General features: G+C 46.5%; 1 pseudogene; it reads right to left on the minus strand.

Annotated features, from left to right (window-relative positions):
- Positions 1–22,917: 22,917 nt before the first annotated feature.
- LOC141271660 (cingulin-like) lies at positions 22,918–115,667 on the minus strand (annotated as a pseudogene).
- Between the last annotated feature and the right edge of the window lie 28,512 nt (positions 115,668–144,179).

Raw genomic sequence — 144,179 nt, forward strand, 5'->3', positions numbered from 1 at the left:
CCTTCCAGGTTGGGTCAGTGACTATATCGTCCACCATCTCGTCTTCCACTTCCACTCCCTGGTCCTCCTCCTGACTTTCTGGCAATTGTGCCTCACCAACATCCACCTCTTGTGACAGTAATTATTCTTTCCCACTGTCATCTTCATGTGACCGTGGCTGCTCAAATATTTGGGCACCACTACACGCGTTCTCCTCTTGCCCCACTTGAACCTGGCTGGGCGAGAGGCCCATATCTACAAATGGAAAAGTGAACAGCTCTTTGGAGTGTCCAACTGTGGGATCAGTTGTCTCCGAGCACTCGGCATGGTGGGAGGAAGGTGGATCAGGGTTAGGAATATGCAGTCCAGACTCACGGCTAGTAAGACTTGACCATGTGGAAGACATGGTGGTGGCAAAGTGACTGGTAGCATTATCTGCTATCCAACCAACAACCTTTTGACACTGCTTTTAGTTTAATAGTGATGTGCTGCGGTCCGCGAGCAATTGGGAAAGGAAGATCAAGTGACAAGATATGGGTGTTTGTTTTGGCACATTTTCTTGCCCACAGCCTCAGCCTCGGCCATTGCATGCACCATCACATCCACTTCCCCGTCCCTTGCCACATGCCTTGTCCATTTTAAATGGAGAATAATATTTTCCTTGTTCACTACAAATGCTTGGATTTAAAACGCAGTTATATGTGATAAGTCTGACAGACAGCCACGGTTTTAAATAGCGGCCCTGTAGTTTACCATTCTTCACAGCGATCACATGTGAACAGTTTCACTGACACACTGATGCTAAACTCTAAATGGAGGACAATATGTTCTACGTTCACTACAAATGCCTGGATTTGAACAGCAGTCATATGTGATACGTCTGACGGACAGCCGTGTTTTTAAATAGTGGCCCTGTAAATTACTATTTTTCACAGCGATCAGTGTGAATAGCTTCACTGACACACTGATGTAAAACTCTAAATGGAGGATAATATTTTCCACGCTCACTACAAATGCTTGGATTTGAACCGCAGTTGTATATGTTACGCCTGACGGACAGCCACGGTTTGAAATAGCGGCCCTGTAGTTTACTATTCTACACAGCGATCACGTGTGAATAGCTTCACTGACACACTGAAGCAAAACTCTAAATGGAGAACAATATTTTCCATGTTCACTACAAATTTGTGGAAAATGATGATGGAAAAGATCTAGTCGTATTCTGCAGTGCTAACAAGCAAATGGAGCACTAAAATGGTGTACTCTGGAATGTTTTTTAAGCAAATAATCAGGATTAAGATAAAAAAAATTAACTCTGGCCCCTGATATCTAGGGCTATGTCTATGGACATCTGTAACAGAAGCAGCAGACAGAACATGCAATGGACCCTTTTGTGCTGTGAACACTGCCACAAACCCTGCACGCCTGCCTAACTCCTGCTCTCAGGATTAATATATGCAGCTGTATTAGTCCTCAGAAGGACTGTTAGTTCAGATGGATATATAGATACTAGCTATTGAGCCCATTCTATGCCAGGGTGGTGAGCATTTTTATTGGTATATGGTCTCCCATGCTGGTATGTGCTGCCCCGATCCTGGTATTTGTGCTGCCCCCATCCTGGTATTTGTGCTGCCCCCATCCAGGTATTTGTGCTCCCCAATCCTGCTCCCCTATCCTGTTATGTGCTGCCCTCATCCCTATCCTAGTATGCATGGTACGCCTCATCCCTATCCTGGTACGCATGGCACCCCTCACCCTCAATCCTGGCATGCTTGGCACCCCTCATCCTTGTATGCATGGCTCCCTCAACCCTCATCCTGGTATGCATGGTACCTCTCATCCCTCTCCTGGTATACACGGTACCCCTCATCCCTATCCTGGTTTGCATGGCCTCCTCATCCGAATCCTGGTATGCATGGCCACCCTAGATCCCTATCCTAGTATGCATGGTACCCCTCATCCCCCAATACTGGTATGCATGGTACCCTTAACCCCTCAATCCTGGTATGCATGGTACCCCTCACTAGAGATGAGCGTTGTTCGACTCAAACTGTTCGCCAATCTCAAATTCGAGCTGTTTTGGGGGGTGTTTGAGCCGCTCGGCGAACACGAACGATTTGAGAAAAATTCGGCTGTTCGAGGTTATGTTCGATAACTGTTCGTGCACCAAAATCATAACTGGATTTTTTCTCAGTAATGATGAAAATTAATGTTAATACGCAGTTTGAGTGTACAGCGGGGCGGGGATGGATCTCTGCAGGAATAATGAAGATCTCCATTTTTTTTTCTCTTTCCCGCATTTACAGTGGGGAGGTGCAATCTGTCAGCCTATCAGCAGCGCACACACGGAGCGAAGTGCTTTTTTTCACACAAGCATGGGCATGTGTCATTGGCAGTGTATGTCACATGTCCTTGCCCTATAATACCCAGACATTTTCCCCGTCGCCACCATTTTCTCACTGCTGCAGCTGCGTGTTAGACGGCACCACTGTTGCTGTGTGCGCTATACCTTGTTAATTTCAAGCCAATTTTTGCACAAATCTACAGATAGCTTGGGAGTAGGGAATAGTTGTGATTGCAGTCCTTTTAAGGACTAGGTTACAGCATTTCCTACGACTTTTATCAGGCTGGTCTGTGCTCTTAAATAGATAGGTGGTGGGAGTAAAGACTAATTGCAATTGCAGTCCTTTTCAGGACTAAGTTACATCAGTTCCTATCAGTTTTTGCCAGGCAGGTCTGTGCCAGTGCTGTGCAAGTTTTTTTCACAGCATTTGGCTGAATCTAGCAAAGCTAATCCGTTTTGGCCTATTGCAGAGTGTGTTAGTCAGTGGAGTAGCCTATCTGTGTTGCAAGATACACCACCTGTGTATAGAATACCAATTTTTTTACTGCACCTAGTGAAGTAAAACATTTTGGGCATAGCATCATTCTATTAGTCCATCTATACTGACCTCCATAAGGTTGCAAATTGACTATAATTTTTTTCTGCATCTAGCTCTGAAAAAATATTTGTCCTTCTAGCAGTGTGTGGGACTTGTTCTACTAGTCCATCTATACTGACCTCCATCAGGTTGCAAATTCAAAATAATTTTTTGTCTGCATCTAGCTCTGAAAAAATATTTGGGTTTCTAGCAGTGTGTGGGACTTGTTCTATTAGTCCATCTATACTGACCTCCATCAGGTTGCAAATTAAAAATATGATTTTGTCTGCATCTAGCTCTGAAAAAATATTTGGCCTTCTAGCAGTGTGTGGGACTTGGTCTATTAGTCCATTTATACTGACCTCCATCAGGTTGCAAATTCAAAATAATTTTTTGTCTGCATCTAGCTCTGAAAAAATATTTGGCCTTCTAGCAGATTGTGGGACTTGTTGTATTAGTCCATCTATACTGACCTCCATCAGGTTGCAAACTGAATATAATTTTTTTCTGCAACTACCTCTGAAAAAATATTTGGGCTTCTAGCAGTGTGTGGGACTTGTTCTATTAGTCCATCTATACTGACCTCCATCAGGTTGCAAATTGAATATAATTTTTTTCTGCATCTAGCTCTGAAAAAATATTTGTCCTTCTAGCAGTGTGTGGGACTTGTTCTACTAGTCCATCTATACTGACCTCCATCAGGTTGCAAATTCAAAATAATTTTTTGTCTGCATCTAGCTCTGAAAATATATTTGGCCTTCTAGCAGTGTGTGGGACTTGTTCTATTAGTTCATCTATACTGACCTCCATGAGGTTGCAAATTGAATATAATTTTTTTCTGCATCTAACCCAGCCAATTGTTTTGGCCTAATACCACAGTTTGGCCACTCAGCTCTGCTCGGTTCCCATCCATTGTTTTTTTGTGCAAACAACTCCAGAGTTGTGAATTAGTTAACCACCAAAATGAGTGGAAAAAGGTCTGCTGCTGGTGGAAAGGGGAAAAGGCGTGTTGGGAACGGGAAAAAAGGTTGTGTCCGTGGGGTAGGTGTTAAAGCAACAGAAACATCTGCAGAAGAAAGACCATCTTCCAGCCAAACTAAAATGTCTACTTCTTTTAGCGGATAATGTGATAAGATCCCTTTCTTACGGCCACGCCAATCGCTACAAATTCCAGATGAGGCACAAAAACAGCAGGTGCTTCAACGGATATCAAGTGTTCCTTTAAGTGGGCTCTCCTCCACATCAACTTCAACATCACAAATACTCCAGTCCTCAAAGGTGTCACCCCAATCGCACTTGCTTCCACACAGCTCCCAAATCTCCAGCTGCCCGTCTGAGTATGAAGTAGAACAGATGGTTGAGTCTGCAGAGCTGTTTACTCATACTATAGCCTGGGAATCAGAGGTCGGCTCCAGCGCTTCTGTGAATCCAGACGAGGAAATGATCTGCACTGATGCCCAGAATCTTTATGAGTCGGATCCAGGACCAGACGCTGAAGGTTCTGACCATAATGTAGACCCTCATTCCCAAACTGTAACTCCTGTTGGTGGAGACAATGAGGAAGACGATGATGAGGCTCAAATACCTGATTGGAGCGACCACTTTAGTATTTTGTCAGGGCAGAAACAGGTTGGCTCTGAGGACGACGGGTGTGATAATGCACAGGGTGATGATGATGAGGTTGAAGATCCCACTTACTGTCAACCCACAGTCAGCCAAGAGATGAGGTCAGCAGAGGAGGTGGAGGAGAATGCTAGTGACGACGAGGTCAGGTTGCGCCTTCCTGGACAGAGGCGTAGTACTGGAAGCACGTCAACAACTGCATCCTCAAGCACAACTCTGCCTCTCACCACAAGTCCTGGTGGCTCTTCAGGTCACATGGGTGCTAAGCCTTGATTAGCCTGGGCATTTTTTCAGATCGATAAAGATGACCCAACTCGTGTTATCTGTAACATTTGTCAGCAAAAGCTAAGTAGAGGCAAAAAAATACATACTTTGAGTACTTCATGCATGAACCGGCACATGGACATGAAGCATAAGTTGCATTGGGAAGCTCACTGTGCTACAATGCGTCCTAGCCGGCCGGGCCAACCACCGTCTGCCATATCTTGTGCATCCATGGCCTCTTCATCCTCTGTGACTGGGGGGAAAGCAGTTACACCTGTTTTGGGGCGCAGACCTGCCACTCCTTTACCCGCAACAGCAAGCGTGATTGGCAGGTCATCATTTTCTTTGGAGGTGGTAACACCAGCTGGTGTTGAGCACTGTCCGACATCGATAGCACCACCTTTGGATCAAGGCAACCTAACGTGTCCACCTGCATCTTCCTCACAGACCGACAGTTTGCCGGGGACACCCTTATCAACCCCGTCTAAGCACAATAGCCAGCCCTTGGTCCCTCAGATGTGGACAAGTAAAAGACCATTTCCTCCTAGCCATGAGAAAGCTAAGAGGTTGAATTTCACCATCTGCAAGCTCTTGGCTACAGAAATGCTGCCTTTCCGCCTGGTGGACAGAGAGGATTTTCGAGACCTTATGTCCGTCGCAGTGCCCCAGTACCAGATGCCCAGTCGGCACTACTTCTCAAAGAAAGGTGTGCCTGCGCTCCACCAGCATGTCGCACACAACATCACCGCTTCTTTGAGAAACTCTGTGTGTGACAGGGTGCATTTCACCACAGACACTTGGACGAGTAGGCATGGACAGGGGCGTTACATGTCGCTGACTGGGCACTGGGTAACTATGGTGACAGCAGTACAAGGGGCTGCTGTCCAAGTCTTGCCATCCCCACGAGTTGTGCGTCAATCCTCTTTATCTCAAAGTTCCTCCACTGCTTCTGCCTCCTCAACCTCCTCTCGGCTCTCCACCTGCACCCAAAGCCTGTCTGGTCATGCCACAAGCTTTCTAACTGCGCAGAAAGGATCCTGCACACCTCCTTACTATGCTGGCAGTAGGGCTCAACGACATCAGGCGGTTTTTACTTTGAAATGTCTGGGAAATGTGAGTCACACAGCTGAGGAGTTGTGGTCAGCTCGGGAGAACCAATTTCATGAATGGTTGTCTCCACTGCACCTGAAACCAGGGAAGGCCGTGTGCGACAATGCTGCAAACCTGGGTGCGGCCCTTCGCCGGGGCAATGTCACACACGTGCCTTGTATGGCTCACGTGTTGAACCTGGTTGTCCAGCAATTTTTAGCCCACTATCCCGGACTAGATGGCCTTCTGCAGAGGGCACGGTCGCTGTGTGCTCACTTCCGCCGTTCGCATCCCGCAGCTCAGCGACTTACATCTCTACAGAAGTCATTGGGCCTGCCACTTCACCGGCTAAAATGCAATGTGCCTACCCGATGGAATTCAACTCTTCACATGTTGCAGCGACTGTGGCAGCACCGACAAGCTCTGGTGCAATACGTTCTGACGTATAGCCTGAGCCAATGAGATCCAGAGGTGGGGCAAATCACGCTGGAGGAGTGGTCTCAGATCAGGGACCTATGCACCCTTCTGCACAGTTTTGAAATGGCGACGAAGATGTTTAGTGCTGACGATGCCATTAGCAGCATGACTATTCCGGTGATTTACATGCTGGAGCACATGTTAAACAGAATTCGGAGTCAGGTGGTGGCACAAGAGGAGGTGGAGAAAGTAGAGGAGGAGGAGTTGTATGCGGAAGGGCTAACATCTGCAAGGTCCAGACGGTCGGCAGCACCAAGGCGGCAGGCATGTGAGGGTGGGGGAGATGGTTTTACCAGGGCGCATGGTAGCAGTGATGAGTAAGGTGCAGGAGCCCAGGAAGAAGTGGAGGACGAACTGATGGAAGACTCATCAGATGAGGGAGACCTTGATCACATTTCTGTTGTGCGAGGTTGGGGGGAGAGGACAGAGGAAGGAAGCATGATTGTTACCTCGCCACCAACACAACAGGGACTTGGTGCTCCTGGATGCGCAACACACATGAGTGCCTTCTTGCTGCACTACCTGCAACATGACCCTCTATTTGTGAGAATTAGAAATAATCCTGACTACTGGGTTGCCACACTGTTAGATCCCCGGTACAAAAGTAAATTTGCAGAAATTATTCCTGCCATAGAAAGGGATGCACGCATGCAGGAGTATCAGCAGAGACTGTTGCAGAATCTTACATGTGCTTTTCCACAAAACACCAGTGGTGCACGTACTGAATCTCACAGTTCCAACGTGCCAACCGTGGGACTGTCGAGTGTTCAGCACTCAAACCATAACAGAAACACAGTATCTGCTGGTAACATCAATTTTGCGGAATCATTTCACCACTTTTTTAGCCCATCCTTTTCAAGGCCACAGGAGACAAGAAGTCTGACACATAGTCAACGCCTAGAGACGATGGTACAGGAGTATCTCCAAGTAAACATTGAAGCCATGACTGTGTGACTGGACCCTTGCTCTTTTTGGGCTTCCAATCTGGATAAATGGCCGGAGCTAGCCACTTACGCCTTGGATATCTTGTCATGCCCCGCAGCCAGCATTCTGTCTAAACGTGTGTTCAGCGCTGCTGGTGGTGTGCTGACAGATAAGCGCACACGGCTCTCCACTGATAATGTAGACAGACTCACGTTTATAAAGATGAACAAATCATGGATCCGAAACGACTTTTATACCCCTGTGTCATCCTGGGGAGAGTAAAAGCTTGATGATTGGTTAAAATCACCTCACCAACCATTTTAAGCTTTCAAATTACTAATCATGTTTATCTGTATCTTGGCTGGAAAATTATATGGGCTTTGTAGCAGTGTGCAGTACTGATTCTATTAGGCCATCTATACTAAGCTCCAACAGATTTAAAATTAATAATAATTTTTAGCTGCATCTAGCCCGGAAAATAATTTTGGGGCTCCGAGATGCGCAAGACACATAAGTGAGTTCTTGCTGCACTACATGAAACATGACCCTCAGATTGTCAGAATTCGAAGTAATCCTGACTACTGAGTTGCCACACTCTTAGATCCCCAACACTCTTCAATCAACCTTTTCATTTTAATAAAGACCAAAAAAATGGTCATTTTTGAAATTATAAGCATTAGCAGGTTATTAGAATCTGAAATCAAACAGTTTTCAACTCAAAACTTTATTCTAGGTGATGTTACATTTGCACATAGGATCCCTTGTTCGAAAGGAGCTTCTGAACTCTCTCGTCCATTGAATTTGTCAGGTTTTGGATGGTTTCTGCTTCAATTGTTTTGCATGAGGACAGAATACCCTCCCAGAGCTGTTGCTTAGACGTGAACTGCCTCCCTCCATCATAGACACTCCTTTTGATGATGCTCCAGAGGTTCTGAATGGGGTAGAGGTCAGGGGAGCATGGGGGTCACACCATAAGTTTGTCCCCTTTTATGCCCATATCAGCCAGAGATGCAGATGTGTTATGCGCAGCATGAGACGGTGCATTATCATGCATAAAAATGATCTTGCTGTGGAATACACGGTTCTTCTTCTTGAACCATGTCAGGAAGTGCTGTTTGAGAAACTCCACATACATTATGGAGTTCATCTTTACCCCTTCAGGGATCCTAAAGGGGCCGACAATCTCTCTCCCCATGATTCCAGCCCAAAACATTACTCCACCTTCTCCTTGTTGGCGCTGTAGCCGTGTTTGCGTGGGGTGTCCATCAACCAGCCATCCTCCACTCCATCCATCTGGACCATCGAGTGTTGCACGGCAATCATCCGTGAACAAAACAGTTTTGAAATCAGTCTTCATGTAATGTTTGGCCCACTGGAGCCGTTTCTGCTTGTGTGAAGTGGATAGAGGAGGTCGACAGGATGGCGTATGCACAGCTGCAAACCTCTGAAGGACCCTGCATCTTGTTGTTCGGGGGATGTTGGAGGCACCAGCAGCTTCAAAAACTCGTCTGCTGCTATGACAAGGCTTTTTTGCCGCTGCTCTTTTAACCTGACGTAATTGCCTGTAGGAAAGAGTCCTCAATTTGCCCTTATCAGCACGCACACGTGTGTACTGTGAATCAGCTATATCTTGATTGCCAAGACACTTCATCCTGATCATCGCACAATGTTGATTGTAGTCATGCCTTGACCTAAACACTCCACAATTTGTTGCTTCTCAGCAGCCGACACTTCCTTTTTCTTTCCCATTTTGGCAGAAAATTTAGGCTGCTTAATATTGTGGGACAGCCATCTTACGTAGTCTTGCCTTTCATTGGACACACCTGCCAAACTAATTAGCACAGGTGTCTGCAATTGCTTACAGTGATATAAAGAGCCCTGACACACATCACCATCAATGAGTTTAACTGACAAACAAACAAATTCTTCCCTTATCACTCCTAAACACTTTTTGCATAATAATTTGGAACACAGTGTACATGTGCTTTTCCACAAAACACCAGTGGTTCACGTAGTGAATCTTACAGTTCTAACTTGCCAACCGTGGTCTGTATGGAGTTGTTCAATAAAGGGCCCAAAATTAAGATAACAAAGATGGGAGAGGTCTCTATGAATAGGAATTCCTAAGTATTTGATACCCTGTGAGGGCCAGGCAAAGGGAAAGTTGGACTGGATGGAATCCTGTATGGATTTGGGGAGGGAGACATCGAGGGTCTCAGACTTCGCTGCATTGATTTTAAAATTTGACCATGTAACAAAGTGATCTATTTCAGCCATAACAGCAGGGATGGATATATGTGATTGAGTGATATATACTAGGACATCATCAGCAAATAGAGAGCACTTGCACTCGGAGCCTCCCACCTCAATCCACCTAATATTGGGGTTATGGTGAATTGATGAGAGCAGGTGCTCCGTCACTAGGATGTATGAGAGAGGGGACAGAGGACATCCCTGCCTTGTCCCATTGGTGATTATGAAAGGTGATGAAAATGTTCTGACGCGCCCCCTGGGCCTTGGGACACCCGGAGCCGGACCCTTTTTTGTGGATGCTGGTGGTTTTAGTCTCCGTGGCGGCGACCCGGTTCCGTGGCTCAGGGCGGTCAAATCAGTGGCAGAACTATTTATGTGGTTTTGATGTTTAAATGTCCGACTACGCCACCCGTGGATTGCGGTCAGAGTGAACCGCCGCTGCAGGGCAGACCGCTGAGGCTGGTGTTGTGTGCAGAGCGTAGCATAACTCACCACGGGAGGAGTACAGCTTCAGGGCAGTGTATGCGGAGGATGGGGGTGATAGTGCAGGGCAGCAGCAGTAACGACACGGAGTCAGTGTTGCAGTCCAGGGCCTTTACTCACAGTTCTTATTATCCAGACCATGTCTGCAGGTAACCGCTGCCCACGTCGTACTGTGCTCACCAGGTGAGGGGCTCAGACAACTCCCAGATATCTTTGGAGCGCTTCACAGGACCCCCTTTGTGTGTCCTTTGTCTGGCCTTTCTTACCAACACTTCTGTCCGGCTGCCTCGGGCCTCCTCTTGGTAAACTTGGCGCCAGTTTCCCTGACCCTATGTGGTGCCTTCCTAGCGGGTGTAGCGAGGGGCTGCGCCACATATAATGTCACAGCCTCCGGTTTCTAGCTGAGGGTCGTTTCCCGCCTCCACTAGTTCCGGGGACCGGTCTCCCCCTTTGGCCTGACCCCTCCACGCAGGTGGATTCGGGCGTGCAGTGGCGACTCGCCCGTCCGCACCCCTGGGATCTCTTCGTTCCTCGTTCCTGGAGCCTTCTCCACTCCTCTTCCTTGCTTCTCCCTCTTCCAGGCCTGGGCCTCTGTTACTAGGCCCGCCTCCAGAGCAGAGCTCATGCAGAGCCCCTGCTCCCTGTCACTTCTGCTCAGACTTCTCTGCACTGAACTAAGATGGTGCCCACCTTTTATACTCCCTTCTCAATGCACCCGGGAACTGCTTCCTCCCTGCTCCTGCACTACAGGGTTCCCCTTCCTCAGTGTTCCCTCCCCCCACTCCAGCCAGGGACAGGGACTGTCGTGCCAATCTCAGGGGCATATTGGTCGCCCTGCCCCACGGCAATGTGGTGTAATGCATGCAGGTGTCGGGTCCTGATCCACACTCCATCCTTACCTGAGAGTGAGATATCACACCTCTGGGTGAGGTGCAATACCTCTGTAGCAACTGAGCCCTCAGGGTGCTACAGTTCCATTTATCTTCAGCCTAGGTGACGTATTGCGATACAGGGCCGTGATTTTGGCTATAAAAGGGTCCCCTTGACCCCTACCCCAAACTTTTTAAGAGAATCATATATGGCGTGCCAGGAGACTCTATGGAATGCTTTCTCAGCATCCAACGAGAGTATCTAATTACAAATTTTTAACTGCATCTAGCCCAGGAAATGCTTTGTGCCTAGTAGCAGTGTCTGCTAGTCAGCGGATTATCCCGGCTGTTAAGCAAGCTACACCACCTGTAGTTTGGACACTTAATTTTTTCAAAGGAAATGCTTCGGGACCACGGGATATTCAGTTAAGAGCATCAAGAGGCACCCCAAGGCATAGGGGCTGGGACTGGCAGTAGGATGCCTTGCAGTGGACAGCCGAGCTCGATCCTTATAAAAGCTTTTTAACTGCAGCAGCTTTAGTGGACGCTACTGGAGCTGGAATTACGCGGCTGCTGGCATGAGACTTGCCCTCCAATAGATCATTGTAAATGGATTTAAAGTGTATTCATTCAAATTAGAGAGACAATTTAAATTAAAAAGCTTAGAGCTGCCTCCACCACAGAGGGGCTCGCTCGATCCACCATCGGACAGGCACCAGTATTGGGAGAGGGGGGCTGGCCGTCAGGGTGCACCGCGGCTCTGGCACAAACCCGGCGACACGGAGGTGGCACGGGCAGGAGCGGACTGGCTGTGTCGGCTTCTCACTTTTTGGATTTTAGAAGGGCATGACATGCCTATATCTGTGTCTCCCCCTCCTTTTACTCCTCCACCTCTTTTCTTTTCGCATGACTATATGTACTTGTCACTTTTCCATGTGTTAGTTATGTCTTCTGAGCAGTTTGTCAGCTTTTGGACACCTTTGAAGGTGTTTTCTATGTGTTTCTATGTGTTTTTGTTTGCCTGCCATTGGTTTTAACGGTGTTCGAAGGTGTTCGACGAACAGTTCGGCGAACACACGGGTGTTCGACGAACCGAAACGAACTCGAACACTACGGGGGTGGCTCAACACTACCCCTCACCCCTCAATGCTGGTATGCATGGTACCCTTCTTCCCCCAATCCTGGTATGCATGGCACCCTTCATCCCCAATCCTGGTATGCATAGTACCCCTCATCTCCAAATCCTGGTATGCATGGTACCCCTCATCCCCCAATCCTGGTATGCATGGTATCCCTCATCCCCCAATCCTGGTATGCATGGTACCACTCATCCACCAATCCTGGTATGCGTGGCCCCCTCATCCCCCAATCCTGGTATGCATGGTACCTCTCATCCATAAATCCTGGTATGCATGGTACCCTTCATCCCCCAATCCTGGTATGCATGGTATCCCTCATCCCACAATCCTGGTATGCATGGTACCCCTCATCCCCCAATCCTGGTATGCGTGGCCCCCTCATCCCCCAATCCTGGTATGTATGGTCCCCCTCATACCCCCAATCCTGGTATGCATGGTAACTCTCATCCCCAATCCTGGTATGCATGGCACCCCTCATCCCCCAATCCTGGCATGTATGGTACCCTTCATCCCCCAATCCTGGTATGCATGGCACCCCTCATCCCCCAATCCTGGCATGCTTGGTACCCTTCATCCCCCAATCCTGGTATGCATGGTACCCCTCATCCCCATATCCTTGTATGCGTGGTACCCCTCATCAACCAATCCTGGTATGCGTGGTACCCTCAGCCCCAATCCTGGTATGCATGGGCCCCTCACCCCCAATCCTTGTATGCATGGTCCCTTCATCCCCAATCCAGCTATGCATGGCACCCCTCATCCCCCAATCCTGGTATCTATGGTCCCCTCACCACCAATCCTGGTATGTATGGTACCCCTCATGCCTCAATCCTGGTATACGTGGCCCCCTCATCCCTCAATCCTTGTAGGCGTGGTCCCCTCACCTCCTGGTATGCATGGTCCCCTCATTCCCCAATCCAGGTTTGCATTGTCCCCTCACCCTCCAATCTTTGTATGCATGACTCCCCCAGATCCGAATCCTGGTATGCATGGTACCCCTCATCCCTATCCTGGTATGCATGGTACCCCACATCCCCAAATCCTGGTATGCATGGTACCCCTCATCCCCCAATCCTAGTATGTGTGGTAACCCTCATCCCTCAATCCTGGTTTGCATGGTACCCCTCATCCCCCAATCCTGAAATGCGTGTCCCCTTCATCCCCCAATCCTGGTATGCATGGTACCTCTCATCCATCAATGCTGGTATGCATGGTATCCCTCATCCCCCAATCCTGGTATGCATGGTATCCCTCATCCCCCAATCCTGGTATGTATGGTACCCCTCATCCCCCAATCCTGGTATGTGTGGCCCGTCATCCCTCAATCCTGGTATGTATGATACCCCTCATCCCCCAATCCTAGTATGTGTGGCCCCCTCATCCCCCAATCCTGGTATGTGTGGCCCCCTCACTCCACAATCCTGGTATATGTTGCCCCCTCACCCCCAATCCAGGTATGCATGGTACCTCTCATCCCCAATCCAGGTATGCATGGCACCCTTCACCCCCCAATCCTGGTATGCATGGTACCCTTCATCCCCCAATCCTGGTATGCATGGTACCCCTCATCCCCCAATCCTTGTATGCGTGGTACACCTCATCCCCCAATCCTGGTATGCGTGGTACCCTCAGCCCCAATCCTGGTATGCATGGGCCCCCCACCCCCAATCCTTGTATTCATGGTCCCCTCATCCCCAATCCAGCTATGCATGGCACCCCTCATCCACCAATACTGGTATGTGTGTTTCCCTCACCACCAATCCTGGTATGTATGGTACCCCTCATGCCTCAATCCTGGTATACGTGGCCACCTAATCCCTCAATCCTTGTAGGTGTGGTCCCCTCACCTCCAATCCTGGTATGCATGGTCCTCTCATTCCCCAAACCTGGCATGCATTGTCCCTTCACCCACCAATCCTTGTATGCATGATCCCCCCAGATCCATATCCTGGTATGCATGGTACCCTCATCCCTATCCTGGTATGCATGCTACCCCTCATCCCCCAATCCTGGTATGCATGGTACCCCTCATACCCCAATCCTGGTATGTGTGGTACCCCTCATCCCCCAATCCTGGTATGCGTGGTACCCCTCATCCCCCAATCCTGGTATGTGTGGTCCCCTCATCCTCAATCCTGGTATGCATGGCCCCCCTCATCCCCCAATCCTGGTATGTATGCTGCCCCTCATCCCCCAATCCTGGTTTGTATGGCACCCCTCATCCCCCAATTCTGGTATGTATGGCCCCCCTCATCCCCCAATCCTGGTATGTATGGTACCCCTCATCCCCCATTCCTTGTATACAAAACGAAGAAAAAAAGACAAAACCAAAGCCTCCAAGAATTTTTTGAAAAATGTTCAATTAACAAATTTATTATAAATAAGCATACAAAAGGGGTAAGTGCAAAAAATATGCGAAGCTTAAAATAACCCTCCCCACATGGCAACCCCCAAAATAGATCCTATATTCCATATAATGAGATCATTACTTTGTAATAACATATAAGCAGTAGGACCATCACTTTTGAAAAATGACACCACATTGTGTATCCATATATGTCCATGTAATAATAGGCACAACTATGTTATTTCATACTTGTTAAGACATAATTTGTCAGTGCTATTTCCTAATACCATGAATGGATCAGCTTAATGATTCCTGCTGCCCTTTACTGCCAAAGACAATAGTTCACAACACCGCCATTGTGTACATACCAGCGATGTCAGACGGTCACGAGGCAGTCAAAGGGTCAAAGGAAATGCGGGTCTATCTGGAAGGTGCACACTTTGGTATTAGGAAATAGCACTGACAAATTATGTTCTGAACAAGTATGAAATAACATAGTTGTGCCTATTATTACCTGGACATATATGGATACACAATGTGGTGTCATTTTTCCAAAGTGATGGTCCTACTGCTTATATGTTATTACAAAGTAATGATCTCATTATATGGAATATAGGATCTATTTTGGGGGTTGCCATGTGGGGAGGGTTATTTTAAGCATCACATATTTTCTTCACCTACCCCTTTTGTATGCTTATTTATAATAAATTTGTTAATTGAACATTTTTCAAAAAATTCTTGGAGGCTCTTGTTGCGTCTTTTTTTCTTCGTTTTGTATATTTCCCTTTGACGATGGAGCCTATTTAGTCCACTATTTGGTAGTATTGATGACAATATTATGGTAATTTAGAAACATGTTTGCAATGTGATATATATACTACCCCTTCCATGAATTGTGTTTACATTCCTGGTATGTATGGTACCCCTCATCCCCCAAACCTGGTATACGTGGCCCCCTCATCCCTCAATCCTGGTATACATGGTCCCCTCACCTCCATCCTGGAATGCATGGTCCCTTCATCCCTCAATACTGGTATGCATGGTCCCCTCACCCCTCAATCCTGGTATGCATGGTGCCCCTCATCCCCCAATCCTGGTATGCATGGTACCCCCAGATCCCAATCCTGGTATGCATGGTACCCCTCATCCCCAATCCTGGTATGCATGGTACCCCTCACCCCTCAATCCTGGTATGCATGGTCCCCTCACCCCTCAAATCTGGTATGCATGGTACCCCTCATCCCCCAGTCCGGGTATGCATGGTTCCCCCAGATTCCTATCCTGTATGCATGGTACCCCTCATCCCCCAATCCTGGTATGCATGGTACCCCTCATCCCCCAATCCTGGTATGCATGGTCCCCTCATCCCCCAATTCTGGTATGCATGATACCCCTCATCCTCCAAACCTGGTATGCATGGTGCCCTTCATCCCCCAATCCTGGTATGAATGGTATCCTCTGCACACATAGAAAAAAAATACTCACCTTTATTCCCTGTGCTCCAGCGCTCCTGTGTCCTCTTCTGCCGGAGGCCGCGGGAGGAGTGCGGCGCCGGAGCACCGCACTGTCCAGCACCATTTTACTGAAGACACACTGTAAATGTGTCTTCAGTAAAATGGCGCCGGATAGCGCTATGTGCATGCACCAATTCCAATGCCTTCTCTCTGCCCCCGGTCTCTGGCCAGAGGAGAGGCGCCGCGGCTGAAAAAAATTACCCTTACTGGGTACCACATTTTTAATCTTGATTTCTTTTAGTGTTTCTTAAAGCCCTAAAGTTGCCTTTTGAAATTACTTTCGTTTTGTGCCATGTCTGTGATCTGCTTTTTTTCAACAACATTAAACAACTGAATGAACATCCTTCGAGCCCTGTGATTCCATAATTTTTGCCAGGGGTTGTAGTATGAAAGGCCTTTTTCACTCTCAGAGTAGACATTATTTCCTCCATTGCTTCTCCGGTAAAGTGGATGTCTTGGTCATTCTTTATGGTCTCAGGCACCCCGTATTTGCAGCTGACTTCTGAGAATTGTCTCTTTGCTGTAGCCTTGGCAGTGGCTTTACACACGGGGTACGCTTATGTACATCCTGAGAAAAGGTCAACACACACATGTACATACTCATAGTTTGGATCTTGGGAAGTTGAATGTTGTCCTTCTGAAGTTGCTGGAATAGATACAGGGGCCTCAGTGTGTGTCTAATAGGCATCTTGGTGGTGCATCTCACATTGTTGAATGCACAGGTCAGACAGGGTTGAACTTGTTTGGCTGCTGTGACACTGAACCCAGGAGCATACCAATGGCTGTGGACAAGTTCTGTCATGGCAGTCTTAGACTGCTGGGTATTGCCGTGGGTGGTTGGACCAACATAGGATACAGAACTCGGGGAAGGAAAACTTTGTCCCCCTCATGCCACAGTCCTTCTGGTGGCTGCACGGCTCCCTTCTCTTGTCATCTGGCAAATTCTTCAACACCTGTTGTTGTAGCTTCTGGAGAAGGTCGTAGGTAACTGGTGAGTCTGCGGCAGAGGCAAACTGTTTAGCTGCCACCCCAGCAGGGTTGTCTCTTGGTTGCCAAGCTGCAGATTTTGAAGTTTGGTTGGTCAGGTGGTTGCCTTTAGCTGTAGTTGAGTCATCCTTTGCATGGCCTTTGAATTTCACCACGGCAACTTTCTCGGGTAAAGGTAAGTCCTCCATCAGGCATTGGATGGATTTAATATTCTTGATAGGCTTACTTGCCGCTGCGAGAAAAGATCAAGCTCTCCATATACTTCCATAGATGTGAAAGCATAGTAGCTGTCTGTTTAAATCGTGTCAGTCTGGTCTTTAACATGTCTGCGGGCTTCTTCAAGGACACGGAGTTCAGCTTCCTGGGTTGTCTTGTGTGGGGTCAGCTGCTCTGCTTCTATGGTTTCTTAGAGGGAAACAACAGCATATCCAGTGTAGAACTGGCCATACCGTGATCCATCCACAAAGAGCTCATGGTCTGGGTTACCTAGTGGGACATTGGTGACATGACTGAAACCCCTCATGAGACATTATACACAGTTATGTTCCTCTTGTGGTTCAACTAGCAGATCACCCACGTTACCACTACCACCCCTCTCCCCCCCTCCAGAGGCAACAAGGTGGTTGCATTCAGAGTAGTGCAACGGTGAATGGTGATGTTATCAGGCATGATGAGGGCACATAAAATTTTGATATATGAAGCAGTAATGAGAAAGAATGGCCATAACATCATGAGAGACATAAACAGTTAGGGAGAAGTTAGAGAAATTACAGCAGACTTATACAGCAGAAGGTGAATAGCATTTAAGGCTTAGTGTGACACTGACTCTCCCCCCTCCCTGATGGAGAAGGAGGAAGGAGAGGGGCTATAATGCTCTCCTCTCCCTCCTGACCTCAGACTGCTGTTTTTGTTTGTCCAGGCTTTTCACAATTATAACATGTGAAATTTATTTGTCCTTGCCTGGACTGGTCGTACATAAGAGGGGTTCTGGACTGGGATTTTGCCTTGTTATTCAGGGAATTTGTTGCTTCCACACCATTGGCTACTTCGTATAACAGCCAGGTATTCTAGGTGGGACACTCTTAGTGGCTCTTTAATCACGGGCTTTAAACCTTCAACAGAGGCACAAGACAGTAAATGGGTGTGAATTTTAGATGTGTTCTCATATACTAAGTCCTGCCATCTTTACCAGATTCGGGTATAATATTGTTCTACTAACAGGAGAAAGCCTTTCTAATTTTCTCTACTTTCTCTAACAAATGGCATGAGACACATTTCAGGGTCTGGCAGTCTACTCATTATGGCCAGCATTTCACTAGGATTTCAGGGATACCACACACCCTACTGGGGCACTACAGTATTGGATTCCCTAGACTGGGGTGTGAGGGCTGGTGGTTGCAGTCTGGGCGAGAGATGCAAGCGAGCAGCAGGGGGGTTAAGGTGAGCTGCACACCCTGACTAAGTAATTGTCCTAGTGAGTCTTTCACGGCAGCAAAAGGCTGACGTATAACTGCTGCATACATTTGGGTTATGTTAGGGGAGGTGCTGGAGGGCAGAGGAGAGTCTGAAGGGGCGCTATTTCCATCCAGTGCAGGAATAATGTTCATTGGGGGCTTGGCCGAGGCTTATGGGGACGAAGCACTTGGGGCACTGGCCAAAGGGGGGCTCACTATGCAAATCTATTGTGGGGCATTAACAAAAAGGGTACAATCCTGTTTTAGGAGTAGGAGGTTTAATGGTCCCTATGTGTCCACAGGGAGCACCACATACAATATAGGTCTCCACCCAATCTGAATACTGATTCCTACATACACAATATGTCCATTCTTCAGGGACAATGTACTGGGGTGGAGTTAAACTGGGAGCGGCAGGGGAATAAACACCATCTTTGTTACATACTTTAACATACAAAAACATATCACCAGGTTTTTCTTCCTCCAACTTGACTCAATTTACAAATTTAGAGTTTTTCCACCATATATAAGCCTGGTCCAGTAAATCAACATCATTTAAACAACCTTGCTGTTCCTTCAATACTTTCCACAAACCTTCATCAAATCTGCCACCCCGTGAACAACCAGACACTGAACAAAACCTATGCATTTTCTGCAAAACTTTATTTTCCTTCTTTTTGTTTCTTTAAAAAGAGAAATACAGGACTAGAGAGACAAACCATTGGGGACTATTACCACACACACTATGGCTTTCTACTCTGTCACTTCATGCCTGACTTAAAATCAGACAAAACCCATCAGCCCCTACGTCTAGGAGCTGGAACCATATGGGTTTCCTTAGCAATACAAGAGGCTGCTGTCAACAATCACCAATGTCTGCTCCACCGGGTACAATCAACTAATCACTACAATCCAACCCCACGTACAGATGACCAGTGAAATGCCAAATCCCACCTCCCATACAACATACAACACAGAAATTCGGCACAGTACAAAAGGTCTCATCAAGGTTCTTTTTCTAACAATAATGGACCCACTTATTATGAACAGATCGAATGATCTGCGACATACTTACCCAATACAAACTGAAACCACCAAAACAGAGGGATAAATTCAGATAGTGTAAGAATAAAGTTTCTTACAAATTGCTGCTGCTGTCTCGCGTTATCCGTCTGTCTGGGGTCTAGCAAATTGTTTGGGTCAGCAGTCTTTTGCCTTAGCTGGTTCATTGCACCAGGTTTTGTCATCTCCACATAATGTGGGACGTTCTGAGAGGTTGTGCCTGTTTCAAATTAAAATGTAAAATTCAAATACATGCATGAAGGAAATTCACTGATACTTGACTTTGGGGCATCGGGGACTTTATTACATCATCGGTCAGGGTTCTAGAGGTTGTTAATAGTCATTAGTGATGAGTAGTGTTGAGCGAACATGCTCGACACTGCTCGGTACTCGCCCGAGCATCACGCTACTCGGGATGTTTGGAGAGCACCGAGCATTTCCGGGTTACTTGGGTGGAAGCTCGGATCTCCGCCCTGCATGTTTGGCGCTCTTTACAGAGCCAATGAACATGCAGGGATTGCAAGCCAGTCACTGTAATGCCGCAGCCATGTTGGTTGTAGACATTACATTGATTGGCTGGCCGCACAGCGTCACCTTGAGTATTTAAAGCCGGGCGCCGCCATCTTGGACACAGACGGCTGGGATCAGACAGTGTACGGACAGCGCTGCTGATTTAGGGAGAGATATATACTGCGAAATAGTTAGTGTAGGGTTTGCAAAAGCTGCCAGATAAAACAAACAGTCCTTCTCAGGACTAATATCCTTCCCAGATATCAGGCAGGCAGGCAGGCTGTATAGGAGACGCAGTGGTTATACCAGCAAACGCTGCAGTCCTGTGTGCTCCTGTTGCTGAAATTGGTGGACTTAGCTCCAGGTCTCTGGGGCCAGGAAAAATCCTTTTTTTTTCATCTAAATCCTCTTTTTTTTTTCCTCCTTCACACTATACAAATACTCATCTTATTAACCTTTTTGTGTCCCCCCCCCCCAAAAAAGAAAAAATAGTGTGTCTGTGACAGTTCAGACACAAATATATTTTTTTTAAAAGAGTCTGGTTTAGGCCAGAGAAATAGAAGTGTGGTTTTGCAGTTCCACGGTTCAAACCTCTGTATTATCCAATTTTGGGCCATTTTTACATTAAAAAAAAAAAGTTTGAGTGTGTCTCTCACTGTTCAGCGGCAAAAATATCTATTTAAAAAAGTCTGGTATACACCAGTAAATTATAACTGTGGTTTTTCCGTTCCACGGTAAAAAATCTTTATTATCCAGATTTTGGTATTTTTTCCGTAAAGAAAAACAGTAATAGTGTCTCCTGATTGTTCAGACACCAATATATCTGTTTAAAAGAGTCTGGTATACACCAGTAAATTATAACTGTGGTTTTGCAGTCCCACGGTAAAAAATCTCTACTGTCCAGCTTTAGGTATTTTTTCCGTAAAGAAAAACAGTAATAGTGTCTCCCTGACTGGTCAGACTCCAATATATCTGTTTAAAATAGTCTGGTGTAGGCCCGAGAAATAGAACTGTGGTTTTGCAGTTCCACGGTGAAAAATCTCTATTATCCTGCTTTTGGCATTTTTTGCCGTAAAGAAAAACAGTAATAGTGTCTCCTGATTGTTCAGACACAAATATATCTGTTTAAAACAGTCTGGTATACACCAGTAAATTATAACTGTGGTTTTGCCGTTCCACTGTAAAAAATCTCTATTATCCTGCTTTAGGCATTTTTTCCGTAAAAAAAAAATTTAATAGTGTCTCCCTGATTGTTCAGACTCAAACATATTTGTTGAAAATAGTCTGGTGTAGGCCAGAGAAATAGAAGTGTGGTGTCAGGACTGCGAATATTTTTAATTACTTTTTGGCCATTTTTGCGCTCTTTCAAGATGGTGTCTTTGTCTCATGTGCCCCTTGTCTTCCTGCTTTATAACTCCACCCCAGCCTCTAATCAGTGCTAGTGTATTCTGCCTGTGACCTGTTCCTGGTGATTCCCTAGTTTCCTGCTCTTCCCTGCAGACTTGTGTGGATCTTCTGTTACCTGCTCTCAGAGACTCTGCTGCATTCAGTTGTTACCTGTATTCTTCCTACTCCTGGCTGCTCCTGCTGCTACCTCTGAGCCTCAGTCTTCACCTGCATTCTGCTAACAAGTAAGCTGGTTTCTGCTCTGACTCACCTGCATTAGATAGCTGCAGAGCACGGGACTGTGCTGCACTATAAGGGACTTCCTACCCAGGCCTCCCTGGATTATCTAATATATATATTGTATGGACTTCCTTGCATGGACTTGATAAAGACTTCCTTGTTTTCTAGCAACCTCTAGTGTGAACTGTGCTTTACAGATTGCTTTGCTGATTGCATTTAGACCACGGGACTGTGCTGCATTATCTGGGACTTCCTACTCAGGGTCCATGGATTAACTAATATATATTGTTTGGACTTCCTTGCATCTACATATATATTTGTGTATGGACTTGATAAAGACTTCCTTGTTTTCTAACATCCTCTAGTGTGAACTGCGCTTTACAGACTGTTCTGCTGATTGCATTTTCCCCTGAGTGTTTATGGACTTTGAGTTTTAGTCTGCACTTGTTTGAAACACTGTGTGTTTATAATATACACTTTGACACATATAAGCTGTGTTCTGTTGTATCTTTGTTCCACGCAAAAAGACTCCTGTGGTATCCATTATAATTATTACAGGATACTCTAGCCTAAAATAAGGAGTCTGCTGGAACAATGTCTGCAGAAAGCAAATTAGAGCAGGTGTATTCCATAATTGGATTTCTTCAGAAGGAGGTGGAAGGTCTGCAAAAGAAACTTGGAGGCATTGAACGTAATGAACAAGCATTTGAACAAACTTTACAGGACTTAAATACCCGAATGGCGGCCCAGGAAAACAAACTTGCGGGCTTGGAATCCCAGTACGGATGGGCTTTCCAGGACGTTAGTACTCAAATGGCGGCACAAGTGACTTTACCTTCTGAGATACCGCCACCAGCTAGCCCACCTAAGTAGCCTCCGTTCAGATTTAATAGTGAACGTGACAAATTTCGTGGCTTTGTGAATCAGTGTATGCTATATTTTGATGTACATGCTGACCGCTTCCTTACTGATAGATCTAAGGTATTGTGTGTAATTATGCTGCTGACCTCACGAGCACTCACCTGGGCGAATCCGATGATCGAGTCTCGTGATCCACGGTTAAATAATTTGGATGATTTCTTAGCCGCTATGGCATTAATGTTTGATGACCCTAACCGCCGTGCAACCGCTGAGTCTGCTTTACTATCTTTACGCAAGGGTAAACGTTCTGTTATTGAATATGCTACTGAATTTAGGAGATTAGCGGTAGATACCAATTGGGACAGTTATGCACAATTACCTATTTTTAAGAGAGGTCTGTCTAGCATTGTAAAACATGATTTGGCCCGCTCTGAGTCACCACAAGAGCTAGAAATGTTTATACAGCATTGTGTACGCATAGACATATGTCTTACTGAACGTAGGCAGGAGAAAATGGCTGTATTTAATCATATGTCTAACTTTTCCCTTCTTCCCAAAGAGCCTGCAGGTAAAACATCTCGGGAGGTTGATTCTGTGCAGAGGCATGAGAGTAATGAGCGCCGGGAGCACCGCCTGCGAGAGAGGCTATGTTTCTACTGCAGCCAATCTGACCACTTTCTAATCAACTGTCCCAAGCGGCCTAACAAAGTGTTAGCAGCGGTAGGAGAGTATGATAACTTTGATGATGAATCTGACATCTCTGAATGTAGCCTGCCATTAAATGCTGTATTCCATTCTCTCTCTATGACTACACGTCCCAAGGAGTTGAAGGAAAAGAACTCTCACTGTTCACTCCCTATTAACATCCTGTGTTCAGGGCAGTGGATTTCCAGTGCAGCTATGATTGACTCTGGGGCAGGGGGCAATTTTATGGACTTTACATTTGCCCAAAAACATGGTATTGAGATACAGCGAAGAGCCTCTCCAATTACCATGGAAACAGTGGATGGGTCACCTTTAATCTCCGGGCCTGTGGATCAGGGGACTGTACCTCTTAAGATTTTGTTGGAGCCTAATCATCAGGAGCAACTTTCTTTCTTGTTAATTTCTTCTCCTCATTTCCCTCTGATTTTAGGCATCCCTTGGTTGCGTTCTCAGAACCCGACTATCAACTGGGAGACCAAAGAGATTATTTTTCCGACTAGGAGCAACCCAGCGATAACTGAAGCTGTCCCAGAGTCCACCGATACAAAATCTACTGTACAGGTATTCACTTTACCTTCAACGTATAAAGCATTCTCTGACATCTGTGACAAGAAGAAAGCTGATCAGCTTCTTCCACATAGGCATTATGACTGACCCATTGAGCTGTTTCCTGGGGCGGCTATGCCTTTTAGCAACGTATATCCTTTGGCAGCACCTGAACTTCAAGCCTTGAAGGAGTATATTGATGAAAATCTGGCCAAAGGCTTTATACGTCCTTCTTCCTCACCAGCAGGGGCGCCTATATTTTTTGTAAAAAAGAAGGATGGGACCCTAAGACCCTGTATTGACTATCGGGAACTCAATAAGGTAACCATATGGAATCGTTATCCTTTGCCTTTGATTCCAGAATTATTGGAAAGAGTCCGCCATGCCAAGGTGTTCTCTAAACTAGATCTTCGTGGGGCTTATAATTTGGTGCGTATTCGTTCCGGTGATGAATGGAAGACAGCATTCAGATGCCGGAATGGACACTTTGAATACCTGCTGATGCCCTTTCGGCTTTGTAATGCCCCTGCGACATTTCAACATCTGGCTAATGACATTTTTAGAGATTTATTGGATCAGTTTGTGGTGATCTATTTGGACGATATTTTAATTTTTTCTGACTCTCTATAGGAACATGAAGAACATGTCAAAACTGTTTTGAAACGTCTAAAAGAGAACCATCTGTATATTAAGCCGGAGAAGTGTGAGTTTCATCGTTCTGAGATACAGTTTTTAGGTTATGTCATCTCTCCTCAGGGGCTGAACATGGAATCTGGTAAGATTCAGGCAATCCTTAACCGGCCAGTACCCAGGAACGTTAAAGAGGTCCAACGTTTTATTGGTTTTGCAAATTTCTATAGACGTTTTATTAGAAATTTTTCTGACATTGTTCATCCCATTACTTCCTTGACAAAGAAGGAAAAGCCCTTTAAGTGGTCATCACAGGCTCAAGAGGCTTTTGATCGACTTAAGGCTTGTTTCACCTCAGCACCGCTGTTGATCCACCCAGACCCAGCACTTCCTTTCATTGTGGAGGTGGACACTTCTGATATAGCTTTAGGGGCCATTCTCTCCCAAAGAACTGGAGAGAAGAGTCTGCTACACCCTTGTGCTTTCTTTTCCCATAGACTTAATTCAGCTGAGAAAAACTGCGATGTGGGAGACAAGGAACTGCTAGCTATTATTGTAGCTTTCAAAGAATGGAGGCATCATCTGCAAGGAGCCACACAACAGATCATAGTGCTGACTGACCATCGCAATTTGGAGTTTCTCAGATCCGCTCGATGTCTTTCTCCTCGTCAGGCTCATTTTAATCTATTCTTAAATCAATTTAATTTTGTTATTTCGTACCGTCCAGGTTCTCATAATGGGAAGGCTGATGCTTTATCCCGAATCCATGTTGCGGATTCAATACCTGGAGCCCCGTCCAAGAACATTCTATCCGATGCCAACTTCATCGGAGTTATCCATGATCAGGACTTGTGGAAGGAGTTCAAGGAGGCCTATGACAGTGATGTATTTCTGGCCAATCCACCTGTTGATATTAATCTTGTCCTTAAGGGTGGCATGTGGTTCAGGGATTGACGTATCTACATCCCTGAGGCCGTTCGTCTGCAGATCCTAAAGTTGGTCCATGACTCCAAGGTGGCTTGTCACAGGGGGGTACAGAAGACACAAGAGTTCCTAAGCCGATTTTTCTGGTGGCCGACTAGCCTGAATCATACTAAGGACTATTTTCTCTCTTGCGAGGTATGTGCTCATTATAAGACTCCTCGTATGTCACCTATGGGTCTTCTTCAACCATTACCTGTTCCGTCCCGCCCATGGGGGTTTATCTCAATGGACTTCATTTTGGAGCTGCCTACATCAGGTGGCATGAATACGATCCTGGTGGTAGTGGATCGCCTGACTAAAGCCACCGCTCATTTTGTTCCTTGCCCCGGTCTTCCCACAGCTAAGGATACAGTGAACTTGGTTATACAGAATGGTTTTTGGCTGCATGGGGTCCCGGATGAAATAATCTCTGACCGTGGAGTGCAGTTTACCTCAAGATTCTGGAAGGAGTTTTGCTCTGCACTCAATAATAATGTCTGTCTTTCTTCCGCTTATCACCCCCAGATGAATGTTCAAACCAAGCGTACCAACCAGACCTTGGAACAATATCTATGATGCTATGTCAGCCATTTTCAGGATGATTGGTTGGAGTTACTTCCATTAGCTGAATTCTCATATAACAATTCTCAGAGTGCCTCCACTAAGTTCACACCTTTCTTTGCCAATCTGGGTTACCATCCGAGTATCTTACCTAGGCCTCCGATTAATGCTCCGGTTCCAGCTGTAGAGGAGAGGCTGACTGCAATGAGGCAAAATCTGGAGGTTCTGAAGGAATCTTTGACCTCAGCTCAGGAACATTACAAGAAATCGGCTGATAGATTCTGTAAACCGGCACCCAGGTTCAAGGTAGGAGATTCCGTGTGGTTATCCACTAAAAATCTGAAGTTGAACATTCCTTTACAGAAACTTGGACAGAAATTCATCGGCCCTTTCAAGATCAATGGTATTGTGAGCTCTGTGGCCTGCCGTCTGAAGTTGCCTAGGAAGGTACACCCAGTTTTCCATGTTTCTTTACTAAAGTCTGTATCTCCTAATACCTTCCAGGGACATGTTGTGCCACCTCCGCAGCCTGTGGTGATTGATAGGCAGGAACAATTTGTGGTGGAAGAGATTATTGATTCGCAGGAATCGCAGGAATCGGCTCCAATATCTGATAAGATGGCAGGGGTATCCCCCTGAAGAAGACTCTTGGGAACCTGTGGAAAACATCAATGCCCAACAGAAAATTTCTCGTTTTTATCAGAGATTCCCTGAGAAACCGGGTCCAGGATCGTCCTGAGGCCGCTTCTAAGGAGGGAGTAATGTCAGGACTGCGAATATTTTTAATTACTTTTTGGCCATTTTTGCCCTCTCTCAAGATGTTGTCTTTTGTCACATGTGCCCCTTGTCTTCCTGCTTTATAACTCCACCCCAGCCTCTAATCAGTGCTAGAGTATTCTGCCTGTGACCTGTTTCTAGTGGTTTCCTACTTTCCTGCTCTGCCCTGCAGACTTGTGTGGATCTTCTGTTACCTGCTCTCAGAGATTCTGCTGCATTCAGTTGTTACCTGTATTCTTCCTTCTCCTGGCTGCTCCTGCTGCTACCTCTGAGCCTCAGTCTTCACCTGCATTCTGCTAACAAGTAAGCTGGTTTCTGCTCTGACTCACCTGCATTAGATAGCTGCAGAGCACGGGACTGTGCTGCACTATCAGGGACTTCCTAACCAGGCCTCCCTGGATTATCTAATATATATATTGTATGGACTTCCTTGCATGGACTTGATAAAGACTTCCTTGTTTTCTAGCAACCTCTAGTGTGAACTGTGCTTTACAGATTGCTTTGTTGATTGCATTTAGACCACGGGACTGCGCTGCATTATCTGGGACTTCCTACCCAGGCCTTCCTGGATTATGTAATATATATTGTTTGGACTTCCTTGCATCTACATATATATTTGTGTATGGACTTGATAAAGACTTCCTTGTTTTCTAACATCCTCTAGTGTGAACTGCGCTTTACAGACTGCTCTGCTGATTGCATTTTCCCCTGAGTGTTTATGGACTTTGAGTTTTCATCTACACTTGTTTGAAACATCGTGTGTTTATAATATACACTTTGACACCTATAAGCTGTGTTCTGTTGTATCTTTGTTCCACGCAAAAAGACTCCTGTGGTATCCATTATAATTATTTCATGTGGTTTTGCAGTTCCACGGTTCAAACCTCTGTATTATCCACTTTTGGGCCATTTTTACCTAAAAAAAAACAGTTTGAGCAAGTCGCTCACTGTTCAGCCGCAAACATATCTATTTAAAAAAGTCTGGTATACACCAGTAAATTATAACTGTGGTTTTGCCGTTCCACGGTAAAAAATCTCTATTATCCTGCTTTTGGTATTTTTTCCGTAAAGAAAACAGTAATAATGTCTCCCTGACTGGTCAGACACCAATATATCTGTTTAAAATAGTCGGGTGTAGGCCCGAGAAATAGAACTGTGGTTTTGCAGTTCCACGGGTCAAATCTCTGTATTATCCTGCTTTTGGCATTTTTTGCCGTAAAGAAAAACAGTAATAGTGTCTCCTGATTGTTCAGACACAGATATATCTGTTTAAAAGAGTCTGGTATACACCAGTAAATTATAACTGTGGTTTTGCAGTCCCACGGTAAAAAATCTCTATTATTCAGCTTTTGGTATTTTTTCCGTAAAGAAAAACAGTAATAGTTTCTCCCTCATTGTTCAGACACAAATATATTTGTTGAAAATAGTCTGGTGTAGGCCAGAGAAACAGAAGTGTGGTTTTGCAGTTCCACAGTTCAAACCTCTGTGTTATCCACTTTTGGGCCATTTTTTCCTTAAAGAAAAACAGTTTGAGTGTGTCGCTCACTGTTCAGCAGCAAATACATCTATTTAAAATTGTCTGGTATACCCCAGTAAACAATAACTGTGGTTTTGCCATTCCACGGTAAAAAATCTCTATTATTCAGCTTTTGGTATTTTTTCCGTAAAGAAAAACAGTAATAGTTTATCCCTGATTGTTCAGATTGTTTAAAAGAGTCTGGTGTAGGCCAGAGAAATAGAACTGTGGTTTTCCTCATCCACGGTTCTAGTCTCCTTTTTATTACCCTTTTTCCATTGATAGTGCGAGTGTAAACTATTTTAGTTCATTTACAATGGGCAAGGCACGTGGCAAGGGACGAGGAACTGGACGTTCTGGTGATGGTGCGTGCAGAGGACGGGGCCGTGGCCAAGGTGAAAATGTGCCACAACCAACAGCCACATCTTCTTGCTCCCACTTCTTGACGGAATTACTAGGGAAGCACAGAACAACACCAGTATTGCGAACTGATCAGTGTGAACAGGTTATTAATTGGATAGCAGATAATGCTTCCAGTTACATGGGCACCACCACCTCCGGTCTGTCTTCCACACGGTCAAATCTTAGTAGCCGTTAGTCTCAACCGCAAACTCCTCCTCACTCTAATGCTCCTTCCTCCCACCATGCCGAGTGTCGTCAGACAGCAACTGATCCCACACTTGGACACTCTGAAGAGCTGTTCACTGGTCCATTTCCAGATTTGTGCCCCTCGCCTGCTCCGCTTGAAGTGGTGGAAGAGGAGATCCCATGTAGCGATGCCCAAATATTTGAACAGCCACGGCCACAGGAAGTTGACACTGACAATTTGTCAAAAGAGGTGGACGATGACGAGACACAATTACCAGGAAGTGAGGAGGAGGATCGAGGTGTGCAAGTGGAAGAGGAGGAGGTGGTGGATGATCTAGTAACTGACCCAACGTGGCAGGAGGACATGCAGAGCGAGGCCAGCAGCACACAGGGTGAGGGAGGCAGAGTACCCCAACAGGCAGGTAGAAGCAGTGTGGTGGCCGCACCCAGAAGGCAGGCAACAGTTCCGCGTAACACCAACACGAAGGATGTTGCCAGTACATTCTGTAGGTCTTCCAGAGTCTGGAATTTTTTAAAGACTCTGCTGATAACCCCAAAAAGGCCATTTGTACCACCTGCCATGCCAGCATCAGCAGGGGTGACAAAACTACCAGCCTGACCACCACCAGCATGATCAGGCACATGGCAGCAAAGCACCCGACTTTGTGGGATGAAACCCAGGGTCCACGGCCAGTGTCAGCGGGTGTCACCACTGCTTCTTCCGCTGTTGTGCATGCAATAGAACCCCCTGTTTTGTGTGCAAGGCAATTCCCTGTCCATACTGCATGCAAAGATGACCCCTCCTCTCAGTCTTCACTTGTTATGGCAGTTTCTCAAGAAACAGCATCAACGTCCACGTCCCACCGCAACGTTCAATTGTCCATATCCAAGACCTTTGAACGAAAGCGGAAATTCGCAGCCAACGCCCCACAGGCCACAGTCCTAAATTCGCACATTTCACGATTGCTTGCGTTGGAAATGCTGCCTTTTAGGCTGGTGGAGATGGAATCCTTCCTCAACCTTATGGTGGTGGCTGTCCCTCGGTACTCGGTCCCCAGCCGACACTATTTTGCCCGGTGTGCCATCCCCGCACTACACAAGCACGTGTCCCAAAACATCTGCCATGCCCTCAACAATGCAGTTACAGGGAGAGTCCACCTGGCAACGGACATGTGGACAAGTGCTTGTGGCCAGGGACTGTACATCTCCTTGATGGCACACTGGGTAAACATAGTGGAAGCCGGGACCCAGTCGTACCTTGAGACGGAACACAACCTCTCCACACCGAGGATTACGGGCCCTATTTCAGTCAGAGTTGCCCCCACAGTGTACAGCTCCTGCTCATCCTCCTCCTACTCCTCCTCATGTTCAGCCACCATCTCAGATATCACCACATCAGTTACAAGCTGGAAGCACTGCAGTACTGCGTCAGCCAAGCGGCAACAGGCTGTGCTGAAACTCAAACGCTTACGTGAGAAACCTCACACTGCTTGTGAGTTGTGGACAGCTGTGAAAGAGCAGGCAGATCTGTGGCTGAGACCGCTGAACCTACATCCAGGCATGGTTGTGTGTGACAAATGGCCGTAACCTGGTGGCGGCTCTGAGGCGAGACGAGATCACACACGTACCATGCCTGGCTCATGTGCTTAACCTCGTGGTTCAGCGGTTTCTTAAATCGTAACCCCAGTTGCCAGATCTGCTCTTCAAAGTACGCCGCCTGTCAGCTCATTTTCGCAAGTCGGCTACAGCTTCTGCCGCCCTTGCTCTGTTGCAGCAGTGTTTGCAGCTTCCATCACACCGACTGGTGTGTGATGTCCCCACACATTGGAACTCTACCCTCCACAAGTTGCAAAGGATTTGCGAGCAGAAGAGAGCAGTTATGGATTTCCAGCTGCAACAAGGCAGTCAATATTCAGGTCAGACTCCACACATAAGACCTCAGGAGTAGACCTGGATGTCGGACATATGTACCCTCTTGACAAACTTTGAGGAATCCACCAAGATGGTGAGTGGCGATAACAGCATCATTAGCATCAGCATTCCACTTGTCTGTCTTTTGCAATGCTCTCTGCAGAGTATAAAAGAGGAGGCATTGCAGCCAGAGTATGATGAGTTGAATCAAGAAGCTGTAGCGGTCGATTACACAAAGCCCAGCCTCATCTCATCCCAACGTGCATTGGGGGACAATGAGGGAGAGGAGGAGGAGGAGGAAGAACAGGAACTTGTATCATGCGCTGTAGACGGTAGTACCTGTACAACTGTAATACCGTTGGTTCAGCGTGGGTGGCCTGAGGACAGGGGGGAGGAGGAGGAGGAGATGGAGGAGGCGAGCATGGTCAGTCGTCATCTTGGTGAGGACACGGAAGTCTTGCCCATTACCAGTTTGGCACGCATGGCTGACTTTATGTTACGCTGCCTTAATCATGACCCTCGCATTGTCAAAATGTTGGTTGACAGTCATTACTGGTTGGTGACACTATTAGACGCCCGCTACAAGGAGAACTTTCATTCTCTTATTCCTGAGGTGGAGAGGTCTACAAAAATGGGGCAGTACCAGAAGACCCTTGCTGCAGAACTGCTTAAAAAAATTCCCATCTGAACACGCTAGCGGCAGAGGTCACAGTTCGTTGACCAACCAAGGCGAACATGGGAGAGAGACGCAACTCCAATCCAGCAGAGGCAGGGGAACACTGTCAACATTCAGGGACAGTTTTCTCAGACCCTCCCTTCGGACAGACCCTGAGGCGTGGGGTACTCTCAAAAGGAGTGGAAAGTTTCAAAAGATGGTGAGGGAGTACCTTGCCGACCGTACCAGCGTCCTCCGTGATTCCTCTGTGCCTTTTAATTATTGGGTATCGGAGCTCGACACTTGGAATGAACTTTCTCTGTGCGCCTTGGAGGTCCTGGCCTGCCCTGCCGCTAGCGTGTTATCGGAGCGTGTTTTTAGTGCCGCTTGGGGAATTATAACTGATAAGCACACTCGCCTGTCAACTGACAATGCTGACAAGCTGACCCTTATCAAAATGAACAAGAGCTGGTTTGGGCCAGACTTCTCATCACCACCAAATGACAGCAGAGTAACATAAAGTCAAATCCACTGTGTTATTTCGGGAGGTGTATTCACATGCACCGCTTCACATCCACACATGGGTATACGCTTCCACATTTTGGCTGTTTTAGGTTCTTCTCCTTATCCTCAGCCTCCACCTCCACTATACCACCAGGGTGACCGTGGTCCATGTTGCCATTATTAAAAGTTCCTCCATCCTTATTTTTGTCAGCTTTTGCTTGGAAGGCATAAGCAAAGACTGTGGGAGACCCACTCCCCAATAATGGGAATAATGTTTGTAATATGCTGTACTGCATGGCTCTTGTATAGGGCATTGCAAGTTCCTCCATCCTAATTTTTGGTAGCTTTTGCTTGGAAGGCATAAGCAAAGACTATGGGAGACCAACTCCCCAATAATGGGAATAATGTTTGTAATATGCTGTACTGCATGGCTCTTGTAAGGGGCATTGCAAGTTCCCCCGTCCTAATTTTTGGCAGCTTTTGCTTGGAAGGCATAAGCAAAGACTATGGGAGACCCACTCCCCAATAATGGGAATAATGTCTGTAATATGCTATACTGCATGGCTCTTGTAAGCTGCATTGCAAGTTCCTCCGTTCTCATTTTTGGCAGCTTTTGATTGGAAGGCATAAGCAAAGACTGTGGGAGACCCACTCCCCAATAACAGAAATAATGTTTTTAAGATGCTGTTCTGTATCGCTCTTGTACGGGGCTACTGCGACCTCCACCACTTTTCCAAGGGGCATTCAAACAGTCTTGTTAAGCTACTGCGACCTCCACCACTATTCCAAGGGGCATTAAAACCGTCTTGTTAAGCTACTGCGACCTCCACGTCTCTTCCGAGGGGCATTAAAACTGTCTTGTTAAGCTACTGTGACCTCCACCACTTTTCCAAGCGGCATGAAAACCATCTTGTTAAGCTACTGCGACCTCCACGACTCTTCCAACGGGCATTACATTTCCTCCTAATTTTAGTCAGCTTTTGCTTTTCAATACATAGGCGAACACTAAGGGAGAACCACTCCCCAATAATGGGTAGAAGGTTTTTAGTACGCTGTAATCCACGTCTGTTTCAAGAGGCATTGCAGTTCCTCATAATTTTTGGAAAGCCTTCCATTCACTGCTTAGGCCAACAGTGCACAGGAGACCCAGTTGCTTTAAATGGAAAAAATGGTTTAGTTAAGGCCCTCTGACCTCCATGTCACTTCCAAGGGGAATTGGAGTGCCTCTAAATTTTTGGTAGGCATTGCACTCACTGTATGCCCTATAACTGTGTAGCCGAACCGCTCCTTTTGGTACAGAAACATATCCTACAAGACGTGTGGTTGACTGGCCTGATATTGATGTGAGTGGTTCCTGTTCTTCCTGCTCTTTCTACTTTGCCACCACCTCATCCAACATTTATCACCTGAAGCTTTGTTTTAACGCGAGTCATTCTTCGCACGCGCCATTGGGTCCACGCTGTTAGCAGCATTGGTTTTATCTCCGCCCACTATCCCCCCATTGGCTGATTGCCATATAAAAAACGAGCACACCCTTCAGTGTGACACGCCTCCCGAAGAAGCTAATGCGAAACGTGCGCGTCGGGGCAGGAAGCAGGAGCATCCACACTGGTATGGAATAAGTTTCTTACATTTCATTGTTTAGATATGCTTATGTATTGAATGTATCCATCTAGTATTAGGTGTTAGTGACAGCAGGAGATCTTTTATTTATTTATATGCACTGAATCGATCACTTCGGCCGCAGGTGCTGTCCACGCAATTAATGAATAATGCGGGTCTATACATCTGTATGCACGAGAGCACTAGTATGCCACAGCACTGCTGCCCTGTTGATTTGATCCAATGTGTGGCATGATGAATTAATTTCTTTTTGACATCCTATGCTGCTATATATTACACCACTACACTTTTTTCATTTGTGATTAGTGCTTCATTCATAGCATAATCAAATTATTATAAGACTGCTCAAACTTTCCTAAGATTTCAGTGTTGTTTCTCCTGCCTCCTCATGTTTGGTACCTTTCTCTTTTTATGATTTAATTCTGATTTTAATATGTCTAAATAAAATATTTATTTTAAAATTATTTTGGTACTTCATGTTTTACTGGGTAATCTTTATATATCCTGGTAAAAAACTTTTGTGGTAATAATAGAACTGGGATAGTAGCAGGAAAACATCCAGCAATCCTCGGAGGAGGTAGGATATGCGCCAAAACACTGACCACCTCAGGCCTCGCCGCTACTACATACATGAGCTTGCATTCCAAGAAAACAAAGCAGATGCTAACTTCTATCATCATCATCATGCTCCTCACCTTTGCACTCTCAACTCCCTGATGGAGAAGCCAGGGCCCACCGGAGAAGTCTGGTTCTCTGGTGGGCTCGTCCAATGCTGCCCTAAAGCAGGCCAGACAAAGAAAAGTGTGTGGGAAGGTGACAGGAGAAAAAGGGGCGGCTGGGGACCGTTTATGGACACCCATCCGCCGGGCGGCTGGGGACTGAGTTTGGATACCAGGCCGCCGAAGCAGCCATGAGGTAGTGGCCAGCTTCGGCCTCCTCTAAGCTAAAAGGCCCCATTTCAAGTGCAAGCTAGCAGTATGGCATTGCAGCCTGGGGGTGGGTGGGTGGCAGGCTGCACACTTACACTTGCATTAATAGAAAACAAAGCAGATGCTAGTTTCTATCATCATCATGCTCCTCACCTTGGCACTCTCAACTCCCCTGATGGAGAAGCCAGGGCCCACTGGAGGTGTCTGTTTCTCTGGTGGGCTCGACCAATGCTGCCTAAAGCAGGCCAGGCTAAGAAAAGTGTGTGGGAAGGTGACAGGAGAAATAGAGGCGGCTGGGGACTGTTTATGGACACCTGGCCTCCCCCAGGTGTCTGCGGACCGTGTGTGGACACCCGGCCTCGGGGCGGCAGGGGACCGAGCGTGGACACCCGGCTGCCGGGCGGCTGGGGACTGAGTATGGATACCTCGCTGCCGAAGCAGTCATGACGTAATGGCCAGCTTCGGCCTCCTCCAAACTAAAAGGCCCCATTTCAAGTGAAAGCTAGCAGTATGGTATTCCAGCCTGCGGGTGGGTGGTTGGTTGGCTGCCTATTTGCGCTTGCATTGCAAGGAATGGGGGAGGTACAATTGAACACTGCCCTGGGACAAGGACTTTCAAGGTTAATTTCTGATGGGCACACTTTTAGGCAGTGACCTGGGAGTCAGAGATGCTACCAGGGGTCTTCCCCATGCTGTTCCCAAGTCTTTTCAGCACTGTATGCATGTGTCACACAGCACATGGCCAGATAAGGTTGTAAAATGTTAAAATGACATTTCCCGGTGAATGCATTTGTCACGGTTGAATGCAATACAAAAGTGCAAAAACGCATGAAAAATCCTACTTGTGAATGTAGCCCAAGGTGTGGAGGAGTATTTTTGTTTTTGGCTATTTATTTTACCTTATACACAAGTCTTTACCCTGGAAAGGAAATTCCTTAACATATTTCACAGGAAAGCACTTTCAGTTTCGTTTTTGAACGTTTTATTGTGAGCCCGTTAAAGTGGCTTAATTTCTCTGACCACGTTGTTGACAGCAGTGACCTGGGGATCAGAAATGCTTCCAGGGGCGATCCCCATGCTGCCCCCATGTCTTTTGAGCACTGTCACTATCCTTTTGGGCACTTTTTAGACTTTCTACAGACTGCCGGGGGTGCCGCCACAAAAATGCTCGGGTCTCCCACAGACTAACATTGGGCTCGTTGCTCGGGTCGAGCACCCGTGTATCATGGTGAGCTTGGCCCGAGCTTCGATCACCCAAGCATTTTAGTGCTCACTCAACACTAGTGATGAGCGATCACTAAAATGCTCGGGTCGAGCAAATTGGAATACTCGGGTGCTCGACCCGAGCAACGAGCCCAATGTAAGTCTATGGGAAACTCGAGAATTTTTCAGGCGGCTCCCCCCAGCGGACTGCAGAGGGCCTAAAAATTGCGCAAAACGATGGGAACAGTGCTCAAATGACATGGGAACAGCATGGGAAAGACCCCGGGAAGCATCTCTGACTCCCAGATCACTGCTGTCGCAACTTGGTGAGTATTACGCTACTTTTACGAACTCACAATAAAACATACAAAAACAAAACCAAAATGGATTTTCCTGGGAAATATGTTAAGGAACATCCTTTCCAGGGTAATGACTTGTATATAAGACAAAATAAATAACCAAAAACAAAAATGCTCCTCCACACCTTGGGCTATGTTCACACGTAGCGTTTTTGATGCATTTTTGCACTTTTGCATTGCTTTCAACCAAGACATTCACCAGGAAATGTCATTTTAACATTTTACAACCTTATCTGGCCATGTGGTGTGTGACACATCATCAGACACATGCATACAGTGCAGAAAAGACATGGGAACAGCATGGGGAAGACCTCTGGAAACATCTCTGACTCCCAGATCACTGCCTAAAAGTGTGCCCATCATAAGTGATCATTAGTGCATGCGAAGATGCCACCCGCCATGCACCTGTCATTGCAAACTTACAACAATCACCGTCCACGTCCTTGTCCCACTGCAGCGTTCAGTTGTTCCTACCCCATTCCTTGGAATGCAAGGGTAAGTATGCAGGCAGCCACAAACCCACCCATAGGCTGCAATACCGTACTGCCAAATTTTTGACAGCTGCTTGCGCTTGATATGTGGCCTTTTAGGCTCGTGGAGGCGGAAGCTTTTCATAACCTCCTGCCGTCTGATCCACATTAAAAAAGCAGCCATAGAGTGTCCGGGAACCTTCCCTCACACTTTTCTTAGCCAGGGCTGCATTTTGGCAGGGTTGGATGGGCCCTTTAGAGAACCAGAGACTCCTCCGGCGGGCCCTGGCTTCTCCTTCAGGAGAGTTTATAGTGCCGAGGTGAGGCCATGATGATAGATAGAGGCCACCATCTGCTTAGTTTTCTATTACTTGGAATGCAAGTGCAAGTATGCAGCCATCCACCCACAGATCGCAACACTAAACTGCCAGATTTCTGGGCATCTCTTTGCACTTGAAATATGGCCTTTTAAGCTCGTGGAGGCGGATCTTTTCACAACCTCATGCCGGCAGTGGCGGGGTGTCCATACTCGGTCCCCAGCCGCCACTATATTTCCCGGTATCGCCTCTGCCTTCCACAAGCACGGGTCACACAACATTACCCGTTCCCTCCCCAGTGCACTTACTGGGAAGGACCGCCTAACCACAAACACGTGGACAGGTGAATGTGGCCAGGGACGGTACTTAGCTAGTCCACAACTTTTTATGCTGAGAATTGTATTTAGCTCGGTGAAAGGACTGACATAGAGGGAAACCGTATCTACCCTGCGTGTCATTAATCCCAGGAAGTCCTCTAAAGCTGTTTGCACTTGAAATGTGGCCTGAACATTACTGCTTGTACTTTTCTGTGGGAATTTGCTTGCCTCCTACCAGCCTAGAATATTTCCAGCAAACTATGGTACAATGCCATGGTATTAGCACTGCCCACAGTACCAGTGGCGAAGCCATCCAAAATTTCCTTCTCAGGAATATAGACTGGTAGACTGAGTGGCTGCCCAAAAATATTTTCTCACAAAGGAGCTGAAGATAGAGTGGCAGTAGGTGCAAGTTTCTCCGGCCTGTTAGATATTAGAGGGTGAACGGAAGCACATTGGATCAATGGTTAGCACTGAAGCCTTGCAGCGCTGGGATCCTGGGTTCAAATCCTAGACAGGACAACATCTGCAAGGTCTTTGTATGTTCTCCCCGTGTTTGCGTGTGTTTCGTCCTCAGTAAAAATAGAGTGTCCGGGAACTTTCCCACACACTTTTCTTAGCATGGACTGCTTCTCGGCAGGGTTGAACGGTCCCACCAGAGAATCCTCTGGTGTGCCTTGGCTTCTACCTCAGGAGAGTTCATGATAGTGCTAACTTTGCAGCTGCAATGGGGCTCTTGAGCGGGTGAGAAAGGTTATCCCTCAGAATCAAATCCTCTGGTGGGCACAATGTTTTTCAATCTGAAACAGCTTCTCAGTGAGAGTTGCATTTCACGACAGCCATATTCTTTAGCTCGGTGAAAGGACTGGCATAGAGGGAAACCGTATCTACCCTAGCTGTCATTTCTCCGTCACCAGGTCCTGCCCATTGTCACACATGATCATGCCTGGCTGTATGTTCAGCGGTGAGAGCCACAGATCAGGCTGCTGTGTTACAGCTTTCAACATCTCTGCAGCGCTGGGCGGTTTGTCAATTACGTGTTAAGCATGATATCTTCAGCATAGCCTGTTGCAGTTTGGCCAAGGCAGTGCTGCAGTGCTGTCAGCTTGTGACTGATGAAGTCATTTCGGAGATGGAAGAGGAGGTGCATGAGCTGAACAATGTCATTACATTGAGGTTAAATTGCTAACGCTGTTTTTTAAACTAAAGAAAGATCCTATTGTTTTTTGTTTTTTTTACATCATTTTTTTAAGACAAATGCAATCACCCACTAAGAATTTAAAGACAGATAGAGCAGGGCCACAGTAACGACAAATTCCATTTAGAAAGGAGAGAGTATCCCATAGTGTTGGCCTATGCAGTGAATGCAAAGGCTGCAAAAAATTTGGAGGCTCTTCAATGACCCTTGGAAGAGACGTGGAGGAGGACCTCATAAAAAAATGTTTCCATTAGAAAGAAGTGGGCCTCCTATACTTCAAATGCCCATGCACTAAGTGAATGAGCAGACAAGCATTTACCTCTAGGGGGTATACATGAACATACTGTATAAATTTTTTTTTTACGGGCATCATAATCACCCTCTGAAAAAATTATGTGGGTGTTGGATCAAGGACCACGGTCACCCTGGTAATATGGTGGTGGAGGATGAGGAGAAGGAGGAGGACAAGAGCAAAAAGCCAAAATCAGGAAGCATAGGCCCATGTGTGGGTGTGAAAGGTGCATGGGAATACACCTCCCAAGAAAAGACACTGGATTTGAGTTTGTTACGCTGCTATCATTCGGTGCTGTTGAGAAGTCTGGCCCAATACAGCCCTTGTTCATTTTTATAAGAGTCAGCCTGTCAGCATTTTCAGTTGACAGGCGGATGCGCTTATCAGTTATAATTCCACCAGCGGCACTAAAAACCCGCTCTGATAAAACGCTGGCTGTAGGGAAGGCCAGGACCTCCAAGGCATAGAGAGCCAGTTCATTCCACATATCCAGCTTGGATTATAAGGCACAGAGGAATCACGGAGGACATTGGTACGGTCGGCAAGGTACTCCCTCAGCATCTTCCCAAACTTTGCACTCCTTGTGAGAGCACCCCACACCTCAAGGCCTGTGCGATGGGAGGGTCTGAGAAAACTCTCCCATAACTTTGACAGTATTCCCCTGCCTCTGCTGGATTGAAGTTGTGTCTCTCTCGCCTGTACTCCTTGGTTTTCCAATGAAGTGAGTCCTCTGCCGCCAGCGTTTTCAGATGGGAATTTCTTTAATAGTTCTGCAACAAGGGCCTTCTGGTACAGCCCCAGTTTTGTAGACTTGTCCGCCTCAGGAATAAGACATAGAAAGTTCTCCTTGTAGCGTGGGTCTATAAGTGTCACCAACCAGTAATGACTGTCACCCAAAATTTTGAGAATGCGAGGGTCATGGGAAAGGCAGTGTAACATAAACTCAGCCATGCATGCCAGACTACTAACAGGCAAGACTTCCGTGTCATCACCAAGAGGATGACTGACCATGCTCTCCTCCTCCTCCTTCTCCTCCTCCTCTCTGTCCTCTGGCCATACACGCTGAACAGACGGTATGACAGCTGTGCAGGTAGTACCGTCTATAGTGCATGAAACTAGCTCCTGTCCTTCCTCCTCCTACTCTTCTTCCTCATTGTTACCCAATCCACATTGAGATGAAATGAGGCTTGGCTGTGTGTAATCACCCTGTATGGTTCCTTACTCCATCTCATCGTGCTCCGCCTGCAATGCATCCTCTTTGATTGTGAGCAGAGAGCGTTACAGAAGACAGAGAAGTGGAATGGTGATGCTAATTATGGCATCATTGCCGCTCACCAGCTTGGTGGAGTCCTCAAAGTTTTGGAGGATGGTACATATGTCTGACATCCATGTCCACTCCTGAGGTCTTATGTGTGGAGTCTGAACTGAATACCGACGGCCTTGCTGATGCTGGTACTCAACAACTGCCCTCTTCTGCTCACAAATCATTCCCAACATCTGCAGTGTAGAGTTCCAATGGGTGGGGACATCACACCCCAGTCTGTGAGCCGGAAGCTACAAACGCTGCTGAAGCATGGCAAGGGCAGCGGAAGCTGTAGCTGACTTTCTAAAATGGGCACACAGGCGGCATACTTTAACAAGCAGATCCAGCAGCTCCGGGTAGGATTTGAGAAACCACTGAACCATGAGATTAAGCACATGGGCCAAGCATGGTACGTGTGTGAGCACTAGTGTTAAGCCACCGTAGTGTTCGAGCTCGGTTCAGTTCGTCAAACACCCGTGTGTTCGCCGAACTGTTCGTCGAACACCTTCGATCACCGTTAAAACCAATGGCAGGCAAACAAAAACACATAGAAACACATCGAAAACACCTTCAAAGGTGTCCAAAAGCTGACAAACTGCTCAGAAGACATAACTAACACATGGAAAAGTGACAAGTACATATAGTCATGCGAAAATAAAAGAGGTGGAGGTGTAAAAGGAGGGGGAGACACAGATATAGGCATGTCATGCCCTTCTAAAATCCAAAAAGTGAGAAGCCGACACGGCCAGTCCGCTCCTGCCCATGCCACCTCCGTGTCGCCGGGTTTGTGCCAGAGCCGCGGTGAACCCTGATGGCCAGCCCCCCTCTCCCAATACTGGTGCCTGTCCGCTGGTGGGTCGAGCGAGCCCCCCTGTGGTGGAGGCAGCTCTAAGCTTTTTAATTTAAATTGTCTCTCTAATTTGAATGAATACACTTTAAATCCATTTACAAGGATCTATTGGAGGGCAAGTCTCATTCCAGCAGCCGCGTAATTCCAGCTCCAGTAGCATCCACTAAAGCTGCTGCAGTTAAAAAGCTTTTATAAGGATCGAGCTCGGCTGTCCACCGCAAGGCATCCTACTGCCAGTCCCAGCCCCTATGCCTTGGGGTGCCTCCTGATGCTCTTCACTGAGTATCCCATGGTCCCGAAGCATTTCCTTTGAAAAAATTAAGTGTCTAAACTACAGGTGGTGTAGCTTGCTTAACAGCCGGGATAATCCGCTGACTAGCAGACACTGCTATTAGGCACAAAGTATTTCCTGGGCTAGATGCAGTTAAAAATTTATAATTAGATACTCTCGTTGGATGCTGAGAAAGCATTCCATAGAGTCTTTTGGCACGCCATATATGATTCTCTTAAAAAGCTTGGGGTAGGGGTCTAGGGGACCCTTTTATAGCCAAATTCACGGCCCTGTATCACAATACGTCATCTAGGCTGAAGATAAATGGAACTGTAGCACCCTGAGGGCTCGGTTGCTACAGAGGTATTGCACCTCACCCAGAGGTGTGATATCTCACTCTCAGGTAAGGATGGAGTGTGGATCAGGACCCGACACCTGCATGCATTACACCACATTGCCGTGGGGCAGGGCGACCAATATGCCTCTGAGATGGGCACGACAGTCCCTGTCCCTGGCTGGAGTGGGGGGAGGGAACACTGAGGAAGGGGAACCCTGTAGTGCAGGAGCAGGGAGGAAGCAGTTCCTGGGTGCATTGAGAAGGGAGTATAAAAGGTGGGCGCCATCTTAGTTCAGTGCAGAGAAGTCTGAGCAGAAGTGGCAGGGAGCAGGGGCTCTGCATGAGCTCTGCTCCGGAGGCGGGCCTAGTAACAGAGGCCCAGGCCTGGAAGAGGGAGAAGGAAGGAAGAGGAGCGGAGAAGGCTCCAGGAACGAGGAATGAAGGGATCCCAGGGGTGCGGACGGGCGAGTCGCCACCGCACGCCCGAATCCACCTGCGTGGAGGGGTCAGGCCAAAGGGGGAGACCGGTCCCCGAAACTAGTGGAGGCAGGAAACGACCCTCAGCTAGAAACCGGAGGCTGTGGCATTTTATGTGGCGCAGCCCCTCGCTACACCCACTAGGAAGGCACCACATAGGGTCAGGGAAACTGGTGCCAAGTTTACCAAGAGGAGGCCCGAGGCAGCCGGACAGAAGTGTTGGTAAGAAAGGCCAGACAAAGGACACACAAAGGGGGTCCTGTGAAGCGCTCCAAAGTTATCTGGGAGTTGTCTGAGCCCCTCACCTGGTGAGCACAGTACGACGTGGGCAGCCGTTACCTGCAGACGTGGTCTGGATAATAAGAACTGTGAGTAAAGGCCCTGGACTGCATCACTGACTCCGTGTCGTTACTGCTGCTGCCCTGCACCATCACCCCCATCCTCCGCATACACTGCCCTGAGGCTATACTCCTCCCGTGGGGAGTTATGCTACGCTCTGCTGCACCCACAACATTAGCCTCAGTGGTCTGCCCTGCAGCGGCGGTTCACTCTGACCGCAATCCACGGGTGGCGTAGTCGGACATTTAAACATCAAAACCACATAAATAGTTCCGCCACTGGTTTGACCACCCTGAGCCACGGAACCGGGTCACCGCCACGAAGACTACAACCACCAGCATCCACCAAAAAGGGTCCGGCTCCGGGTGTCCCAAGGCCCAGGGGGTGCATCAGAACATTTTCATCACCTTTCACAATCACCAATGGGACAAGGCAGGGATGTCCTCTGTCCCCTCTCTTATACATCGTAGTGACGGAGCACCTGCTCTCATCAATTCGCCATAACCCCAATATTAGGTGGATTGAGGTGGGAGGCACCGAATACAAGGGCTCTCTATTTGCTGATGATGTCCTAGTATATATCACTCAATCGCATATATCCATCCATGCTGTTATGGCTGAAATAGATCACTTTGTTACATGGTCAAATTTTAAAATCAATGCAGCGAAGTCTGAGGCCCTCGATGTCTCCCTCCCCAAATCCATATAGGATTCCATCCAGTCCAACTTTCCCTTTGCCTGGCCCTCACAGGGTATCAAATACTTAGGAATTCCTATTCATAGAGACCTCTCCCATCTATGTTATCTTAATTTTGGGCCCTTTATTGAACAACTCCATACAGACCACGGTTGGCAAGTTAGAACTGTAAGATTCACTACGTGAACCACTGGTGTTTTGTGGAAAAGCACATGTACACTGCGTTCCAAATTATTATGCAAAAAGTGTTTAGGAGTGATAAGGGAAGAATTTGTTTGTTTGTCAGTTAAACTCATTGATGGTGATGTGTGTCAGGGCTCTTTATATCACTGTAAGCAATTGCAGACACCTGTGCTAATTAGTTTGGCAGGTGTGTCCAATGAAAGGCAAGACTACTTAAGAAGGCTGTCTCACATTATTAAGCAGCCTACATTTTCTGCCAAAATGGGAAAGAAAAAGGATGTGTCGGCTGCTGAGAAGCAACAAATTGTGGAGTGTTTAGGTCAAGGCATGACTACAATCAACATTGTGCGATGATCAGGATGAAGTGTCTTGGCAATCAAGAAGTATGTAGCTGATTCACAGTACACACGTGTGCGTGCTGATAAGGGCAAATTGAGGACTCTTTCCTACAGGCAATTACGTCAGGTTGAAAGAGCAGCGGCAAAAAAGCCTTGTCATAGCAGCAGACAAGTTTTTGAAGCTGCTTGTGCCTCCAACGTCCCCCGAACAACAAGATGCAGGGTCCTTCAGAGGTTTGCAGCTGTGCATACGCCATCCTGTTGACCTCCTCTATCCACTTCACACAAGCAGAAACGGCTCCAGTGGGCCAAACATTACATGAAGACTGATTTCAAAACTGTTTTGTTCACGGATGAGTGCCGTGCAGCGCTCGATGGTCCAGATGGATGGAGTGGAGGTTGGCTGGTTGATGGACACCCCACGCAAACTCGGCTACAGCGCCAACAAGGAGGAGGTGGAGTAATGTTTTGGGCTGGAATCATGGGGAGAGAGATTGTCGGCCCCTTTAGGATCCCTGAAGGCACTAAAGATGAACTCCATAATGTATGTGGATTTTCTCAAACAGCACTTCCTGCCATGGTTCAAGAAGAAGAACCGTGTATTTCACAGCAAGATCATTTTTCTGCATGATAATGCACCATCTCATGCTGCACATAAAACATCTGCATCTCTGGCTGATATGGGCATAAAAGGGGACAAACTTATGGTGTGACCCCCATGCTCCCCTGACCTGTACCCCATTCAGAACCTTTGGAGCATCATTAAAAGGAGTGTCTATGATGGCGGGAGGCAGTTCACATCTAAGCAACAGCTCTGGGAGGGTATTCTGTCCTCATGCAAAACAATTGAAGCAGAAACCATCCAAAACCTGACAAATTCAATGGACGAGAGAGTTCAGAAGCTCCTTTCGAACAAGTGGTCCTATGTGAAAATGTAACATCACCTAGAATAAAGTTTTGAGTTGAAAACTGTTTGATTTCAGTTTCTAACAACCTGCTAATGCTTATAATTTCAAAAATGACCATTTTTTTGGTCTTTATTAAAATGAAAAGGTTGATCGAAAAGTCTGGGGCATCTAAGAGTGTGGCAACCCAGTAGTCATGATTACTTCGAATTCTGACAATATGAGGGTCATGCTGCAGGTAGTGCAGCAAGAAGGCACTTATGTGTCTTGCGCATCTCGGAGCCCCAAAATTATTTTCCGGGCTAGATGCAGCTAAAAATTATTATTAATTTTAAATCTGGTGAAGCTTTAGTATAGATGGCCTAATAGGATCAGTGCTGCACACTGCTACAAAGCCCAAATTATTTTCCAGCCAAGATACAGATAAACATGATTAGTAATTTGAAAGCTTAAAACGGTTGGTAGGGTGATTTTAACCAATCATCAAGCTTTTACTCTCCCCAGGATGACACAGGGGTAGAAAAGTCGTTTCGGATCCATGATTTGTTCATCTTTATGAACGTGAGTCTGTCTACATTACCAGTGGAGAGCCGCGTGCGCTTATCTGTCAGCACACCACCAGCAGCGCTGAACACACGTTCAGACAGAACGCTGGCTGCGGGGCATGACAAGATCTCCAAGGTGTAATTGGCTAGCTCCGGCCATTTATCCAGATTGGAAGCCCAAAAAGAGCAAGGGTCCAGTGACACAGTCGTGGCTTCAATGTTTACTTGGAGATACTCCTGTACCATCGTCTCTAGGCGTTGACTATGTGTCAGACTTCTTGTCTCCTGTGGCCTTGCAAAGGATGGGCTAAAAAAGTGGTGAAATGATTCCGCAAAATTGATGTTACCAGCAGATACTGTGGTTCTGTTACGGTTTGAGTGCTAAACACTTGACGGTCCCACGGTTGGCAAGTTGGAACTGTGAGATTCACTACGTGCACCACTGGTATTTTGTGGAAAAGCACATGTAAGATTCTGCAACAGTCTCTGCTGATACTCCTGCATGCGTGCATCCCTTTCTATGGCAGGAATAATTTCTGCAAATTTACTTTTGTACCGGGGATCTAACAGTGTGGCAACCCAGTAGTCAGGATTATTTCTAATTCTCACAATTCGAGGGTCATGTTGCAGGTAGTGCAGCAAGAAGGCACTCATGTGTGTTGCGCATCCAGGAGCACCAAGTCCCTGTTGTGTTGGTGGCGAGGTAACAATCATGCTTCCTTACTCTGTCCTCTCCCCCCAACCTCGCACAACAGAAATGTGATCAAGGTCTCCCTCATCTGATGAGTCTTCCATCAGTTCGTCCTCCACTTTTTCCTGGGCTCCTGCACCTTCCTCACTAGTTTGGCTGCTACCATGCGCCCTGGTAAAACCATCTCCCCCACCCTCACATGCCTGCCGCCTTGGTGCTGCCGACCGTCTGGACCTTGCAGATGTTAGCCCTTCCGCATACAACTCCTCCTCCTCTACTTCCTCCACCTCCTCTTGTGCCACCACCTGACTCCGAATTCTGTTTAACATGTGCTCCAGCATGTAAATCACCGGAATAGTCATGCTGATAATGGCATCGTCAGCACTAAACATCTTCGTCGCCATTTCAAAACTGTGCAGAAGGGTGCATAGGTCCCTGATCTGAGACCACTCCTCCAGCGTGATTTGCCCCACCTCTGAATCTCGTTGGCCCAGGCTATACGTCAGAACGTATTGCACCAGGGCTTGTCGGTGCTGCCACAGTCGCTGCAACATGTGCAGAGTTGAATTCCACCGGGTAGGCACATCGCATTTTAGCCAGTGAAGTGGCAGGCCCAACGACTTCTGTAGAGATGTAAGTCGCTGAGCTGCGGGATGCGAACGGCGGAAGTGAGCACACAGCGACCGTGCCCTCTGCAGAAGGCCATCTAGTCTGGGATAGTGGGCTAAAAATTGCTGGACAACCAGGTTCAACACATGAGCCATACAAGGCACGTGTGTGACATTGCCCCGGCGAAGGGCCGCACCCAGGTTTGCAGCATTGTCGCACACGGCCTTCCCTGGTTTCAGGTCCAGTGGAGACAACCATTCATGAAATTGGTTCTCCAGAGCTGACCACAACTCCTCAGCTGTGTGACTCACATTTCCCAGACATTTCAATGTAAAAACCGCCTGATGACGTTGAGCCCTACTGCCAGCATAGTATGGAGGTGTGCAGGATCCCTTCTGCGCAGTTAGAAAGCTTGTGGCATGACCAGACAGGCTTTGGGTGCAGGTGGAAGACCGAGAGGAGGTTGAGGAGGCAGAAGCAGTGGAGGAACTTTGACATAAAGAGAATTGACGCACAACTCGTGGGGACGGCAAGACTTGGACAGCAGCCCCTTGTCCTGCTGTCACCATAGTTACCCAGTGCCCAGTCAGCGACATGTAACGCCCCTGTCCATGCCTACTCGTCCAAGTGTCTGTGGTGAAATGCACCCTGTCACACACAGAGTTTCTCAAAGAAGCGGTGATGTTGTGTGCGACATGCTGGTGGAGCGCAGGCACACCTTTCTTTGAGAAGTAGTGCCGACTGGGCATCTGGTACTGGGGCACTGCGACGGACATAAGGTCTCGAAAATCCTGTGTCCACCAGGCGGAAAGGCAGCATTTCTGTAGCTAAGAGCTTGCAGATGGTGAAATTCAACCTCTTAGCTTTCTCATGGCTAGGAGGAAATGGTCTTTTACTTGTCCACATCTGAGGGACCGAGGGCTGGCTATTGTGCTTAGACGGGGTTGATAAGGGTGTCCCCGGCAAACTGCCGGTCTGTGAGGAAGATGCAGGCGGACATGTTAGGTTGCCTTGATCCAAAGGTGGTGCTATCGATGTCGGACAGCGCTCAACACCAGCTGGTGTTACCACCTCCAAAGAAAATGATGACCTGCCAATCACGCTGGCTGTTGTGGGTAAAGAGGTGGCAGGTCTGCGCCCCAAAACAGGTGTGACTGCTGTCCCCCCAGTCACAGAGGATGAAGAGGCCGTGGATGCACAAGATATGGCAGACGGTGGTTGGCCCGGACGGCTAGGCCGCATTGTAGCACACTGAGCTTCCCACTGCAACTTATGCTTCATGTCCATGTGCCGGTTCATGCATGAAGTACTCAAACTATGTATTTTTTGGCCTCTACTTAGCTTTTGCTGACAAATGTTACAGATAACACGAGTTGGGTCTAGTGTTGAGCCACCCCCGTAGTGTTCGAGTTCGGTTCGGTTCGTCGAACACCCGTGTGTTCGCCGAACTGTTCGTCGAACTGTTCGTCGAACACCTTCGAACACCGTTAAAACCAATGGCAGGCAAACAAAAACACATAGAAACACATAGAAAACACCTTCAAAGGTGTCCAAAAGCTGACAAACTGCTCAGAAGACACAACTAACACATGGAAAAGTGACAAGTACATATAGTCATGCGAAAATAAAAGAGGTGGAGGAGTAAAAGGAGGGGGAGACACAGATATAGGCATGTCATGCCCTTCTAAAATCCAAAAAGTGAGAAGCCGACACGGCCAGTCCGCTCCTGCCCGTGCCACCTCCGTGTCCCCGGGTTTGTGCCAGAGCCGCGGTGAACCCTGATGGCCAGCCCCCCTCTCCCAATACTGGTGCCTGTCCGCTGGTGGGTCGAGCGAGCCCCCCTGTGGTGGAGGCAGCTCTAAGCTTTTTAATTTAAATTGTCCCTCTAATTTGAATGAATACACTTTAAATCCATTTACAAGGATCTATTGGAGGGCAAGTCTCATGCCAGCAGCCGCGTAATTCCAGCTCCAGTAGCATCCACTAAAGCTGCTGCAGTTAAAAAGCTTTTATAAGGATCGAGCTCGGCTGTCCACCGCAAGGCATCCTACTGCCAGTCCCAGCCCCTATGCCTTGGGGTGCCTCCTGATGCTCTTCACTGAGTATCCCATGGTCCCGAAGCATTTCTTTTGAAAAAATTAAGTGTCTAAACTACAGGTGGTGTAGCTTGCTTAACAGCCGGGATAATCCGCTGACTAGCAGACACTGCTACTAGGCACAAAGTATTTCCTGGGCTAGATGCAGTTAAAAATTTGTAATTATATAGTCTCGTTGGATGCTGAGAAAGCATTCCATAGAGTCTCCTGGCACGCCATATATGATTCTCTTAAAAAGCTTGGGGTAGGGGTCTAGGGGACCCTTTTATAGCCAAAATCACGGCCCTGTATCGCAATACGTCACCTAGGCTGAAGATAAATGGAACTGTAGCACCCTGAGGGCTCGGTTGCTACAGACGTATTGCACCTCACCCAGAGGTGTGATATCTCACTCTCAGGTAAGGATGGAGTGTGGATCAGGACCCGACACCTGCATGCATTACACCACATTGCCGTGGGGCAGGGCGACCAATATGCCCCTGAGATGGGCACGACAGTCCCTGTCCCTGGCTGGAGTGGGGGGAGGGAACACTGAGGAAGGGGAACCCTGTAGTGCAGGAGCAGGGAGCAAGCAGTTCCTGGGTGCATTGAGAAGGGAGTATAAAAGGTGGGCACCATCTTAGTTCAGTGCAGAGAAGTCTGAGCAGAAGTGGCAGGGAGCAGGGGCTCTGCATGAGCTCTGCTCCGGAGGCGGGCCTAGTAACAGAGGCCCAGGCCTGGAAGAGGGAGAAGGAAGGAAGAGGTGCGGAGAAGGCTCCAGGAACGAGGAATGAAGGGATCCCAGGGGTGCGGACGGGCGAGTCGACACCGCACGCCCGAATCCACCTGCGTGGAGGGGTCAGGCCAAAGGGGGAGACCGGTCCCCGAACTAGTGGAGGCAGGAAACGACCCTCAGCTAGAAACCGGAGGCTCTGACATTTTATGTGGCGCAGCCCCTCGCTACACCCGCTAGGAAGGCACCACATAGGGTCAGGGAAACTGGCGCCAAGATTACCAAGAGGAGGCCCGAGGCAGCCGGACAGAAGTGTTGGTAAGAAAGGCCAGACAAAGGACACACAAAAGGGGTCCTGTGAAGTGCTCCAAAGTTATCTGGGAGTTGTCTGAGCCCCTCACCTGGTGAGCACAGTACGACGTGGGCAGCCGTTACCTGCAGACGTGGTCTGGATAATAAGAACTGTGAGTAAAGGCCCTGGACTGCATCACTGACTCCGTGTCGTTACTGCTGCTGCCCTGCACCATCACCCCCATCCTCCGCATACACTGCCCTGAGGCTATACTCCTCCCGTGGGGAGTTATGCTACGCTCTGCTGCACCCACAACACCAGCCTCAGCGGTCTGCCCTGTAGCGGCGGTTCACTCTGACCGCAATCCACGGGTGGCGTAGTCGGACATTTAAACATCAAAACCACATAAATAGTTCCGCCACTGGTTTGACCGCCCTGAGCCACGGAACCGGGTCGCCACCACGAAGACTACAACCACCAGCATCCACCAAAAAGGGTCCGGCTCCGGGTGTCCCAAGGCCCAGGGGGTGCGTCAGAACATTTTCATCACCTTTCACAATCACCAATGGGACAAGGCAGGGATGTCCTCTGTCCCCTCTCTTATACATCCTAGTGACGGAGCACCTGCTCTCATCAATTCGCCATAACCCCAATATTAGGTGGATTCAGGTGGGAGGCACCGAGTACAAGTGGTCTCTATTTGCTGATGATGTCCTAGTATATATCACTCAATCACATATATCCATCCATGCTGTTATGGCTGAAATAGATCACTTTGTTACATGGTAAAATTTTAAAATCAATGCAGCGAAGTCTGTGGCCCTCGATGTCTCCCTCCCCAAATCCATATAGGATTCCATCCAGTCCAACTTTCCCTTTGCCTGGCCCTCACAGGGTATCAAATACTTAGGAATTCCTATTCATAGAGACCTCTCCCATCTATGTTATCTTAATTTTGGGCCCTTTATTGAACAATTCCATACAGACCACGGTTGGCAAGTTAGAACTGTAAGATTCACTACGTGAACCGCTGGTGTTTTGTGGAAAAGCACATGTACACCGCGTTCCAAATTATTATGCAAAAAGTGTTTAGGAGTGATAAGGGAAGAATTTGTTTGTTTGTCAGTTAAACTCATTGATGGTGATGTGTGTCAGGGCTCTTTATATCACTGTAAGCAATTGCAGACACCTGTGCTAATTAGTTTGGCAGGTGTGTCCAATGAAAGGCAAGACTACTTAAGAAGGCTCTCTCACATTATTAAGCAGCCTACATTTTCTGCCAAAATGGGAAAGAAAAAGGATGTGTCGGCTGCTGAGAAGCAACAAATTGTGGAGTGTTTAGGTCAAGGCATGACTACAATCAACATTGTTCGATGATCAGGATGAAGTGTCTTGGCAATCAAGAAGTATGTAGCTGATTCACAGTACACACGTGTGCGTGCTGATAAGGGCAAATTGAGGACTCTTTCCTACAGGCAATTACGTCAGGTTGAAAGAGCAGCGGCAAAAAAGCCTTGTCATAGCAGCAGACAAGTTTTTGAAGCTGCTTGTGCCTCCAACATCCCCCGAACAACAAGATGCAGGGTCCTTCAGAGGTTTGCAGCTGTGCATACGCCATCCTGTCGACCTCCTCTATCCACTTCACACAAGCAGAAACGGCTCCAGTGGGCCAAACATTACATGAAGACTGATTTCAAAACTGTTTTGTTCACGGATGAGTGCCGTGCAGCGCTCGATGGTCCAGATGGATGGAGTGGAGGATGGCTGGTTGATGGACACCCCACGCAAACACGGCTACAGCGCCAACAAGGAGGAGGTGGAGTAATGTTTTGGGCTGGAATCATGGGGAGAGAGATTGTCGGCCCCTTTAGGATCCCTGAAGGCGCTAAAGATGAACTCCATAATGTATGTGCATTTTCTCAAACAGCACTTCCTGCCATGGTTCAAGAAGAAGAACCGTGTATTTCACAGCAAGATCATTTTTCTGCATGATAATGCACCATCTCATGCTGCACATAAAACATCTGCATCTCTGGCGGATATGGGCATAAAAGGGGACAAACTTATGGTGTGACCCCCATGCTCCCCTGACCTCTACCCCATTCCGAACCTTTGGAGCATCATTAAAAGGAGTGTCTATGATGGCGGGAGGCAGTTCACATCTAAGCAACAGCTCTGGGAGGGTATTCTGTCCTCATGCAAAACAATTGAAGCAGAAACCATCCAAAACCTGACAAATTCAATGGACGAGAGAGTTCAGAAGCTCCTTTCGAACAAGGGGTCCTATGTGAAAATGTAACATCACCTAGAATAAAGTTTTGAGTTGAAAACTGTTTGATTTCAGTTTCTAACAACCTGCTAATGCTTATAATTTCAAAAATGACCATTTTTTTGGTCTTTATTAAAATGAAAAGGTTGATCGAAAAGTTTGGGGGATCTAAGAGTGTGGCAACCCAGTAGTCATGATTACTTCGAATTCTGACAATATGAGGGTCATGCTGCAGGTAGTGCAGCAAGAAGGCACTTATGTGTCTTGCGCATCTCGGAGCCCCAAAATTATTTTCCGGGCTAGATGCAGCTAAAAATTATTTTTAATTTTAAATCTGGTGGAGCTTATTATAGATGGCCTAATAGGATCAGTGCTGCACACTGCTACAAAGCCCAAATTATTTTCCAGTCAAGATACAGATAAACATGATTAGTAATTTGAAAGCTTAAAACGTTTGGTAGGGTGATTTTAACCAATCATCAAGCTTTTACTCTCCCCAGGATGACACAGGGGTAGAAAAGTCGTTTCGGATCCATGATTTGTTCATCTTTATGAACGTGAGTCTGTCTACATTATCAGTGGAGAGCCGCGTGCGCTTATCTGTCAGCACACCACCAGCAGCGCTGAACACACGTTCAGACAGAACGCTGGCTGCGGGGCATGACAAGATCTCCAAGTCGTAAGTGGCTAGCTCCGGCCATTTATCCAGATTGGAAGCCCAAAAAGAGCAAGGGTCCAGTGACACAGTCGTGGCTTCAATGTTTACTTGGAGATACTCCTGTACCATCGTCTCTAGGCGTTGACTATGTGTCAGACTTCTTGTCTCCTGTGGCCTTGCAAAGGATGGGCTAAAAAAGTGGTGAAATGATTCCGCAAAATTGATGTTACCAGCAGATACTGTGGTTCTGTTACGGTTTGAGTGCTGAACACTTGACGGTCCCACGGTTGGCAAGTTGGAACTGTGAGATTCACTACGTGCACCACTGGTATTTTGTGGAAAAGCACATGTAAGATTCTGCAACAGTCTCTGCTGATACTCCTGCATGCGTGCATCCCTTTCTATGGCAGGAATAATTTCTGCAAATTTACTTTTGTACCGGGGATCTAACAGTGTGGCAACCCAGTAGTCAGGATTATTTCTAATTCTCACAATTCGAGGGTCATGTTGCAGGTAGTGCAGCAAGAAGGCACTCATGTGTGTTGCGCATCCAGGAGCACCAAGTCCCTGTTGTGTTGGTGGCGAGGTAACAATCATGCTTCCTTCCTCTGTCCTCTCCCCCCAACCTCGCACAACAGAAATGTGATCAAGGTCTCCCTCATCTGATGAGTCTTCCATCAGTTCGTCCTCCACTTCTTCCTGGGCTCCTGCACCTTCCTCACTAGTTTGGCTGCTACCATGCGCCCTGGTAAAACCATCTCCCCCACCCTCACATGCCTGCCGCCTTGGTGCTGCCGACCTTCTGGACCTTGCAGATGTTAGCCCTTCCGCATACAACTCCTCCTCCTCTACTTCCTCCACCTCCTCTTGTGCCACCACCTGACTCCGAATTCTGTTTAACATGTGCTCCAGCATGTAAGTCACCCGAATAGTCATGCTGATAATGGCATCGTCAGCACTAAACATCTTCGTCGCCATTTCAAAACTGTGCAGAAGGGTGCATAGGTCCCTGATCTGAGACCACTCCTCCAGCGTGATTTGCCCCACCTCTGAATCTCGTTGGCCCAGGCTATACGTCAGAACGTATTGCACCAGGGCTTGTCGGTGCTGCCACAGTCGCTGCAACATGTGCAGAGTTGAATTCCACCGGGTAGGCACATCGCATTTTAGCCGGTGAAGTGGCAGGCCCAACGACTTCTGTAGAGATGTAAGTCGCTGAGCTGCGGGATGCGAACGGCGGAAGTGAGCACACAGCGACCGTGCCCTCTGCAGAAGGCCATCTAGTCTGGGATAGTGGGCTAAAAATTGCTGGACAACCAGGTTCAACACGTGAGCCATACAAGGCACGTGTGTGACATTGCCCCGGCGAAGGGCCGCACCCAGGTTTGCAGCATTGTCGCACACGGCCTTCCCTGGTTTCAGGTCCAGTGGAGACAACCATTCATGAAATTGGTTCTCCAGAGCTGACCACAACTCTTCAGCTGTGTGACTCACATTTCCCAAACATTTCAATGTAAAAATCGCCTGATGACGTTGAGCCCTACTGCCAGCATAGTAAGGAGGTGTGCAGGATCCCTTCTGCGCAGTTAGAAAGCTTGTGGCATGACCAGACAGGCTTTGGGTGCAGGTGGAAGACCGAGAGGAGGTTGAGGAGGCAGAAGCAGTGGAGGAACTTTGACATAAAGAGGATTGACGCACAACTCGTGGGGACGGCAAGACTTGGACAGCAGCCCCTTGTCCTGCTGTCACCATAGTTACCCAGTGCCCAGTCAGCGACATGTAACGCCCCTGTCCATGCCTACTCGTCCAAGTGTCTGTGGTGAAATGCACCCTGTCACACACAGAGTTTCTCAAAGAAGCGGTGATGTTGTGTGCGACATGCTGGTGGAGCGCAGGCACACCTTTCTTTGAGAAGTAGTGCCGACTGGGCATCTGGTACTGGGGCACTGCGACGGACATAAGGTCTCGAAAATCCTCTGTGTCCACCAGGCGGAAAGGCAGCATTTCTGTAGCCAAGAGCTTGCAGATGGTGAAATTCAACCTCTTAGCTTTCTCATGGCTAGGAGGAAATGGTCTTTTACTTGTCCACATCTGAGGGACCGAGGGCTGGCTATTGTGCTTAGACGGGGTTGATAAGGGTGTCCCCGGCAAACTGCCGGTCTGTGAGGAAGATGCAGGCGGACATGTTAGGTTGCCTTGATCCAAAGGTGGTGCTATCGATGTCGGACAGCGCTCAACACCAGCTGGTGTTACCACCTCCAAAGAAAATGATGACCTGCCAATCACGCTGGCTGTTGCGGGTAAAGAGGTGGCAGGCCTGCGCCCCAAAACAGGTGTGACTGCTGTCCCCCCAGTCACAGAGGATGAAGAGGCCGCGGATGCACAAGATATGGCAGACGGTGGTTGGCCCGGCCGGCTAGGCCGCATTGTAGCACACTGAGCTTCCCACTGCAACTTATGCTTCATGTCCATGTGCCGGTTCATGCATGAAGTACTCAAACTATGTATTTTTTGGCCTCTACTTAGCTTTTGCTGACAAATGTTACAGATAACACGAGTTGGGTCATCTTTATCGATCTGAAAAAATGCCCAGGCTATGCAAGGCTTAGCACCCATGCGACCTGAAGAGCCACCACGACTTGTGGTGAGAGGCAGAGTTGTGTTTGAGGATGCAGTTGTTGACGTGCTTCCAGTACTACGTCTCTGTCCAGGAAGGCGCAACCTGACCTCGTCGTCACTAGCATCTTCCTCCACCTCCTCTGCTGACCTCATCTCTTGGCTGACTGTGGGTTGACAGTAAGTGGGATCTCCGACCTCATCATCATCACCCTGTGCGTTATCACACCCGTCGTCCTCAGAGCCAACCTGTTCCTGCCCTGACAAAAAACTAAAGTTGTCGCTCCAATCAGGTATTTGAGTCTTATCATCGTCTTCCTCATTGTCTCCACCAACAGGAGTTACAGTTTGGGAATGAGGGTCTACATTATGGTCAGAACCTTCTGCGTCTGGTCCTGGATCCGACTCATAAAGATTCTGGGCATCAGTGCAGATCATTTCCTCGTCTGGATTCACAGAAGCACTGGAGTCGACCTCTGATTCCCAGGCTATAGTATGAGTAAACAGCTCTGCAGACTCAACCATCTGTTCTACCTCATACTCAGACGGGCAGCTGGAGATTTGGGAGCTGTGAGGAAGCAAGTGCGATTTGGGTGACACCTTTGAGGACTGGAGTATTTGTGATGTTGAAGTTGATGTGGAGGAGAGCCCACTTAAAGGAGCACTTGATATCCGTTGAAGCACCTGCTGTTTTTGTGCCTCATCTGGAATTTGTAGCGATTGGCGTGGCCGTAAGAAAGGGATCTTATCACATTGTCCGCTAAAAGAAGTACACATTTTAGTTTGGCTGGAAGATGGTCTTTCTTCTGCAGATGTTACTGTTGCTTTAACACCTACCCCACGGACACAACCTTTTTTCCCGTTCCCAACACGCCTATTCCCCTTTCCACCAGCAGCAGGCCTTTTTCCACTCATTTTGGTGGTTAACTAATTCACAACTCTGGAGTTGTTTGCACAAAAAAACAATGGATGGTAACCGAGCAGAGCTGAGTGGCCAAACTGTGGTATTAGGCCAAAACTATTGGCTGGGTTAGATGCAGAAAAAAATTATTTTGAATTTGCAACCTGATGGAGGTCAGTATAGATGGACTAATAGAGAAAGTCCGACACACTACTAGAAGGCCAAATATTTTTTCAGAGGTAGATGCAGAAAAAAATATATTCAGTTTGCAACCTGATGGAGGTCAGTATAGATGGATTAATAGAACAAGACCCACACACAGCTAGAAGCCCAATATTTTTTCAGAGGTAGATGCAGAAAAAAATATATTCAGTTTGCAACCTGATGGAAGTCAGTATAGATGGACTAATAGAACAAGTCCCACACACTGCTAGAAGCCCAAATATTTTTTCAGAGGTACTGTAGATGCAGATAAAAATTAGTTTTAATTTGCAACCTGATGGAGGTCAGTATAGATGGACTAATAGAGAAAGTCCGACACACTACTAGAAGGCCAAATATTTTTTCAGAGGTAGATGCAGAAAAAAATATATTCAGTTTGCAACCTGATGGAGGTCAGTATAGATGGATTAATAGAACAAGACCCACACACAGCTAGAAGCCCAATATTTTTTCAGAGGTAGATGCAGAAAAAACTATATTCAGTTTGCAACCTGATGGAGGTCAGTATAGATGGACTAATAGAACAAGTCCCACACACTGCTAGAAGCCCAAATATTTTTTCAGAGGTACTGTAGATGCAGATAAAAATTAGTTTTAATTTGCAACCTGATGGAGGTCAGTATAGATGGACTAATAGAGAAAGTCCGACACACTACTAGAAGGCCAAATATTTTTTCAGAGGTAGATGCAGAAAAAAATATATTCAGTTTGCAACCTGATGGAGGTCAGTATAGATGGATTAATAGAACAAGACCCACACACAGCTAGAAGCCCAATATTTTTTCAGAGGTAGATGCAGAAAAAAATATATTCAGTTTGCAACCTGATGGAGGTCAGTATAGATGGACTAATAGAACAAGTCCCACACACTGCTAGAAGCCCAAATATTTTTTCAGAGGTACTGTAGATGCAGATAAAAATTAGTTTTAATTTGCAACCTGATGGAGGTCAGTATAGATGGACTAATAGAGAAAGTCCGACACACTACTAGAAGGCCCAATATTTTTTCAGAGGTAGATGCAGAAAAAAATATATTCAGTTTGCAACCTGATGGAGGTCAGTATAGATGGACTAATAGAACAAGTCCCACACACTGCTAGAAGCACAAATATTTTTTCAGAGGTACTGTAGATGCAGATAAAAATTAGTTTTAATTTGCAACCTGATGGAGGTCAGTATAGATGGACTAATAGAGAAAGTCCGACACACTACTAGAAGGCCAAATATTTTTTCAGAGGTAGATGCAGAAAAAAATATATTCAGTTTGCAACCTGATGGAGGTCAGTATAGATGGACTAATAGAACAAGTCCCACACACTGCTAGAAGCCCAAATATTTTTTCAGAGGTACTGTAGATGCAGATAAAAATTAGTTTTAATTTGCAACCTGATGGAGGTCAGTATAGATGGACTAATAGAGAAAGTCCGACACACTACTAGAAGGCCAAATATTTTTTCAGAGGTAGATGCAGAAAAAAATATATTCAGTTTGCAACCTGATGGAGGTCAGTATAGATGGATTAATAGAACAAGACCCACACACAGCTAGAAGCCCAATATTTTTTCAGAGGTAGATGCAGAAAAAAATATATTCAGTTTGCAACCTGATGGAGGTCAGTATAGATGGACTAATAGAACAAGTCCCACACACTGCTAGAAGCCCAAATATTTTTTCAGAGGTACTGTAGATGCAGATAAAAATTTGTTTTAATTTGCAACCTGATGGAGGTCAGTATAGATGGACTAATAGAGAAAGTCCGACACACTACTAGAAGGCCAAATATTTTTTCAGAGGTAGATGCAGAAAAAAATATATTCAGTTTGCAACCTGATGGAGGTCAGTATAGATGGATTAATAGAACAAGACCCACACACAGCTAGAAGCCCAATATTTTTTCAGAGGTAGATGCAGAAAAAACTATATTCAGTTTGCAACCTGATGGAGGTCAGTATAGATGGACTAATAGAACAAGTCCCACACACTGCTAGAAGCCCAAATATTTTTTCAGAGGTACTGTAGATGCAGATAAAAATTAGTTTTAATTTGCAACCTGATGGAGGTCAGTATAGATGGACTAATAGAGAAAGTCCGACACACTACTAGAAGGCCAAATATTTTTTCAGAGGTAGATGCAGAAAAAAATATATTCAGTATGCAACCTGATGGAGGTCAGTATAGATGGATTAATAGAACAAGACCCACACACAGCTAGAAGCCCAATATTTTTTCAGAGGTAGATGCAAAAAAAAATATATTCAGTTTGCAACCTGATGGAGGTCAGTATAGATGGACTAATAGAACAAGTCCCACACACTGCTAGAAGCCCAAATATTTTTGCAGAGGTACTGTAGATGCAGATAAAAATTAGTTTTAATTTGCAACCTGATGGAGGTCAGTATAGATGGACTAATAGAGAAAGTCCGACACACTACTAGAAGGCCCAATATTTTTTCAGAGGTAGATGCAGAAAAAAATATATTCAGTTTGCAACCTGATGGAGGTCAGTATAGATGGGCTAATAGAACAAGTCCCACACACTGCTAGAAGCACAAATATTTTTTCAGAGGTACTGTAGATGCAGATAAAAATTAGTTTTAATGCAACCTGATGGAGGTCAGTATAGATGGACTAATAGAGAATGTCCGACACACTACTAGAAGGCCAAATATTTTTTCAGAGCTAGATGCAGAAAAAAATTATATTCAGTTTGCAACCTGATGGAGGTCAGTATAGATGGACAAATACAACAAGTCCCGCACACAGCTAGAAGCCCAAATATTTTTTCAGAGGTACTGTAGATGCAGATAAAAATTATTTTTAATTTGCAACCTGATGGAGGTCAGTATAGATGGACTAATAGAGAAAGTCCGACACACTACTAGAAGGCCAAATATTTTTTCAGAGGTAGATGCAGAAAAAAATATATTCAGTTTGCAACCTGATGGAGGTCAGTATAGATGGACTAATACAACAAGTCCCACACACAGCTAGAAGCCCAAATATTTTTTCAGAGGTACTGTAGATGCAGATAAAAATTAGTTTTAATGCAACCTGATGGAGGTCAGTATAGATGGACTAATAGAGAATGTCCGACACACTACTAGAAGGCCAAATATTTTTTCAGAGCTAGATGCAGAAAAAAATTATATTCAGTTTGCAACCTGATGGAGGTCAGTATAGATGGACTAATAGAGAAAGTCCGACACACTACTAGAAGGCCAAATATTTTTTCAGAGGTAGATGCAGAAAAAAATATATTCAGTTTGCAACCTGATGGAGGTCAGTATAGATGGATTAATAGAACAAGACCCACACACAGCTAGAAGCCCAATATTTTTTCAGAGGTAGATGCAGAAAAAACTATATTCAGTTTGCAACCTGATGGAGGTCAGTATAGATGGACTAATAGAACAAGTCCCACACACTGCTAGAAGCCCAAATATTTTTTCAGAGGTACTGTAGATGCAGATAAAAATTAGTTTTAATTTGCAACCTGATGGAGGTCAGTATAGATGGACTAATAGAGAAAGTCCGACAAACTACTAGAAGGCCAAATATTTTTTCAGAGGTAGATGCAGAAAAAAATATATTCAGTTTGCAACCTGATGGAGGTCAGTATTGATGGATTAATAGAACAAGACCCACACACAGCTAGAAGCCCAATATTTTTTCAGAGGTAGATGCAGAAAAAAATATATTCAGATTGCAACCTGATGGAGGTCAGTATAGATGGACTAATAGAACAAGTCCCACACACTGCTAGAAGCCCAAATATTTTTTCAGAGGTACTGTAGATGCAGATAAAAATTAGTTTTAATTTGCAACCTGATGGAGGTCAGTATAGATGGACTAATAGAGAAAGTCCGACACACTACTAGAAGGCCAAATATTTTTTCAGAGGTAGATGCAGAAAAAAATATATTCAGTTTGCAACCTGATGGAGGTCAGTATAGATGGATTAATAGAACAAGACCCACACACAGCTAGAAGCCCAATATTTTTTCAGAGGTAGATGCAGAAAAAAATATATTCAGTTTGCAACCTGATGGAGGTCAGTATAGATGTACTAATAGAACAAGTCCCACACACTGCTAGAAGCCCAAATATTTTTTCAGAGGTACTGTAGATGCAGATAAAAATTATTTTTAATTTGCAACCTGATGGAGGTCAGTATAGATGGACTAATAGAGAAAGTCCGACACACTACTAGAAGGCCAAATATTTTTTCAGAGGTAGATGCAGAAAAAAATATATTCAGTTTGCAACCTGATGGAGGTCAGTATAGATGGACTAATACAACAAGTCCCGCACACAGCTAGAAGCCCAAATATTTTTTCAGAGGTACTGTAGATGCAGATAAAAATTATTTTTAATTTGCAACCTGATGGAGGTCAGTATAGATGGGCTAATAGAGAAAGTCCGACACACTACTAGAAGGCCAAATATTTTTTCAGAGTTAGATGCAGAAAAAAATATATTCAGTTTGCAACCTGATGGAGGTCAGTATAGATGGACTAATACAACAAGTCCCACACACAGCTAGAAGCCCAAATATTTTTTCAGAGGTACTGTAGATGCAGATAAAAATTAGTTTTAATTTGCAACCTGATGGAGGTCAGTATAGATGGACTAATAGAGAAAGTCCGACACACTACTAGAAGGCCAAATATTTTTTCAGAGCTAGATGCAGAAAAAAATTATATTCAGTTTGCAACCTGATGGAGGTCAGTATAGATGGACTAATAGAGAAAGTCCGACACACTACTAGAAGGCCAAATATTTTTTCAGAGGTAGATGCAGAAAAAAATATATTCATTTTGCAACCTGATGGAGGTCAGTATAGATGGATTAATAGAACAAGACCCACACACAGTTAGAAGCCCAATATTTTTTCAGAGGTAGATGCAGAAAAAACTATATTCAGTTTGCAACCTGATGGAGGTCAGTATAGATGGACTAATAGAACAAGTCCCACACACTGCTAGAAGCCCAAATATTTTTTCAGAGGTACTGTAGATGCAGATAAAAATTAGTTTTAATTTGCAACCTGATGGAGGTCAGTATAGATGGACTAATAAAGAAAGTCCGACACACTACTAGAAGGCCAAATATTTTTTCAGAGGTAGATGCAGAAAAAAATATATTCAGTTTGCAACCTGATGGAGGTCAGTATAGATGGATTAATAGAACAAGACCCACACACTGCTAGAAGCCCAAATATTTTTTCAGAGGTAGATGCAGAAAAAAATATATTCAGTTTGCAACCTGATGGAGGTCAGTATAGATGGACTAATAGAACAAGTCCCACACACTGCTAGAAGCCCAAATATTTTTTCAGAGGTACTGTAGATGCAGATAAAAATTTGTTTTAATTTGCAACCTGATGGAGGTCAGTATAGATGGACTAATAGAGAAAGTCCGACACACTACTAGAAGGCCAAATATTTTTTTAGAGGTAGATGCAGAAAAAAATATATTCAGTTTGCAACCTGATGGAGGTCAGTATAGATGGATTAATAGAACAAGACCCACACACAGCTAGAAGCCCAATATTTTTTCAGAGGTAGATGCAGAAAAAACTATATTCAGTTTGCAACCTGATGGAGGTCAGTATAGATGGACTAATAGAACAAGTCCCACACACTGCTAGAAGCACAAATATTTTTTCAGAGGTACTGTAGATGCAGATAAAAATTAGTTTTAATTTGCAACCTGATGGAGGTCAGTATAGATGGACTAATAGAGAAAGTCCGACACACTACTAGAAGGCCAAATATTTTTTCAGAGGTAGATGCAGAAAAAAATATATTCAGTTTGCAACCTGATGGAGGTCAGTATAGATGGATTAATAGAACAAGACCCACACACAGCTAGAAGCCCAATATTTTTTCAGAGGTAGATGCAGAAAAAAATATATTCAGTTTGCAACCTGATGGAGGTCAGTATAGATGGACTAATAGAACAAGTCCCATACACTGCTAGAAGCCCAAATATTTTTTCAGAGGTACTGTAGATGCAGATAAAAATTTGTTTTAATTTGCAACCTGATGGAGGTCAGTATAGATGGACTAATAGAGAAAGTCCGACACACTACTAGAAGGCCAAATATTTTTTCAGAGGTAGATGCAGAAAAAAATATATTCAGTTTGCAACCTGATGGAGGTCAGTATAGATGGATTAATAGAACAAGACCCACACACAGCTAGAAGCCCAATATTTTTTCAGAGGTAGATGCAGAAAAAACTATATTCAGTTTGCAACCTGATGGAGGTCAGTATAGATGGACTAATAGAACAAGTCCCACACACTGCTAGAAGCCCAAATATTTTTTCAGAGGTACTGTAGATGCAGATAAAAATTAGTTTTAATTTGCAACCTGATGGAGGTCAGTATAGATGGACTAATAGAGAAAGTCCGACACACTACTAGAAGGCCAAATATTTTTTCAGAGGTAGATGCAGAAAAAAATATATTCAGTTTGCAACCTGATGGAGGTCAGTATAGATGGACTAATACAACAAGTCCCGCACACAGCTAGAAGCCCAAATATTTTTTCAGAGGTACTGTAGATGCAGATAAAAATTATTTTTAATTTGCAACCTGATGGAGGTCAGTATAGATGGACTAATAGAGAAAGTCCGACACACTACTAGAAGGCCAAATATTTTTTCAGAGGTAGATGCAGAAAAAAATATATTCAGTTTGCAACCTGATGGAGGTCAGTATAGATGGACTAATACAACAAGTCCCACACACAGCTAGAAGCCCAAATATTTTTTCAGAGGTACTGTAGATGCAGATAAAAATTATTTTTAATTTGCAACCTGATGGAGGTCAGTATAGATGGACTAATAGAGAAAGTCCGACACACTACTAGAAGGCCAAATATTTTTTCAGAGCTAGATGCAGAAAAAAATTATATTCAGTTTGCAACCTGATGGAGGTCAGTATAGATGGATTAATAGAACAAGACCCACACACAGCTAGAAGCCCAATATTTTTTCAGAGGTAGATGCAGAAAAAAATATATTCAGTTTGCAACCTGATGGAGGTCAGTATAGATGGACAAATAGAACAAGTCCCACACACTGCTAGAAGCCCAAATATTTTTTCAGAGGTACTGTAGATGCAGATAAAAATTAGTTTTAATTTGCAACCTGATGGAGGTCAGTATAGATGGACTAATAGAATGATGCTATGCCCAAAAGATTTTACTTCACTAGGTGCAGTTAAAAAATTGGTATTCTATACACAGGTGGTATATCTTGCAACACAGATAGGCTACTCGACTGACTAACACACTCTGCAATAGGCCAAAAAGGATTAGCTTTGCTAGATTCAGCCTAATGCTGTGAAAAAAACTTGCACAGCACTGGCACAGACCTGCCTGGCAAAAACTGATAGGAACTCATGTAACCTAGTCCTGCAAAGGACTGCAATTACAATTAGTCTTTACTCCCACAACCGATCTATTTAAGAGCACAGACCTCCCTGATAAAAGTCGTAGGAAATGCTGTAACCTAGTCCTTAAAAGGACTGCAATCACAACTATTCCCTACTCCCAAGCTATCTGTATATTTGTGCGAAAATTAGCTTGAAATTAACAAGGTATAGCGCACACAGCAACAGCGGTGCCGTCTAACACGCAGCTGCAGCAGTGAGAAAATGGTGGCGACGGGGAAAATGGCTTGGTCTTATAGGGCAAGGACATGTGACATACACTGCCAATGACACATGCCCTTGCTTGTGTGAAAAAAAGCACTTCGCTCCGTGTGTGCGCTGCTGATAGGCTGACAGATTGCACCTCCCCACTGTAAATGCGGGAAAGAGAAAAAAAAATGGAGATCTTCATTGTTCCTGCAGAGATCCATCCCCTGCCCCTCCCCCCACCCCGCTGTACACTCAAACTGCGTATTAACATTAATTTTCATCATTACTGAGAAAAAATCCAGTTATGATTTTGGTGCATGAACAGTTATCGAACATAACCTCGAACAGCCGAATTTTTCTCAAATTGTTCGTGTTCGCCGAACGGCTCGAACACCGCCCAAAACAGCTCGAATTTGAGATTGGCGAACAGTTCGAGTAGAACAACGCTCATCTCTAGTTGGGTCATCTTTATCGATCTGAAAAAATGCCCAGGCTATGCAAGGCTTAGCACCCATGCGACCTGAAGAGCCACCACGACTTGTGGTGAGAGGCAGAGTTGTGTTTGAGGATGCAGTTGTTGACGTGCTTCCAGTACTACGTCTCTGTCCAGGAAGGCGCAACCTTACCTCGTCGTCACTAGCATCTTCCTCCACCTCCTCTGCTGACCTCATCTCTTGGCTGACTGTGGGTTGACAGTAAGTGGGATCTCCAACCTCATCATCATCACCCTGTGCGTTAGCACACCCGTCGTCCTCAGAGCCAACCTGTTCCTGCCCTGACAAAAAACTAAAGTTGTCGCTCCAATCAGGTATTTGAGTCTTATCATCGTCTTCCTCATTGTCTCCACCAACAGGAGTTACAGTTTGGGAATGAGGGTCTACATTATGGTCAGAACCTTCTGCGTCTGGTCCTGGATCCGACTCATAAAGATTCTGGGCATCAGTGCAGATCATTTCTTCGTCTGGATTCACAGAAGCGCTGGAGTCGACCTCTGATTCCCAGGCTATAGTATGAGTAAACAGCTCTGCAGACTCAACCATCTGTTCTACCTCATACTCAGACGGGCAGCTGGAGATTTGGGAGCTGTGAGGAAGCAAGTGCGATTGGGGTGACACCTTTGAGGACTGGAGTATTTGTGATGTTGAAGTTGATGTGGAGGAGAGCCCACTTAAAGGAGCACTTGATATCCGTTGAAGCACCTGCTGTTTTTGTGCCTCATCTGGAATTTGTAGCGATTGGCGTGGCCGTAAGAAAGGGATCTTATCACATTGTCCGCTAAAAGAAGTAGACATTTTAGTTTGGCTGGAAGATGGTCTTTCTTCTGCAGATGTTACTGTTGCTTTAACACCTACCCCACGGACACAACCTTTTTTTCCCCTTCCCAACACGCCTATTCCCCTTTCTACCAGCAGCAGGCCTTTTTCCACTCATTTTGGTGGTTAACTAATTCACAACTCTGGAGTTGTTTGCACAAAAAAACAATGGATGGGAACCGAGCAGAGCTGAGTGGCCAAACTGTGGTATTAGGCCAAAACTATTGGCTGGGTTAGAAGCAGAAAAAAATTATATTCAATTTGCAACCTGATGGAGGTCTGTATAGATGGATTAATAGAACAAGTCCCACACACAGCTAGAAGCCCAATATTTTTTCAGAGGTAGATGCAGAAAAAAATATATTCAGTTTGCAACCTGACGGAGGTCAGTATAGATGGACTAATACAACAAGTCCCACACACAGCTAGAAGCCCAATATTTTTTCAGAGGTAGATGCAGAAAAAAATATATTCAGTTTGCAACCTGATGTAGGTCTGTATAGATGGATTAATAGAACAAGTCCCACACACAGCTAGAAGCCCAATATTTTTTCAGAGGTAGATGCAGAAAAAATATATTCAGTTTGCAACCTGATGGAGGTCTGTATAGATGGATTAATAGAACAAGTCCCACACACAGCTAGAAGCCCAATATTTTTTCAGAGGTAGATGCAGAAAAAAATATATTCAGTTTGCAACCTGATGGAGGTCTGTATAGATGGATTAATAGAACAAGTCACACACACAGCAAGAAACCCAATATTTTTTCAGAGGTAGATGCAGAAAAAAATATATTCAGTTTGCAACCTGATGGAGGTCTGTATAGATGGATTAATAGAACAAGTCCCACACACAGCTAGAAACCAATATTTTTTCAGAGGTAGATGCAGAAAAAAATATATTCAGTTTGCAACCTGATGGAGGTCAGTATAGATGGACTAATACAACAAGTCCCACACACATCTAGAAGCCCAATATTTTTTCAGAGGTAGATGCAGAAAAAAATATATTCAGTTTGCAACCTGATGGAGGTCAGAATAGATGGACTAATACAACAAGTCCCACACACAGCTAGAAGCCCAATATTTTTTCAGAGGTAGATGCAGAAAAAAATATATTCAGTTTGCAACCTGATGGAGGTCTGTATAGATGGATTAATAGAACAAGTCCCACACACAGCTAGAAGCCCAATATTTTTTCAGAGGTAGATGCAGAAAAAAATATATTCAGTTTGCAACCTGATGGAGGTCTGTATAGATGGATTAATAGAACAAGTCCCACACACAGCTAGAAGCCCAATATTTTTTCAGAGGTAGATGCAGAAAAAAATATATTCAGTTTGCAACCTGATGGAGGTCTGTATAGATGGATTAATAGAACAAGTCCCACACACAGCTAGAAGCCCAATATTTTTTCAGAGGTAGATGCAGAAAAAAATATATTCAGTTTGCAACCTGATGGAGGTTTGTATAGATGGATTAATAGAACAAGTCCCACACACAGCTAGAAGCCCAATATTTTTTCAGAGGTAGATGCAGAAAAAAATATATTCAGTTTGCAACCTGATGGAGGTCTGTATAGATGGATTAATAGAACAAGTCCCACACACAGCTAGAAGCCCAATATTTTTTCAGAGCTAGATGCAGAAAAAAATTATATTTAATTTGCAACCTGATGGAGGTCAGTATAGATGGACTAATAGAATCTTGCTATGCCCAAAAGATTTTACTTCACTAGGTGCAGTAAAAAAATTGGTATTCTATACACAGGTGGTATACCTTGCAACACAGATAGGCTACTCCACTGACTAGCACACTCTGCAATAGGCCAAAAAGGATTAGCTTTGCTAGATTCAGCCAAATGCTGTGAAAAAAACTTGCACAGCACTGGCACAGACCTGCCTGGCAAAAACTGATAGGAACTCATGTAACCTAGTCCTGAAAAGGACTCCAATTACAATTAGTCTTTACTCCCACAATCTATCTATTTAAGAGCACAGACCTGCCTGATAAAAGTCGTAGGAAATGCTGTAACCTAGTCCTTAAAAGGACTGCAATCACAACTATTCCCTACTCCCAAGCTATCTGTAGATTTGTGCGAAAATTGGCTTGAAATTAACAAGGTATAGCGCACACAGCAACAGCGGTGCTGTCTAACACGCAGCTGCAGCAGTGAGAAAATGGTGGCGACGGGGAAAATGGCTTGGTCTTATAGGGCAAGGACATGTGACATACACTGCCAATGACACATGCCCTTGCTTGTGTGAAAAAAAGCACTTCGCTCCGTGTGTGCGCTGCTGATAGGCTGACAGATTGCACCTCCCCACTGCAAATGCGGGAAAGAGAAAAAAAAATGGAGATCTTCATTGTTCCTGCAGAGATCCATCCCCTGCCCCTCCCCCCACACCGCTGTACACTCAAACTGCGTATTAACATTAATTTTCATCATTACTGAGAAAAAATCCAGTTATGATTTTGGTGCACGAACAGTTATCGAACATAACCTCGAACAGCCGAATTTTTCTCAAATTGTTCGTGTTCGCCGAACGGCTCGAACACCGCCCAAAACAGCTCGAATTTGAGATTGGCGAACAGTTCGAGTAGAACAACGCTCATCTCTAGTGAGCACGCCTCGCCTCAGAGCCACCACCAGGTTCCAGCCATTGTCACACACGACCATGCCTGGCTGTAGGTTCAGCGGTGTGAGCCACAAATCTGTCTGCTCTTTCAGAGCTGTCCACAACTCTTCAGTATTGTGCGGTTTTTCAGCTTAGCATATTAGCTTCAGCACAGCCTGTTGCTGCTTGGTCGAGGCAGTGCTTCAGTGCTTCCAGCTTGTCACTGATGTGGTCATTTCGGAGATGGAGGCTGAAGAGGAGGAGGAAACTGAGGAGGATGAGGTGCAGGAGCTGTAGACAGTGGGGGCAACCCTGATTGACCTAGGGCCCTCAATCCTTGGCGTCGGGAGGACGTGTTCCGTCCCAAGGTCCAACTGGGTCCCGGCTTCCACTATGTTAACCCAGTGTGCCATCATCAAGATGTACCATCCCTGCCCACAAGCACTTGTCCATGTGTCCATGGTTAGGTGGACTTTACCGGTAACTGCATTGTTGAGAGCACGGTTAAAGTTTTGTAACACATGCTTGTGTAATGCGAGGACTGCACACTGGGAGAAATAGTGGCAGCTGGGGACTGAGTACCGAGGGATGGCCGCCGCCATCAGGTTGTGGAATGCTTCCGTCTCCAAGAGCCTAAAAGGCAACATTTCAAGTGCAAGCAGTCGTGAAATGTGACAATTTAGTAGTGTTGCCTGTGGGACGTTGGCTGCATATTTGCGCTAGCGTTCCAAGGACTGGGGTATGGACAACTGAATGCGGCGCTGGGACAAGGACATGGACGTGCTTCCTGATGCTGCTACTTGAGAGTGTGCAACGACAGGTGCAGGGCTGGAGGTGTCTACGCATGCATTATGGACAGGGGATTGGCTTGCATGCACAACAGCTGAAGAAGCAATGGCACCACCGGCAGACACAGTTCCTGGACCCTGGCGTTTGGCCCACAAAGTCGATTGCTTTCCTGCCGTGTGCCTGATCATGCTGGTGATCAGGGCCGGCTCCAGGTTTTTGTGGGCCCCTGGTGAAAGAGTCTCAGTGGCCCCCTTTAACAGATATTATGATTACAGATGCACCCCTTAAGTGTGTAAGCCCCCCAACAAGCAGAATCAGTCAAATTCCACATGCAAGTGGAATGAAATGCAACATCACTCCCTTACATATGCATGGTGCCAACATGCAACATAAAGGGTATGTGCACACGGTCAGTAAACACTGCTGATTGGATGCAGCACACTTGCGCTGCATGCAAACCACAGCATTCGACATTACAAGCAAAGTGGATGGGATTTGAAGAAATCCCATGCCCACTATGCATCTCCAGGCACCTGCGGATCACCCGCGGACACGGACATGCGGCGCATCTTTCTGTCAATTTCTCTTGCGGAGTCGCTAGTCTCCACAAGAGAATTAGATCAGTGCAATGTATAGGATTGGGTGAATCCACATGGTTCAATGAACATATGAGGATTCACCTGCGTGCAGCGCTTTGGACGCAGCATAAAGTATGCTGCATTCAAAGCGTTGACAGTACGGATGGTGTGCACATAACTCATTCCCTGTAAAAGCCCCCACAACATGCAACACATGCATGCATCACCCCCTTCCCTGTACTAGACCCTCAACATCACCCACTTACATATGCAAGTCCCCAACCTGCAACATCACTTCCCTATGCGATTCCCCACAATATGCAGTGCCATGCATGCATCACCCCCTTCCCTCTGCTAGACCCTCAACATCACCCACTTATATATGCAAGTCCCCAACATGCAACATCACTTCCCTATGCAATTCCCAACAATATGCAGTGCCATGCATGCATCACCCCTTCACTGTGCAAGCCCCACAACATGCAGGCAGCCCTGTGCATGAAGCATCAGCACATTTCATGTACATCATCTTCCCCCCCTTCCCTGTGCAAGACCCACAACATACTACATTAAAGGGGTTATCCGCTACTAGGACAAACCCTTTTCATATCCCACGCTTGGCCCAGATAAAATAAAAAAGCTTATACTCAGCTCTGATGCCGTTTCAGCGGTGTCGGTACGAGTGTTCTCTGGGCTCCCGTGCGGTTGTTGTGACACTTGACCCCGGCGACCTGTCAGCGCTGGCGTCACTGTCCCCACCTTCGTACAAATCAAACATCAACAGGAAGTCAGGGCTGTGGCTGATCTCAGACTTCCTCTTCATGTTCAGTTTGTACGAAGGTGGGGACAGTGACGCCAGCGCTGACTGGGTGCCGGGGTCACGTGACTCAACAACCGCACTGGAGCCCAGAGACCGCTTGTACCGACACCACTGAAATGGCATCAGAGCTGAGTATAGGCTTTTTTATTTTATCTGGGCCAAGCATGGGGTATGAACAGGGGTTGTCCTAGCAGTGGACAATCCATTCCCTGTGAAAGGCCCCACAACATCCAGCACATGTATGCATCACTACCTTCTATGTGCAAGACCCTCAACATCACACCTTTAGTTCTGTAAGCCCTCACAACCTGCACAGCTGTGCACATTCTGTGTGCAAGACCCACTACATGCAACCCTCATGTAGTAACCTGATCCATATTTTTATGCCCCCAAAACACAGTATCAGACCATTTACACTTTGTCCTATACATAAAAACTAAATACATAATTGCTGTCTCCACACTGACCACTTATGCAGCTCCTCAGCCCTCCCAGGATCTGTAGTGAAGCATCACCTCTTATACAGCAGCCTCAGCAGCACCACGCTGCTTCCTGGTATCGGTGGGCACTGTACTGGGGGAGGCGCTGCCCCTTCCAATCACATCATCACCTCCCGGGAGCAACTCCATTTTAGACACTTCCAGAGCAAGCAGCGTTGTCCCAGACTGCCAGTGGGCTGGGGGCGCCGGGTGGTGATGCCGACCCTGCTGGTGATGGTCAGGCTGGTCATTTTGCCACCCCTGCTGATGCTGGCCTGGCAGGTGGTGCAATTGGCCTTTTTGGGGTTATCGGCAGAGTCTTTAAAAAATAACCAGACTCGGGAAGACCTAACAGTTGTACTGGCAATTTCCTTCGTGTTGGTGTTACGGGGAACGGTTGCCTGCCTTCTGTCTGCGGCCACCACACTGCTTCTTCCTGCCTGTTGGGGTGCTCTGCCTCCCTCCCCCTGTGTGCTGCTGTCCTCGCTCTGCATGTCCTCCTGCCAGGTTGGGTCAGTTACTATATCATCCACCACCTCGTCTTCCACTTCCGCACCCTGGTCCTCCTCCTGACTTTCTGGAAATTGTGTCTCATCATCGTCCACCTCTTGTGACACTTTCCCACCATCACCTTCGTGTGACTGTGGCTGCTCAAATATTTGGGCATTGCTACACCCGATCTCCTCTTGCCCCGCTCCAAGTGGACCGGGCGAGAGGCCCGAATCTATAAATGGAAAAGTGAACAGCCCTTCAGAGTGTCCAAGTGTGGGATCAGTTGTCTCTGGGTACTCGGCATGGTGGGAGGAAGGAGTATCAGGATGAGGAATATGCCGTCCAGAATCACAGCCACTGAGACTTGACCGTGTGGAAGACAGGGTGGTGGTGGTGGCTAAGTGACTGGAAGCATTATCCACTATCCAATCAAAAACCTTTTGACACTGCTCTGGGTTCAATAGTGGTGTGCTGCGGTCCCCTCGAAATTGGGACCGGAAGGTCAGGCGAGAAGATGTGGGTGTTTGTTGTGGCACATCTTTCGGCTTGCCCTTGGCCTTGTCCTCGGCCTCTGGATGCACCATTACCATCACATCCAGTTCCCCTTCCCTTGCCATGTGCCTTGACCATTTTAAATGGAGGACAGTATCTTCCATGCTCACTACAAATAACTGAGTTTGGAGCAAACTTATATCTGATCCGTGTGACGGAGAAAACAGAGTTTTAAATTCCTGGCCTGTAGGTAAGTAGTTTGACCAGCAAACTGCGTTGAATTGCTTCAATGACACACTAAGGCTGTGTGCCCACGTAGCATTTTTCAAGCGTTTTTGATGCGGAATTTCCGCAGCGTAAACGCTTGAAAAACGCTTGGTAACACGCACCCCATGGTCCCCAATGGGATTCCGCAAGTTCTATGCACATGCTGCGGATTTTTCCGCAGCGTTTATGCTGCGTTCAAAAATCCGCAGCATGTCATTTAATTTTGCGTTTCCGCAAGCAGAATTGCCTTTGTTCAATGCATAAAAAACGCAAGGCAATTCCGCATGTGGAAAACGCGTGATAAACGCGCGAAAAACGCGCGATAAACGCGTGCGGAATTCCGCATGCGTTTTCCCGGGAGAGGACTTGCATTTATGCAGCAGAAATTTTCTGCTTCATAAATGCAACGTGGGCACATAGCCTAAAGGAAATTTTTAATGGAGGCCAGAAATGGCAGTATTTTCTGACAATGTATATGTGATCCGTGTGACGGAGAATACAGAGTTTTAAATACCTGGCCTGTAGGTAAGTAGTTTGAACAGCAAACTGCAGTGAATTGCTTCAATGACACACTAAAGTAAATTTTTAATGGAGGCCAGAAATGGCAGTATTTTCTGACAACTTCTATGTGATTCGTGTGACTGAGAAAACAGTGTTTTAAATACCTGGCCTGTAGGTAAGTAGTTTGAACAGCAAACTGCAGTGAATTGCTTCATTGACACACTAAAGGGAATTTTTAATGGAGGCCAGAAATGGCAGTATTTTTCGACAACGTATATGTGATCCGTTTGACGGAGAAAACACAGTTTTGAATAGTTGTATTTCTAGCGCTCTAATGGAAAGGACCTGGCTGTATTCTGCAGTGCCAACAAGCAAATGGCGCAGAAAAAATGGTGTTCTCTGGATTGCTTTTTGAGCAAATAATGAGGATTAAGATCCAAAGAAAAGTATTCCTGGCCCCTGAGACCTGGGCCTTTGTATAGAAATATTTAACTGCAGCAGAAGGCAGAATTGGAATGGAGCCTCTTGTGCTATATGTGTTATGATCTGCTACAGGGACTAAGGAAAGACAGGAGATCTGTCCCTACAATAGAACTAAACTAGATCCCTACGATGTAGCGGGAAACCTGATCCTGCGATCAGACCCGCTAATGTCCTCGGCTAGTCTGTACAAAGACCTATAGATGTGAGGGAGGGATCCCTACAAGAACTAGGGACTGGGATAAGTTGGACACCTCCTAGCAGAAATAGTAGCAGTCAAAGACAAACACACAACAAAAAGCATAGAGGTCAGAAGACCTAGCAAAACTAACAGAGAACGGCAACAGAGCACCAAGCTAGCTCAAGAGTAGTAAATACAATGAAGTCCAGCAAGACCAGGAGGGCGGAGCCAGATTAAATAGGCAAAAATGGTCATGTGACCAGCAAACTAACAGGAGAGTTCTAACAGTACCCCCTCTTCTAAGAGGATCCTCCGGATCCCCTAGGCCCAGGCTTACCAGGAAACCTCCTGTGAAACGCTCTGACAAGTCTGGAAGCAGAAACATCATCCGTCCTCACCCATGATTTATCCTCAGGTCCGAAACCCTTCCAAGCGACGAGATACTGCAAACTCCCTCTATACCGTCAAGAATTTAGGATGCGGGAAATTTCATATTCCCCGTCCTCCACCACCGGAGGAACAGTGGCAGAGGTGTCACCATCCGACAAATCAGCTTTTTTCAACAGAGAAACATGAAACATCGGGTTAATCTTCCAGGACGTAGGAACCTCCAACCTAACAGCAGATTGGTTAACTCTCTGAAGCACCTTAAAGGGCCCTACGAACTTGGGACCCAATTTTTTAGAAGGAATCCTCAATCGCAGATTCTTAGAGGACAACCAAACCATGTCACCAACAGCAAACCAAACCTCTTGCCGTTTCCTATCAAAGTACCTCTTAGATTTTTTGATAGCCTCCTGAAGATTACCACGCACATCCGTCCAAACTCTCTCCAAATCACCGGAAAAACTCTCCTCCTCAGGCACAGCCGAAACCAATTTGGAGAATGACCCAAAAGACGGATGTCTCCCAGAACAACAAAAAAAAGGCGAACACCCAGCAGAAGAGGATGTATGGTTGTTAAGAGCAAATTCAGCAAGTGGCAGAAACTCAGACCACCCCTCTTGATTGTCTGCCACAAAACAACGCAAGAACTGCTCAACATCCTGGTTCTTCCTTTCTGTCTGGCCATTAGACTCAGGATGATATCCAGATGAAAACGACAAATGAACTCCCAACCTGTCACAAAAGGCATGCCAAAAACGAGCCACGAACTGAGGTCCCCTATCAGAAACAATGTCAGTAGGAACACCATGTAGTCTGACAATTTCCTTGACAAAGGCCTTAGCGAGTGTCTTAGCGCAAGGCAGTTTGATGAAGGGAACCAAGTGACACATCTTGCTAAAACGGTCCACGACCACCCAGATGACCATGAAACCTTCAGAGGGGGGAAGGTCAGTAATAAAGTTCATAGCCAGATGTGTCCAAGGTGCACTAGGAACCTCCAGAGGGCAAAGCAACCCCGCAACAGGAGCATGCGAAGACTTGGATCTAGCACACACAGTACATTGGCGCACCCACTTAATGACTTCCTTCTGCCATCCAGGCCACCAAAAACTGCGACCCACAAGTCTCTTGGTCTCAGAAATTCCTGGATGACCTGCCAACCGAGACTCATGACACTCAACAAACAAATCTCTCCTAAAGGTCCTAGGCACAAACAACCTCCCATGCGGAGTGTTAGATGGGGCATTCTCCTGAGCTTTAAGAATCTCATCCTCCAAAACGGAGTCCAAAGCAGCAATCACAACACCTTCTTGTAAAATGCTCTCCTCTTCCTCCTCAACACTGACCATGGAAGAAAAGCTGCGAGACAAAGCATCCGCTTTAACATTCTTGGTACCCGGGATGTAAGTAACGGAAAAATTAAACCGCGAGAAAAAAAGTGCCCACCTAGCCTGACGGGCATTCAAGCGCTTGGCAGCATCAAGATAGATCAGATTTTTATGATCAGTGAAAACCTGAATGGGAAATTCAGCACCTTCCAAGAGGTGACGCCAGTGTTCAAATGCGAGTTTAATCGCCAGCAATTCCCGATTACCAATATCGTAATTAAGTTCAGTCTCAGAAAATTTTTTTGAAAAAAAGGCACAGGGATGTACTCCATCCTTGATTTCCTGAGACAACACCGCACCGACCCCCACAGAAGAAGCATCAACTTCAACCAAAAACGGCTTAGTCACATCAGGCAGCATAAGGGTGGGGGCAGAGCTGAACCTCTCCTTTAGAAACACAAAAGCTTCAATGGCCTCAGAAGTCCACTGAACCGCATTAGCACCTTTCCTGGTGAGATCGGTCATCGGTTTGACAATAATAGAAATTTTTTTTATGAATTTTCTGTAATAATTGGCGAAACCCAAAACCTCTGTATCGATTTCAAACCAATAGGCCTAGGCCATTCCTGCACAGCTTGACCTTTAACTGGGTCCATCTCAAAACCTTCACTGGAGATAATGTAGCCCAAAAAACTAATTCTCTGTACAGTGAACTCACATTTCTCCAGCTTAGCAAAAAGCGAATTGTCCATTAATAACTGTAATACCTCATGTACGCTCTGCCAATGAGACTCCAGATCAGGCGAATAAATCAGAATGTCATCCAAATACACAACCACATTTTTGCCGATTAAAGGTCAAAGGATGTCATTAATAAGATTCTGAAAAAATGCTGGAACATTGGTAAGACCAAAAGGCATAACCAGATTCTCAAAATGACCCACAGGAGTGTTAAAAGCAGTCTTCCATTCATCACCCTCCTTCATGCGCAACAAATTGTATGCCCCCCGGAGATCAATTTTAGAGAACCACTTGGCCCCCCTAACTGGTTAAATAAATCAGAAATCAATGGCAGTGGGTAACGATTGCGTACAGTAATTTTATTAATCTCACGAAAGTCCAGACAAGGACGTAAACCGCCATCTTTTTATTTTACAAAAAAAAATCCAACAGCCACAGGAGACTTGGAAGGCCTAATGTGACCGGCGGCCAAGCTTGTCTGTATGTATTCCTCCAAAGCCTTTCTCTCAGGAATAGTAAGATTAAATAAACGACTTTTAGGAAGAGTCGCTCCAGGGACAAATTCAATGGTACAATCATAGTCTCTATGGGGAGGCAAAATTTGTGACTCCTCCTCAGAAAAAACTCTCCAAAAATCCTGAATAGGTACAGGTAATTCCCCTTTATCCACAGCAGCAATACGTCCGTTACAACACTTGTCATAACACTTAGGGCTCCAGGACTTAATTTCATTGGTAGACCAATCCAGTACAGGATTGTGCAATTTTAACCAGGGTAACCCCAATATTACTGGAGAAGGCAAATTATCCAATACCACCAAATCCAAATTCTCTTGATGAATACCATTAATAGTGAGGGGAAATTCACAGACCTTATGAGTAACACTCTTCAAGGGAGAGCCATCAACAGAAACCACAGCAATAGGGGATGACAAAGTTTTAGGTTCTAATCTAAGTTTTTCCAGGAATCCCCCATCAATCACATTCAGAGTAGAACCACAATCCACAAATACCCGAAATTCAATTAATTCATCCTAAGCAGCAGTAGTGGCAGATAGGAATACTCCCTTAGAATTTAAACAGGCAATACGGGCATAACTGACCATTTTTTTTTCTTTCTTCATACGAAGCACACAGTTCTTAATAAAATGAACAGAATTTCCGCAATAGAAGCACAAGCCTTCAGAAAGCCTGCGGTCTTTTTCCTGAGAGCGGGGTGTCATCGCCCCAATCTCCATCGGCTCTCCATTGTCAGCACAGACCCTCTCAGGACTCGGAGCTGACATAGCAGAGAATTTGCTCTCATTAACCCTTGCACGCAGTCTCCTGTCCACCCGTATAGCTAATTGCATTGCTTCCTGCAAGTTTCCAGGTGTGGGATAAGCAATCAGTAAATCCTTAACCCTTTCACCTAGCCCTGCAAGAAACAAGCTTTTCAAAGCTGAATCGTTCCACCCCACCTGGGCAGACCACCGACGGAAGTGAGAACAATATTTTTCCACATTACCTGATCCCTGCCTCAATCGTCTCAATTCAGACTCAGCAGATGAGACACGATCAGGATCATCATACAACAAACCCAAAGCAGAAAAAAAAACTATCCACTGATCTAAAGCACGGATCACTAGGTTGGAGAGAGAAGGCCCATCCCTGAGGATCTTTGCGCAAAAGTGACATTATGAACCCTATGCGCTGTGATTCATCACCAGAGGATCCGGGTCTCAAACGAAAATACAATAAACAAGCATTTTTAAAAGAAAAAAAATCTTGTTGTTCACCAAAAAATAGATCAGGCAGAAGTACCTTTGGTTCCACAAAATGCGCTCCAGAACAGCTACTCACGTGTTGTTGGAGCTCGGCCACCTCCAGAGAGAGTCCCTGCAAGCGTTGAGCCAAATCTTGAATCGAGACCATGATGGAAAACTGGAGGTCTTTCCTTAGAGAAATTTTTTTTTTTCTTTTAGGGCTGGACTTACTGTTATGATCTGCTACAGGGACTAAGGAAAGACAGGAGAACTGTCCCTACAATAGAACTAAACTAGATCCCTACGATGTAACGGGAAACCTGATCCTGCGATCAGACCCGCTAAAGTCCTCGGCTAGTCTGTACGAAGACCTATAGATGTGAGGGAGGGATCCCTACAAGAACTAGGGACTGGGATAAGTTGGACACCTCCTAGCAGAAATAGTAGCAGTCAAAGACAAACACACAACAAAAAGCATAGAGGTCAGAAGACCTAGCAAAACTAACAGAGAACGACAACAGAGCACCAAGCTAGCTCAAGAGTAGTAAATACAATGAAGTCCAGCAAGACCAGGAGGGCGGAGCCGGATTAAATAGGCAAAAATGGTCATGTGACCAGCAAACTAAAAAAAAACTAACAGGAGAGTTCTAACAATATGTACTGCAGTCTGCTATATACACTGCCTGCCTATACACCCTGCCTGCCTGATATCTCTGCAGATGGATTAGTCCTCAGAAGGACTGTTTGTTAAGATGGATATGTGTAATGTACGGTTTTTCTCCCTACACTACCTAATACACAAGCAAATCTGTCCCTGACACAGCAGCACCTCTCCTTACACAATCAAATGGCACAGAAAAACGGTGTTCTCTGGATTGCTTTTCAAGCAAATAATGAGTAATAAGATTCATAGAAAAGTATTCCTGGCCCCTGAGACCTGGGCCTTTGTATATAAATATTTAACAGCAGCAGAAGGTAGAATTGGAATGGAGCCTCCTGTGCTATATGCACTGCAGTCTGCTATATACACTGCCTGCCTATACACCCTGCCTGCCTGATATCTCTGCAGATGGATTAGTCCTCAGAAGCACTAATTGTTAAGATGGATATATGTAATGTACGGTTTTTCTCCCTGTACTACCTAATACACACCCAAATCTGTCCCTGACACAGCAGCAGCTCTCCCTACACTGTCTGACCTGGAGTGACTGTGACGAGAATGGCGACGCCAGGCCTGATATAGACCTGATGATGCTGTGCGGCCAGCCAATCACTGTAATGCCCACAGCCAACATGGCTACGGCACTACAGTGCATTGCAGGCAATCCCTGCTTGTTCATTGGCTCTCAAAAGAGCGCCAAACAAGCAGGGAGGGGACCCGAGTTCCCACCCAAGCAACCTGGAAATACTCGGCGAGCGCCGAGCATCTCAAGCAGTGAGATGCTCGGGCGAGCACTGTGCAGTAGTGAGCATGCTCGCTCATCAATAATAGTCATACATAGTAACGATTGAAGAGAGAGCATGCTCGCTACTGCTCTGTGCTCACCCGAGCATCTCACTGCTCGAGATGCTCAGCGCTCTCCGAGTATTCTCAGGTTGCTCAGACGGAGTTCTTTAGAGAGCCAATGAACATGCAGGGATTGCCTGTCATCCACTACTAAATTCTCACATTTCACGACTGCTTGCGCTCGAAATGTTGCCTTTAAGGCTCTTGGAGATGGAAGCATTCCACAACATGATGGCGGCAGCCATCCCTCGGTACTCGGTCCCAAGCCGCTACTATTTCTCCCGGTGTGCCGTCCCCGCATTACACAAGCATGTGTCCCAAAACATTAGACGTGCTCTCAACAACGCAGTTACCGGTAAAGTCCACCTAACCACGGACACATAGACAAGTGCTTGCTGACTGTACACTGGGTTAACATAGTGGAAGCCCGGACCCAGTCGGACCTTTGGACGGAACACGTCCTCCCAACGCCAAGGATTGCGGGCCCTAGGTCAATCAGGGTTTCCCCCATGGTCTACAGCTCCTGCACCTCCTCCTCATCAGCCTCCATCTCCGAAATGACCACATCAGTCACAAGCTGGAAGCACTGCAACACTGCCTCAGCCAAGCGGCAACAGGTTGTGCTGAAGCTAATATGCTTAGCTGAAAAACCGCATAATGCTAAAGAGTTGTGGACAGCTCTGAAAGAGCAGGCAGTTCTGTGGCTCACACCACTGATCCTACAGCTAGGCATTGTCGTGTGACAATATGCGGAAGCTGATGGTGGCTCTGAGGCGAGGCAAGCTCACACAGGTACCATCCCTGGCCCATGTGCTTAATCTCGTGGTTCAGCAGTTTCTCAAATTCTACCCGGAGCTGCCGGATCTGCTTGCTAAAGTATGCCGCCTGTGTGCCCATTTTAGAAAGTCAGCTACAGCTTCCGCCGCCCTTGCCGTGCTTCATTAGCATTTGCAGCTTCCGGCTCACAGACAGGTGTGTGATGTCCCCACGTGTTGGAACTCTACACTGCAGATGTTGGGAAGGATTTGTGAGCAGAAGAGGGCAGTTGTTGAGTACCAGCATCAACAAGGCCGTCGGTATTCAGTTCAGACTCCACACATAAGACCTCAGGAGTGGACATGGATGTCAGACATACGTACCATCCTCCAAAATTTTGAGGACTCCACAAAGATGGTGAGCAGCGATGACGCCATAATTAGCGTCACCATTCCACTTCTCTGTCTTCTGAAACGCTCTCTGCTCACAATCAAAGAGGATGCATTGCAGGCGGAGCACGATGAGATGGAGCAAGGAACCATACAGGGTAATTACACACAGCCAATCCTCATCTCATCCCAAAGTGGATTGGGTGACAATGAGGAAGAGGAGGCGGACGAAGGACAGGAGCTAGTTTCATGTACTATAGACGGTACTACCTGCACAGCTGTCATACCGTCTGTTCAGCGTGGATGGCCAGAGGACAGAGAGGAAGAGAAGGAGGAGAGAATGGTCAGTCATCCTCTTGGTGAGGACACGGAAGTCTTGCCTGTTAGTAGTCTGGCACACATGGCTGAGTTTATGTTACGCTGCCTTTCCCATGACCCTAGCGTTCTCAAAGTTTTGGGTGACAGTCATTACTGGTTGGTGACACTTCTAGACCAACGCTACAAGGAGAACTTTCTTTTTCTTATTCCTGAGGCGGACAGGTCTACAAAAATGGGGCTGTACCAGAACGCCCTTGTTGCCGAGTACAGTCGAGAGAGACACAACTTCAATCCAGCAGAGGCAGGTCAACACTGTGAAAGTTCTGTGAGAGTTTTCTCAGACCCTCCCATCGCACAGGCCCTGAGGCGCGGGGTACTCTCACAAGGAGTGCAAAGTTTGGGTAGATGCTAAGGGAGTACTTTGCCGACCGCACCAACGTCCTCCGTGATTCCTCTGTGCCTTATAATTATTGGGTATCCAAGCTGGATACGTGGAATGAACTGGCTCTCTATGCCTTGGAGGTCCTGGCCTGTCCTGCCGCCAGCGTTTTATCAGAGCGGGTTTTTAGTGTCGCTGGTGGAATTACAACTGATAAGCGCATCCGCCTGTCAACTGAAAATGCTGACAGGCTGATTCTAATAAAAATGAACAAGGGCTGGATGGGGCCAGACTTCTCAACACCACCGAATGGTAGCATCATAACATAAACTCAAATCCAGTGTCTTTTCTTAGGAGGTATATTCCCATGCTCCTTTTCACACCCACACATGGGAATACGCTTCCTGATTTTGGCTATTTGCTCTTGTCCTTCTCCTTCTCCTCATCCTCCACCACCATATGACCAGGGTGACCGTGGTCCATGATCCAACACCCACATAATTTTTTTAAAGGGTGATTATGATGCCGGTAAATAATTTTTTTATACAGAATGTTCATTTATACCCCCCAGGGGTAAATGATTGTCAGCCCATACACTTAGTGCCTGGGCATTACGAGTATAGGAGGCCCACTCTTTCTAATGGGAACATTTTTTTATGAGGCCCTCCTCCACGTCTCTTCCAAGGGTCATTGAAGTGCCTCCCAATTTTTGGCAGCCCTTACATTCACTGCATAGGCCAACACTATGGTAGACTCTCTCCTTTCTAATGGAAACTTGTCATTACTGTGGCCCTGCTCTATGTGTCTTTAAATTCATAGTGGGGTTTTTCCTAAAATTGTTCAGTCGTTGGACTCACTGCATACCCTATTACTGTATAGCAGACCCTCTCCTTTCTAATGGGAATATGTCGTACCTTGTACTATGGCCATGCTCCGTGTGTCTTTAAATTCTTAGTGGGGTTTTTCCTAAAATTGGTCAGCCTTTGGACTCGATGCATACCCTATAACTTTATAGTAGACCCCCTCCTTTCTAATGGGAACATGTTGTACCATGTTACTGTGGCCCTGCTCTATGTGTCTTTAAATTCTTAGAGGGGTTTTTCCTAAAATTGGTTAGCCGTTGGACTCACTGCATACCCTATAACTGTATAGCAGACCCTCTCCTTTCTAATGGAAACATGTCATACTTGTTACTGTGGCTCTGCTCTTTGTGTCTTTATATTCTTAGAGGGGTTTTTCCTAAAATTGGTCAGCCGTTGCACTCACTGCATACCCTATAACAGTATAGCAGACCCTCTCCTTTCTCATGGGAATTTTTCTTTGCTGTGGCCCTGCTCCATGTGTCTTTAATTTCTTAATGGGGTTTTTCCTAAAATTGATCAGCCATTGGACTCACTGTATACCCTATATAGCAGACTCTATCCTTTCTAATGGGAATTTGTCGTTACTGTGGCCCTGCTCTATGTGTCTTTAAATTCTTAGTGGGTTTTTTTCTAAAATTGGTCAGCCACTGAACTCACTGCTTACCGTAAAAATGTAGAGCAGACCCTCTCCTTTCTAATGGTAATTTGTCGTTATTTTGGCCCTGCTCTATGTGTCTTTAATTTCTTAGTGGGGTTTTTAGTAAATTTGGTCAGCTGTTGGACTCACTGCATACTCTATAACTGTATAGCAGACCCTCTCCTTTCTAATGTGAACATGTCGTACCTTGTTGCTGTGGCCCTGCTCTATGTGTCTTTAAATTCTTAGTGGGGTTTTCCCTAAAATTGGTCAGCCATTGGACTCACTGCATACCCTATAACTGTATAGAAAACTCTCTACTTTTTAATGGGGGCATGTCGTACCTTATTACTATGGCCCTGCTCCGTGTGTCTTTAAATTCTTAGTGGGGTTTTTCCTAAAATTGGTCAGTCGTTGGACTCACTGCATACCCTATAAATGTATAGCAGACCTTCTTCCTTCTAATGTGAATTTGTTGTTACTGTGGCCCTGCTCTATGTGTCTTTAATTTCTTAGTGGGGTTTTTCCTAAAATTGATCAGCCGTTGGACTCACTGCATACCCTACAGCTGTATAGCAGACCCTCTCCTTTCTAATGGGAACATGTCGTACTTGTTACAGTGGCCCTGCTCTGTGTGTCTTTAAATTCTTAGTGGGGGTTTTTCCAAAAATTGGTCAGCCGTTGAACTCAGTGCATACCGTATAACTGTATAGCAGACCCTCTCCTTTCTAAATGGAATTTGTCATTATTTTGGCCCTGCTCTGTGTGTCTTTAATTTCTTAGTGGTGTTTTTCCTAAATTTGGTCAGCCGTTGGACTCACTGCATACCCTCTAACTGTATAGCAGACCCTCTCCTTTCTAATGGGAACATGTCGCACCTTGTTGCTGTGGCCCAGCTCTATGTGTCTTTAAATTTCTAGTGGGGTATTTCCTAAAATTGGTCAGCCGTTGGACTCACTGCATACCGTATAACTGTATAGCAATTTCTCTCCTTTCTAAATGGAATTTGTCATTACTGTGGCCCTACTCTATCTGTCTTTAAATTCTTATTGGGGGTTTTCCCAAATTTTGGCAGCCCTTGCAGTCACAGCATGGGCATTACCACCCGCTTCTTTATAATGTGAACATTATTTTTACTGAGACCCTCCTCTCTGGGTTGCATCCAAATTTTTGGCAGCCCTTGCAGTCACTGGATACGCAATAACAGTATAGGAGACCCACTTGTTAATAATGGAAACAACAAAGCATAGCCGGCTGATGGCTCTCTAACAATAGCGAGTGCCGACTGCTGGCCTTTTAAGAACAGTAAGGGCCGTCTGATGGCCCTATAAAAATAGGCTTTATGACTTTCAGAGTCCCTCCATCATAAATAAAACAGGATATGTCTGATGATGTGTCACACACCACATTGCCAGATAAGGTTGTAAAATGCTAAAATGACATTTACCGGTAAATGCATTTGTCTTAAGAAATAACGTAAAAAACAAAACAATAGGATCTTTCTTTAGTATAAAAAACAGCGTCACCAATTTAACTTCAATGTAATCACATTGTTCAGCTCATGAACCTCATCCTCCATCTCTGAAATGACTACATCAGTCACAAGCTGACAGCACTGCAGCACTGACTTGGTCAAGCGGCAACAGGCTGTGCTGAAGATAACATGCTTAATGCTTAATTGACAAACCGCCGAGCGCTGCAGAGTTGTTTAAAGCTGTAACACAGCAGCCTGATCTGTGGCTCTCACCGCTGAACATACAGCCAGGCATGTTCGTGTGTGACAATGGGCGAAATCTGGTGACGGAGAAATGACAGCGGGGGTAGATAAGGTTTACCTTTATGCCAGTCCTTTCACTGGGCTAAAGAATATGACTGTGATGAAATACAACTCCCACTGAGAAGCTGTTACAGATTGAAAAACATTGTGCCCACCAGAGGATTTGATTCTGAGGGATAACCTTTCTCACCCGCTCAAGAGCCCCATTGCAGCTGCAAAGTTAGCGCTATCATGAACTCTCCTGAGGTAGAAGCCAAGGCACACCAGAGGATTCTCTGCTTGGACCATTCAACCCTGCCGAGAAGAAGTCCTTGCTATGAAAAGTGTGTGGGAAGGTTCCCGGACACTCTATTTTTACTGAGGAGGAAACACACGCAAACACGGGGAGAACATACAAACTCCTTGCAGATGTTGTCCTTTCTGGGATGTGAACCCAGGATCTCAGCGCTGCAAGGCTTCAGTGCTAACCACTGATTCAATGTGCTGCCGTTCACCCTCTAATATCTAACAGGCTGAAGAAACTTGCACCTACTGCCACTCTATCTTCAACTCCTTTGTGAGAAAATGTAATTGGGCAGCCATTCAGTCTATCAAATAAAATTCCTGAGAAGGAAATTTTGGATGGCTTCGCTACTGGTACTGCGGGCAGTGCTAATACCATGGCGTTGTACCATAGTTTGCTGGAAATATTCTAGGCTGGTAGGAGGCAAGCAAATTCCCACAGAAAAGTACAGGCAGTAATGTTCAGGCCACATTTCAAGTGCAAGCAGCTTTAGATGACTTCCTGGGAGAAATGACACGCAGGGTAGATACGGTTTCCCTCTATGCCAGTCCTTTCACCAAGCTAAATACAACTCTCAGCAAAAAAAGTTGTGGACTGGCTCCGTACCGTCCCTGGCCACATTCACCTGTCCACGTGTTTGTGGTTAGGCGGTCCTTCCCAGTAAGTGCACTGGGGAGGGCATGAGTAATGTTGTGTGACCAGTGCTTGTGGAAGGCGGAGTCGATACTGGGGAAATATAGTGGGGGCTGGGGAATGAGTATGGACACCCAGCCGCCACCGGCATGAGGTTGTGAAAAGCTTCCGCCTCCACAATCTTAAAAGGCCATATTTCAAGTGCAAAGAGCTGCCCAGAATTCTGGCAGTTTAGTGTTGCGGCCTGTGGGTGGGTGGGTGGCTGGCTGCATACTTGCACTTGCATTCCAAGTAACAGAAAACTAAGCAGATGATGGCCTCTATCATCATCATAGCCTCACCTCGGCACTATGAACTCTCCTGAAGGAGAAGCCAGGGCCCACCGGAGGAGTCTCCGGTTCTCTGGTGGGCCCATCCAACCCTGCCGAAAAGCATCCCTGGCTAAGAAAAGTGAGGGGGAAGGTTCCCGGACGCTCTATGGCTGCATTTTCAATTTGGATTGGCCATGCTTATGCATGTTATTTCTCAAAACGCATTACAGATCAAGCCATTATCCAACTTTGTTTTCAAGACATAAAATGCGCAAAGAAAGATGTGTGTGTCAAAGCGCCACCGACAAGTGCGAGTTGATGTTGAACAGGCTGCCATTGCTTCTGCAACAAGCTCAATTACAAGACTTCCTGGGAGAAATAATACACAGGCTAGAAACGGTTTCCCTCTATGCCAGTCCTTTCACCGAGCTAAACACAACTCTCAGCAAAAAAAGTTGTGCACTGGCTCCGCACCGTCCCTGGCCACATTCACCTGTCCATGTGTTTGTGGTTAGGCGGTCCTTCCCAGTAAGTGCATTGAGGTGGGCACTGGTATTGTTGTGGGACCCATGCTTGTGGAAGGCGGAGGCAATAACGGGAAATATAGTGGCGGCTGGGGATCGAGTATGGACACCCGGCCGCCGCTGGCATGAGATTAGGAAAAGCTTCCGCCTCCACGAGCCTAAAAGGCAACATATCATGTGCAAGCAGCTGTCAAAAATTTTATAGAATTGCAGCCTGTGGGTGGGTGGCTGCCTGCATACTTGCGCTTGCAGTCCAAGGAATGGGGTAAGGACAACTGAACACTGGATATGGATGTGGACGGTGATTGTTGCAAGTCTGCAACGACAGGTGCATGGCAGGAGGCATCTTCGCATGAGCCAAGGATCACTTATGATGGGCACACTTTTAGGCAGTGACCGGGGAGTCAGAGATGCTTCCAGAGGTCTTCCCCATGCTGTTCCCATGTCTTTTCAGCACTGTATGCATGTGTCTGATGATGTGTCACACACCACATGGCCAGAAAAGGTTGTAAAATTTTAAAATGGCATTTCCTGGTGAATGCATTTGTCTTGGTTGAAAGCAATGCAAAAGTGCAAAAACGCATCAAATACGCTACGTGTGAACATAGCCCAAGTTGTGGAGGAGTATTTTTGTTTTTGGTTATTTATTTTGTCTTATATACAAGTCATTACCCTGGAAAGGATGTTCCTTAACATATTTCCCAGGAGAATCCATTTTGGTTTCGTTTTGTATGTTTTATTGTGAGTCCATAAAAGTGACATAATACTCTGACAACGTTGCTGACAGCAGTGATCTGGGAGTCAGAGATGCTTCCCGGGGTCTTCCCCATGCTGTTCCCATGTCATTTGAGTACTGTTCCCATCGATTTGGGCAATTTTTAGGCCCTCTGCAGATCGCTAGGTGGAGCCGCCTGAAAAATGCTCGAGTTTCCCATAGACTTACATTGGACTCGTTGCTCGGGTCGAGCACCCGAGTATTCCAATTTGCTCAACCCAAGCAACGAGTACCCGAGCATTTCAGTGCTCGCTCATCACTAAAAGTAACAATATAATTGGCTCAGCTTATCTCTACTTATGTGCTGGCATTAGCATACATACATCTGATTGGCTAAATGTAATTCTTTATCTCACACACACATACAGGCTCAAACTGCATTTAAGAAAGGAGAAGATGGACTTAGAATATCCATGATGGAGTCAGGATAGATAAATGTAAATCCTGCTCTCACAATTTGCTTGATAATTATAATTAGGAACCATTTGTGATAGGTTCACTTTTATATGTGATCATGAATTCATGATGTGCAGAGTATCTAAGAAGGCCTGTTGTCCACATGCTTAACAGCTGAAAGGCGTTGGTTTGACAAGTCCTCTGTGGTGTACAAGCTATGATGCTTTTAAATTGAAGAAATAAAATCTAAGTTTTACTTACATTCATCTTGTTTCTAACGCTGGAGATTTTTTTCCTTCCTGCAATATATTGCAGCTTACACTCTACAGAACTAAGAAAGAGAGAGAGAACCCGACTGATCATAAGAGCTTATGCTCTACAGGAGAGAGGACCCCGATGATCATAAGAGCTTACACTCTGCAGAATAGAGAGACTTAGTGACTCTGGAGATGGAAAATGATAATCTATAGGATGTCATAGCTGCAAGGCTTTAAGGGGAAGCTCGTGCAGCAATGGAAAATGAAGGTTTGCTTGCATGTTGATGCTTTACCAGTGTGGGAAATGGAGCCAGTGCAAGTACATTTGTTTGCGAACAATAAATCAAATCTCAAAATGTTTCAATTAGTGTAAAAACTCTAGTTTCAGAAAGTTTAACTAGAACTCGATCTGACGTGAACTGATCCACTCATCACTAATTTTGAGGCTAATTAGAGTAGGTTTTAACCAGAAATTAGAGCTCTACTCAAAAGCAAAAAAAAAATAAGGTTTTGCCTCTTTAGTAGAAGAGAATGAAGCTATATAACCCTTTAGTTTGTAATGTTGTTTATGATGGAGCTCTCAAGGAAGAGTGAGCTACTGTCAGTAGTTTGTATATAAATGTGCCTTCCTTGGCTTGCTCACTGGCTGTTTATCATGCTCAAAGATAAAGTTTTGCTGAGGTGTTGAAGTGCTTATATCTGTTAGTTGACTGGGTCCAGGTTGCTGATTTGTAACTAGTCGACTCCTGATGCCTGATGAAACCTGCATGAAAATTAGCTCTGCATTCTTGCCGGGGTTTGTCTATGTACCTTAGATGACTTTTTAGTCCTTTAGATGTAGTTTTGTCAGATGTGTGGCATGATGTTCAGGCTTTCCACTAAAATCTAGGTCCTTGTTTCACGCAAAGCGCAAGGCCATTTGCACAAGGTCTTTGCTAAGTAGGCAAGTCACTCCAGAAATCCTCTGTAAGGCTATATGCCCACGATGCAGAAATGAAGCGGAAAATTTCCGCTTCATTTCTGCATGTCCTTGCCCGGAATAACGTGTGCGGAATTTGACACTCGTTTTCTGTGTGCTTTTGAAGCGTTTTGAACATGCGGATGTAGCACCCTGAGGATTCGGCTGCTACAGGGGTATTACACCTCAAGCCAGAGGTGTGGTATTCCACTCCCGGGTAAGGATGGAGTGTGGAACTGAGCTCAGTAGGCTGCATACACTACACACATCCCATTTCCGGGGGACAGATCAACGGTACTCCCACCAGTTTATGTGCAGGTACGATAGTGTCTGTCCCTGGCTGTAGTGGGAGGGGGGTGGAACATCCCAGTAGTGTAGGGGCAGATAGGGGGAGCAGTCTGGGTAAAGCTAGGAGCTCATTGGGTGCTGGTCACCTGAGCTCACACATAGAGGGAGTATATAAGGTGGGAACCATCTTAGATCAGGGTCAGACAGGCAGACAGCTACTAGTCAGTCTGTTGTAGAGGGTCAAGCAGTCCTGAAAGAAGAGAGAGAGGAGTCAGAAGGACCCAGAGGGGAAGAAGAGGGAACCCCAAGAGCCCAAATACAAGCAACAGGGTGAAGGGTTGGCACAAGGGTACCGGATCCCAAGCTGGTGGAGGGCACTAATCCTCAGCCAGAGACCGGAGGTTGTGGGCAGGATCTGCCACGACCCCCCACTAAATCCACCCGAAAGGCAGACCAAGTATAGGGTCAGGGAACCCAGAAGAGGTGTACCCACCAAGAGACCCGAGGGAGCCGGACATAGGTGGATCCCTGGTGGGGAAGGCCAGAGAAAAGGAACGTCAGAAAGGGAGCTCAGGATCACGCTCCAGAATTACCTGGGGGTTGGCCGAGTCCAGGACCTGGTGGATGCAGCACGGCTCGGGCGGTCACTCAAGGCCGGAGTGACCAGAACAACAGCAGTAAGTAAAAACCCTGAACTGCACAGCCCGACTCTGAGTCTTAATACCATCCTCACTGCACCACCACAATCACCACCCTCTACAACTGACCCCCTGAGGCTATACCCCTCCCGTTGGGGGTTATACTACCAGAAGCTGCACACACACCACCAGCCTCAGCGGACCCTGCTGCAGCGGCGGCCGTATTGACCGCAAATCAACGGGTGGCGTAGTCGACACTAAAGAACATCCAGCAACATCTGTAGGACTGCCACACACTGAGCTTGACACCCTGGGCACGGACCGGGTCACCGCCACTCGGAGACTACAACCCCCATCTGATCCGGCTCCGGGTATCCCCCAAACAACACTGGCCCAGGGGGCGCGTCAACTTTGGCGTAGTCGGCAGGATTACGTGCCCGCAACAACCGGGTACTGCGTGCCTGAAGAAAAGTTCACCGTTACCTTAAAAAGAAGTCTCCCGCCTGTTCCGGAGGGTCCCCGCAAACGGACCCCATCACAGGTCGTTTCCCGCCGGTTGTCCGCCATTTGCAGCTTTTTCCCGCCATCCATGGAGTTTCCCGCCACTGGGAGACGATTCCCGCCATTTCCAAAGATTTCCCGCCTTGGAAGAGCGGACGCCATTGTGGGCGTGCCAAAGGGTGGCAAGAGGCCACCTCCCATCGTGGGCCAGGTCGAAGAATGGCGCCAAAAGCGGAAACCGCGCCCACCAACAGAGACTGTGATGCTGGAAGTGTCCATCAGCGTAAGAGAACTGCCCCTGGAACTGACAATCACAAAGTTGCCCCGGGACCACCTTCAATGTGGGTGGAGACAGAACAAAAGAACGAAGATGGGTGCAGCCTGGAGGAGTCTGGAGAGAGCGCACCCGGAGACAAGAAGTCTGGAGAGGACTCCGGAGAAAGCGTACCCGGAGATGGAGGGAGAGACAGGCAGCACCGACCCAGTGGTCAGGAGCCTGCTGCAAGCAACAACGCCACTAGGCTTAGTGGAAATCCTAGCACAGCTCCCCCGAGACCGGGAGTGTGCACAGACCGCGCTGGAGGGCCTCGCACGGAGGATGGCCCAGGTGCAGCAAGACACGCTGACGGAGTGGAGCCGTGAGATGGCCCAGCAGACCGGAACCCGTCAGCGGAGCACGCCACCCGAGACGAGGAGACAGACCGCCTCTGAGGATGGTGCAGGAGGAGTGAAGGCCGGAGACGGCGCCGAGGAGGGAGCTGAACGGACGGAGGCAGGTAAAGGGGACGTCTCTACCCCGAGCCGAGAAACCGTGTACCTGTCCCAGCTTCCCGTCGCAGAGCCCCCACTAAATCCACCCGAAAGGCAGACCAAGTATAGGGTCAGGGAACCCAGAAGAGGTGTACCCACCAAGAGACCCGAGGGAGCCGGACATAGGTGGATCCCTGGTGGGGAAGGCCAGAGAAAAGGAACGTCAGAAAGGGAGCTCAGGATCACGCTCCAGAATTACCTGGGGGTTGGCCGAGTCCAGGACCTGGTGGATGCAGCACGGCTCGGGCGGTCACTCAAGGCCGGAGTGACCAGAACAACAGCAGTAAGTAAAAACCCTGAACTGCACAGCCCGACTCTGAGTCTTAATACCATCCTCACTGCACCACCACAATCACCAACCTCTACAACTGACCCCCTGAGGCTATACCCCTCCCGTTGGGGGTTATACTACCAGAAGCTGCACACACACCACCAGCCTCAGCGGACCCTGCTGCAGCGGCGGCCGTATTGACCGCAAATCAACGGGTGGCGTAGTCGACACTAAAGAACATCCAGCAACATCTGTAGGACTGCCACACACTGAGCTTGACACCCTGGGCACGGACCGGGTCACCGCCACTCGGAGACTACAACCCCCATCTGATCCGGCTCCGGGTATCCCCCAAACAACACTGGCCCAGGGGGCGCGTCAACTTTGGCGTAGTCGGCAGGATTACGTGCCCGCAACAACCGGGTACTGCGTGCCTGAAGAAAAGTTCACCGTTACCTTAAAAAGAAGTCTCCCGCCTGTTCCGGAGGGTCCCCGCAAACGGACCCCATCACAGGTCGTTTTCCGCCGGTTGTCCGCCATTTGCAGCTTTTTCCCGCCATCCATGGAGTTTCCCGCCACTGGGAGACGATTCCCGCCATTTCCAAAGATTTCCCGCCTTGGAAGAGCGGACGCCATTGTGGGCGTGCCAAAGGGTGGCAAGAGGCCACCTCCCATCGTGGGCCAGGTCGAAGAATGGCGCCAAAAGCGGAAACCGCGCCCACCAACAGAGACTGTGATGCTGGAAGTGTCCATCAGCGTAAGAGAACTGCCCCTGGAACTGACAATCACAAAGTTGCCCCGGGACCACCTTCAATGTGGGTGGAGACAGAACAAAAGAACGAAGATGGGTGCAGCCTGGAGGAGTCTGGAGAGAGCGCACCCGGAGACAAGAAGTCTGGAGAGGACTCCGGAGAAAGCGTACCCGGAGATGGAGGGAGAGACAGGCAGCACCGACCCAGTGGTCAGGAGCCTGCTGCAAGCAACAACGCCACTAGGCTTAGTGGAAATCCTAGCACAGCTCCCCCGAGACCGGGAGTGTGCACAGACCGCGCTGGAGGGCCTCGCACGGAGGATGGCCCAGGTGCAGCAAGACACGCTGACGGAGTGGAGCCGTGAGATGGCCCAGCAGACCGGAACCCGTCAGCGGAGCACGCCACCCGAGACGAGGAGACAGACCGCCTCTGAGGATGGTGCAGGAGGAGTGAAGGCCGGAGACGGCGCCGAGGAGGGAGCTGAACGGACGGAGGCAGGTAAAGGGGACGTCTCTACCCCGAGCCGAGAAACCGTGTACCTGTCCCAGCTTCCCGTCGCAGAGCCCCCACTAAATCCACCCGAAAGGCAGACCAAGTATAGGGTCAGGGAACCCAGAAGAGGTGTACCCACCAAGAGACCCGAGGGAGCCGGACATAGGTGGATCCCTGGTGGGGAAGGCCAGAGAAAAGGAACGTCAGAAAGGGAGCTCAGGATCACGCTCCAGAATTACCTGGGGGTTGGCCGAGTCCAGGACCTGGTGGATGCAGCACGGCTCGGGCGGTCACTCAAGGCCGGAGTGACCAGAACAACAGCAGTAAGTAAAAACCCTGAACTGCACAGCCCGACTCTGAGTCTTAATACCATCCTCACTGCACCACCACAATCACCACCCTCTACAACTGACCCCCTGAGGCTATTCCCCTCCCGTTGGGGGTTATACTACCAGAAGCTGCACACTCACCACCAGCCTCAGCGGACCCTGCTGCAGCGGCGGCCGTATTGACCGCAAATCAACGGGTGGCGTAGTCGACACTAAAGAACATCCAGCAACATCTGTAGGACTGCCACACACTGAGCTTGACACCCTGGGCACGGACCGGGTCACCGCCACTCGGAGACTACAACCCCCATCTGATCCGGCTCCGGGTATCCCCCAAACAACACTGGCCCAGGGGGCGCGTCACGGAATTGCCTTGCGTTTTTTAATGCATTGAGAAGGCAATTCCGCATGCGTAAGCGCACAAATAATGGACATGCTGCGGATTTTTCTCCACATCAAAAATCTCTGCGGAAAATTTCACAGCATGGGCATTGAAAATGCGGATTGTCATTGGGGACCATAGAGACGTATTACCAAGCATTTTACAAGAGTTTACGCTGCGCAAATTTCGTAGCAAAAACGCTTGAAAAACGCATCGTGGGCGCTCAGCCTTATAGCACGCCTGTCAGCTGAAGATGGTATTTGTGTGCTTCTGAAAGTAGATGTGCACCAGCAGCTAAGGCTTTAAATGTGTTATTAAGCCATATCACAAAAAGTTAGACTTCAAAATGTGATCTACATATTTTGTTCAGCAGCTCAAGGTAGATTTTTGCGAGATATCTTTCACAAATATTGTAGTGAATTGAAGATGGTATTGCAGCTAAGGAAAAGAAACTATGTTTAAAAGCATCTGAAATAACATGGGAGTGAGCTTGTGAATGGTTTATGCTAAGTGTGGTTTAACTTCAGTGTGACTTGAAAATAAGTGACTTTGGTTTCAAGGGCTTTAGAAAAGAATGACATGCATACATTTCTGTTTTGTACCATCACCCTTAGTAAAATATTTCTTATTTTTGATAACGATATCCAGTATACATCTTGTAGCATGTATGCAATCCTTGAACTGTCATATAAAGATGCATTTTTCTGCACTAGATGCAACACTGAGCCCCGATGCCAATGTGGAAAAAAGTTTGCTGCTCACTGAGCAGGTGCTTGTTGGGGTACATGTGGGCGAAGAGGACAGTAGCATGGAGTTGCAAAACAATTAAGTAGCTGGGTGAAAGTCAAAAGACAAGGTAGAGGTAAGAGTGTCACCAAGGCTAATTCTCATTTGGCACACCCCAAGAAGTTTGCAAAGTTGGCATATTAGGGGTGTGTCATTACAGCCGTAGCACTTCTGCAGCAAGACACGTCCTCTTCAAGCCAGAGGATTGTCTTCCTCCTGTATAGGAAAGAATAGGCACATGGGACTGTCCAGACAGGTGCTAGTAGTGGGATATTCAATTATTAAGAGCACAGAAGAGGCAATCTGTCACACAAACTGGGATCATTCAATGGTGTGTTGTCTTACTGGTGCTAGAATTTGACACATCACAGATCGAGGTGAAAGATTACTGAAAGGGGCTGGTGAGGATCTATCAGTCATGGTGCACATTGGCTTCAATGACAAAGTTTGAGGTAGTTGGAAGTACATTTAAAATTATTTGAGGGAACTGGCCAAAAGCTTAATGAGGATGTGTCACAATATCAAAAGTGACCATTGTTTTGCTCTTATCGTTTTACCGCTTCTCCCCTGTGTATTTTGTTTCTTGTATTTTTCTTTAAATCTGCCTTAGGATTCCAGAGATATGAGCCTTTAAAATTAGTGCTATTTTTAAGGTCTCTTCTAAAGGGGCATTGCTCACAGTGCAATTATGCAGGGCTGCCTAAAGACTCTTCTCCGGAGCATCCTATGAGCCACAAACCCTTGGTAAAAACCATAAAAATTAGCACAATTTATAATGGCCCGCACATATGGAACAATATGTTGGATTTAAAGCATATCCGTGATTTTAATATCTATTTCTTAAATCAGTAGTACAAGTGAAAATTAGAAACTTTGTAATATATCTTATCAAAGAAATCTGCTTCTTTGTCCTCCTGGATTGATCATTCATTCTCAAAATTCTCAATTCATGGGTAATATCTATATTTAGTCAACAAAGATTATTATGCTACTGAGATAGGAGATGGCAGCTGCTGGTGATACAATTCTATGTTAAGGAAAATGGAGGGTCCCTGCTTCTAGCGCCTCCTTTCTCCTCCCCTTCTGCCATCTCCTAACTCAGTAACAGGAAAATCTGTCTTCACTGAATACAGGTTTTACCTGTGAATTGAGAATTTTGAGAATGAAAGATCAGTCGAGGAGGAGAGAGTGGAGGATTTAGCTGACATACTACAAAGTTTCCTATTTTCCCATGTACTAATGATTTCTGAAATAAAAATTAAAACAACAATTATTCTTTCAAGAAAGAAAAAAGGGGAATAATTGAGTGGAGCAGCAGGAATAAAATAAGAGCAAAAACTGTCTACTTTAGACCTGGTGACAGGTCCCCTTTCAGGCAAGGACTTCAAAGGTAGTATCATTCGTGAGAGGAGAAAATAGAAGAAACTCACCGGTATGTAAAATACCTTCCTTTATTGGATCACATTAAAAACAGCAAGCAGGGGAGTATGTGGTACACCTGTCGGACGACAGCCGTTTTGCTCCTATTTGTGCTTCTACGAGTTACTGAATCCATGATAATGATTTATGAAATAAAAATTAAAACAACAATTATTCTTTAAAGAAAGAAAAAAAGGGGAATAACTGAGTGGAGCAGCAGGAATAAAATAAGAGCAAAAACTGTCCACTTTACACTGTCCCCTTTAAGGCAAGGACTTCAAAGGTAGAATAATTTCTACTGTGGGAAAAATCTTTGAGGGTTCTCTAAGACATGTTATCCTGGAGTGTTTCAATAAAAATAACCTCATGACCCAACATCGACATGGCTTTTTGAATGATCAGTCCTATTAAACAAATATTATCAGCTTTTATATGGATCTAAGTTTCATTAACCCCTTCGCAACCTTGGGTTTTGTCGTTTTTGCTTTTTCGTTTTTTGCTCCCCTTGTTCCCAGAGCCATAGCGTTTTTATTTTTTGGACAATATGGCTATGTGAGGGCTTATTTTTTGCAGGACAAGTTGTACTTTTCAACGCCATTACTAGTTTTACCATACCAAGTACGGGAAAACGGGAAAAAAATTCCAAGTGCGGTAAAATTGCAAAAAAAGTGCAACACCATAGTGGTTTTTTATCTATTTTTTTTACCACGTTAACTGAATGCTAAAACTGACCTTCCATTCTTATTCCCCAGGTCATTACGAGTTCGTAGACACCAAACATGTATAGGTTATTTTATATTTAAGCGGTGAAAAAAATTCCAAAATTTGGTAAAAAAAACTAAAAAAAAATAGCACCATTTTCCGAGACCTGTAGCGTCTCCATTTTTCATGATCTGGGGCTAAGTGAGGGCTTATTTTTTGCGCACCGGGCTGACATTTTTATTGATAACATTTTGGGGTAGATTCGATGTTTTGATCGCCCGTTATTGCATTTTATTGCAATTTTGCGGCGACCAAAAAAAGTAATTCTGGCGTTTAGATTTTTTTTCTCGTTACACCATTTACCAATCAGATTAATTCTTTTCTTATATTGATAGATCAGGCGATTCTGAACACGGCGATACCAAATATGTGTATGTGGGTTTTTTTTTTTTTATATTTTATTTTGAATAGGGCGAAAGGGGGGTGATTTAAACTTTTATATTTTTTTTATTTTTTTTATATTTTTAAAAACATTTTTTTTCACTTACTGCATGCTTCAATAGTCTCCATAGGAGACTAGAAGCAGCAGTTGTCTGATCATCTCTGCTACATACAGGGGACGAGCAGATCCCCTGCATGCAGCAGAAATGGTCCTGTGCTATGAGCGCCGACCACTAGGTGGCGCTCATAGCGACCAGATCATGACAACCACAGGCGTCTGCTGCAGACCCTGGGTTGTCATGCACGCCCATCGGCGACCCACGATCATGTGACGGGGTCACCGATGGGCGGGGCTTATGACGCGCAACCAGGAAGCGCACGTTAAATGTCGCTGTCGGAAATTGACAGCGGCATTTAACATGTTAACAGCCGCGGGTGGATCGCGATTCCACCCGCGGCTGTTGCGGGCACATGTCAGCTGTAAGAATCAGCTGACATGTGCTCGGTTCAGTGAGGGCTCAGCGCAGCAGCCCTCACTGAACCGGGGGTACGCAAATGTGCGTACTAAGACGTCATGGGTTGGAAAGGGGTTAAAGTAGTGAATTACTCTACCAGGACCTTTTCAGAGGCATTTGATAACAGGAAAAAATATTTGTAATTTGGTTAACAACTGGCTCAAAGATAGGAAACAGAGGAGCACCCTGTGATTGATTCATAGTTAATCATGGGGTTAGTGTGGTCAGTATTGGGCCATATTTATTAGATATCAAAGGGGTAACATTTCTCCTTGTAGAGAGTGACATGTTAAGCATGTCAAGGTGAGGAGAGTTTTAAGCCGCAATGCTCCTCTGGGAAATAAGCAAAATGTCTCTTCAGGGTTGAAGAGAACTAGACCTCTAGTGCCACCTATAGGAAGTAGCAATCCTAAAAGTAAATATCGACTCTTTTAGGATTGCTACTTCCTATAGGTGGCACTAGAGGTCTAGTTCTCTTACTCTCTGAAGAGACAATTTGCATATTTCTCAGAGGAGCCTTGAAGCTTAAAAGTCTTCTCACCTTGACATGCTTAACATGTCACTCTCCACAAGGAGAAACGTTACTCTTTGGTTATCAGTCAGATGCCTCTCACCCAGCCAAACCAGATCTCACATTTTGCACTGACAAGGGTCAGTACCCCAAAACCAATGTCCTAAGTCTTGTGACAAGGCTCCTAGGAGGGTTAATATTGACTTTAAGGATTGCTACTTCCTGTAGGAGGCACTAGAGTTCTAGTTCTCCACCGTTCTGAAGAGACAATTAACATATTTATTAGTATTTATTTCAAATTCAGTATTGCGATGAACTTTTGTAACTGACCAAATACTTATTTTCCACCAAAATTCGAAAAAAAATTCTTTCCAAATCAGACAATGTGATTTTGAGGATTTGCTTTCTCAATTTGTCTATCATAGTTGAAGTCTACCTTTGATGTCAATTACAGGCCTCTCTCATGTTTTTAAGTGGGAGAACTTGCTCAATTGGTGGCTGTCTAAATACTTTTTTTCCCCATTGTAGCAGCTAAAATTATATTACAAGTACATCTCTAAATATTATAGCTAATGATAATAATGAATCCATTTAACATAAGATAGATACTTGGATGACTCCTTTTATTTTGACTTATGTCAAATATCTTTTTAATATTTCCTTAACAAGTAATAATTTTGCTAATCCATAATTTAAGATTAAAAATTTCAACTTATTGCAGAACTATATGTAGTACAAAGTTACAGTATTCAATGTTTCTATTTTGATGAGTTAAGAAATATTAATAAGCATATTGCTTACACCACTATCTCAGAGGGAATTGGAAAGTATGATTGAATGCTATATTGCAGTGAAACCTGCTCATTCTTCAAATTAGAAGACTTTCAAAGTGAATAAGAAAAATCAATACCAAACAACATGCATTGTATCCTTGGAGATGCAATTTTATTATTCTTGTTGAAGTTGTGTTTACATTTTAGGTATCTCCAAAGATTGAAGGAGAATGCATTAGCTCAGTGCCCTTCTTGGATCAGCCTAGAGCCAGATTTACAACCTGAGGCAACATAGCACAATATAAACACAAGTACAACTGAGAAAAATCCCACTGCCTAAAAAATTGTTTGAAGTAACATTACTAAAACTTGGTGTATCATTGAATGTACTAAGGTTTTAAAGAAATATGGATTTCAAGAATTCTTCTAATATGTAAATGTGAAATTGATTTTTAGTTTATGAACATGTGGCAATTGTGTGCATTCTCCAGAACTAGTCTAGCCTATCCTGACCAACATTTTCACTTTTCTTAAGTTTTTTTAGTTTTTCAATTGTGTTGTTTCATCCCTGTTTTGATAGAGCTATAACTTTTGCATTACTTAGTTGCTTGTTTGTTTTTTGTGGAGTGAGAAGTATTTTTTAACCCCTTAATGACCGCTGATACGCCTTTTCATGGCGGTCATTATGGGTACATATCCCTCAGCGCCGCTGTTTAATGGCGCTGAGGAATAACAGTGTAGAGCCCGCCAGCATCAGAAAATCTTTGGGGTCTTATCTACTGTGGGTAGCTGAGACCCTAAAGAACATGATCAGGGCCGGTTTTTACGGTCCCCAGTCACGAGATCGCCACGGCGATCACAAAAAAAAGTCAGATTTAAAATTAATTTCTCTCTCCTCTGATATGAGCTAACATATCAGAGAGCTGAGAAATGGGGTCCCCGAGCACCAAACGGTACCTCAGGTACCAGATCCATGATCCCCCGGCCCTCTTCCTCCTTCTTATGAAAGAAAATGGCAGGCACATGCGCTGTGCGCCTGCCTAGATCTGCCTCCCTGCACCCGGCAACAGCAGGGTTTTTTCTCATTGGCTGATGGCTTTTGATGACTGTGATAGACTCCATCACAGAGATCAAAAGCCCCCAATAATAGTTTCAGTAAATCTCCTAAACCTCATTGGTCACCCCACCTCTTCTGTGTCATTCAAATTACATTTTTTTTACAATTTGTTTACTCATTCTTTGCAGTTATGGTTACTAATGTTAGGGTTAGGGTTACTAGAGTTAGGGTTACTTAGGGTTAGGGTTACTAGAGTTACAGTTACTAGGGTTAGAACTACTGGGGTTAGGGTTACTAGGGTTAGAGCTTCTGGGGTTAGGGTTACTAGGGTTAGGGTTACGGTTACTAGGGTTACGCTAATTAGAGTTAGGCTTATTAGATTTAGGCTTATTAGGGTTAGGCCTACAATTATTTCAAAATTAAATGAAAAATATTTTTAAAAATGCTAGTGTTATCTTAGGTTTAGGTCTAGTAGTGTTAGATTAGGTTAGTGTTAGTACGCTTTTATGTTAGGCAGGCATATAAAAAATACTAATGGCCCCCAGAACATTTGGAGTAGAGCAGGCGTACACCCTGCTTTGCTCCTTCCACTAGGAACCCTGCCATTTGTCCAAACAGAATTTTTTAACTACATGTCGGATATCGCCATGCTCATAAGAAAGTGGGTAACAAATTGTGGGGTCCACTTTTCAGTGTTATCTCTGGAAAAAATGAGAAAATCAGGGCTAAAGCAAGATTTTGGAAAAAAATTGACCTAATGTCATCAAATTCTGTGTTGTACCTGTGGGTTCAATATACTCATTATACCCCTGGATAAAATCATTGAGAGGTATAGTTTACAAAATGTGGCCACTTGTGTGGGGTTTCCACTGATTAGGCACATTAGGGGCTCTCCAAACGTGACATGGCTTCCGCTCTCGATTCCAGCCAATTTTGCGTTCAAAAAGTCAAATAGTGCTCCTTCCCTTCCAAGCCCTGCCGTGTGCCCAAACAGTAGTTTTCCCCAAAATATGGGGAATCTGCATGCTCAGGAGCAATTGGTCAACAAGTTTTATGGCCCATTTCTCCTGTTACCCTTGTGAAAATAAAAAAAATTGGGTCTGAAGTAAAATTTTTCTGAAAAAAGTTAAATGTTAATTTTTTTCTTCCACGTTGCTTCAGTTCCTGTAAAGCACATTAAGGGTTAATAAACTTCTTTAAGGCTATGTGACCACGATGCAGAAATGCTCCAGATTTTTTCCTGAGCATTTCTGCATCTCCCTGGCAGAAAAAAGCGCATGCAGATTGTACATGTGTTTTTCCTGAGAGGGACATGCGGATGTGAAGCGTTCTACACATGCATTTCCGCATGTGGGCTGACAAGCGCTTTCCAAGCGATTTTAGCATCACTTGGAAAGTGTTTGACAACTTGGTCACACTACATAAATCCATGCGAACGGCATGGATTTATATACTGTGACCTTAAAGAATGGTAAAAAATAAAAAAATAAATCTATACTTACTTTCCGATGGCCCCTGAAGTCTTTATTCGCTCTGTCCTGGCTTGCCGGCAGCTCGCGGTAGACTACACTGAAGGACCTGCCGTCACATGACTAAATGACGTCAGCGCAGGTCCTTCAGTCCACAGCGATCTGCCGGCAAGTGAAGACAAGCGCACCGCATGCCATCAGAAGGTAAATATAATATTTATTTTTTATTTTATTCTTTTTTTTACAGGTTCTATGGTACCTGGGTCCGGAGGTACCATCCGCACATTGAAACGCTTGGATTTCGCATGTACAGATCCAGTGATGCGGAATCCAAGCGTTCCAATGCAAGTCAATGGCGGTGAAAATGCAGCGCTTCCGCAAAAAAATTGGTAGTCCTGCGTTTTTTTCCGCAATGATAACCCGCAGCGGAAATTTCCACAGCATGTGCACAGCACATGCGGATTATCATTGAGGAACATGGCAGGCCTTCTACCATTTTTTTAAGCATTTCTGAAGCATTTTTGCCGCTGAGGAAACGCTTAAAAAACACATCGTGGGCACACAGCCTTATATGGTTTTGAGCACCTTTTGGGGTGCAGTTTTCAGAATGGTGTCACTTTTGACTATTTTCTGTCATATAGATTCCTCGAAGTAACTTCAAATGTGATGTGGTACCTAAAAAAATGTTTGTTTTTTTTAATTGTGTTGGAAAAATGAGTCAACTTTTATCCCATATAGCTTCCTAACAAAAAAAAAAGTTAAAAAAATTGCTCTGCTGTAAAGTAGCCATGTGGGAAATGTTATTTATTAACTATTTTGTATGACATATCTCTCTGATTTAAGTGCAAAATGATTCAAAGTTTGATAATTGGAAAATGTTCAAAATTTTTGCCAAATTTCCATTTTTTTCACAAATAAACACAAGTCATATCAAAGAAATGTTACCACTATCATGAAGTACAATATGTCATGGAAAAACAGTCTCAGAAAAGGTGAGATATATTGAAGCATTCAAGAGTTATTACCACATAAAATGACACTGGTCAGAATTGTAAAATTTGGCTTAGTCATTAAGGATATAAGCGGCTCGGTCACTAAGGGGTTAATAGTATTTAGTAAACTAAAACTACATGACGTATTGAAATGGCCATTTAATTTTTGAGTTTCACTTTGAAGGCGTTCACTGTGCTGTAAAAATTAGATATTAACTTTATTTATTGAGTAGATATGATAACAGTAATTATTCAAACAATCGGAAATAGCTGAGGAAAACTATAATATTAGTGTGGTAAGGGTATGGAGTGTTGATGAGCATCGGTATTCTAATCGAGCAGGTCGGATGCTCGGACAGGATCGACTCAAGTACAGAGCATAATGGAAGTCAATGGGAAACTCGAGCATTTTTCTGAAAGACCCTAACAGGAGGGCAGGAAAATCACTGAAATGGATGGAAACAGTGCTCAAACTGAATGGGAAAAGCATGGAGAAGATGCCTGGATGCATGACAATGTTGCCAAAGTATTAGGCTGTGTGCCCACTATGCATTTTTTAAGCATTTCCGCTGCGGATTATCATTGCGAAAAAATCCGCAGCACTTCCAATTATTTTGCCTAATCGCGGGGTTTTCGCTGCCATTGACTTGCATTGAATTGCTTGGTATCCGCATGACTACATGTGAACATTCGGATATTAAGCAATTCAATGTGCAGATGGTACCCAGGTCTGGAGAAGAGGAGACTCTCCTCCAGATTCGGGTACCATAGTACCTGTAAAAAAAAAGAATTCAAATAAAAAATATACATTATACTCACCTTCTGATGGCCCCCTGTCTCCATAGCGATGCGTACTGGCTCCCCGGCAGCTCACGATGGTCGAAAAAAACTTGCCATGATGTCATTTAGTTATGTGACGGGTCACGCGACCACTGACGTCGGCGATCGCGTGACCTGTCACATGACTAAATGATGTCATGGAAGGTCCTTTTACACAACCGCGAGACACCGGGAAGACCGGACGTGTCGGATAAGGAGACCGGGGGCTATCGGACGGTGAGTATATGTTTTTTTTTTATTTTTTACCATTTTTATTCTTTTTTTTCATGCCGGTTGCATGGATTTATATAGGTTGTGAGGTAGCGCTAATGATCATGCTGAGGAGCATTCACTTCACCGGGTCAATGAAAGCACACATTCAACGTTTTCCGGTAATATGAAGTCCAGCAGTTTATTACACATTATAAATAGTGTTGAGCCACCCCCGTAGTGTTCGAGTTCGGTTCGGTTCGTCGAACACCCGTGTGTTCGCCGAACTGTTCGTCGAACTGTTCGTCGAACACCTTCGAACACCGTTAAAACCAATGGCAGGCAAACAAAAACACATAGAAACACATAGAAAACACCTTCAAAGGTGTCCAAAAGCTGACAAACTGCTCAGAAGACACAACTAACACATGGAAAAGTGACAAGTACATATAGTCATGCGAAAAGAAAAGAGGTGGAGGAGTAAAAGGAGGGGGAGACACAGATATAGGCATGTCATGCCCTTCTAAAATCCAAAAAGTGAGAAGCCGAGACGGCCAGTCCGCTCCTGCCCGTGCCACCTCCGTGTCGCCGGGTTTGTGCCAGAGCCGCGGTGAACCCTGACGGCCAGCCCCCCTCTCCCAATACTGGTGCCTGTCCGCTGGTGGGTCGAGAGAGCCCCCCAGTGGTGGAGGCAGCTCTAAGCTTTTTAATTTAAATTGTCCCTCTAATTTGAATGAATACACTTTAAATCCATTTACAAGGATCTATTGGAGGGCAAGTCTCATGCCAGCAGCCGCGTAATTCCAGCTCCAGTAGCGTCCACTAAAGCTGCTGCAGTTAAAAAGCTTTTATAAGGATCGAGCTCGGCTGTCCACCGCAAGGCATCCTAGTGCCAGTCCCAGCACCTATGCCTTGGGGTGCCTCCTGATGCTCTTCACTAAGTATCCCGTGGTCCCGAAGCATTTCCTTTGAAAAAATTAAGTGTCCAAACTACAGGTGGTGTAGCTTGCTTAACAGCCGGGATAATCCGCTGACTAGCAGACACTGCTACTAGGCACAAAGTATTTCCTGGGCTAGATGCAGTTAAAAATTTGTAAGTAGATTCTCTCGTTGGATGCTGAGAAAGCATTCCATAGAGTCTCCTGGCACGCCATATATGATTCTCTTAAAAAGCTTGGGGTAGGGGTCTAGGGGACCCTTTTATAGCCAAAATCACGGCCCTGTATCACAATACGTCACCTAGGCTGAAGATGAATGGAACTGTAGCACCGAGGGCTCGGTTGCTACAGACGTATTGCACCTCACCCAGAGGTGTGATATCTCACTCTCAGATAAGGATGGAGTGTGGATCAGGACCCGACACCTGCATGCATTACACCACATTGCCGTGGGGCAGGGCGACCAATATGCCCCTGAGATGGGCACGACAGTCCCTGTCCCTGGCTGGAGTGGGGGGAGGGAACACTGAGGAAGGGGAACCCTGCAGTGCAGGAGCAGGGAGGAAGCAGTTCCTGGGTGCATTGAGAAGGGAGTATAAAAGGTGGGCACCATCTTAGTTCAGTGCAGAGAAGTCTGAGCAGAAGTGGCAGGGAGCAGGGGCTCTGCATGAGCTCTGCTCCGGAGGCGGGCCTAGTAACAGAGGCCCAGGCCTGCAAGAGGGAGAAGGAAGGAAGAGGAGCGGAGAAGGCTCCAGGAACGAGGAATGAAGGGATCCCAGGGGTGCGGACGGGCGAGTCGCCACCGCACGCCCGAATCCACCTGCGTGGAGGGGTCAGGCCAAAGGGGGAGACCGGTCCCCGAACTAGTGGAGGCAGGAAACGACCCTCAGCTAGAAACCGGAGGCTCTGACATTTTATGTGGCGCAGCCCCTTGCTCCACCCGCTAGGAAGGCACCACATAGGGTCAGGGAAACTGGCGCCAAGTTTACCAAGAGGAGGCCCGAGGCAGCCGGACAGAAGTGTTGGTAAGAAAGGCCAGACAAAGGACACACAAAGGGGGTCCTGTGAAGCGCTCCAAAGTTATCTGGGAGTTGTCTGAGCCCCTCACCTGGTGAGCACAGTACGACGTGGGCAGCCGTTACCTGCAGACGTGGTCTGGATAATAAGAACTGTGAGTAAAGGCCCTGAACTGCATCACTGACTCCGTGTCGTTACTGCTGCTGCCCTGCACCATCACCCCCATCCTCCGCATACACTGCCCTGAGGCTATACTCCTCCCGTGGGGAGTTATGCTACGCTCTGCTGCACCCACAACACCAGCCTTAGCGGTCTGCCCTGTAGCGGCGGTTCACTCTGACCGCAATCCACGGGTGGCGTAGTCGGACATTTAAACATCAAAACCACATAAATAGTTCCGCCACTGGTTTGACCGCCCTGAGCCACGGAACCGGATCGCCGCCACGAAGACTACAACCACCAGCATCCACCAAAAAGTGTCCGGCTCCGGGTGTCCCAAGGCCCAGGGGGTGCGTCAGAACATTTTCATCACCTTTCACAATCACCAATGGGACAAGGCAGGGATGTCCTCTGTCCCCTCTCTTATACATCCTAGTGACGGAGCACCTGCTCTCATCAATTCGCCATAACCCCAATATTAGGTGGATTGAGGTGGGAGGCACCGAGTACAAGTGCTCTCTATTTGCTGATGATGTCCTAGTATATATCACTCAATCACATATATCCATTCCTGCTGTTATGGCTGAAATAGATCACTTTGTTACATGGTAAAATTTTAAAATCAATGCAGCGAAGTCTGAGGCCCTCGATGTCTCCCTCCCTAAATCCATATAGGATTCCATCCAGTCCAACTTTCCCTTTGCCTGGCCCTCACAGGGTATCAAATACTTAGGAATTCCTATTCATAGAGACCTCTCCCATCTATGTTATCTTAATTTTGGGCCCTTTATTGAACAATTCCATACAGACCACGGTTGGCAAGTTAGAACTGTAAGATTCACTACGTGAACCACTGGTGTTTTGTGGAAAAGCACATGTACACCGCGTTCCAAATTATTATGCAAAAAGTGTTTAGGAGTGATAAGGGAAGAATTTGTTTGTTTGTCAGTTAAACTCATTGATGGTGATGTGTGTCAGGGCTCTTTATATCACTGTAAGCAATTGCAGACACCTGTGCTAATTAGTTTGGCAGGTGTGTCCAATGAAAGGCAAGACTACTTAAGAAGGCTCTCTCACATTATTAAGCAGCCTACATTTTCTGCCAAAATGGGAAAGAAAAAGGATGTGTCGGCTGCTGAGAAGCAACAAATTGTGGAGTGTTTAGGTCAAGGCATGACTACAATCAACATTGTGCGATGATCAGGATGAAGTGTCTTGGCAATCAAGAAGTATGTAGCTGATTCACAGTACACACGTGTGCGTGCTGATAAGGGCAAATTGAGGACTCTTTCCTACAGGCAATTACGTCAGGTTGAAAGAGCAGCGGCAAAAAAGCCTTGTCATAGCAGCAGACAAGTTTTTGAAGCTGCTTGTGCCTCCAACGTCCCCCGAACAACAAGATGCAGGGTCCTTCAGAGGTTGGCAGCTGTGCATATGCCATCCTGTCGACCTCCTCTATCCACTTCACACAAGCAGAAACGGCTCCAGTGGGCCAAACATTACATGAAGACTGATTTCAAAACTGTTTTGTTCACGGATGAGTGCCGTGCAGCGCTCGATGGTCCAGATGAATGGAGTGGAGGATGGCTGGTTGATGGACACCCCACGCAAACACGGCTACAGCGCCAACAAGGAGGAGGTGGAGTAATGTTTTGGGCTGGAATCATGGGGAGAGAGATTGTCGGCCCCTTTAGGATCCCTGAAGGCGCTAAAGATGAACTCCATAATGTATGTGGATTTTCTCAAACAGCACTTCCTGCCATGGTTCAAGAAGAAGAACCGTGTATTTCACAGCAAGATCATTTTTCTACATGATAATGCACCATCTCATGCTGCACATAAAACATCTGCATCTCTGGCTGATATGGGCATAAAAGGGGACAAACTTATGGTGTGACCCCCATGCTCCCCTGACCTCTACCCCATTCAGAACCTTTGGAGCATCATTAAAAGGAGTGTCTATGATGGCGGGAGGCAGTTCACATCTAAGCAACAGCTCTGGGAGGGTATTCTGTCCTCATGCAAAACAATTGAAGCAGAAACCATCCAAAACCTGACAAATTCAATGGACGAGAGAGTTCAGAAGCTCCTTTCGAACAAGGGGTCCTATGTGAAAATGTAACATCACCTAGAATAAAGTTTTGAGTTGAAAACTGTTTGATTTCAGTTTCTAACAACCTGCTAATGCTTATAATTTCAAAAATGACCATTTTTTTGGTCTTTATTAAAATGAAAAGGTTGATCGAAAAGTTTGGGGGATCTAAGAGTGTGGCAACCCAGTAGTCATGATTACTTCGAATTCTGACAATATGAGGGTCATGCTGCAGGTAGTGCAGCAAGAAGGCACTTATGTGTCTTGCGCATCTCGGAGCCCCAAAATTATTTTCCGGGCTAGATGCAGCTAAAAATTATTTTTAATTTTAAATCTGGTGAAGCTTATTATAGATGGCCTAATAGGATCAGTGCTGCACACTGCTACAAAGCCCAAATTATTTTCCAGTCAAGATACAGATAAACATGATTAGTAATTTGAAAGCTTAAAACGGTTGGTAGGGTGATTTTAACCAATCATCCATCTTTTCCTCTCCCCAGGATGACACAGGGGTAGAAAAGTCGTTTCGGATCCATGATTTGTTCATCTTTATGAACGTGAGTCTGTCTACATTATCAGTGGAGAGCCGCGTGCGCTTATCTGTCAGCACACCACCAGCAGCGCTGAACACACGTTCAGACAGAACGCTGGCTGCGGGGCATGACAAGATCTCCAAGGCGTAAGTGGCTAGCTCCGGCCATTTATCCAGATTGGAAGCCCAAAAAGAGCAAGGGTCCAGTGACACAGTCGTGGCTTCAATGTTTACTTGGAGATACTCCTGTACCATCGTCTCTAGGCGTTGACTATGTGTCAGACTTCTTGTCTCCTGTGGCCTTGCAAAGGATGGGCTAAAAAAGTGGTGAAATGATTCCGCAAAATTGATGTTACCAGCAGATACTGTGGTTCTGTTACGGTTTGAGTGCTGAACACCTGACGGTCCCACGGTTGGCAAGTTGGAACTGTGAGATTCACTACGTGCACCACTGGTATTTTGTGGAAAAGCACATGTAAGATTCTGCAACAGTCTCTGCTGATACTCCTGCATGCGTGCATCCCTTTCTATGGCAGGAATAATTTCTGCAAATTTACTTTTGTACCAGGGATCTAACAGTGTGGCAACCCAGTAGTCAGGATTATTTCTAATTCTCACAATTCGAGGGTCATGTTGCAGGTAGTGCAGCAAGAAGGCACTCATGTGTGTTGCGCATCCAGGAGCACCAAGTCCCTGTTGTGTTGGTGGCGAGGTAACAATCATGCTTCCTTCCTCTGTCCTCTCCCCCCAACCTCGCACAACAGAAATGTGATCAAGGTCTCCCTCATCTGATGAGTCTTCCATCAGTTCGTCCTCCACTTCTTCCTGGGCTCCTGCACCTTCCTCACTAGTTTGGCTGCTACCATGCGCCCTGGTAAAACCATCTCCCCCACCCTCACATGCCTGCCGCCTTGGTGCTGCCGACCGTCTGGACCTTGCAGATGTTAGCCCTTCCGCATACAACTCCTCCTCCTCTACTTCCTCCACCTCCTCTTGTGCCACCACCTGACTCCGAATTCTGTTTAACATGTGCTCCAGCATGTAAATCACCGGAATAGTCATGCTGATAATGGCATCGTCAGCACTAAACATCTTCGTCGCCATTTCAAAACTGTGCAGAAGGGTGCATAGGTTCCTGATCTGAGACCACTCCTCCAGCGTGATTTGCCCCACCTCTGAATCTCGTTGGCCCAGGCTATACGTCAGAACGTATTGCACCAGGGCTTGTCGGTGCTGCCACAGTCGCTGCAACATGTGCAGAGTTGAATTCCACCGGGTAGGCACATCGCATTTTAGCCGGTGAAGTGGCAGGCCCAACGACTTCTGTAGAGATGTAAGTCGCTGAGCTGCGGGATGCGAACGGCGGAAGTGAGCACACAGCGACCGTGCCCTCTGCAGAAGGCCATCTAGTCTGGGATAGTGGGCTAAAAATTGCTGGACAACCAGGTTCAACACGTGAGCCATACAAGGCACGTGTGTGACATTGCCCCGGCGAAGGGCCGCACCCAGGTTTGCAGCATTGTCGCACACGGCCTTCCCTGGTTTCAGGTCCAGTGGAGACAACCATTCATGAAATTGGTTCTCCAGAGCTGACCACAACTCCTCAGCTGTGTGACTCACATTTCCCAGACATTTCAATGTAAAAACCGCCTGATGACGTTGAGCCCTACTGCCAGCATAGTAAGGAGGTGTGCAGGATCCCTTCTGCGCAGTTAGAAAGCTTGTGGCATGACCAGACAGGCTTTGGGTGCAGGTGGAAGACCGAGAGGAGGTTGAGGAGGCAAAAGCAGTGGAGGAACTTTGACATAAAGAGGATTGACGCACAACTCGTGGGGACGGCAAGACTTGGACAGCAGCCCCTTGTCCTGCTGTCACCATAGTTACCCAGTGCCCAGTCAGCGACATGTAACGCCCCTGTCCATGCCTACTCGTCCAAGTGTCTGTGGTGAAATGCACCCTGTCACACACAGAGTTTCTCAAAGAAGCGGTGATGTTGTGTGCGACATGCTGGTGGAGCGCAGGCACACCTTTCTTTGAGAAGTAGTGCCGACTGGGCATCTGGTACTGGGGCACTGCGACGGACATAAGGTCTCGAAAATCCTCTGTGTCCACCAGGCGGAAAGGCAGCATTTCTGTAGCCAAGAGCTTGCAGATGGTGAAATTCAACCTCTTAGCTTTCTCATGGCTAGGAGGAAATGGTCTTTTACTTGTCCACATCTGAGGGACCGAGGGCTGGCTATTGTGCTTAGACGGGGTTGATAAGGGTGTCCCCGGCAAACTGCCGGTCTGTGAGGAAGATGCAGGCGGACATGTTAGGTTGCCTTGATCCAAAGGTGGTGCTATCGATGTCGGACAGCGCTCAACACCAGCTGGTGTTACCACCTCCAAAGAAAATGATGACCTGCCAATCACGCTGGCTGTTGCGGGTAAAGAGGTGGCAGGTCTGCGCCCCAAAACAGGTGTGACTGCTGTCCCCCCAGTCACAGAGGATGAAGAGGCCGCGGATGCACAAGATATGGCAGACGGTGATTGGCCCGGCCGGCTAGGCCGCATTGTAGCACACTGAGCTTCCCACTGCAACTTATGCTTCATGTCCATGTGCCGGTTCATGCATGAAGTACTCAAACTATGTATTTTTTGGCCTCTACTTAGCTTTTGCTGACAAATGTTACAGATAACACGAGTTGGGTCATCTTTATCGATCTGAAAAAATGCCCAGGCTATGCAAGGCTTAGCACCCATGCGACCTGAAGAGCCACCACGACTTGTGGTGAGAGGCAGAGTTGTGTTTGAGGATGCAGTTGTTGACGTGCTTCCAGTACTACGTCTCTGTCCAGGAAGGCGCAACCTGACCTCGTCGTCACTAGCATCTTCCTCCACCTCCTCTGCTGACCTCATCTCTTGGCTGACTGTGGGTTGACAGTAAGTGGGATCTGCGACCTCATCATCATCACCCTGTGCGTTATCACACCCGTCGTCCTCAGAGCCAACCTGTTCCTGCCCTGACAAAAAACTAAAGTTGTCGCTCCAATCAGGTATTTGAGTCTTATCATCGTCTTCCTCATTGTCTCCACCAACAGGAGTTACAGTTTGGGAATGAGGGTCTACATTATGGTCAGAACCTTCTGCGTCTGGTCCTGGATCCGACTCATAAAGATTCTGGGCATCAGTGCAGATCATTTCCTCGTCTGGATTCACAGAAGCGCTGGAGTCGACCTCTGATTCCCAGGCTATAGTATGAGTAAACAGCTCTGCAGACTCAACCATCTGTTCTACCTCATACTCAGACGGGCAGCTGGAGATTTGGGAGCTGTGAGGAAGCAAGTGCGATTTGGGTGACACCTTTGAGGACTGGAGTATTTGTGATGTTGAAGTTGATGTGGAGGAGAGCCCACTTAAAGGAGCACTTGATATCCGTTGAAGCACCTGCTGTTTTTGTGCCTCATCTGGAATTTGTAGCGATTGGCGTGGCCGTAAGAAAGGGATCTTATCACATTGTCCGCTAAAAGAAGTAGACATTTTAGTTTGGCTGGAAGATGGTCTTTCTTCTGCACCTACCCCACGGACACAACCTTTTTTCCCCTTCCCAACACGCCTATTCCCCTTTCCACCAGCAGCAGGCCTTTTTCCACTCATTTTGGTGGTTAACTAATTCACAACTCTGGAGTTGTTTGCACAAAAAAACAATGGATGGTAACCGAGCAGAGCTGAGTGGCCAAACTGTGGTATTAGGCCAAAACTATTGGCTGGGCTAGATGCAGAAAAAAATTATTTTTAATTTGCAACCTGATGGAGGTCAGTATAGATGGACTAATAGAACAAGTCCCACACGCTGCTAGAAGCCCAAATATTTTTTCAGAGATAAATGAAGAAAAAAATTATTTTTAATTTGCAACCTGATGGGGGTCAGTATAGATGGACTAATAGACCAAGTCCCACACACTGCTAGAAGCCCAAATATTTTTTCAGAGCTAGATGCAGAAAAAAATTATTTTTAATTTGCAACCTGATGGAGGTCAGTATAGATGGAATAATAGACCAAGTCCCACACACTGCTAGAAGCCCAAATATTTTTTCAGAGCTAGATGCAGAAAAAAATTATTTTTAATTTGCAACCTGATGGAGGTCAGTATAGATGGACTAATAGACCAAGTCCCACACACCGCTAGAAGCCCAAATATTTTTTCAGAGCTAGATGCAGAAAATTTTTTTATTCAATTTGCAACCTGATGGAGGTCAGTATAGATGGACTAATAGACCAAGTCCCACACACTGCTAGAAGCCCAAATATTTTTTCAGAGCTAGATGCAGAAAAAAATTATTTTTAATTTGCAACCTGATGGAGGTCAGTATAGATGGACTAATAGAACAAGTCCCACACGCTGCTAGAAGCCCAAATATTTTTTCAGAGATAAATGAAGAAAAAAATTATTTTTAATTTGCAACCTGATGGAGGTCAGTATAGATGGACTAATAGACCAAGTCCCACACACTGCTAGAAGCCCAAATATTTTTTCAGAGCTAGATGCAGAAAAAAATGATTTTTAATTTGCAACCTGATGGAGGTCAGTATAGATGGACTAATAGACCAAGTCCCACACACTGCTAGAAGCCCAAATATTTTTTCAGAGCTAGATGCAGAAAAAAATTATTTTTAATTTGCAACCTGATGGAGGTCAGTATAGATGGACTAATAGACCAAGTCCCACACACCGCTAGAAGCCCAATTATTTTTACAGAGCTAGATGCAGAAATTTTTTTTATTCAATTTGCAACCTGATGGAGGTCAGTATAGATGGACTAATAGACCAAGTCCCACACACTGCTAGAAGCCCAAATATTTTTTCAGAGCTAGATGCAGAGAAAAATTATTTTTAATTTGCAACCTGATGGAGGTCAGTATAGATGGACTAATAGAACAAGTCCCACACGCTGCTAGAAGCCCAAATATTTTTTCAGAGATAAATGAAGAAAAAAATTATTTTTAATTTGCAACCTGATGGAGGTCAGTATAGATGGACTAATAGACCAAGTCCCACACACTGCTAGAAGCCCAAATATTTTTTCAGAGCTAGATGCAGAAAAAAATTATTTTTAATTTGCAACCTGATGGAGGTCAGTATAGATGGACTAATAGACCAAGTCCCACACACTGCTAGAAGCCCAAATATTTTTTCAGAGCTAGATGCAGAAAAAAATTATTTTTAATTTGCAACCTGATGGAGGTCAGTATAGATGGACTAATAGACCAAGTCCCACACACCGCTAGAAGCCCAAATATTTTTTCAGAGCTAGATGCAGAAAAAAATTATATTCAGTTTGCAACCTGATGGAGGTCAGTATAGATGGACTAATAGAATGATGCTATGCCCAAAAGATTTTACTTCACTAGGTGCAGTAAAAAAATTGGTATTCTATACACAGGTGGTATATCTTGCAACACAGATAGGCTACTCCACTGACTAACACACTCTGCAATAGGCCAAAAAGGATTAGCTTTGCTAGATTCAGCCAAATGCTGTGAAAAAAACTTGCACAGCACTGGCACAGACCTGCCTGGCAAAAACTGATAGGAACTGATGTAACCTAGTCCTGAAAAGGACTCCAATTACAATTAGTCTTTACTCCCACAATCTATCTATTTAAGAGCACAGACCTGCCTGATAAAAGTCGTAGGAAATGCTGTAACCTAGTCCTTAAAAGGACTGCAATCACAACTATTCCCTACTCCCAAGCTATCTGTATATTTGTGCGAAAATTGGCTTGAAATTAACAAGGTATAGCGCACACAGCAACAGCGGTGCCGTCTAACACGCAGCTGCAGCAGTGAGAAAATGGTGGCGACGGGGAAAATGGCTTGGTCTTATAGGGCAAGGACATGTGACATACACTGCCAATCACACATGCCCTTGCTTGTGTGAAAAAAAGCACTTCGCTCCGTGTGTGCGCTGCTGATAGGCTGACAGATTGCACCTCCCCACTGCAAATGCGGGAAAGAGAAAAAAAAATGGAGATCTTCATTGTTCCTGCAGAGATCCATCCCCTGCCCCTCCCCCCGCCCCGCTGTACACTCAAACTGCGTATTAACATTAATTTTCATCATTACTGAGAAAATATCCAGTTATGATTTTGGTGCACGAACAGTTATCGAACATAACCTCGAACAGCCGAATTTTTCTCAAATTGTTCGTGTTCGCCGACCGGCTCGAACACCGCCCAAAACAGCTCGAATTTGAGATTGGCGAACAGTTCGAGTAGAACAACGCTCATCTCTAATTATAAACTGCTGATAACATAGTCCATCTCAGTGACTCACAGGAATGTTACACATGTAATATCCTAAAGCCTTTCCAGTGGCAGAAATGCCCGCTCGGCTTCAGATACAGAATTCAGCAAGGTAACAGCATCATGTTCATATAAAGCACCATTTTACCTTTGCCGGGTCTTGGCTGCTTCTATCAGCTCTGTTCTACCAAAGCTGTGGTTTAAGGCTCACCAGACATGGTCTCCAGGTCACGTGCCTTCCAGAGCTAATGGTGTCCCAGACACATGGATCAGGTCTCTTGCCCCCCCCCCCGTGTTTCAAAACTACCCGGATATATATATCCCTCTGTGCGCACAGGACCTGTGATGATGTCACAGTCATGTGATCAGTCACCTGAAGGGGAGGTACGTGGTCAGCCAGAACACACCCCCTGGACATTTTAGCAATGCTGCAAGCTGCTGCATTACATATCCTCCCCCTCTTGTTCAAGCCCATGGTATTGAACACATAATATACACAATCGCATTATAACCCAAGGTTCACACAGAGTCTTTGTACTTGACATTTGCGCTGCTCAGCCCCCGGAACATTAGTCATCAACATTAGCCCATTCCTTAGGAGCCTACTCTCCGTCATTGTCACCAATTTCGTCAAGTCACATTTCCGAGTCGTAACCTTGTCAGACCTCCCATGCTCCCAGCGGTCAATACAGCAGTACGACTCACTTGCCCTTGTATCTAAGGTCAGGTCCGACTCCGTACTGTCTCGTACTCTATTGGGTTGTTTGCATGGGCCTCTCAGGCCTGATTTACTGGAGGACTCACTACGTCTAAACCCATGCCCACTATCCTCAGGACATCTTGAAAGGTCGCTAACTTCTGCTGTGGCTGTTCTATTATTTAGAGGGCCCTTTCTCTGTCTGGTCTTACAATTTATAGACGGCTGCCATCTTTGGCTGCTCAGGAGACGCTGTCTTTCCATTTGCAGTCTGATGAGATTCAACTGCTCTACCTCTCGCAGGTAGGTCACTCGGTACTCCATCAGCATTTGTATATATGCATGATTTTCTTCCGTGCCTACAGCAGAGAATGACACCATGCCATCTTCATCCAGTATCCAGTCCTGATGATCACGTGGACTGCTTATTTTTATCACACCAGACTTCTTTACCATCATTTGCATGGCTCGGCCTTTTCTCACAATGAGCTTTCTTACCAGAGCATGAGGCACCCTGATGACTTCTTCCAGCAGACTTTGAGCTTTTCTCATAAGCTCCAGTTGTCTAATGGCTTGTTCCGTTTTCAACTGGACAATCTGCTTCGTGCGAACACATCGCCAGTGCATGTCACTTAGGATAGCCACCCTCTTCACTGTGACTTTGGTTGTGGTCAGGACCACCAGCTGTTTAGCTTCTGAGGTCGAGTACACCTTACAGGCTCCCACAGCCTTCTTAAACTCTTCATGCACGGACTCGCTGGTGCATTCTTCTCTCAAATCTTCGGGTACATCTTTATGAGGCACTTGTACCGAGAAGTTTCTGTCTCACCAGTGGTCTCCAAACGATCATCTGGCTCAGGTTTCAGAGACAACTGACTTTCAGCTTCTTCACCCTGTATGCTTCCCCTGAGCTGACTCACAGCTATGAACTCAAGAATTCTCCTCAGGTCCACCTTCTCATGGTATAAAGGATTAAGGGCAACTTGTTTGCCCTTTCCCTTCTCCAAGGTGGCCTCGTTCACTGATTGGTACTTTGCCAGGCGACCTTTGAACTCAAAAACTTCTTCCTTTAACTCAGCTACTCGCCTCTCAGCAACCCATCTCTGAAGCTTTTCCTGCTTCAACTGCTCCTTTATCAGCAGAGTTCTCTCAGACCTCTCTGTCTCCAATGTGCCCACTCGGCTCTCGACAGCCAATCTCTCAAGCTTCTTTTACTTCAAATGGGCCTGTAGCGTCTCCTTGAGCTCCTTGATCTCGGCTCTTACAGCGACCATATCATCCAAGCTCGCATTATTCGAGGTGATATTTGCTTCATACCTCCCTTCTCCAGTGGCAAATTCCTTACCCTGGTCTATGGCTTCTCCGATAGTCTCCTCCATCTTTTTCCACTCAGCTTCCATCCTGCCGATTCTATCCTTAAGGCACGTCTCTGCCCTCTGGAGATCATCAAAGAACATCTTCAGCTCCTTCACATGAGCTTCCAGTCCTAGGATCTTCCTGCGGAGATCATCATTCTCATCACGGGTGCCCTGCAGAGTGGTCTCAATCACTTGGCACATGTGCTCTGCATCAGCCTTATCATCCTCTAGTTTTTTCTAAACCTTGAGGAGATCCTTACAATCTCTCTTGGTTTGTTGCAGTTCCCTCACGTGTTCATCATACTCCTTCATGGATTCACACAGCTCCCAGTTGAACTGTTTGCGCAGTTGTTCTAAGTGTTGTTCATGTCCACAAATTTTGTCCTTCAGCGCCCCTTTTAAGGCAGACAGCTCCCTATCCCTCTGGTGTAGACCCACGTCCAGCCTTTGCTTCTCCTGCATCAGCTGCTTCACCTGCTCCTGAAATCTATGCACTTCCTTTCTTGTGACCTCTGCTTTCTCCACATCCACAGAGCCTTTCTTCACTTGGTTCAGCTCTGACTGCACCAGGGAGAAACAATTTTTCATCTTGTTCAGCTTATCTTCAGACTCCTCTTTCTCAAGCTTCAACTGCAAAACCTCCTCCATGGTTTTGCAGAGGTCCTCTTTATTTTTCTGGAACTTTTCCTTCCATTGGTTGATTTCCGCGCTGCTTTCCTCCGGTTTTCGCTGCAAGATCCTCACAACCTAGTTTATTTTCTGCTGTTCAGACTCCAGGCTCAGCTGGTCCTTGGATACTTTCTCGATGTTTTTCCTTAGTTGCTGCATGTCACTCTGATAGTGCTGCCTGACAGGCTCCAGCTCTTGGTCATGATTGGCCACCTCCACTTTCAGCGCCCTTTTCAGGGCTGTCGGTTCCTTATCATTTTGTCTCAGTAGATCATCCTGCTTGTACCAAATCTGCAGAACTGAATCCAACTCTTCCTGTTGATCTTCTTTGTTGTCTGATACTGTACCGGAGGTTGCTGCTGGCAACGTCACCTCCTCTTCCATCTTGATCTCCTCTGCTTCTAAAGGAGGATCCACACCCGGAATAAAGGCACACAGCATTGAATTTTCTTTATTTACCCTTTCAGCAAAGGCTACAGGAGCAACTTTTTTGTGGCCCTTGCTCTTTCGACGACGAGAGGGGGACTTTCTCACCTCGTTTAACTCCTCCTAACTGAACTCTCTTTCTACTTTCGTAGTGTCACCATCAGCTGGGGGGTCGATGTCACTCCCCATGGTGTTGTAGACCAACAAGTCACCTCCCACTTTGATGTCAACCCTTTATACTGGAGCTACTCAGTTATCAACTGTCGAATTGTCATTTTTAGGCGGTACCAACACACGACCAGTACCAATTCTGGCTTTGTATGCTCCACCCCCTTTTGAGACTCTGCCCTCTTTTGGACAACCATACCTGTAGGGGGTACTTTAAAAAAAAAAAAACGCAATAGTCTTATGACCCAGTTCACAACACCTCTTACGACCTCCCTGGGCACTCTGGAATAGTACCGGCGCCACAGGAGAACTCAAGGAATGGACCGCTGCCACCATTCTGTAAGGGGACCACCACTCCTGCCGTTCCTGTACCATGTCCTGTTGTCGTTTCTCAAATACCTGCTGTTCTTTCTCAAACACCTGCTGTTGCGCTTTTGACAGGCACCTTAATCGCTCAATAGCTTCAGTCTCATTTGCTGCTCCCTTCACAGCCATCTTTATCAACTCCTGCATTTCTTCAGGACACTCTATTTTGCTGAAGAGCATTTGCACCCGGTCATCAAACCACTTCTCAATTTTGTCTGGGGATACTGCTCCATTCGTAGCCAATCATGGTGCGCTGCTCACACCACTCTCCCCGGAAAAATTTTCGTGGCCCCATCAAGCCACAGCAAACTAGGTTTGAGTGAGACGACAATTTTCGTAACCCCGCTGAGTTACAGCCAGATGCTTTAATCTTCGTGGCCCCGCCGAGCCACAGCAAACCAGGTTTGAGTGCAACAACAATTTTCGTAACCCCGCCGAGTTACAGCCAGATGCTTGCATCCACGTTCGTCGTCCTGTGCCGTTACCCCTTGCAATGAGGCTGCAGTTGCCCGCATTTTCTAACCAATTGTGAGGTAGCGTTAATGATCATGTTGAGGAGCACTCACTTCACCGGGTCAATTAAAGCACACATTCAGCGTTTTCCGGTAATATGAAGTCCAGCAGTTTATTACACATCATAAACTGCTTATAACATAGTCCATCTCAGTGACTGACAGGAATGTTACACATGTAATATCCTAAAGCCTTTCCAGTGGCAGCTATGCCCGCTCAGCTTCAGATACAGACTTCAGCAAGGTAACAACATCATGTCCTTATAAAGCACCGTTTTACCTTTGCCGGGACTTGGCTGCTTCTATCAGCTCTGTTCTGCCAAAGCTTTGGTTTAAGGCTCACCAGACGTGGTCTCCAGGCCATGTGCCTTCCAGGGCTAATGGTGTCCTAGACACAGGGATCAGGTCTCTTGCCCCCCCCCCGTGTTTCAAAATTACCCGGATATGTATATCCCTCTGTGCGCACAGGACCTGTAATGATGTCACAGTCATGTGATCAGTCACCTGAAGGGGAGGTACGTGGTCAGCCAGAACACACCCCATGGACATTTTAGTAATGCAGCAAGCCGCTGCATTACAAGGTGTATAAGGGGAAAAAAAAATGTGAAAATTTCAGCCTTCCATGCATATGCCATAAGGGTCCACTGGTGCACGGAAAGCCTTGGTAGCAAATCCAGGAATGAGAAGCAGTAAGAAGTAGATTAGAAAAACTCCAGCAACTTCTCCGTATCCATCACAAGAGATGTAAAGTTAAGCTCATAATGATTAAGAACCCCTGTTTGATTCAAAACTAGTGTTGAGCGATATCTTCTGATATCGGGAAATATCGGATCAGATTGGATCGGACCGATACCCAAAAAGTATCGGATATCGCCGATTCCGATACCGGAAACCAATGCAAGTCAATGGGACACAAATATCGGAATAAAAATAAACCCTTTTTTTCCTTGTAGGTTAATTCTACATGAAGAAAAACAATAAATAGGAGACTGCCGAAGCAAAAAACAACGATCACATGGCCATGATATGAAAAGCGTATATAAACTTTATTCAAACATTTATTTGCATACAGAAAAATAGAGCAGAATGTCAGAAAGACAAATGGGTACCAAATCACCATACAATTAATAAAAGCATGAATAAAAACAAGCAAGTAACACATACGATGCAGGTGTCACGTATCACCACTGATTTCCTCTCTATTATTAAGTATTAAGAGTCCATAGCAAATATATGAAGAGGGACACCCCGAGGAAAAACAATATATATTATAAGTAGCCATATCCCAAGGTGAACATTACATATCCTTATGGTCTCACATAGTCAGCAATTTAAACATAATTACCTAGGTGGGAGGCTGAGAACCCGCACGATGCGTGCTTCCCCGACGCGCGTTTCGGCGCTGTTGCCTTTCTCAAGGGGAAACAACTAAGAATAATGTAGAATGTATTGGGGGAGGTGGAGGAGACAATATAGGCATACAGTCATAGCCAAAAGTTTTGAGAATGACACCAAAATTATATTTTCACATGATCTGCTGGCCTCTGGTTTTTATTAGTGTTTGCCCAATGTTTATATCACATACAGAAATATAATTGCAATCATATTATGAGTACCAATAGGTTATATTGACAGTTAGAATGAGTTAATGCAGCAAGACAATATTTGCAGTGTTGCCCCTTCTTCTTCAAGACCTCTGTAATTCTCCCTGGCATGCTCTCAGTCAACTTTTGGACCAAATCCTGACTGATAGCAGTCCATTCTTGCATAATCAATGCTTGCATTTTGCCAGAATTTGTTGGTTTTTGTTTGTCCTCCCGTCTCTTGATGATTGACCACAAGTTCTCAATGGGAATAAGATCTGGGGAGTTTCCAGGCCATGGACCCAAAATCTCTATGTTTTGTTCCATGAGCCATTTAGTTATCACCTTTGCTTTATGGCATGGTGCTCCATCATGCTGGAAAAGGCATTGTTGGGCGCCAAACTGCTCTTGGACGGTTGGGAGAAGTTGCTCTTGGAGGACATTCTGGTACCATTCTTTATTCATGGCTGTGTTTTTAGGCAAGACTGTGAGTGAGACGATTCCCTTGGCTGAGAAGCAACCCCACACATGAATGGTTTCAGGATGCTTTACAGTTGGCATGAGACAAGACTAGTGGTAGCGCTCACCTCTTCTTCTCCGAATAAGCTGTTTTCCAGATGTCCCAAACAATCGAAAAGGGGATTCATCAGAGAAAATGACTTTGCCCCAGTCCTCAGCAGTCCACTCCCTGTACCTTTTGCAGAATATCAGTCGGTCCCTGATGTTTTTTCTGGAGAGAAGTGGCTTCTTTGCAGCCCTCCTTGAAACCAGCCCTTGCTCAAAGAGTCTCCGCCTCACAGTACGTGCAGAAGCACTCACACCAGCCTGCTGCCATTCCTGAGCAAGCTCGGCACTGCTGGTAGTCCGATCCCGCAGCTGAAACAGTTTTAAGATACGGTCCTGGCGCTGGCTGGTCTTTCTTGGGCGCCCTGGAGCCTTTTTGACAACAATGGAAGTTCTCTCCTTGAAGTTCTTGATGATGCGATAGATTGTTGACTGAGGTGCAATCTTTGTAGCTGCGATACTCTTCCCTGTTAGGCCATTTTTGTGCAGTGCAATGATGGCTGCACGTGTTTCTTTAGAGATAACCATGGTTAACTGAAGAGAAACAATGATACCAAGAACCAGCCTCCTTTTAAAGGGTCCAGTGATGTCATTCTTACTTAATCATGACTGATTGATCGCCAGCCCTGTCCTCATCAACACCCACACCTGTGTTAATGGATCAATCACTAAAACGATGTTAGCTGCTCCTTTTAAGGCAGGACTGCAATGATGTTGAAATGTGTTTTGGGGGTTAAAGTTCATTTTCTGGGCAAATATTGACTTTGCAAGTACAGTAAGTGCTGTTAAGCTGATCACTCTTTGACATTCAGGAGTATATGCAAATTGACATTACAAAAAATGAAGCAGTAAACTTTGGAAAAATTACTATTTGTCTCATTCTCAATACTTTTGACCATGACTGTAGAGGTTTAGCCTAATCAAATGGAATAGCAGGAATTTATATTTTTTTTAAGACTTTCTGAGCTACGGAAATATTGACTATGTTAAGTTTTTTGATATTTTGTCAGATATTTATGTTTTACTACTTCCATGCTCCTCACCTTCTTTTTTACTTCTCCCACACTTTCTCCTTCATCATCCTCAGCATCAGCATCTTTTTCATCAACTTCTTCTTCACCTTCTTCATCTTCTTCTTCACCTTCTTCGTATTATTCTTTTTTTTACATTCTTCATATTCTTCTTATTCAACTATTATTCTTCTTCATATTATACTTCTTCATCTTCTTCATATTCTTCTTCTTCATTATATTCTTATTTGTGACAGGCTTTCCTGTAGCTGTTATCTATAAAAGTTTGAACATTACACATTTCGTTCTGCCCGTCACAAAAGATTTACAACAGGATTTGTCCGCGTTCAGTGTGGCCTGCAGCAGCAGGTCTTTTCCAGGGGCACCACGAGGAGGAAAGGACTCACCCCCATACACTGCTTAGTCATCTTCTGCTTATAATTTAGATAATATCTTTTGCTCTGATTTTTAGTCTTATGCTTAATGTTCTTCCGCTTTTTGTTCTGCAGCTTCTTGTACTTCTGCTTCTTGGTTTTCTGTCTCTTGTTCTTCTGTATCTTGGTGGTTGTCTTCTTGTTCTTTGTCCTCTTGGTCATCTTCTTCAGGGTCAACTTCTTGGTCTTCTTCGGGGTGGTCTTCAGGGTCGTCATCTTCAGGGTCGTCATCTTCGGGGTCCTCGTCTCCTTCGGGGTGGTCTTCAGGGTCGTTGTCTTCAGGGTCCTCGTCTTCTTCGGGGTGGTCTTCAGGGTCCTCGTCTTCAGGGTCATCGTCTTCGAGGTGGTCTTCAGGGTCGTCGTCTTTGGGGTCCTCGTCTTCTTCGTGGTGGTCTTCAGGGTCGTTGTCTTCGGGGTCCTCGTCTTCTTCGTGGTGGTATTCAGGGTCCTCGTCTTCAGGGTCGTCGTCTTCGGAGTCCTCGTCTTCTTCGGGGTGGTCTTCAGGGTCCTCGTCTTCAGGGTCGTCGTCTTCTTCGGGGTGGTCATCAGGATCCTCGTCTTCAGGGTCCTCGTCTTCGGGGTCCTCGTCTTCTTCGGGGTGGTCTTCAGGGTCCTCATCTTCAGGGTCCTAGTCAGGGAGATCCAGAGTGATTACCAAGAACCATTTCAAAAAGCTTGAACTTGGAAATGTAGCAGAAGGTACAAGAAGGCTGAGGAACTGCCGAGAACCAGCTGATGGTACTGGAACCCGGATGGGTAGCAGAAGGTACAAGAGCCAATGGAACTACTGAGGACCAGCTGACGGTACTGGAACTCGGTTACTAAGCAGGAGGTACCTGTGCCAGAAAGCACTACCAAGGACCAGCAGACATTGGTGGAACTTGGATACCGAGAAGGAGGCAACTAAGCCAAAGGCACTGCCGAGAACAAGCTGATGGTACTGGAACTCGGATGGGTAGCAGAAGGTTCCAGATCCAATGGAACTACCGAGAACCAGCTGACGGTACTGGAACTCGGTTACTAAGCAGGAGGTACCTGTGCCAGAAAGCACTACCAAGGACCAGCAGACGTTGGTGGAACTTGGATACCGAGAAGGAAGCACCTAAGCCAAGGTACAGCCGAGAACCAGCTGACGGTACTGGAACTCGGATGGGTAGCAGAAGGTACCCATAAAAAAAAAAGTTGCCTGGCCGCGAGCCGGCTACAGTTACCGAAACCCACAGTCCTACAGGGGGTGCTTGTCCTATTGGCACTATGGAACCAGCCTTCATTGCCAGATCCCGCAGCCCACATAGGAGTCACCTAAACTGCAGGCATCATAGAGTCGGCTAACCCGACCGCAACACGACAGGACAACGTATTGGAGGCAAAGAGACGTTGACACTACCTGGAAACAGCTGGCTTGCTGGAACCAGGCTGGGCAGGAGGGAGTACCCGTGCCAAAAATAACTGCGGAGAACCAGCTGACGGTACTGGAACCCGAATGGGTAGCAGAAGGTACAAGAGCCAATGGAACTACCGAGAACCAACTGACAGTACTGGAACTGGGTTACGAAGCAGGAGGTACCTGTGCCAGAAAACACTACCAAGGACCAGCAGACATTGGTGGAACTTGGATACCGAGAAGGAGGCACCTAAGCCAAAGGCACTGCCGAGAACCAGCTGACGGTACTGGAACTCGGATGGGTAGCAGAAGGTACCAGAGCCAATGGAACTACCGAGAGCCAGCTAACGGTACTGGAACTCGGTTACTAAGCAGGAGGTACCTGTGCCAGATAGCACTACCAAGGACCAGCAGACGTTGGTGGAACTTGGATACTAAGAAGGAGGCACCTAAGCCAAGGCACTACCGAGAACCAGCTGACTGTACTGGAACTCGGATGGGTAGCAGAAGGTACCCATGAAAAAAAAAGTTGCAAGGCCATGAGCCGGCCGCAGTTAGTGAAACCCACAGTCCTACAGGGGGTGCTTGTCCTATTGGCACTATGGAACCAGCCTTCATTGCCAGATCCCGCAGCCCACATAGGTGTTACCTAAGCTGCAGGCACCATAGAGTCGGCTAACCCGACCGCAACACGACAGGACAACGCATTGGAGGCAAAGTGTCATTGACACTACCCGGAAACAGCTGGCGTGCTGCAACCAGGCTGGACAGGAGAGTGTACCCATGCCAAAGACACTGCCGAGAACCAGCTGATGGTACTGGAACTCGGATGGGTAGCAGAAGGTACAAGAGCCAATGGAACTACCGAGGACCAGCTGACGGTACTGGAACCCGGTTACTAAGCAGGAGGTACCCGTGCCAGAAAGCGCTACCAAGGACCAGCAGATGTTTGTGGAACTTGGATACCGAGAAGGAGGCACCTATGCCAAAGCCACTGCTGAGAACCAGCTGACGGTACTGGAACTCAAATGGGTAGCAGAAGGTACAAGAGCCAATGGAACTACCGAGGACCAGCTGACTGTACTGGAACCCGGTTACTAAGCAGGAGGTACCTGTGCCAGAAAGCGCTACCAAGGACCAGCAGACGTTTGTGGAACTTGGATACCGAGAAGGAGGCACCTATGCCAAAGGCACTGCCGAGAGCCAGCTGACGGTACTGGAACTCGGATGGGTAGTAGAAGGTACCCATTAAAAAAAAAGTTGCAAGGCCGCGAGCCGGCCGCAGTTACCGAAACCCACAGTCCTACAGGGGGTGCTTGTCCTACTGGCACTATGGAACCAGCCTTCATTGCCAGATCCCGCAACCCACATAGGAGTCACCTAAACTGCAGGCACCATAGAGTCGGCTAACCCGACAGCAACACGACAGGACAACGTATTGGAGGCAAAGTGACGTTGACACTACCCGGAAACAGCTGGCATGCAGGAAAGAGGCTGGGCAGGAGGGAGTACCCATGCCAAAGACACTGCCGAGAACCAGCTGACGGTACTGGAACCCGGATGGGTAGCAGAAGGTACAAGATCCAATGGAACTACCGAGAACCAGCTGACGGTACTGGAACTCGGTTACTAAGCAGGAGGTACCTGTGCCAGAAAGCACTACCAAGGACCAGCAGACGTTGGTGGAACTTGAATACCGAGAAGGAGGCACCTAAGCCAAAGGCACTGCCGAGAACCAGCTGACGTTACTGGAACCAAAACCCACAGTCCTACAGGGGGTGCTTGTCCTATTGGCATTATGGAACAAGCCTTCATTGCCAGATCCCGCAGCCCACATAGGAGTCACCTAAACTGCAGGCACCATAGAGTCGGCTAACCCGACCGCAACACGACAGGATAACACATTGGAGGCAAAGTGACGTTGACACTACCCGGAAACATCTGGCGTGCTGGATCCAGGCTGGGCAGGAGGGAGTACCCGTGCCAAAGATACTACTGGGAAACAGCTGGCGGTGCTGGAACCCAGGGTAAATACTAAAAACAGAGTGGAGCCAGAGGCTTTAATGGAGCAAGTTTTAAATCTGTAGTACAGTGGATGTGGACAGAGCAGGAGAATTTGTCGGACACACAGCAGGGGATCAGCTGACAGTGCTGAACCCCAATAACACGGCAGCAAGCGTTGACTGTGCAGACGGCACTTCTGAGCAGCAACTGGCGGTGCTGGAGCTCAGGGATTACTGTTCAGGTGGTAGAAACAAGAACACAACAGGAGACCTGGATACTGTTGCCAACCAATTATTTATTCTGGAAGACGACTGTCAAATTCAGGCCTTGTTCATTTTCAGAAAAGTAAGCCGGTCAACATTATCGGAGGATAGGCGCATGCAACGGTCTGTTAGTACACCACCTGTGGCACTAAAGACGCGTTCCGATAATACACTAGCACCAGGGCAAGCCAGCACCTCCAATGCATACTGGCTAAGTTCTGGCCATGTATCCATCTTAGAGACCCAAAACTTGAAGGGGGAAGAGCCATCTGGGAGTACACTGAGAGGGCAAGACATGTAGTCAGTCACCATCTGACGGAAACGTTGCCTCCTGCTGACTGGCGCCGTCTGTGATGGTGTAGACATTTGTGGCGGCGGGGACACAAAACTTTGCCACATTTGGGCCATACTGGTCTTGCCTTGTGCTGAGGCGCTGCTTCTGCTCCCTCTTTGTGCAGAGCTTCCTCCACTGCCTCGATGCACTGAGCTGCTTTATAAAGCACTAGTAGCACTGCTCTGGGTTGGAATGGAGAACATGATTGAATGCACCAGTGAGTCTTGGTACTCGCGCATTTTACACTCCCGGTTCAACGGTGTTAAGAGGCTTTGTAAGTTGTCCCAGTAGCGAGGTTCTAGGAGGGTGGACACCCAATAATCAGCCGTGTTGAGAATGTGGGCGATGCGGCGGTCGTTTCTCAGGCACTGCAGCATGAAATCAACCATGTGCTGCAGACTGCCAACTGGCCAAGAAACGCTGTCCCCTGCTTGAGGCGTGATCTCTGCCTGCTCTGCATCACCCCACCCTCGCTCTAGATACTGACTACTAGAGCATTGTGTACCTCCCTCCTCTGGACAGATGTCTTCCTCCTCCATTGACTCCTCCTCATCCTCCTCACAAAGTGTCCCCTGCCTAGGCCTTTGTGAGGAACCACGTTGCGCAGACTGTACAGAATCTGATGTCATTTGTGACTCCTCATACTCCACCTCTTCCAAAACCTCCTTGCAGTGTTTTTTCAAGGAGGCAGATAAGGGGGATAGTCATGCTGACTAGTGCATCATCTGCATTCGCCATCCGCGTGGAATAATCGAAGGCACGCAAAACGTGGCAAATGTCCTTCATAGAGGACCACTCAGTGGTGGTGAAGTGTGAACGGCGCGCACTGCGACTTGTTTGCGCCTGCTGCAGCTGGTACTCCATTACTGCTGCCTGATGCTCACACAAGCTCTCCAACATATGTAACGTTGAATTCCACCTGGTGGCTAGGTCACATATGACGCGATGTTCCGGAAGACGTAATCGGCGCTGCAGAGCTGCAATGCGCGATCTTGCGTTGCTGGAACGCCGCAAGTGAGCGCACTCTATGCGGACCTTGTGAAGCAGTGCATCAAGATGCGGATAGTCCCTCAAAAAACTCTGCACGGCCAAGTTGAGCACATGTGCCAGACATGGGATGTGAGTGAGGGTGCCTAGGCCCAGAGATGCCACCAGATTTCGGCCATTGTCACACACTACCATGCCTGGCTGGAGATTCGCTTGCACAAACCACATGTCGCTCTGCTGCTTGATGGCATTCCAGAGCTCCTGCGCTGTGTGGCTTTGATTCCCCAAAGAAATTAATTTTAATATGGCCTGTTGACGTTTGGCCACGGCTGTGCTCATATCGGTCATCATAACAGGTAACTGTTCACGGGTCGATGTGGAGGTAGACCGTGACGGCTCCTGCAGCGCTGATTCAGAGGAACTGGAGTATGAGGAGGAGTCAATGTGTACAGACTGGATTCCTGCAATCCTTGGAGTTGGCAGAACACGTACAGCACCACTCTCAAGATCTGTACCCGGCTCCACAACAGTTACCCAATGGGCAGTGAGGGAAAGGTATCGTCCCTGTCCATGCTTACTGGTCCACGCATCAGTGGTCAGGTGGACCTTGCTACTGACGGCGTTTTGTAGTGCATGTTTAATTTTTCCCTCCACATGCTGTTGCAGGGCACGAACGGCTTGCCTGCTGAAATAAAAGCAGCTGGGCACGTTGTATTGTCAGACTGCCAATGCCATGAAGTTACGGAAGGTGTCAGTCTCCACCAGCCTGAATGATAGCATTTCAAGGGCCAGTAGTTTTGCAATGCCAGCATTCAGAGCCTGTGCTCGGGGGTGGTTTGCCGAGTATGGGCGCCTTTTCTCCTATGCCTGTGCTAACTATGGCTGTAGACTGGCCTGGGAGAGTGAGGATGACAGGGAAAGTGGTGCTGTGGGTGGAATTACACTGTGTCTCTGTACAACAGTGCCAGAGGTTCTTCCATGGCGATCCTGTGAGGAAGCCGAACCAGCTGTGTGTGAGCTGGAGGAAGAGGCTACAACACGAGCTGAAGAGGTCGTAGGTGGCGCTGTAGGTTGGCCTAGGTTTTCAGTGTGTTTTTGTAACTCCACCACGTGCTTGGTCCGCACATGTATCCACATATTTGTGGTATTGAGGTTGCTGACACTTTTCCCTCTTTTCACCTTCTGATTACACAGCTTGCAATTGACAAAGCAAATGTCATCTGCAACTGTGTCAAAAAAGGACCAGGCACTGCAAGTCTTGGGAGCGCCCGCTTTGGATTTTGGAAGAGCCATGCTTCTAATGGGTGCCGAAGTGGAGGCTACAGGCAACCAAGTCTGCCCCCTCCCTCTCCCTCCTTTTTGGGCCATTCGGGGAATCTCTTCCTCAGAGCTGCTCCCACCACCTTCCTGTCCCTCACGCCATGATGGGTCAAGGACCTCATCATCTACACCACCCTCTTCAAACAACTGCTCGACAGCACAGTACGCACCAGAAAGTGGCACCTGAGTCTCATCATCAGATGCGTACTGAGGTGTGCTGCTGACCATAGGCACTGGCCCACCCGCCTCTTCAGATTCAGAGAGACAAAACGGTTGCGCATCACTGCACACTACCTCTTCTTCAAATTCTCGAATTCTGCTTGGCTGGCCCCCTCTTTCCAAGCCAAGAGATTCAGAGAACAGAAGTAGAGATGGCTCCTGTCCAGGGCTCTCTGACTGCCTGGGCAATTTGGCAGGTGGTGAAGAGACAGATGGGTGCTCTTCAGTGCTCAGGACCTGAGAGGATCTGGAACTAATTGAAGTCGATGCGTTAGCTGACATCCATCCGACAACGGCTTCAGTTTTGTCCTCCCGCAGCAGTGGGGTACGGCTAGCTCCTACAAAGCTGTGCATAAAGGACTGTTCCCTGATAAAACTGGGGGATGTTGAGTCACTGGTGCCCGCAGCAGGCACAGAATCCCCACGTCCTTCCCTGCAGGCACAGAATCCTCACATCCTCTCCCTGCAGAAACTCCACGCCCACGACCACGACCACATGCCTTGCTCCCTGCCTTCTTCATCTTGGTAGACTGATAAAGATAGGCAGAAAAGTACTAAGGGCTTTGTGGGCTTATTCCTGAACAGCTGCTAACAGGTATAAGAAACACTAATTTTATAAAGTGTGAACTAGACTTTAATATGAGCTAATGTGGCCTACACAACTGTAAAGTGGAGTGTTTGGTGAACTTTATTTAGTTTTTTTTGTCACCAAAAGTCACTGGATGTGCCCAAAGATGTAATACCGATAGTATCACAAACATTTTGTAGCTATTACAATGCAGGAAGGTAACCTACTATGCAATAGATGAGGCTACAAAAAATAGGCTAATACTAATCTGGCTGGGGCTGCAGGGCACAATGCTGCAGAAAGGCTCCTCTATCTACTCCAATATAGTGTGTTTGGAACCAATGTAGTTGAATATGGATGGAACCACCACACTAATAGGAGAAATCCTGAAAAATTATCAGTTAGCAAAAAAGGACAATGTATGAGGCAGTGACGCACGCTGAGCGCACTACAACCAGACGTGGCTGAAGCACACACTACAGCGTGAGCTGCACTCACACACAGAGACCTTGCAGACAGGCGTGAACAGTGCAGATGCAGAGCACTGTGCACTAGTGCTGCAAGACAAAAAAAAATTCTCTTTCTACTCCTATATAGTGTGTTTGGAACCAATTTAGCTGAATATGGATGGAACCACCACACTAATAGGAGAAATCAGGAAAAATTATCAATTAGCAAAAAAGGACAATGTATGAGGCAGTGACGCGCGCTGAGCGCACTACAACCAGACTTGGCTGAAGCACACACTACAGCGTGAGCTGCAGTCACACACAGAGACCTTGCAGACAGCGGTGAACAGCACAGAGAACTGCAAGGCACAGCGATTTATAATGAAGCTTGGGTAAAGTAGAATAGAGCAAATAGGTAGCTAAAACTGTCCCTCAGAACAACAGCGTCCTATCCCTAACTGAATTCACAGCAGAGTGAGCTCAAAATGGCGGCGGCGGCTTTTATAGTGCATCATGACATCATTTCAGCAGCCAATCACAGCCATGCCATTAGTTAACATGCCTACATGCCTAACAGGATGTGCCCACACTTCTTAGGATCCTCATTGGCTGAATAAAATGAAACTGGCCCATTGCATTATGGGAACTTCCGATTCCGGTATACGATATTCTAAAAGTAACGGAATTAAGTATCGGAATTCCGATACCGCGAATATCGGCCGATACCCGATATTTCAGTATCGGAATGCTCAACACTATTCGAAACGCGTAAGGTCTACCTTACATATGGCGCTTTTTTAATGGAACTAATAAAATGGATGTTTTAACTTTACATCTCTTGTGATGGATACGGAGAAGGTGCTGGAGTTTTTCTAATCTACTTCCTATGGATTTATATAGTGTGACCAAGTTGTCAAGCACTTTCCAAGTGGTGCTAAAATCTCTTGGAAAGCGCTTGACAACCCGCATGCAAAATCGCATGATCAAAACGCTTCACTTACGCTTGTCCCTGGCAGGAAAAATGCATGTAAAATCCGCATGTACAATCTGCCAGGGAGATGCAGAAATGCTCAGGAATGATCCGGAGCATTTCTGCATCGTGGGCACTTAGCCTTACTCCACTTTTACAAACTGACAATAAAACATACAAAACCAAAGATAAAATGGATTTTATAGCAAAAGATGTTAGAAAACATTATTTCCTGTATAATGACTTGTGAAAAAGGCAAAATGAAAAGAGAAAAAAAAGCCTCCTCCTTCCCTTAATAGCCGGGCAATCTCTCACCATATTTAGATGTCACCTATGATTACAGTAGGCAACATAGTACAGGGGGAAATAAAACTACACCCACCAGTAGTAACTGGTAAATGTAATGTAAACATTTTACTACATTATCTGGGCATATGGTGTGTGTGACATGGTCAGACACATCCTGTCTCATTATTGAAGAAGGGACTCTGAAACTCACAAAGCCTATGTGGACAATGCAAGAACTGCCAAGAATTAGAAGGAAGAGTGACTCCAATACACCCTGTATTAGACATAAAGGTGGGCCTAATACATATTCTGTTAAAATTGTTAGGTAGTGGGACACCTAGACTCATAAAGCCTGCGCATTAAATGCAAGACTGCCAAAAATTAGAAGGAGGGACTCCAATACACGCTGGAAGACACGAAGAGGGGGGCCTTAGAAAACATTTTTTTCCCATTTTTAAGTAGTGGGACACCTAGACTGGTAAAGTCTATGCACTAAGTGTAAGTGCTGCCAAAAATTAGAAGTAGGGACTGCAATACACCCTAGAAGACACATTGAGGAAGGCCTTAGAAAACATTTTTTCCCATTTTTAAGGAGTGGGACTCTTAGACTGGTAAAGCCTATGCACTAAGTGCAAGGACTCAAAAACATTTACCCCTGGGAGTATGCATATAAATATGTTAGAGAAATGTAGAGGTAGGCCTCATACACATCTTGTAAAAGCTATTAAGGAGGGCACCATACACACCCTGAAAAAAATAACAGTGAGGGTCTCATGATGACCCATTAAATTTATGACTGAGGGCCACCTGTTTACCCTCTAAAAATATGAGTGAGGGCTGCCTAATGAACCTCTAAAATTTATAAGTGAGCGCCGGCTGATGACTCTCTTAAAAGAGATGCATGATGACCCTCTTAAAATTATGAGTGATAACCTCATGATGATTCTCTAAAAATTTTAAGTAAGGGCCGCCTGATGACTCTCTAAAAATATGGAGCAAGGGCCGCATGATGACCCTGTTGTTACCGTGAAGGAGAAGGAGGGAGAGGAAAAGAAAAAGAAGAAATCATTAACCGTATATCCTTTTAGGGGTGGGAAGGGCTGAATGGGAATACACCCAAAAAAAAGGAATATTTAAATTGGTTTTATGTTCCACTGTTGTCATCCAGTGGGGTTGAGAAGCCTGGGCCAGTCCAGGAAATGTTTGTTTTGATAAGAGTCAGTCTATCAGCATTTTCAGTTGACAGATTGATGCTCCTATAAGTAATTATGCCTCCTGCGGCACTGAAAACCCTCTGTAACAAAACGGTAGTGGCAGGGCAGGTCAGCACCTCCAAGGTGTAGAGGGACAGTTCATAACACTTGTCCAGCTTGGAAACCCAATAGTTTTAAGGCACAGTAGAATGACAAAGGGCTGGTACGGTCAGTTAGGTACTCCTTCACCATCTTCCAAAACTTTTCCCTCCTTGTGAGACTTACTCACGCATCAGGGCCTGGGCGCTGGGAGGGTCAAATGAAACTGTCCCAGACCTTTGATAGTGTTCCCCTGCCTCTGTTTGACCTGGTATGTATCTCCCTTGTCTCTCTTCCTTGGTTGCCCAAGGAACTATGACCCCTCACACCAGTATTGTTGGATGGGAATTTTTATACTACTTGTTTGAATAGGGCATTATAGTATTGAACGATTTTACTAGCCCTCTCTGCCACAGGAAGGAGAAATAGAAAGTTCTCCTTATAGCATGGGTCGAGAACGGTGAACAACCAATGACTTTATCGTCCACTACCTTGTCTTCCACTTCTGCACTCTGGTCCTCTTGCCTTGTTGACTTAACAAAATCACTTGTTGGCAACTGTGTCTCATCATCTACCTCTTGAGACACTAATTGGCGTTCCCCAATGTTGTCTTCTTCTGACTGTAACTTCTCAAATATTTAGGCATCACTACACACGATCTCCTCATGTCCCTCTTGAAACGTGCAGGGCGAGAGGCAAGAATCAATAAATGGAAATGTAAAGAGCTCATTGGAGTGTGCGACTCTGGGATCACTTGTCTCCTGGGACTCGCCATGGTGGGAGGAAGGTGGATCAGGGTGAGAATTATGTGGTCAAGACTATTGGCTAGTGAGACTGAACTGTGTGGATGACATGGTGGTGCTGGGAAACATACTGAAAGCATTATCTGCCATCCAGCTGACCTCTTGTTTGCAAAGTTCTGACTTTAAGAGTGGTGTCTCATGCCCCCTGCAAAGTAGGACATAAAGCTAGAGAGCACTATCAGCAGCATTTCAACTTCCTTATCCCTTAATTCATGCCTTTCACATTTTAAATTAGGTAAATAATATATGCCTGCAACCTTTCCAGTATTAATAGGGAAAAGAAAATATGTAGCGATGAAAAGGACTGTTGTTTTTAGGTTGCAGCCGCAGTAAACCTATAGAAGAACTGTAAGGCAATACACTCAGTTAATATGCCTCTAATTCAAAACTATCCCTCTTCCACTAGCTATCCCTACACTGAATGCAGATAACAGCAGTTTTATTATGGAAAGGATAGTATGTAACCCTGAAAAGGACTGTTGTTTTAACGGTGCAGCGGTATACAACTAATAATAGCCATTAATAAGCACTGCCTATATGCTTGCTCTATTCTAACCTCTCCCTCCTAGAACAACTCTCCCTGAACTGCTTTCACAGGACAGTGTGCCGAGCATTGTGTCATATATAAAACCCAACAAAGCGATGTGGCCAGGCAATCACAGTAATGTGAGAAGTCAACATGGCTACAGTATTACCGTTTATGACAGGCAATCCATGCATGTTTATTGGCTGTCTAAAAGCCACAAAGCATGCAGAGAAGGACTCGAGCATGGCTCTCGAGCACCGGCGATACTCGATCGAGTAAAGAGCGTACCCAACCACCCCAATGCTCGATCTAGTATCAAGCAGTGGCGAGCACGGTCTGCTTCATACCAATACCTAAAGAGAAAAATGAAAAACACTAAAATTATATAAGCAATAGTGTTGAGCGAGCATTAAAATGCTCGGGTGCTCGAAGCTCGGGCCGAGCTCACTGTGATACTTGGGTGCTCGACCCGAGCAACGAGCCCAATGTTAGTCTGTGGGAGACCTGAACATTTTTGCGGCGGCTCCCCCGGCAGTCTGTAGAAAGCCTAAAAAGTGCCCAAAACGATAGTGACAGTACTCAAATGACATGGGGACAGCATGGGGATCGCCCCTGGAAGCATTTCTGACCCCCAGGTCACTGTTGTCAACAACGTGGTCAGAGGTATTAAGCCACTTTTACAGGCTCACAATAAAACGTTCAAAAACGAAAGTGAAAGTGCTTTCCTGTGAAATATGTTAACCCCTCAACGACCATGGGTCTTTCTGTTTTAGTGTTTTCCTTTTTTGCTCCCCTTCTTCCCAGAGCCAGAACTTTTTTAATTTTCGTTCAATATGGCCATGTGAGGGCTTATTTTTTGCGGGACGAGTTGTACTTTTAAACACCATCACTGGTTTTACCATATCGTGTGCTGGAAAATGGTAAAAAAATTACAAGTGCAGTGAAACTGCAAAAAAAATGCAATTCCACAGTTGTTTTTTGGGTCCTTTTTTTACCACGTTCACAGATTGCTAAATCTGACCTGCCATCATTATTTTCCAGGTCGTTACAAGTTTATAGACACCAAACATGTATAGGTTCTTTTTTATTTAAGTGGTGAAAAAAAAATCCAAAGCTTGCTAAAAAAACAAAAAAAAAATGACGCCATTTTGCGAGACCCTTAGCTTCTCCATTTGTCGGGATCTGGGGCCAGTTGAGGGCTTATTTTTTGCGGGCCGGGCTGACGTTTTTATTGATACCATTTTGGGGTAGATCCGATGTTTTGATCGCCCGTTATTGCATTTTATTGCAAAGTTGTAGCGACCAAAAAAACTTAATTTTGGCGTTTAAAATTTTTTTCTCGTTACGCCGTTTACTGATTGTATTAATTCTTCTTTTATATTGATAGATCGGGCGATTCTGAACGCGGCGATACCAAATATGTGTATGTGTTTTTTTTTTATATATATATATATTTTATTTTGAATGGGGCGAAAGGGGGGTGACTTAAACTTTTATATATTTTTTATTTTTTTTAAAAACTTTTTTTTTTACACTTTCTGCTTGCTTCTATAGTCTCCAGAGGAGACTAGAAGCAGCAGTTGTCTGATTGCTTCTACTGCATACAAGCGATGAGCAGATCGCTTGTATGCAGGAGAAATGCTCACTTGCTATGAGCGCTGACCACTAGGTGGCGCTCATAGCAATTGAGAAATGACAACCACAGGCATCTGCTGCAGACCCTGAGTTGTCATGCCCACCCATTGGTGACCCGCGATCACGTGACGGGGTCACTGATGGGCGGGGCTTAGGACTCCCGAAGCGCGAGTTAAATGCCACTGTCAGAGATTTAACATGTTAACAACCGCGGGTGGATTGCGATTCCAATAATCAGCAGAAATCTGCTCGCTTCAGTGCGGGCTCACCGCCGGAGCCCCCGCTGAACCGGCCTTCCCGACCTGGTGCGTACTATTACTGACCAGGTCGGAAAGGGGTTAAGGAACATCCTTTCCAGGGTAAAGACTTGTGTATAAGGTAAAATAAATAACCAAAAACAAAAATACTCCTCCACACCTTGGGCTATGTTCACAAGTAGCATTTTTTATGCATTTTTGCACGTTTGTATTGCTTTCAACCGTGACAAATGCATTCACCGGGAAATGTCATTTTAACATTTTACAACCCTATCTGGCCATGTGCTGTGTGACACATGCATACAGTGCTAAAAAGACATGGGAACAGCATGGGGAAGACCCCTGGAAGCATTTCTGACACCCAGGTCACTGCCTAAAAGTGTGCCCATCAGAAGTGATCCTTGCCGCATCAGAAGATGCAGACTTGCAACTATCCCCGTGCAAGTCCTTGTCCAGGGCAGTGTTCAATTGTACCTCCCCCATAACTTGCAATACAAGCGCAAGTATGCAGCCTGCCACCCACCCACCCCCAGGCTGCAATACCATACTGCTAGCTTGCTTGCACTTGAAATTGGGCCTTTTAGGCATGTGGAGGTGGAATCTGGCCACCACGTCATGGCTGCGTCGGTAGCCTGGTATTTATACTCAGTCCCCAGCCGCCCAGCGGCCGGGTGTCCACGCTTTGTCCCCAGCTGCCAGGGGGCGGCCGGGTGTCCATATTCAGTCCCCAGCCGCCCCGCGGCCGGGTGCCCACACACAGTCCCCAGCCGCGTGGGGGTGGTCGGGTGTCCATAAACGGTCCCCAGCCGCCCCTATTTGTCCCGGTGCGCCTTATACACAAGCGCGCATGCCAAAACAATACCTGTGCCCTGCCCAGTGCATTTAGTGGGAAGGACAGCCTAACCATAAACACGTGGACAAGTGAATGTGGCAAGGAATGGTCCATCTCACTGACGCCTTCACACTGGGTTAATATTGTGGAAGCCGGGACACAGTTGGACACTGGGATGCAACACGTCCTCCAGACATAGAGGATTGCGGGTCCTGGATCAATCAGGCTTCAACACAAAGTTCAGAAGGTAGACAGCAGCAGTGGTCGGCCTCCTACACAATGAGTAAATTATTCATGATCATGAGGCCATCCACCTCCTTAGCTTTCTGTTCCTTGGAATGCAAGCTTATGTATGTAGTAGCAGCTAGGCCTGAGGTGGTCAGCGTTTTGGCGCATATTCTACCTCCTTCGAGGATTGCTGGATGTTTTCCTGCTACTATCCCAGTTCTATGACTCCCGTTAAAACAAAGCTTCAGGTGATGAATGATGGATGAGGTGGTGGCAAAGGAGAAAGCAGGAGGAACAGGGACCATTCACATCAATATCAGGCCAGCCAACCACACATGTCTTGTAGGATATGTTTCTGTACCAAAAGGAGCGGTTCAGCTACACAGTTATAAGGCATACAGTGAATGCAATGCCTACCAAAAATTTCGAGGCACTCCAATGCCCCTTGGAAGTGACATGGAGGTCAGAGGGCCTTAACTAAACCGTTTTTTCCATTTATAGCAACTGGGTCTCCTGTACACTGTTGGCCTAAGCAGGGAATGGAAGGCTTTCCAAAAATTATTAGGCACTGCAATGCCCCTTGAAACAGACGTGGATTACAGCGTATTAAAAACCTTCTACCCATTATTGGGGAGTGGGTCTCCCTTAGTGTTCGCCTATGCATTGAAAAGCAAAAGCTGACAAAAATTAGGAGGAAATGCAATGCCCGTTGCAAGAGTCGTGGAGGTTAGAGGTAATTAAAAACAACATGTCAATGCCCCTTGGAAGAGCTGTGGAGTTCAGAGTGGTTTAACAAGACGGTTTTAATGCTTCTTAGAAGAGACGTGGAGTTCAGAGTGGTTTAACAAGACAGTTTTAATGCCCATTGGAAGAGATGTGGAGGTCCCAGTAGCATAACAAGATGGTTTTAATGCCCCTTGTAAGAGACGTGGAGTTCAGAGTGGTTTAACAAGACAGTTTTAATGCCCCTTGGAAGAGATGTGGAGGTCACAGTAGCTTAACAAGATGGTTTAATGCCCCTTGGAAGAGATGTGGAGTTCAGAGTGGTTTAACAAGACAGTTTTAATGCCCCTTGGAAGAGATGTGGAGGTTACAGTGGAATAAAAAGACAATATCAATGCCCCGTGGAAGAGACGTGGAGGTCACAGTAGCTTAACAAGACAGTTTTAATGCCCCTTGGAAGAGTGGTGGAGGTCACAGTGGAATAAAAAGACAATATCAATGCCCCTTCGAAGAGTGGTGGAGGTTACAGTGGAATAAAAAGACAATATCAATGCCCTGTGGAAGAGACGTGGAGGTCACAGTAGCTTAACAAGACGCTTTTAATGCCCCTTAGAAGAGTGGTGGAGGTCGCAGTGGAATAAAAAGACAATATTAACGACCCTTGGAAGAGACGTGGAGGTCACATTAGCTTAACAAGACGATTTTAATGCCCCTTACAAGAGTCATGCAGTACAGCATATTAAAAACATTATTCCCATTATTGGGGAGTGGGTCTCCCATAGTCTTTGCCTATGCCTTCCAAGCAAAAGCTGCCAAAAATTAGGACGGGGGAACTTGCAATGTCCCTTACAAGAGCCATGCAGTACAGCATATTAAAAACATTATTCCCATTATTGGGGAGTGGGTCTCCCATAGTCTTTGCCTATGCCTTCCAAGCAAAAGCTGCCAAAAATTAGGACAGAGGAACTTGCAATGCTGGCAACATGGACCACGGTCACCCTGGTGGTATAGTGGTCGTGGAGGCTGAGGATAAGGAGAAGAGCAAAAAACAGCCGAAATGAGGACGCGTATACCCATGTGTGGGTGTGAAAGCGATGCATGGGAATACACCCCCCGAAATAACACAGTGGATTTGACTTTATGTTACTCTGCTGTCATTTGGTGCTGATGATAAGTCTGGCCCAATCCAGCCCTTGTTCATTTTGATAAGGGTCAGCTTGTCAGCATTGTCAGTTGACAGGTGAGTGCGCTTATCAGTTATAATTCCCCCAGCGGCACTAAAAACACGCTCCGATAACACGCTAGCGGCAGGGCAGGCCAGGACCTCCAAGGCATACAGAGTGAGTTCATTCCAAGTGTCCAGCTTGGATACCCAATAATTAAAAGGCACAGAGGAATCACGGAGGACGCTGGTACTCCCTCACCATCTTTTGAAACTTTCCACTCCTTGTGAGAGTACCCTGCGCCTCAGGGCCTGTAAGCTGGGCAGGTCTCAGAAAACTGTCCTAGAACATTGACAGTGTTCCCCTGCCTCTGCTGGATTGGAGTTGCGTCTCTCTCGCCTATATGCCTTAGTTGGGCAGCGAACTGTGACCTCTGCCGCTACCGTGTTCAGATGGGATTTTTTTTAATAGTTCTGCAGCAAGGGCCTTCTGGTACTGCCCCATTTTTGTAGACCTCTCCAACTCAGGAATAAGAGAGTGAAAGTTCTCCTTGTAGAGGGGGTCTAAAAGTGTCATCAACCAGTAATGACTGTCACCCAACATTTTGACAATGCGAGGGTCACGGTTAAGGCAGCGTAACATAAAGTCAGCCATGGGTGCCAGACTGGTAACGGGCAAGACTTCCGTGTCCTCACCAAGATGACGACTGATAGTGTTGAGCGATCACTAAAATGCTCGGGTGCTCGAAGCTCGGGCCGACCTTACCGTGATACTCGGGTGCTCGACCCGAGCAACGAGCCCAATGTTAGTCTATGAGAGACCCGAGCATTTTTGCGGCAGCACCCCCGGCAGTCTGTAGAAAGCCTAAAAAGTGCCCAAAACTATAGTGACAGTGCTCAAAAGACATGGGGGGCAGCATGGGGATCGTCCCAGGAAGCATTTCTGACCCCCAGGTCACTGCTGTCAACAACGTGGCCAGAGGTATTAAGCCACTTTTGCGGGCTCACAATAAAACGTTCAAAAACGAAACTGAAACGGTTTTCCTGTGAAATATGTTAAGGAATTTCCTTTCCAGGGTAAAAACTTGTGTATAAGGTAAAATAAATAACCAAAAACAAAAATACTCCTCCACACCTTGGGCTATGTTCACAAGTAGCATTTTTCATGAGTTTTTGCACTTTTGTATTGCTTTCAACCGTGACAAATGCGTTCACCGGGAAATGTCATTTTAACATTTTACAACCTTATCTAGCCATGTGCTGTGTGACACATGCATACAGTGCTGAAAAGACAAGGGATCAGCATGGGGAAGACCCCTGGAAGCATCTCTGACCCCCAGGTCACTGTCTAAAAGTGTGCCCATCAGAAGTGATCCTTGCCACATCAGAAGATGCAGACTTGCAACTATCCCCGTGCAAGTCCTTGTCCCAGGGCAGTGTTCAATTGTACCTCCCCCATTCCTTGCAATGCAAGCGAAAATATGCAGCCAACCACCCACCCACCCGCAGGCTGCAATACCATACTGCTAGCTTTCACTTGAAAGGGGGCCTTTTAGTTTGGAAGAGGCCGAAGCTGGCCACTACCTCATGGCCGCTTCGGCAGCGAGGTATCCATACTCTGTCCCCAGCCGCCCAGCGGCCGAGTGTCCACGCTCGGTCCCCAGCCGCCAGGTGGCGGCCAGGTGTCCATACTCGGTCCCCAGCCGCCCTGATTTCTCCTGTCACCTTCCCCCACACTTTTCTTAGCCTGGCCTGCTTTAGAGCAGCATTGGACGAGCCCACCAGAGAACCAGACTCCTCCGGTGGGCCCTGGCTTCTCCATCAGGGGAGTTGAGAGTGCCTAGGTGAGGAGCATGATGATGATGATATAAGTTAGCATCTGCTTTGTTTTCTTGTAATGCAAGCGCATGTATGTAGTAGCGGCTAGGCCTGAGGTGGTCCGCGTTTTGGCGCATATCCTACCTCCTCCGAGGATTGCTGGATGTTTTCCTGCTACTATCCCAGTTCTATGACTCCCGTTAAAACAAAGCTTCAGGTGATAAATGATGGATGAGGTGGTGGCAAAGGAGAAAGAGCAGGAGGAACAGGGACCATTCACATCAATATCAGGCCAGTCAACCAGATATGTCTTGTAGGATATGTTTCTGTAACAAAAGGAGCGGTTCGGCTACACAGTTATAGGGCATACAGTGAGTGCAATGCCTACCAAAAATTTCGAGCCACTCCAATGCCCCTTGGAAATGACATGGAGGTCAGAGGGCGTTAACGAATCCTTTTTTTCGATTTATAGCAAATGGGTCTCCCGTGCACTGTTGGCCTAAGCAGTGAATGGAAGGCTTTCCAAAAATTCTGAGGAACTGTAATGCCCCATACAAGAGCCATGTGTGGCACCCTAGGGGTCTGGTCACCACAGTAATAGAGCTATTACGTTGGAGAGCAAGTGGGAGGTTTCCTGGTCAGGATCCCTTAAACATGCAACATCCTCCTGCTCCAGTCCTGGGAGGGGAGAATTCCGCCCTTATAAACTGGATCTGGGGCGGGGTTGAGTGAGTCAGAGAACAGTCAGAGTCAGAGTGAGAGCAAGGGAAAGTAACAGCAAGGAGCTCTGTAGGAGCTAGGAGCTAATGACCAGGGGCTGGAAGCTGAGTAGAGCTCGCCCTGGCAGAAGACAATAGGAACCGGACACAGGAGTCCGAAGCTGTGAGGACTTACATATCCAGAATCAGAAACCAGCCGGCAGGGGATTTCAGGTCCTCTGGCCATAGAAGCCCGGAGGCTCAGTCACAAGCAAGGGACCAGCACCGCCGTCGTGGAGCGGAGGCTAACAGAAGGCCCCAAGTCACCAGCCATACGGGTGAGCACTACACAGTACACTCAGGGACGTGGGCTACTTCTACCCGCTTACAGCAAGGTAGCCAGGAAGAGTGTAGACAGACGGGGAGGCCTACAACTCCACCTGGCCAGGGGAACTCCTGCTTGCTCACAGACTGACCAGGCCTCTTATGCTAGCCAGTACTCCCGGGAGGGTCTACCTTATAATCATCAGTAAAGACCCTGAACTGCACTGCAAAGACTCTGAGTCGTTCCTGCTGCGCTTCTGCACCATCACCCCCATCATCCATACTCACTTCCCTGAGGCTATACTCCTCCCGAGGGGAGTTATCCCATTCTATGCTGCGCGCACAACACCAGCCTCAGCGGTCTGCCTCACAGCGGTGGTACTCCCTGACCGCAATCCACGGGTGGCGCAGTCGGACAATTAACCTCAAAACCTAAGAAAGACTGCCACTGGTTTGACCAGCCTGAGCCACGGGACCGGGTCACCGCCACGGAGACTACAGACCCCAGAGACCCGGCACCGGGTATCCCACACACGTGTACACATGGCCCAGGGGGCGCGTCACATGCAGTACAGCATATTACAAACATAAGTCCCATTATTGGGGAGTGGGTGTCCCATAGTATTTGCTTATGCCTTGCAAGCAAAAGCTGCCAAAAATTAGGACGGAGCAACTGGTAATGCCCCTTACAAGAGCCATGCAGTACAGCATATTACAAACATAAGTCCCATTATTGGGGAGTGGGTCTCCCATAGTATTTGTTTATGCTTTCCCAGCAAAAGCTGCCAAAAATTAGGACGGAGCAACTTGCAATGCCCCTTACAAGAGCCATGCAGTACAGCATATTACAAACATAAGTCCCATTATTGGGGAGTGGGTGTCCCATAGTATTTGCTTATGTCTTGCAAGCAAAAGCTGCCAAAAATTAGGACGGAGCAACTTGCAATGCCCCTTACAAGAGCCGTGCAGTACAGCATATTACAAACATAAGTCCCATTATTGGGGAGTGGGTCTCCCATAGTATTTGCTTATGTTTTCCCAGCAAAATCTGACAAAAATTAGGACGGAGCAACTTGCAATGCCCCTTACAAGAGCCATGCAGTACAGCATATTACAAACATAAGTCCCATTATTGGGGAGTGGGTCTCCCATAGTATTTCCTTATGCTTTCCCAGCAAAAGCTGCCAAAAATTAGGATGGAGCAACTTGCAATGCCCCTTACAAGAGCCAAGCAGTACAGCATATTACAAACATAAGTCCCATTATTGGGGAGTGGGGGTCCCATGGTATTTGCTTATGCTTTCCCAGCAAAAGCTGCCAAAAATTAGGACGGAGCAACTTGCAATGCCCCTTACAAGAGCCATGCAGTACAACATATTACAAACATAAGTCCCATTATTGGGGAGTGGGTCTCCCATAGTATTTGCTTATGTTTTCCCAGCAAAAACTGCCAAAAATTAGGACGGAGCAACTTGCAATGCCCCATACCAGAGGCATGCAGTACAGCATATTACAAACATAAGTCCCATTATTGGGGAGTGGGTGTCCCATGGTATTTGCTTATGCTTTCCCAGCAAAAGCTGCCAAAAATTAGGACGGAGCAACTTGCAATGCCCCTTACAAGAGCCATGCAGTACAGCATATTACAAACATAAGTCCCATTATTGGGGAGTGGGTCTCCCATAGTATTTGCTTTTGCTTTCCCAGCAAAAGCTGCCAAAAATTAGGACGGAGCAACTTGCAATGCCCCTTACAAGAGCCATGCAGTACAGCATATTACAAACATAAGTCCCATTATTGGGGAGTGGGTCTCCCATAGTATTTGCTTATGCTTTCCCAGCAAAAGCTGCCAAAAATTAGGACGGAGCAACTTGCAATGCCCCTTACAAGAGCCATACAGTACAGCATATTACAAACATAAGTCCCATTATTGGGGAGTGGGTGTCCCATGGTATTTGATTATGCTTTCCCAGCAAAAGCTGCCAAAAATTAGGACGGAGGAACTTGCAATGCTGGCACCCTTGTGGTATAGTGGTGGTGGAGGCTGAGGATAAGGAGAAGAAGATTAAACAGCCGAAACGAGGAAGCGTATACCCATGTGTGGGTGTGAAGCGGTGCATGTGAATACACCTCCCGAAATAACACAGTGGATTTGACTTTATGTTACTCTGCTGTCATTTGGTGGTGATGAGAAGTCTGGCCCAATCCAGCCCTTGTTCATTTTGATAAGGGTCAACTTGTCAGCATTGTCAGTTGACAGGCGAGTGCGCTTATCAGTTATAATTCCCCCAGCGGCACTAAAAACACGCTCCGATAACACGCTAGCGGCAGGGCAGGCCAGGACCTCCAAGGCGTACAGAGCGAGTTCATTCCAAGTGTCCAACTTGGATAACCAATGATTAAAAGGCACAGAGGAATCACGGAGGATGATGGTACGATCGGCAAGGTACTCCCTCACCATCTTTTGAAACTTTCCACTCCTTGTGAGAGTACCCCGAGCCTCAGGGCCTGTTAGCTGGGCTGGTGTCAGAAAACTGTCCCAGAACGTTGACAGTGTTCCCCTGCCTCTGCTGGATTGGAGTTGCATCTCTCTCGCCTGTACGCCTTGGTTGGGCAACGAACTGTGACCTCTGCCGCTAGCGTGTTCAGATGGGAATTTTTTTAAGAGTTCTGCAGCAAGGGCCTTCTGGTATTGCTCCATTTTTGTAGACCTCTCCACCTCAGGAATAAGAGAGTGAAAGTTCTCCTTGTAGCGGGGGTCTACAAGAGTCACCAACCAGTAATGACTGTCACCTAACATTTTGACAACGCGAGGGTCACGGTTAAGGCAGCGTAACATAAAGTCAGCCATGCGTGCCAGACTGGTAACGGGCAAGATTTCCGTGTCCTCACCAAGATGACGACTGACCTTGCTCTCCTCCTCCTCCTCTTCCTCCTCCCCCCTGTCCTCAGGCCACCCACGCTGAACCGACGTATGACACTTGTACAGGTACTACCGTCTACAACGCATGAGAGCAGCTCCTGTTCTTCCTCCTCTCCCTCATTGTCCCCCAATGCACATTGGGATGAGATGAGGCTGGGCTGTGTGTAATCGCCCGCTACTGCTTCTTGATCCATCTCATCATACTCTGGCTGCAATGCCTCCTCTTTAATTCTCTGCAGCGTTGCAAAAGACAGACAAGTGGGATGCTGACACTAATGATGGCATCATCGCCACTCACCATCTTGGTGGCCTCCTCAAAGTTTGTCAGGATGGTACATATGTCAGACATCCAGGTCCACTCCTGAGGTCTTATGTGTGGAGCCTGACCTGAATATCGACGGCCTTTTTGCAGCTTGTACTCCACAACTGCTCTCTTCTGCTCACAAATCCTTTGCAACATGTGGAGGGTAGAGTTCCAACGTGTGGGGACATTACACACCATTCGGTGTGCCGGAAGCTGCAAACGCTGCTGCAACACAGCAAGGGCGGCGGAAGCTGTAGCCGACTTGCGAAAATGAGCTGACAGGCGGCGTACTTTCACGAGCAGATCTGGCAACTCGGGGTATGATTTAAGAAACCACTGAACCACGAGATTAAACACGTGAGCCAGGCATGGTACGTGTGTGATCTCACCTCACCTCAGAGCCGCCACCAGGTTACGGCCATTGTCACACACGACCATGCCGGGATGTAGGTTCAGCGGTCTCAGCCACAGATCTGCCTGCTCTTTCACAGCTGTCCACATCTCACAAACAGTGTGAGGTTTATCACCTAAACTTATGAGTTTCAGCACAGCCTGTTGCCGCTTGGCGGAGGCAGTACTGCAATGCTTCCAGCTTGTAACTGATGTGGTGATATCTGAGATGGAGGCTGAACATGAGGAGGAGGAGGAGGAGGATTCGCAGGAGCTGTACACTGTGGGGGAAACTCTGACTGACATAGGGCCCGCAATCCTCGGTGTGGGGAGGATGTGTTCTGTCCCAAGGTCCGACTGGGTCCCAGCTTCCACTATGTTTACCCAGTGTGCAGTCAGACAGATGTACCGTCCCTGGCCACAAGCATTTGTCCACGTGTCCGTTGTCAGGTGGACTCTCCCAGTAACTGCATTGTTGAGGGCACAGCAGATGCTTAGGGACACGTGCTTGTGTAGTGCGAGGATGGCACACCGGGCAAAATAGTTTTGGCTGGGGACCGAGTACTGAAGGACGGCCACCGCCATAAGATTGCGGAAGGATTCCGTCTCCACCAGACTAAAAGGCAGCATTTTCAATGCAAGCAGTCGTGAAATGTGCGAATTTAGGACTGTGGCCTGTGGGGCGTTAGCTGCGAATTTCCGCTTTCGTTCAAAGGTCTGGGATATGGACAATTGAACGCTGCGGTGGAACGTGGACGTGGACGTTGATGCTGTTTCTTCAGAAACTGCCATAACAAGTGAAGACTGAGAGGAGGGGGCATCTTTACATGCAGTATGGACAGGGGATTGCTTTGCACACACAACAGGGGGTTCTATTGCACGCACAACAGTGGAAGAAGCAGTGGTGACACACGCTGACACTGGTCGTGGACCCTGGGTTTCGCCCCACAAAGTCGGGTGCTTTGCTGCCATGTGCCTGATCATGCTGGTGGTGGTCAGGCTGGTAGTTTTGTCACCCCTGCTGATGCTGGCATGGCAGGTGGAACATTTGGCCTTTTTGAGGTTATCAGCAGAGTCTTTAAAAAAATTCCAGACTCTGGAAGACCTACCGCTTGTACTGGCAACGTCCCTC

This window comes from Phyllobates terribilis, unplaced genomic scaffold, assembly GCF_046119375.1.
Source record: "Phyllobates terribilis strain yellow unplaced genomic scaffold, ASM4611937v1 Scaffold_5__5_contigs__length_657084704, whole genome shotgun sequence".
Lineage (NCBI taxonomy): Eukaryota > Metazoa > Chordata > Amphibia > Anura > Dendrobatidae > Phyllobates > Phyllobates terribilis.